Raw genomic sequence first — 144,179 nt, 5'->3', positions numbered from 1 at the left:
CTGTGAGCTCTTTATGACTGCTCTGTATAAAATTGACTTTTATGACAGTGATTCTTCTTCTAGAGCTTTGCAGCACTCTAAAAGGCACCGAAATTGAGGATGACAACAAAATTGTGCCTCTCCGAGAACAGGCAGCACTTTGAGAGTGACAGCCTCAAAGCCAGCCCACTTTGGGAAAGGAATCCGAGTCACGCAGGCGGGTATTGGGCAGGAGACTCTCTTTTCATGGACACAAAGGAGGACATGCTAGCATGAAATCCACTTTGAGCGCTTCTCACTCCACAGAGCTGCGTCTAGGGACTGCTTTGGCCTGACCACCATGAGGAGCTGCATTTTGATGTCCAAAATGTCAGAAAATATCTTTTTTCCACCATTCACAGGATTTTTGTGCTCTATCAAAGTCACCTTAAGAAGCTAGTTTAAGAACTCGATTCTTGCTATCAGTAAAGTTAGAGTTTCCAAAAGGCTGCAAAGATTATAGTATACTGGCAGCTTTATTGTTAATCTGTAAGTCCCTTGAGATTTGTGCATCCTTAGTCAGGTATGAAAAGCAACTTTGTCCTACAAATTCACACTTTATATAATACTACCAAATGTTTAGCTGATAATCAGAAAAATAACTGGCAAAACATTAAGTGCAACATTTCATATGCACTTTACTGATCTAACAGCAACTCAGGATGTATCAAGAACTCTGCTCAATTTATTAGCAGCTGAGCAACCTACAAACTAATCTAAACATACAGGGTTATTCACCCATTATGTCAAGATAATTTTTTAGTCTCTTAAAAACAACTTGATTAGACAGAAGACAAAGGAGAGGTTTACAACCATTTTATAACAGGAACTAGTAAGGTAGTATGAACTCTTAAATTAAACCTGGATTTAGTCAAAGGCATTCTGTGAAATCCTAAAATATGAAAATATGGTGGATATTAGATATTATAGGGGCTGTCGTGGCAACAAAACTATGAGGAGAAAAAAAGGCTTTATCTGGTGTCCTTGTTCCTGCATATACCTGCAGGGACTGGGCGGGGGGGGGGGGGGGGGGGGACAAACAAAAAACCCCCAACTCTTCTTCTGATGACTCATGAAAAGCCATAGATCTCAAAAGCTCTAGAAACCTCCAGTCTCACCTTGCTGCATACTAGGCATATATTTCAGATTCAAATGTAACTTACAGCAGTAAGCAGCATCATAACCTGACCTCTAATACTGAGATACAGTTAGACAGTAGAGTTCCTGTCCTGCATGACTCATATGCTATAACCAAATATATTGTCTTATAAAAGAGGCATCAAGGACACTTATAAGAATGCTAGAAAAAAGCAGAACCACCACTGATAACTAATATATAGTAAAATCCCTATACATTTGATTCAACCACTATTTATAATAAGAACTGAACTAAAGACGGTAATAGTTACAGTAGATGAAGCATGGGCATTTCAAGCATGGTGGCATTGCATGATGTTATTCTCAACTTTTGGGGGGTTTTATTTTCTAAAAAAGCTGCTACTCTGATGCATCTATGTACTGTACTGGAAAAATCAGTAAGATGAATGGCTCTAAATTTAGGATGCAGGACACTGCAGTTGTGATAACATTTCGGAAGAGGAAGGCATGGTAGATACATGACATATTTAGATAAGAGAAGGCAACTATTTTTAGTCAAAACGAAGCTCACTCTTGGCTACTTTAGCAAGTGCACTAATTTGACTAATCACTTCAGAGACACTTTCTTCCAGCTCTGATTCTCACCTATGAGATACTGCATACTGTGACCACTTCTCCTCATTTGTTTTCTGAAAATTGACAGATAAAACAGGAGAACAGTAATCCTAAACGTGGCACATATCATTTGCGATACCCGTTCCTAAGCATCCACTACTAGATATTTGGAGATAGGCCAATGGCCTGTCTAGTCCACTATTCTCTGACATAGTACAGCTGGTCTCTCCCATAATTTTCTTTTCTCTCACCTAACTGATTTTGTTGGTCTCCTCCAAATGGATCAAATTATCTGCTGATGTATTTCTAAGTTCAGCACTTTATTGTACCAAGAGATAATGCAGTCTACTGTCTGTCTTCCACTTATTTCAAACTGAAAATGTCGCTCCCTGACTGCATCATTCTCCATCTTTTTTTTCTAGCAACTTCTCCCTATTTATTTCTTTCCCTCCTTAAACACATCCTGTCTTCAAGTAATCCTTCCTGCTTTCTTAGGCCTTATCCCTTCCTCTTTTGGATCTCATTTTAACACATACTTGCCTTGTCATTTTTAGATAGGACGTTTTCTTTCATACGGACACAGATCGCTGACAGCTCCAACTGAATGCAAAGCAAAGTGGCAATTTTAAAATCAGACTCCATGCTTTCAACTCAGGAACTACCAGACAAATGTTTTAGAAAAATTTGCATCAAGTTTTGTTGGCAAAAACAGATTTTCATGCATTTCAGGGAAAGCAAGTCATTTTGATCAAGACCTGAATGTAGTCATTTTTTGTGAAACTGAGACAGATTTTCATTAGTAAACTGCTTCCAAATTAATATTCATTATGTCCCAACAAGTCCAAGCTTCTTCCAAATAAAAATCTCACCTAATTTTTTTCTGAGGTGGAAAAACACTCTGAAAATAGAGTGTTTGGCAGTAATATGTTCAAGTAATGCCGTAGCTCTGGTCCCCAGCCAGGAAATAGTAAGCAGCAATGAGACTATTGGCACAGTTCTAGTTGTTTAGTATATTTGGGCATCTGCAGCGGAGCACTAGCTTTGAGTTTCTTCAACAGCATGCATGTTCAGCAGATTAAGTTATGTTTAAAAATAAAGCAAACTCTGGGTGCTAATGAGCCAGATTTAGCATACATATTCAGACAGATCTCCCACACTTATCCAAGATGTTCTCTCGAGTGAGAATTTTCTGCGGCTTCACAGAGCATCGACGCAGCTCTGGAAGAGTTCAGAACCACCTCATCTTCCAGCGCCATCGAGGGAAGTTGTGTTTCCTGCAAATTTCAGGGACCGGCTATACCATACACAAATATACACATATAACCAAATATCTCAGGTATACCAGTGCAACAGCGCAGTCTTCAGTGGACTTACACCAGTGAATATGGGAACAAACATGTCTGGGTTATCAGCACCATGTGATAAAGTTTTCATATAAATTCCTTGAAATCCCACAACAAAATAGATTCCACTGCCATTTCAATTACAACTCTAAGAAACTTAAAACTCAGTCCCTGAAATTAAGCACCATTTGTTATTTTTATCCCTTAATTCTGCAGAGCTCCCAGAAGATTTTTTGTACTGTGTTTGAATTTTTCTTGCAACAATTCAGTGTACGCTCTGCTGGAAGAACAAAGCTACCAGAGGCACGCTCTCTCCCATCTTATTACACCAACACTGCTCTCTTGTGGCAGACACTTAAAGTGAAATACTGATCTGTGCTCTACATACCATAACAACTGAGCTATAATACAATCCAGTTGGCAAACGGTATACAGAATAGCAAATTGCCAATAAAAATGGTTGCTCAAATTTTTGACATAAATAAAGGAGACGAAAAGCAATGACAGATGATTAGATTTTGCCTTCTCAGATGTAGAATATTCAGCTGTTCTTCCTCACCCCTATATCAATGCCAAGATTTGGTGCAAAAAGCAATGCTATTACAAATCACTTTTCCAACCTGTTTTGCAGATATGCATTTATCAGACCAAAGCTAAAAGTCATTCTGGGCGTTTTCAGACACTGAAGAAATTCAAATCTTGCTCCTCAAAATGAAAGACAGTTGTTTTTATCTTTTAATCCTCACTGCCAACTGATCATTTGAATTCACACTCTGTAAACCAGCTACTTCCTTATTTTTCTCCTAAAAATCAGTGTGAATGTCCCTCCCTGCCCCCATTATGATTCATATCAGCAAGTTAACAAAGATAATTAAGTAAACAGCTTCAAGCATTAACTTTCTTGAAGTGTGACAACAAGAACACACACTTAAGCAAGAGGACTCTGCAGCCTAGTGACTGGAAAGTTCATGAGAACTTTCAAACTGGGAGAGAAGCTCCCAGTTTGCAGTTCATAGTTAGATACCTACAGTACCTCATTCTCCCATTTCTATTAATCACAGAATCGCTGAGGTTGGAAGGGACCTCTGGAGATCATCTAGTCCAACCCCCCTGCTCAAGCAGGGTCACCTAGAGCACATTGCACAGGATTGCATCCAGGCGCGTTTTGAATATCTCCAGAGAAGGAGACTCCACCACCTCTCTGGGCAACCTGTGCCAGTGCTCTGTCATCCTCACAGTGAAAAAGTATCTCCTCATGTTCAGATGGAAGCGTCTGTGTTTCAGTTTGTGCCCGTTGCCTCGCGTCCTGTCGCTCGGCACCACTGAAAAGAGTCTGGTCCCATCCTCTTGACACCCTCCCTTCAGATACTTGTACACGTTGATAAGATCTCCTCTCAGCCTTCTCTTCTCCAGGCTAAACAGGCCCAGCTCTCTCAGTCTTTCCTCATAAGAGAGATGCTCCAGTCCCCTCATCATCTTTGTAGCCCTTCGCTGGACTTGCTCCAGTAGTGCCACATCCCTCTTGTACTGGGGAGCCCAGAACTGGACGCAGTACTCCAGATGTGGCCTCACCAGGGCTGAGGAGAGGGGGAGGATCACCTCCCTCGACCTGCTGGCAACACTCTTCCTGATGCACCCCAGGATACCATTGGCCTTCTTGGCCACAAGGGCACACTGCTGCCTCATGCTTAACTTGGTGTCCACCAGCACTCCCAGGTCCTTCTCCGCAGAGCTGCTTTCCAGCAGGTCAACCCCCAACCTGTACTGGTGCATGGGGTTATTCCTCCCCAGGTGCAGGACCCTGCACTTGCCTTTGTTGAACTTCAGGAGGTTCCTCTCTGCCCACCTCTCCAGCCTGTCCAGGTCTCTCTGAATGGCAGCACAGCCCTCTGGCGTATCAGCCACTCCTCCCAGTTTTGTATCATCAGCAAACTTGCTGAGGGAGCACTCTGTGCCTTCATCCAGGTCATTGATGAAGAAGTTGAACAAGACTGGACCCAGTACTGACCCCTGGGGGACACCGCTAGCTACAGGCCTCCAACTAGACTCTGTGCCACTGATCACAACCCTCTGAGCTCGGCCATTCAGCCAGGTCTCAATCCACCTCACTGTCCACACATCTAACCCACACTTCCTGAGCTTCCCTATGAGGATGTTATGGGGAACAGTGTCGAAAGCCTTGCTGAAGTCTAGGTAGACAACATCCACTGCTCTCCCCTCATCTACCCAGCCAGTCATTCCATCACAGAAGGCTATCAGATTGGTTAGGCATGATTTCCCCTTGGTGAAGCCATGCTGACTACTCCTGATCACCTTCTTTTCCTCCACATGCTTGGAGATGGCCTCCAGGATGAGCTGCTCCATCACCTTTCCAGGGATGCAGGTGAGGCTGACTGGCCTGTAGTTCCCTGGGTCCTCCTTCTTGCCCTTTTTGAAGACTGGGGTGACATTGGCTTTCTTCCAGTCCTCAGGCACCTCTCCTGTTCTCCATGACCTTTCAAAGAGGATGGAGAGTGGCTTAGCAATGACATCCGCCAGCTCCCTCAGCACTCGTGGGTGCATCCCATCAGGGCCCATGGATTTGTGGGTGTCAAGTTTGCTTAAATGATCTCTAACCCACTCCTTCTCCACCAAGGGAAAGTCTTCCTCTCTCCAGACTTTCTCTCTTGCCTCCAGGATCTGGGGTTCCTGAGGGCTGGCCTGGGCAGTAAAGACTGAAGCAAAGAAGGCATTCAGTAACTCTGCCTTCTCTGCATCCTTCGTCACCAGGGCACCCACCCCATTCAGCAAAGGGCCCACATTTTCCCTAGTCTGCCTCTTGCTACTGATGTCTTTGAAGAAGCCCTTCTTGCTCTCCTTGACATCTCTCGCCAGATTTAATTCCAAATGGGTCTTAGCCTTCCTCGTCGCATCCCTGCATACTCTCACAACGTTCCTATATTCCTCCCAAGTGGCCTGTCCCCCTTTCCACTTTCTGTATACTTCCTTCTTCTGGTTGAGTTTTGCCAGGAGCTCCTTGCTCATCCATGCAGGTCTCCTGCCTCCTTTGCTTGACTTCCTACTCATAGGGATGCACCGCTCTTGAGCCTGGAGGAAGTGATGTTTGAATATTAACCAGCTCTCTTGAACGCCCCTTCCTTCTAGGGCCCTAACCCATGGGATTCCTCCAAGTAGGTCCCTGAAGAGGCCAAAGTTTGCTCTCCTCAAATCCAGGGTTGCGATCCTACTTGGTGCCCTGCTGCCTCCTCGCAGGATACTGAACTCCACGAAATTTTTATCTTCATGGGCTCTGAAAATGCCTCTGATGCCCTGCTTACCGTTTCCTATAAAAACGGCTGAAGAAACTCTTCTCTGGATCAGCATGAATGTTAAAAAGGCCGAGCTAAATAGTGTTGTTTTATTTCATCTTGGTAGGGAAAGAATAAATGCAATTGCGTAGCAGGCATAATATCCATCAAAAGAGCAAATATTGCTTGAACAGACATGCACAAGCATAAAGTCTGACACTCAAATTCATACAGATGCAATCACAAGACATTCATTTAAAGCAAATCTACAGTGTCTGTGATACTTTGCCAGAGCAGACACGTGGCATAAAAATAAATCAATACATAATGGTCACATTGAAATCAGTGGAGCCAGGCCAACCTACAACAGGAAATAAAGGGATCTAAACATATGTACTCATAATTGTGTTTTAGGGGATAAAATTGAACACATTCATTTACTGATCAGAATGAAGTAGGTATGATCACATCACACGCGCCCTGGTGCAGAGTGCTGATAGTCCGAATTCCCAGCTGCGGAGAGGGAGCACGGAGCTCATATGGTGTTGTCCAGCAACTGAACACCCTGCAGACTAATGAGGGGCACAGTTCACTTAAGTCACAACATGAACTCAAGTCGCAGACATACGGACTGCTCTTCTCATTTTCATGCATTTTACAATTACACCCTACCACAGAAAGGATTTGCATATATTGCACCGAGCAGTTTCCCCAGGAACAGTCCCTGGGAACCAAACCTTGCTGTCATGACCTCTCCAAAAAAGCTGAGTGCACAGGACAGAAATGTCAACGCTTGCCTATCCTTCCTGTAACTTCTGCTCTTAATATGGAAGAACACTGCACTTACAACACCCCCCCGACAAGGTCAAGAAATGAATCTAAAACACCCAATTGCCGACAGCTCTCACAGGGGACCCAAGAGCTGCGGCACCCGCTGGTCAAATGCGCCCTGTCCACCTGCCGAAGGAGAGACCAGCAGCACTTTGGCTGTTCTGAAACCCCAGGGTGGTGACCCAGAGGCAAAGGACGATGCCCCTCACAGACCTCCCTGCCCTGTTCAAGCGCACACAGCTTATTTAACTCACAGCATAAAGAAGCACATCCTTCGAAAAGGGTCCCAGGCTGAGAATCATTCTGCTTTGCCAGTGACAGCCTGCCACATGACAGAGCACAGGCATCCAATATTTCAGTCAATTGTCATATTTTGATTGCATCTGTCACACATTGGTAGATCTTTAGGTTGAGAGATATGAAGACCTATTAGATTTCTTTTCTTACAGCTTCATACTGTATGCCTCTACAGGAATGAACTTGTCAACTCAAATGCAAAATGAATGAATGGCTTTTAATCACTTTGATAATGTTAACGTTATTGCTTTGACAGGAGAGCAGCAGATACACTTTGCTGATTCAGCCACTTGTATAACAATCTAATGGGCTTTTCTGAATGATGCCATGCTCTAAAAATATACACTGGACTAATAAATGAGCCTCTGCTATACTGAAAAACAGGCTCATTAAGACAGTTCCTCTGAAAAGTGGCATTTTTATGACAAGATACTGAAGCATTTAATTATCTAGTATCCTGACAGAGATGAAAGAAATTAATTAAAAGAAAAAAAATGTGCAGCAATGTAACAAATCTTGAGGTAAGAAGAGACGTCTCACACAGATGCCAAGTCAGTAGCATAAAGGGGAATTTGAGAATTGCAAGGCTGTCTCCCCAAAGGAGAGGTCTGTTGATGGGCTACAGATTGCTCCCCATTTATACAGAACAGAAGGCCAGTTCCTGAGAGGAGGCTTGTCATTACAGAGCAATTAATTTTCCCTGTTGTAGTCTGTGTCAGGGGAAGTTCAGCTGCTGTTAAAGGACAGCCAAGTCAGAGGTTTGAGAGGGCAGAGCAGTCCGTCAGTGATATCTGAGGTAAAGGACCTGTTCCCACTGCAGTGTTAGCTCAGATTTTCCACCCTTAAGCTCATTCCCTTCTCTTCCAGCCAGTGTGTGAGGAGAGCCAGAAACCATGCCCAGGCTGCACCACGCAGCAGCGTGGCTGGCGCGGAGGTTTGCATCGGCAGCAGTGCACACCATTGTGCTAGGATGCTGCTCCACTTGCTTCTGGAGCGCAACCCTGCAGCCAGCTGCGTCAGCCTAACCCAGCTGACAACACTGTAATGTAAATGCAGACAGCGTCCAGAATAACTCACTGCTGCTGCTGGCCCTGCCACCAAACACGGAAATGTAACCTCATGCAATCCCTGCCCCTTTTTGGCCGCTTGTTCTTACCTTTGCTCCACTGACATAGCTGTTTGTGTAGCTACGTGGTAAACCAGACCAGAGAGAACTGGCTAAAAAAAAAAAAAAAAAAAGCGCCAACCAAATAAATCTCAGAAATGTTTTACAGTTTTTTTTTCTTCCTCAACTGTATCGGTTCTTGCTCCAGTTTACCACCCTGCTGCACCAGTAACCCTGCTGACACTATAGAAAAGGCAACAGGTGGGTAGGAGCAAGGGCCTGAGGTGCAGACTGCTAAATCCTGCTTAAGCAGCACTTATCAAATAGGAAATCCCCAGCCTGTGTCCTCACTGCAGCCCCAAGCAAGCCTCAAGGCATATTTCCTTACCAAGGGCTAGCACTTAATCAGGCTAAAGACTTTTGCATGTGAATGCAGGCTACATTAGAGGCAGGGCTTTGAGCTGAACTTCAAAGCGCTGCAGCAGGGAAGACAGGCCCAGAGGATCATCAGTAGAGCAGGTAAGAGTTTTTCTGGTGAAAAATTGCTTCACTGGATGGACAGTTCACCAGCCATCGAGTACAGTGTGATTTGGATCTTGCCTTTGTAGCAAGTTTCAGCTTTAGAGGAGCTGTGGGCAGTGGCCCATGTGCCATACATGGCTTGCTCCAGCCCACAGCCGGCTTCTAGCAGCCCCTTATTTCACAGACATACGTGGGTCACGTAGCAGGGAGAAGAGTCTCTCCCAAAACAGAGAGCACCCTTGGCTGCTTGGACAGCCCATTCCAGTTTGTTTAAAGACTAAAAAGGTTTGATTTTTTTTCCTAACCCTTTTTCTTTTGTCATTTCACTGTCTGATTGCTGCTCGGAGTCAGCAGTGGAAGCCTATCTTTGAAGCACAGTGACAAATTGTGACAGTTTCAATGGTAGGACTGTCACAGTTAGTAGTCCGCTGACAGAAACAGAACAGCACACATCTTCCACAGTTATAGGTCACTAAAGAAAGCAGCATAGCATCCATTACTCTTTGCATTTACTTCTATCTGTGTGCATGGAAACTGGAAAATTTTTTTTTCATTGTTGGCATAAAAGCACGGCCACGCATACCCAGTTGTTTCAAGTTTTTGGAGAATTCTCATCATTTTAAATGACATTGTCCCCCCCAAACATGCCAACAGCTGAACACCCCTCTACTGGCTCTAAACAAAAGCAGAATCCAAACCAGAGCATTAGAGAGCATTTGCAGGTGTTAGTATCCCCAGGAAACGCGTGGGGTAACAGGATTCTGCAAGCATTTTAACCAAGGGCATACCTCTGCTCCCTGCCAGATGTACCTGATCTGCACTCCCTGCTTCTGAGGCTTCATCTCACCCACAAAAAAAACTTAAAAACAGCAAATGAGGCATGGGGTATGCGTCTGTGACCGACACACTCTGGGGAGACGCAGGAAGAACGTGTAATTGGCTGAAGGAATACACTGGCTAGAAAGATCGCGAAGCAACGAAGTAGATGGTCCCCGTAGTGCTTCCTTGCCTGCGATTGTCATTGCAAAACAGGCGTGAGAACGTCCCTGCTCTCTTTCATCCTGCTGTCAGTGGAGCGAAATAACCCTGCATCTGCTGCGCATTACCGCCTGCATGGGAAAGGTGACCCTTCTCAGCAGGGGAGGAACTGCAGCAGCTCCCTCTTTGTGAGGGCTGCTGTTTCACTAGCACAGTCAACACCTCTATCCAAGATGTACAACTTTTTTATTACTCCATTTAACACAAAGAAACTGTGTTTAAACAATATATAGTGACAAGCACTAATACTTTGAAGAAATGTATTCAACTACAAAAGCTCAGCACGTCTCTTTCCTCCTTCATAGAAGATAGGAGAAGGACTGAAAACAGCTGAGTGGACATAAAGAGCTCACAAATGCCTTATTAATAAGCGTGTTGGACCTAATGATCTGTGAAAGTGAAATGAGATTATTTGAATTATCTCATTAAACAAGAATAATAGCAATAGTTACCAGACAGTAATGAGGAGTGGGCCAATCCAAGGACAAACTAAATAATAGGAGCCAAAAGGCTCTTAACCAATATTCTACATTTTCGTGCCTGTACCTCTACATCCAGAATTTAAGAAGAAACCAAGAAGTGTGGGTGACAAAACAGCCTCATTTCAACAAAGGCACGCCAGTATGTTCTGAGAGCAGAAGTTAAGCCACTAGCTACTCACACCCATAGGGACCTCCCAGGTGCTCATTCAGCCCCCAAACTGGACAATGATTATGTGGAGGCTATTTTGGCAGAGCTGACCTTAAGGAAACAAAGAAACACCTCATCAAAATGTAAAACTGTTTTCAAAGGCTCAACACTAAACTACCAGCTCAATGCTGAACCACGAGGCAGAACCGAACGAGCAGCTAAGCCCAGGCTTTTGTTTTAACCGCTGGCCATCACAATCTCCCAACAAAGTTTCCTTTAAGAGCGAAGGTAAGTCCTGCACTGGTTCAATGCATAATTCAAGATGCACCACAAAAACTTTATCTTTTAGGCTGTATTTACGTATGAGTATCCAGAAGCTCTGGCATCTCACATGTGGCTCAGGCCAAAGAACGGACCCTTCTGCAGCTCCCAAGGAGGGACGGTATACGAGGGATTAAACACAACGATTTGGTCTGAGCAGTAGTTAAGAGGCCCCTGTACCGAAGCCCAAGGTAATTACTGCCACGCAAAAGCTACTGCTCCCATTGCCTTCTCCGATTACTCCTTACTTACCAGAAAAAAGGCAATATAACATACAGTGCAATAGTAAAAGGCTTTTCCAGGGGGTTGGATAAATTAATCTAAAAAGTTAAGACAAACTGCTCAAAGGCCTAGCACTTGACACACAGCGCTGTCCTCTCTCAGGTTCCCTGAGGCAGCGTGATCTAGCTGCACTTAATGCTCCGGAGTTATTGAGGCCACACCACAGCCTGACAACAGACCATGGATTGTATTTAGCAAGGGAAGTTAAACTTAAAGCATCTGCCTTATTGGTCAGGACACAAAGTGTCTTCTTCATCTCCCTTTCAAGGCTTCTCTTACACATACTGAATTATTAACATCATCCCCCCCTCAGAAAGAGGGAACCGAAGAAAGCTGCTTCCAAGAGAGATGTCTTTATCGCTAGACAGTTATTTTATTAAGAGCAGAAACTGCAGCTTTAACACACTCATAATTCTCCACAGAGCACAGTGCAGTTTGGGTCTTGCCTTTGCAGTTTGAGCTTTAAAAGAATTATGGTTCTTAAAAGTTCATTTTAAAGACGACCAAAGTTTGGTATACTTTTGAAAGACAAAAAATGTGAAAGGAAAAAAATAAAAGCAAAACCAGTGTCTGCTCAATTACCCCACAGGGTGAAGAATACAGAGCTACCTCTAACACAAGAAAAGCTCAGGGTAACTCGGGAACGAGGGAGGAAGCATTTGAACAGTCAAACACAGGGGAAAATACCACTCTACTGAGAAATCCCAGGGGCACTCTGGGACCCACCTGAGTGCAACTATGGCATTGCTAGATATAAAACTAATTGTCCTAATTCCCTAGTTTTCTGGGGCTCCTTGCCCCCCCCCCCCCCCCCCACAAAGCTGCTCAGCGTGGCCTGTGTGGCCACACACAGCCCGCTAGGGCAAAGCCTGCAGCCCACAACTCATTTCTGGTGGCTTTATTCCCTTTTTGTCACAGACACGTGGGGCGCAAAGCAGGGAGGAGAAGAGTCTCCCAGAAGAGACACTGGTGGTAGTGGCCTCCTGCTACTGAGGCCAGAAGAACTCATCACAAACAGACTTTCCCAGATCTGCTGGGCTCACCATGCCAGCTGAACACGGACCGAGGGCCCGCTGGTGTGTCAAGCCTCCCCCAGCACGGAGAGCGCTACGTGGCCCGTGCACCCGCTCACTTCTGTGCTGCCTCGAGCCAGCTGCCAGGTGAGGCTCCGCTCTACAGCTGGCATGACTGAAAAGAGCATTGAACATGCAGCTGTTCCTGAAACGGCTCCTCCTCTGCCGTCCACTCCTGCCTCTTTCCTTGTGTCAGCTCTAGTGCCTGAAGAGTGAGTTGCTTCACAAGACTCATCCAGCAGAAAACCCCTGCTGCGACCAGACCAGCCTGAGATCCATCCTCCAGCCCAGCATTGGGTTCAATGCATCAGAAGATGTGGGAGGGAGCAAGGCGTGCAACTACAGGCCGGATTGCACTTCCAACAGCAGCAGGCTAAAACATGAACTTAGCTCTAATAGTAAACTGCATCCTACACAGCTAATAAGAAGTTTGTATCTTACGTGCAGAGTGACAGGGAAATGAGAGAGTCGGGGGGAACAGGATCAGTTCACTGAAAAGAGCCTTGCAGGCTGTTGGGCAGGAACATATCCAAAGTGCACAGATACGGAGCCATTTTTCTTCACATGATCATCTTCACCTCTAGATCGAGATGAGTTAAAGCTCACATCAACATAGGTGATGTATTTGGCTCTTCTTAGGCCATGAATTGGGGAAGCCACCCATCATCAAGAGCCAGCCCGGCAGCAGATAGGGAGGCAGCCCATTCCCATATCTGGAAAACTGAGGCAAATGCCCTAGGTTTTAAAACCCTTTCCCCCTTTCTCCCCCTCAAAGGAAGGTGCCTGCAATTTAATACAGGCAGTGATGGACATTGTGTGCTTGAATCTAACTAGCCCGAGTAACCACAGCTGTAACAACGAAGCAAGGCAGGCTGCGCCCCCTGGCAGCACCCCAGGGCCTCATCAGTGCTTCCTAACAGAGCTAGAGCAGAGCCAAAAGCACACACGTCCGCACCTCAGTCACGCCTTCACTTGCAGGGTGCTCATGCTCCACCTGGGGATGCTGAAGCATCTGGTGCTTGCATCTGCTCTGTACTCTGGTGCTAACGGGACTCGCTTTCGGTCACTGCTAATAACTTGTCCTCTCAAATGTTTAAGGATCAGAAGTCAGGATGCAAGGAGAAAGGCTAATTACTCAGATTATTCTAATAAAGGCTCTGCATTTTAAGACTGGCTGGCACACATGCAACACTGGTCTGGTATCTTTAGCTAAGCCTTAGGTTCATCACCCTAAATGACTTTTCACTTTACCAACTCCTTCCCCAAAGAGTAAAGGACAGACAAAACACTCCAGTTTAACATGATTGGTGACCATGTAGTACACGCGAATGAAAAAAAAAATCAATATGAGTCTATAGGTAACAAGATAGGAATAACAGAGACAACTTAAAACTAAGCAGATGCATAATTGCTTTGTTGAATTGCAGCCACAGTGAAACAACCTGAAAACCTCAAAATAGAAGAGTTAGGTATATATACAAGGTGTTATTCAACTAGTTTTTAATTTCAAGGTACTTTAACACCACACATCTATTGCATCTAGGACACCTTCACTCAGTTTTTTCATAATGAAGACCAAACAACACAAACACTAAAGGTACCATGTGCTCTTTCAGAGAAAAAGTACTCTCGACCCAAACTGCAGGCTACAGAAACAGTGCTAAACTGCTGTATGCCATGGGATTATCTATCGTTGTGATGAACTGAAATCAAAGCCTCTGTTCTGTTAACTATAGCTATCATCGATATCCACAGTATGACGTTTCTGATTACAGCTGCTTTCAGACAAGCTTTTCAATTTTGTTGAGAAAAACCTAATTGCTGTTTAAAACCAAACACTGCAGCAGGACGATTGGTTTTCTTAAATAACAATCTCATTAAAGTGCTCAGGTGGCCTACTAGTTTGGTCAGATCAAAGGAAGGTTGGCAGGAATCCTTTTCTGAAATAGGATCTCTTACTAGACCAATTTGTGATCCTCAGAGTTTTATTCCACAGCTGCAGAAGGTACTGGCGCTTACTAAGAGGGGAAGGCATAAATCGAACATTTCCAGAGACCACTGCAACAAGTGTAGGCTCTGCCTACGATTTGAGAGGGACCCTGTGTCTTCAGCAGCTAAACTGGGGTAGGGGGGGTTACTGTGCAGTATTTTACCACTGAACCTATAAGTCAAGAGGTTTCAAAAGTCGCAAGTGACAGTGTCTCAGCTGCACAGTGTGGCCAAACACCTAACTTTTCCTGCTTTAAGTATCCTCCTTCGCTACACCCAAAGTTGCCATATGCAGAAGGACAAGACAATAGGAGACCACACCAGGACCTCTTCTGAGCTGGCCGAAGCATGGAGCTACAGGTCCCACAGGAGATCAGTCATGTAGACAAAGCTCCGAGCCAAAATTTGGCTCCACTTCCCAGGTGCACTGTCAAGATAGGAAGCCAGGCTGGGCTCCCTCTGGGCAGGAAGATTTGAGGAATTGCTCCCTCCGCTTTCAGCCTTGCACTTACGCCAGTGGAAAAAAGGGGAATTGATAACTGGCCACTTTTGTCCGCTGTGAGAGTCGCACTGTGGTACCCTGTGTGAGAAGTAAGTGCCATGGTTTGGCCCCCGAAATGCCTCTGCAGACCGTCTCACGCTCAGCTGTACACCTCTCTCTACATATGCCATTTGCACATGAACATCCATTTTTGTTGAAAATGTAAATGTATTACAGTATGAACTCACAGGTAGGACAGGCGCTGGGATTCAGGACATCTGAGGTTCGTTCCTAGCTCTCCTACTGCCCTGTTGGGTAGCCTCTAGCAAGCTGCATCAGCGCTTTGTGCCTCTGGTTCCCTGTAAAGGGTGAGGGATAGTGGTACTATAGTCCCATACAAAGCATTTTGATTTATGCATCAAAAGTACTACGTAAGAGATAGCTTATCAATGAAATGTTTTGTAGAGGGAAGCAGTAAGTGTCACCTATTACGACACAAACAGCAATGAAGTACAACTCTCCCCTGAGTCTCTAAATGTGAAAGGATTCCTTTCCTTTAACACAGACATTATCTGGAGTACTCACATACCCTCCCAACATACCCTTCCACCTTCTCAAAAGCAGCTAGAAAAAGGCTATAATCATATAGAAGAGGAAAAAAAAGGGGGGGGGCAGAGGGAGAAATAGAAACGGCAACATCAAAGCTGTAACATTCACATTTGGTGAATTCCAAAAAACCAAACACTTTCTCCAGCAACTGCCTACTGGTGGTCATTACATACAACACTGCCACACTCACAAATGTAATAGCAGCACTGGGAATTTGGGACCCCTGAAACACTGAAAATGCCTTTCTGTACATAACAGGATTGTTACGGGGGGCTTAACTGTTACTCTTACAGGTTTCTGAAACCCTTCCTTAATTGGTGCTACAGAAATATTATTTTTAGATATTACTCTTGTAATGCTTTCTGGATACAGTGCAATCGAATGGCAAAACACTCAGGAGAAAGAACCTAGATCCAGTTCTACTGCTGGAGAAAGTTATCAGGAATCACTCCAATGAAGGAGAGATCGTTAGCACTAATTTGAGATGTAAAGGGAACGCCCAGCACAGACACCAGGTATTATTATATGAGCAACTTCTGGAAAGTTATCACTCTACAGTCCTAGTTTTGCCAAGGCTATTTTGTCAGAGCTGAGCAAGATGGGATGAACTTTATTTTAATGAAAAGATGCCGCAGTTTTTCATTGTTTACAGAAAAAAGGGAGGAAGGAGCAACTTCTTTTACAGCCTGAATTTCACTCCAGTTTTGGATGTGCCCCATTGTCCACTAATGTATAAGAGAGATACCTTTTCCATCCCCTTTCCTCAAAATCCCAAACGCTTTCCCCACCAGAACTGATCCTATGAGATCTGGATCCTTCCCAAAGTTCACTTAACCTGAACAAACTTTAATGGCTCTCACTGGTTATTTCACCCAGTCAGTCAACAGCTTCTTCAGTTCAAAACCCCAGTCACCCTCTTCCCACTCCAGCATAATATAGGGATAAGGATCTATGGAAATTATTCATCTGCATCATAAAGAACTTGAAGGAGCTGCAAGAGAGATTGATCCTTGACAGCTGCACTAAACTTGAAAGCCGCTTCCTGGCTCTGAAGAAGTTCTGACCTGAAAAGGGGTCTTGAGCGAGCAGCCACAAAGGGAATAAAATATTAGCCTGTAAAACCAGCACTCACTAGAAAACTCAGCTGATCTTTTAATGCAGGTACACCTCCTGCCTCAGGCACAGCCAATGTAATTATTTGCCACACAGTATTTCAAGCTCACAGGTTAATGTAACAGGCTGTACGTACTTCACTTCCTTTCATCCCAAGCACTGAGCAACCCCCCAGGAATTAACTCACGGTATTTTTACTCTGGCTACCAAGTCCTGACGGACTATGTTGCCATTTATTGTCATACCCAAAACATATTGCAATGCCATTAACTTTTTACAGTGATGAAACTCCAGCTACTAAATCTGTGTTGCTTAACGTCTTTAATAAATCCTGCTGGTGGAAGGAAAGAACTTGCACTAGTCAGCAACACTGTTCAATACAAGGGTTATAGATTTCTAACCAGAAGGCAAACATGTCTAGAAATTCTTGGGAAGCAAGAAAAGGACATTCACAGACAACCCATTCGTGCAGTGAACACTGTTGAACCATTTCCTGTTGCCAAGGCATGTGCTGGCTGAGGGAGGTTGCCAAGGCAAGACAACGTATTGTCATGCAAATGATGGCGAGTTACTGAAGGGACTTCCCAGCAGCAGAGCACATTTTTTCCTCTAGCTTGATTCCAGCATTGAAAAGGAAACAAAACAGCTGCATGAACACGAAGCAGCATCAGCCTAAACCAGAAACACCATCTATCCCAGAGCTGAGGGGTTACCAAACCTGCCCTTGGTGAATTCAGTAGGTTCTACTCTTCTTTAAGCAGGAACAGGGACAGAAATAGGCCCGTGAGTATTGAGAAACACGTGCAGTGCTTTTTAACTATGTTTCCCCCCCCCCCCACGAGCTGTGACACTGAAAACGGGGGGGGGACACAACCTGCAGTCTGAAAGTGCTAACGGTGCTAACGGTAGAAGGAGCAAAATGCAAACCTTTTGCTGGGGATGAGGAGATTAAGAGCTTTGGTGGCAAGTTCTCAGATTTGCAGATGGGACCTCTCTATCTAGTCACGAAAAATTATATCAATTCCTTCCACCCTTCCCTCAGAAAAATCAGAATTATGCTTCATTCACATTTTGCTATTTGGCATTAACTCACATGCAATGATTGAGTTGAAAACTGCAGAAAGCTTACTGGCAGAAACTACAACTGCAAACACATTTTAGAAGCTCTATTTTCCAGAAAAAGCAGAGGAGCATACCTTGGCAGCTGTACATTTATAAATCCCATGAAGTTTTTGTCTTTTGTGATTGTTGTTGCTATGGCTTGGCTCCTCCCCTTTCACGTACAGAAGTTTAACATTTCCAGTGGCAGTAATCAAGTAACAGCAGAATAATTGGTGTTTAAGTTTCCTTACCTGAAATTAATTACTAGAAGAAAAGTTACCTATATTTCATAGAAGTAAGTAGAACTGTTGATCAGAAAAATTCATAAGGGTTAGAAATGGCTTATTTGCCTCCACAAGGGAGCCAGTTACATATCACAAAATCCTTCAGGATGAACAGATATCTAGCACTCAAGGCATCCTCCAGATATGACTGTATCAAAGTTTTCCCTTCAGTCCCTGTGAGGGTTAATCTTTCCTCATCTTTAACAGCTACCTCTCAATCTCTCTCCTAAAAACTAAGGTAGGAATCACGTGTGGGATCATCAGCTATTGATGTAACCAAAGGAATAAAGACTCCCTTTCACAGACTTGCCATTCCTGGATGAACTACAGAAGTAAGGAGGTGAAGAGAACAAGAAGTTGCATTCACACATTTGGATGCTGCTCTAGCTGATATCCACTGACTCAAATCAGGGTAAGCTACACTCATGTCACCTAAGGGGACAGAAGAAAACTGGCTTGACTGGTTAGCAAAAGGGGAAAATTTCCTCAACAGGAAATTGGACACACAGCCAGGTGCGTCAGGGGAGAGCGCAGAAACTTGGAACAAGAGGAAGAAAGGTGTAGGCAGAAGCCAAAGAAAGAGGGAAGAGTTTCATGTTCCCAAGACAAAACCTGGAGTAGAAGGGACTGGAAACTTGGGTGGAAAAACCAACCTATATCCTGAAGAATGTCCTTGTCCCACCACTGTACTGTGTTCAGTGGGGAACTTGATGCTTCAGACTTGATGGAAAATGATTCCCTTTGTATCATGACCCTCAGCAGCAACTCTGGAAGGGTTCCCCTAGTTATTAGCGTGGCACTAACACTGCAGCAAACAGCAGCTGACCCTGGTGAGGGGGACCCTGCGAGAGGGCAGAGTGCCTCAGCAGCCAACCCACAACGACAGCTCGCTGTCAGCCCACATGAAAATACCCTCTGCCCCCACACCCCACAGCCCCGGGAGAGCTGCGGAGCTGGCAAGGGTTCAGCTATACTGGGAGGCTTTTGTGAACCAACCTCACCATGCAAAAAAGCCTGGTGCAGAGCAGAAAAGCACAGCATGGCTGCAGGGCTGCCAAGGGGGGCCCCGCGCACGACAGCTTGCCGTGGAGGTGGGGGCCCTGTGGCTGCACCTCGCTGTGGAAAGAAGGGGCAGGCCCCACTGCGCAAGGGGGGCCAAGAGGGATGGTAGAGGAGGCGGCTGTGTGCCAAGGTCCACGAAAGGAGACTGCTCCTTTCTGACACGTGCCCTGGCAGGACACAGGAAAGTGCCTACACTGAAATGGTGTGGGGGGGAAATCATTTAGACTTGTACCCACCAGAAGAGGGGCAAATACTGCAGGAAGAAAAGACCACCACTGGAAATTTGGAAAAGGCTGCAGGGAATGAGATAGAAACAGGAAGGTAGGCCTGTGAAGACAAAGCCAAGGCAAAGGAAACTAAGAGACTTTGCAACTAGTGAAAGCAAGAGAGGAGCAGGACCCAAAGCCCACGGGACATCCCAGGCCGCTGGGGAGAGCGAGACCAAGGTGGTGCCTGGGTCTAACCATGGGGCAGGGAGAGTTTATGCTGGCTCATATGAGGAATTCAGTTCTGGGAACTCTTTGCAGATCTGGACTTACTCTAGACTTATTGCATCTCTCCAGCCAAGAGAAGTTATAGTGCCCTTACCCAGAAGGGCAGAAAAGGCTCAGCTAACTCTCTCAAGCAGCCACAACTGGCATCAGACCTGGGCAGTTGGATCGCAAGGCTGAGCTGCCTGGGGGAGAGGTACCAACAGGCCCCCAGCAGTCCCGGTGAGCGGCTGCATGGTAGGAGACTCTCTGAAGGATTTTGACACTCACCCAGGTGCATAGCCCCAGTGGGTAAACTTACCTGATGTTTGCACAGGAGCCGCTAAGGCAGCTTCCCTCTGGTCCCACACTCCTCCCTTCAAACACACACTGTAAGACCACGTCCTCCAAATTTACTGCACGGGACCATGCTTTGCAGGGGTCCACTCTGCAAGGAGGATATACCCCTTGCCAGCACCTTGACTTCCCTGTTCCCACAGGGCTGCAAGCTGCCCTCGGTGGCATGCCTGCTGCTGAGCAAAGCACCAGCCTGCTTAGCCCCCAGCCAGGGGCAAACGAGTCAGACTGGTGCTGTATCTCCTTTGGCTAATCAAAGGGGTAAGGGAATAAAAATCTCAAATGAAGTGGACAGCTTATTTAAAAGCTAGCCTGTATTAATGAGGGGCAGTACTGAAATCTTTAGCAATATAAATACTAGAAATGTGCGTAATGCATTACAATCACGATACCATTACAGGTCTTTGACAAGAGACTGCTGATTTCCAGAGGCAGTAAACGGGGTATGCACCTCTCTCCCTTTCTCTGTCCTCAGGAGTACCTTCACCATCTGATCCAATCTTACTGCAGGTCAAGGAACCACCCCTGGATAATGTCATATCCCTGACAAAGTACAGCATAGGACAATATTTATACAGTACTCCCCCTCTCCTCCATTCCTGTGAGATACAGACCCTATCACTGTAACACCCCCCCCCCCCCCTTCTGGCAAGGGCAGCAACTTTCAGCACCACTGGATAGGCAAGATGACGTGAGCATGGTGCAGCCTGCTTTCAGCCCTTCTAACAAGCTAATGTGACACCAGTGCTGGAAGACACAGGGCAGAATGGGCTGAGAGTGAACCACCCCACCAGCACAAAAAACAGGAATTGCAGAAGCTTCAATAGCTTTGTGACTAAAAACATTGTCTCAACTGGTACCACATATATTTAAAATTGTAGTACTACTGTATCATCTGTTCAGCAGCTCAGCCCATCAGCTTTGACACCTGATCTCTAGGTGGCGCTATTTGCAATCGAGAACAACTTTTTTAAACTCCAATGTTTCAAAGTGCCATCTGCTGGCACTTTATTTAGATAGAGCTATTTCTCTTCAGAGCAAAAAGTAGTGCAAGCATCCACACTTTTCAGCTGGTAATACCTCCAAACCCAGTACTTCATGGCAACTTTTCTGTTAATATGATGAAGTAGTTTTCTGCATCTATGTCCCAAAACACTTCATTAATAGATCACTGCAAGTGTGTGGCAGGTAAAAACCAGGAGCACTGAAGCAAAATCACTGGCAAGGACTCTTAAGAAAAGCTATGACTGCATTAAAAGGATCTGGCAATTGTTTCTGTGAAACTTGTATAAAGCTGCTTACGTTCAAGCTCTGCAAGAACTACCCTTCTGCTATCTTCAGGTAGAAGAGGCGTTTTAAGGATTGCCAGCTCTGAAGATCCTCCTCTGTCTCAAGTTTCTAAAACGATACTGAAGCAAAAATTCACATTTCTAAAAACATGACAAGGAAGTCTGTGAACTTATCTGAGCTCAGTTTTGAGCTACCAGCATCATAAACTCTGGAGGTTGTTATTAATAAACTGCAAGAAAAAGCTTAACCCATTTTGCCATGCCAGCTGCAAATGCAGAGGCAAATCCCTTTTTCAACCCATAACCTTCCACAGTTACTTCTGAAAAGACAAAAATGACAGCAAATGTTTTAACAGTGTATAGACGCCAGTAATTACTTTTAAGATGGACCCAGACAGCAGAACTTTAGAAATTTAATTTGAGCTCAGTGCTTTTCTTTTAAAACAGTCTTCATCACAAATTCTATATTTGCTTCATGATCAGGGCAGAAGAATCCTGTTTTTCTGAAAATTAAATCTGGAAGTTACCAGTTTCTGCTGGTTAGAACCTAATGAGGTGCTACTATACTTCACAAAAATGTTAGGTCTAATTTAAATTTACTTACATGCTTTTTAATTTGGCAAAATTTAAGTAGCACACTAAGTAAAGATTGAGGTGCAATAGTCACAGCAGCTCCGTAAGACCTTCTTCATCTGCAATACGCTCCTAAAAAAGGCAAAAGGTGTCAGCCCATTTGCTACATTTCTTCAGCACGAAGATGTGCTGCTATGAAGTCACTACTGTTCAGAACCTGGAGGTACATCATCAGTACTTGTGACTGTACAACAGCCGGTATCCTTTAGCAAAACTACCTCAGTAAAGACACAGCACCTGAAAATAGCTACACTGTTGTATTTACCCAAATTTCAAAGTTCATCCTTAAGACCACTTAAAAATTACACCAGCAATTACTAATACCATCCTATTATGAGAAGGGCTACTAAGGAGGAAAGCAACAGGAGCCCAAGGCCTGGAAAGTTGCCAAGCATTCCCAAAAGGAAGTTCCTTTGAATAGCTGGAACTTAAGAAACGGTAGAAAAAATTATTGCCCAGCCATCCACTGAGCAAGGAGTCCTGATATGATCTGTGGAGCACCAAAGCAGCATAAACACACACCTTGAGGCATGTAGGCTGTTAGAACTGGCTGAGGTCTGCTTAAACTTTTTGGACCTGTTCTGTAAGAACAGCAGATCCACACTACCTGCAACAATTCCACCTACCTTTCCAATTTTGTTTCCCTTTTTCCTCTCCTCTGGCATAATCCTTTGTCCTCCACATTTTCTAAGTTTTCAGCCCTTCCTCCTGTCACTACCATCTTCCCTAGTTCTTTCTGCAGGACACACACAGGGAATGGCCCCATATTACTAAAATATATTTGCTGTGGATGATTAAGTCACTTTTCTTTCTTGAGGCTATCACATCAAAAATCCAGTTTCAGCACACAGACAAACAGTACAGTTGGCCTAGAGTAGTAGGAACAACCACTACCATGATTTGCTACTGAAGGACAGCAATACAGAACAACACTTCATCTCCAGTCCAAGCACTGCCTATCTACATGCAGCTTCCTGAAACTGGCAAGTATTATGCACCAACCATTTAGAGACAACAAAAGCTTAGTTAACGTAAATTTATTCTTTCAGTAAGTCATAGTCAGCTCTTATGCGACCAGGGCAGAAGCTGTTGATGATTCACTAGAAAAAGAGAGAGAGAAAGAGAGGGAGAGAGAGAGAGAGAAAAAATATTAGTTACAGAGGCAGTTTTTCAAACTAGCTGTCACCAAAAATATTGTTTCAGTTCAAAGCTTTAACTACTAATCCTGAGCTTAATCATGACCTGTTTAAAATTTTGTGTGGGACAAAGGAAAGTCACCCTTCCTTTTAAAATACAAGAATGGCATAATTAGGATAACAGAACAAAACAGCATTTTCAAAAATCTGGTTAGTGGCACTTAAGTCTTTTCAGACTAAGAGAAGTTCACTCAGACATCTAAGAGAATTCTCTAATGTTGGCTAAATTTGCCTAGACTTAATTTTTCCCTCAGCTATTGAATCAGCTTTCAATAGATCTTTAAAGCAATATGAAATATAAAGGTACCTGAATGAGACCAGAGACTTCAGTTTGCATTGTTATAAAAATTATCTAAGTGTATAGTTACTTCACCTGGTGAGACAGTATTTTCTAAGTATTGTGACAGTCATTTTAGTCAGCTGTAATTTCTGTGAATGTATCAGTTACTATCTACAAAAGTATCGATTCTTTACTGTCTGCTTTACCTATATGCCTCATCATAACACGTTCTTGACCCTCTAGATAACAACCCCAGCATATCACTTACTAGACCTTTATGAAAGCAATGAAATGGAAGAAAAGACTTACTACTTCCAGTTGGGTGGAAGTACTCTCTTAGTTTTGTAGTAGCGAGCCAACCTATGAATTCTGCTTTCAATCAGAATCAGGCGGAACTTGGCATCTTTATCCTTTAAAAGAAAGTTACATCACAATCAAGCACTACTTTGAGTTCTAGATGATCTACAATTCAGATGAGCTTTGGTAAAGTCTGATATCCACAGCTAGTGCTACAAACTCCATGTTCCCTTTGCCAAAGTCTGATGAGTTTGGTAAATCCAGAATAAAACTAGAAATATGTGGTTTAAGCAGCGTTTTTAAGACGGAGAATTACAAAGTCAGTTCTCCCTTTCCAAAAAGTTCCTCCAAGCCCTAATTTTACTCAAATGTGGCCATTAACAGGACCTGCACTAAGAGTCTTGGCTTTGTTAACAGAGTGGCTCATCACTTTTCTCTTGCCTCTTTTCCCAGCTACAAAACAGAAAAATACCTGATTTCTCTATAAAACTGAGTTCTTTAATTAAAAAGTACCCACAAAACCCTAGACAGCATTAAAGATTAGAAAGTATTTAAATTGAATGATATCAAAATAGGACAGATACAGCCGGGGGGGCTTTCTCCTCATGTGCACACATTATTAGGAATAGCTGCATAAAGTTTATTTTAAAAATTGGATCCAACAAAAGTTAAAGAAACTATTGTATTATGTGAGAAAGTGAAAGTTTCTAGTTAAATTAGCACTCACCTTTCTGTTTCTCTCAAGATGCTTGCGAACAGCAACAGCTTTCTTGATCAAGTGATAAAGATCTTCTGGAAGGTCTGGGGCCAGTCCCTTCGATTTAAGGATTCTCAAAATTTTGTTGCCAGTAACAAAGCGAACCTGGGCAACACCATGGGAATCCCTCAGGATCACACCTGAAACAAACATTTACAACTCACACTGGGAAAAAAAAAATCCCCCACAAACAACTCCTATCTCTTATTGTTGTAAAGTTTCATAAGATAGCCAAGAAAAGTTTTCTCTAAATATTGGTTAAACCTTTCACTTCACTACAGAGCATTTAACAGACAACTGACTCATCCATCACGTTCAGGCAAGTAACATAGTAAGAACTAAAATATCAGTCAGTAGGACTTATTAAAATTAGGTATTGGGAGAAAAAAGATTTTATACACTACCTAAGATTTAAATTTTTGTCAGACACAGCTTGTGTTTGCTCCATTAGAATGTTTTACTAGGGAACTCTTTAGTTACAGTTTACAGCAAAAATCAAACTAGAAAAGAATGTTTTCAAATGCAACACTACAGGTCACTCTTAAAGCACCTAAAATAAAGAATTTACTCAACCATATAGACCACTAATATTCTCAGAACAACTATGCAAGGAAAAGAAAATTCTTTCATGCAATACATAACTACACCACAGAACTCGCTACCACATAAAGCACACACACATACTTAAGTGGAACTTTAAAGGGGTCCAAGCCACTGAGAACTAATTCATTAGGTAGCTGTACAGTAAGCTCCTAAACCTAGGGTAGCTGATATTTGAGAAGTTTTTCCTCTGAGAAACAGGGCAAAATAAACTTCCCCATAATACCTATTAGTGGCCATTCTTAAGGACGGGTTATAAGATTAAACAGATGCTTCATGCTTTCTGCTTGAAAAGAACAACTTAATTAGAAGAACAGGGGACCAGAGTTTCTTAAAAGAGAATGGTACAATAATTTCCAGCATCTTTATCAACTACAGATCTTGCAAGAATGGGAACTGCTACATTGCCAGAGGTATCCACACAGTGAATAAATATGTACAATCACAAAACGAGTATTTCCTTCACATGTTGTTTTACACAGTTTGAGGGAACAGTTGACATATTATAGTCAGGAAAAAGTATTTTGCCTCCCTTTGGGAGTTATTCAGAAACCTTACCAATTTGTGAGGGAGTCAGGCCTTTTTTAGCCAGCTTGTAGATCTGTTCCTTTACATCATCAGAAGTAAGCTTCAGCCACTAAAGAAAAAAAACGAACAAACTGATAAACATTGTTTAATACAGAAGCACAGGCTGGCTATATGAAAACCTTTTATAAGTGCTGGAAGTAGATGCTTTATAATGCTTGAGAGAACAATCTAGAACTTCTAATGATATTTTTGAGTTGAGAAACTTTCTTGGATAGTATGAATCCATAGTGCTAGTTAAACATGGGGTAGGGTGGGGGTGTGGGGGGTGTGCATGGAAGAAAGTCCCTGCTTAAAACACCAAATATAGCCTCCAACTAGGTGCTTTGTTTTATCCTTAGCTGATGATCTAAAAATAAGACAAAGGGATCTCTACTCAGGTAGACCTATGCCTTTTCTGTTACTCCTATGTTAAATTGTGCTGACAGAGACATTGCTTCCACGATTATTAAGAGAAAGACAGCACCAACAAGCTAGAAAATCCACAGCTATCAATAAGCTAGAAAAGCTTCTTAAATTGCTTTGGAACTAGAAAAATAAAAGTGAAGATGTATTTAAAAGTACTCTGTAAACTACATCTCAAAACAGAACACAAATAAAACCAAGCAGATAACAGGGTTTTTCAAAAAAGCAGAATCATTTGAGCATCCTAATCTGTATTAAATATTTTAGCCACTGATAGCACTTGAAGGTAGCTTCATATTATTTTACTTTTGGTTATGTCTATGTAGATTAATTTCATGTTTCTGTTTAACTATTTTTCAGTGTGTTTCTCCATGCATACCATAAACTGACCTTTCTGCCCACAGACAGATTCTCCAAGAAACAGTCTTGCAAAGCAAGCTAAATTAAGGTGCTACTGGTTCAGCCAATAGATAGGCCCCTTAAGTGAAATTAATTTGCCCCCTGAAAAGTACACACTGAAATTACTAAAGTTAGGGCTCTGACTAGCAAATACTGTTACAGACACAGCTAAGAAAACTGTGGGTCTATTCCACAAAGACAAACCAAACTCAAATGTGAAGGTGACAACTTAATCTCTAAAAATCATCAATACACAATAATTTAAATCATGTTCTCCAAAAATAGGATGCACAAAGAGAAAAACAGACTTTTCCCCCCAATGAGTCAGCCAGCCAGCAAATAATACTTGCTTTTCCAGTATCTTAAAATCCATAAGGTTAAGCAACATTTAGTAACTGCTGTTACCACTCTGTATTTCAGAATAATGTCACAGCTGTTCTCTTCGTATTGCTTTCTCTTCACGGGCACTGCCAGGCTGCGCCCGGAGAACCGGAGTTCGCTGAGAGCCCTACTACAGCCACCCGGGGCCGCCAAGCGCGCCGGGGGCAGCCACTTACCGTAGGCACGCTGCGTCGGTAGGGCAAGGCTGACTGGGACAAGCCCTTTCTGCGAAGAAAAAAGAGAGAACGACAGGCTGAGAGGAGCCGGGCGAGGCCGCCCGCTACGCACGGGTCCTGAGGGGCCGCGTCCAGGCCTCCTGACGCCCGGCAAACGGCGACCCGGCCCGACGCCCTCGCCTCAGCACCGCGCCTGCTCCCCACCCCCGCGCGGCGGCCCCAGCAGCCCCCAGGGCCGCTCACCGCCCGCCCGCGGCGCCCCCAAGCGCCCGCCCCAGCCCCGCGGCGGCACTCACCCGGGTGCGTGCATGCGGCCCATGATGGCGGCGGCAAAGAGGGAGAGCTCGGCGAGGCAACACCCTCCTTGCTCCCGCTTCCGCCGGAAAGGGCGCCGCTGCGCCCAGCCCCGCCTCGCGCCCCCGCGCCGGCCAATCAGAAGCGCCGCCCTGCCCCAGCTCCGCCCGGCATGCACCGCGCGGCCGCCCGCCGCGGGGAGGGAAGAGAGGGGGCGCGCGTGCGCGGCCGTTGGCGCCGCCGGGCCGCTGAGGGGGGCGCGCGTGCGCGGCCGTTGGCGCCGCCGGGCCGCTGAGGGGGGAAACAGCAGCGGGCCCCTGGGAAGTGAAGAACAACACGCTTTCATTTTTTAATGGCAGAATAGTGTTTAATGTACTTACAGGACAGTTACGGAGTCACATTTACAGTACAGGGGCCTTATTGTACATCTTTATTAACTAGTCATTTAATTAAAATATTTGGTTCTTACAGATATATAGACAAAGGGAGGCAAACAAGTTGCTCTCAGTGAACCTATAGCACTACCTAGTCACAGTGTCCGAGTAAAGAGCACAAGGAGGGCCTAGGGAACGCTGCTTGTGTAACACACGCATTGTGCAAATACCAGGAAAGTCCCAGTGGAAAATTGACCATACTGGAGTCCTAGAAAGAGCAGTCCCTTAAGGCAAGTACTGAGATTTCTACGCAACCTTCTTTTTTTTAAAAATAGAGCAAAGAACTTTTTATCAGAGATCACACATGCTTCCAGATACAGGTACCTGTAGCTCATAAAAAGGCAGTAATAAAAATTTCAGTGCAAAGGTCTAGGTTAGGTTTAATAAAGAAAACGAGTAAGTCTTAGAGCAAGCAGTTACTCTCAAATATCAAAACAAAGGCTGGAGAGACAAGTGTATTTCTGGCTGCGGGTCACATGTTGCATATATATATATTTTTTTAAGTAAACAAGATATAAAAAGCTGTTAAACTACATTTTCAAACAAATTAGTGTACCGGCAACTTCCATCCCAGCTTAGTATCTTCCTTTTGCCCCCCCCCCTTTTTTTTTGTATGTAATACATTAAAAGGTTATTGGAACACAATCAGTTTTTTTCTTAATTGATTGAAAACAGTGCAAAGAGGTGCAAGCTTGGTGCTGTTCCTCTACTTCTGAGGAGGGGCCAAGGCCAGATCCCATATGCAAAATAAAAATCGTGATCACAAAAAGCTTTAGCCAGTGAATATTTTGCAAAAGGAAGAGAAAGGCACAAAATGAGTTAAGAAGATTGTTAAATCAGAAGTCAGGACAAGTGCTAACAATAATACAGTACTATACATTTTCTTACCAGAGTCCAGACAACTGTTAAAACTGAAAATCATTTTTTAAAATGATTTTAGTTTTTTTATTTGTATTTTGTGCTGTAAGACACTGTGCTTTAATAGCAAACTGCAAAAAGGCAGTACATATTGCTTTAATTTTATTTCACAATGGAACGTTTCACAAAAACAGTAGTCTACTTTCCTGTGTTTAAGTAACTTGCGATTCTGATGATGGAATGGAGTAAATCTCAAAAGCATCAAGTGAGCAGGAAATATATCTAGTTAGTCATATAGTATATTATTTACATGCTATATACTAAATGAAAAATATGCAGAAGATAGTTCATAGAACTGGGATTCTGGATTTTATTAGTGCCCATTAGTAGCAACCCAGTTTCTAACATTCGAGATATTCTTAGCTTTTTAATCATACCTTACCCAAGAAATTGGACTGTGAATATTTTAGGCACCAAGAGATTCAAGTCTACTTCTGTCTTCTGTATTGAAGGGACACTGGTCAGTAGCAGGGGAAGGAAATCAGATTATGAAAAAGCTTTTTAGTGTTGGGCAAGAAGACTTGCCTGTACTGTATCAGTGTTCATCATTCCATATTTTAAATTTCATTCCAGTGATAGTGCTGATAGTCTGTCACCCTTTCTCAAAACATGTTTCAGATCTAGCACTAAACAAAAATGTGCAATTTAACTCTAGCTTTGTCTAGACAGAATATGCCCATATTAAAAACTGAGTAAGCTGAACAACAAGGCTATCCTTGTAGTGCAGAAAAACACCCACTTAAGTAACCAGTGGTATTAATGGGAGGGAGTAGTTAACATTTATATTCCATTGTCAGAATTTATTTCAAATTTAAGGCTGCTTGAGAGAGAAACTGTTACTGTGAACTGTAGAAAAACAAGTGACCAAGTTCCTCTCCCAAAGCACTGTTAATGCAACTCATGCCTGACCTGCAGTTTATTCAGTAGTTGCGCTTTTTTTTTTTTTTTTTAAACTGGAAGCCATCATTGACCTGGAGGGTGCACATAAATAATTTAGGTGCGATACAACTTTGGATTTTGCGTTTGAATCTGTTCCACATTTACTCACTGCAGTATTTAAGTTCTAAAAATTTAAAAACATGGTTTCAAAACATCGGAAAGCAGCACACATTCAGCCAGTCTTCGTTCACTTTTGCAGATCATGGGTAGAAGATAGGGCAGAAGGAATTCACATAAGTTTCACTAGTTATGAAGATCAGTTTAAGTGATGTTATTTGGAAATAACACATTTCTCTGGAAAAGACTTCCGGTAGGACCTGCAAGTTATTGAATGTGAGAACACTTCCCCTTTTTAAGGAGCTGAAAGAGTTAACATACATATTTAAATACTAGAAATGAGGTACAAGAGAAGCATCTGAGTTATAAGGCACCATTATTTACAACTTCCATTATTGGCACTCACTCCAATAACTTTTAGAGAAGCATGAATCTGGGATCAAATGCAATGCCAAGGAATTTTTCCAGCCCTTCAACCTTCATTTCTACAGGTGTGAAACCACCAATATTTTACCTATTGCTGCTTCTGTGATGCCTAGTTAATAGTGGGAATGTAATCCTGAAAAATACACATTTTCTTTGATATTCTCCATCATCATGCCATGGATGACATAATACAGGGAGCAGAAAAATTATAAACCAAAAATCCACTACATCCACAGGCCTAAGTTCATGATGAAGCTGTGGTGGTTTAACCAACCAGCATGGTCAGACTGTTAATTTGACTCTTTCATGGATGGTTTAAAAACCCTTCCTTTACCCGCAACTATTAAGAAACATTTACATTAATGCTTTGATAACATTGCATAAGCATAAACCAGAAATGGTTTTCTAGAAATCCTCCAAATTAGGCTACATGAAGGTTGGTCCAACATATCTGTTGAAATGCAGTCTCTCTTATTTTAAGATGTACAAGTTATTTTCAAGTAAGATGATGCACAAAGCACTGGTGAATACAATTGGTCTGTTCTTACTCAGGTGTAGAAATTAGTTCACAGATAGGGTACAGCAGTTAGTTGATACCAATTAACAGTCTCTTTGCTTAAGTTGAAGTCCTTTAGTGAGAGTGTAATTCCACCCAAGAAAAAGTTCTCGCGTAATGATTCTGCACTGAGCACACTTAACTGAAGTTCTCTCTGTTTCAGTGTCTCCATGCTGTATCCACTGTACACAAGCTAGAAAGTAAAAAGTTAAGATTTTTTGGTTATCCAAGTGAAGTTGCACAGATTGCCCTTTTTCTGACTGCCTAGCCACTGACAAATTTAAGCATTGCTTATCAACTGCATGTTATGCCCATCCAGTAAGTCTGCTTTTCAGAGGCTGGGCTGAAGCACGTGCTTATTTGATTTGGTGCTCTGAATGCTAAACTGTTTAAAAGGGACAGAATTTTTAGTTGGGAAGTACTGTTTACATGACAGGACTTTTGAATTTATTCTTCTCCCCATTAATTCAGAGCAACTGGGAATATAGAGTTATCCACACTGGCCAAGTTATGAATGGAGGGGAAGGGGGGGAACTGGGGAGGGAAAAAAATAAAAAGAAATCACTTTTAAGATTCCTCTCCTTCTCCCCATCACTCCTCTTAAAGAGAGTCTGAGATATTTCTGCTTACTTGCTTCCTTACAGTAAGATTACATAATCAGATTATTTATTTTTAAATAACAGAGCCTAAAGTTTGTGAAACAAGTATATTTTCTCTTCATATACATTTAAAGATTTTTTTAGACAAATTTTTATTATGTTTTAGAATACAAGATTATATCAGACCATAGGGAGTTGTTACATATTAAATTTTAACTTGCCATTTCATTGAAAGTTGGATTTCTTGTCTTTCGGGAGATTTTGGTTTTGCGTTTAGATGTTTTATGTGTATCTGGAAGTAAGTATGTTTTTACATAGGGATTTGGATCAGCACCATCTTCTGTAACCTACAATGAAAAAACAAGACAAATTAGAAAACTAATTAGTGCACATCCATTTGAAGATCCTTTTTCAAATTCTTAGTTATTACCACAAAGCTAACCAAAATCAGCAGTTGATTAAATTAGCAGTTGGAAAAATTAAATTTGGAGGAAGACAGATGTTTCCATCATTACTGCATCAATCTAAGTAAAGGTCACTCAAAACAGAAGAGTTTTTGGCACCGAGCTCAGTACCTCAACTCACCAGATCTTTGATATGCATCACCATGATAAATAGAGTGCTATTTCTATATGATATGGATAGCTTCACTTCTCCTCCCACTTTGCCCGAGGTAGGGCTTGATGGACTTGTATCTGGAAAAAGAACAACAACAACAAAAAAAACCCACAAATGCACCATTATTTCCCCACAATATTTGTATTCTACAAGTTTTCCTCAGTACTACATTGACTAATTGCATGGGGGGTGGGGGGGAAGGCAAGGCTTAGGTCCAATTCATTTGTTCCTGATTTTATTTATTTTTATTTTTTTCAAATTCACCCTCCCCAAGATGGCAAGGTTTCAGAAAAATTTTTGCATTCGAAGAACCAACTTGGAGGTTTAGAGTAAAAGCCTTAATAATTTTTCAAGTTATAAGGAAACCTAAGTGATCTCAAATAGAGTCCTAGAGGGAAGGGGCAGGGGGGTCCAAAAAAGCTGGTTGATTTTCCAGGGTCACCTCCTCCAAGCTCAAGAACAGTCCATCCCGTTGATTAGAAAGTCAAGCAGAGGTGGCAGGAGACCTGCATGAATGAACAAGGAGCTCCTGGCAAAACTCAAATATAAAAAGGAAGTACACAGAAGATGGAAGCAGTGACAGGTAACATGGGAGGAATATAGGGACTCTATCCAAGCATGCAGGGATGGGCCTAGGAAGGCCAAAACCCATCTGAAGTTCAATCTGGCAAGGGACATCAAGGACAACAAGAAGGGCTAAGGACAACAGTAGCAAAGGGAAGACTAGGAGAAATGCAGGCCCGCTGCTGAAGTGGGCAGGGGCCCTGGTGACACAGGACACAGAAAAGGCTAAGGTCCTGAATGCCTCCTTTGACTCAGTCTTTACCAGTAAGACCAGCTCTCAGGATCCCAGGCCCCAGAGACCTGGGGGAGGTCTGGAGAAAGGAAAATCCTCCCTTGGTGGAAGAGGATCAGGTTAGGGAATACTTAAGGAAACCAGACGTACACAAGTCCACAGGCCCTGATGGGATGCACTCACAAGTGCTGAGGGAGCGGGCCAATGTCTCTGCTAGGCCACTCTCAATCATCTTTGAAAGGTCATGGAGATCAGGAGAGGTGCCTGAGGACCGGAAGAAAAGCAATGTCACTCCAGTCTTCAAAAAGGAGGACCTAGGGAACTACAGGCCAGTCAGCCTCAGCTCAATCCCTGGAAAGGTGATGGAGCAGCTCATCCTGAACACCATTTCCAGGCACATGAAGGACTAGAAGGTGATCAGGAGTAGTCAGCATGGATTCAAAGGGGAAATCATGCTTAACCAACCTGAAACCCTTCCAGGACAGAACGGCTGGCTGGGTAGAGGAGGGGAGAGCAGTGGGTGTTGTCTCACTTGACTTCAAGGCTTTCGACACTGTTCCCCATAACATCCTCATAGGCAAGCTGAGGAGGTACGGGCCAGATGAACCAACAGTGAGGTGGATTGAGAACTGGCTGAATGGCAGAGCTCAGAGAGTTGTGCTCAGTGGCACAAAGTCTAGTTGGAGGCCAGTAACTAGCTGTGTCCCCCAGGGGTCAGTACTGGGTCCAGTCTTGTTCAACTTCTTCATTAATGACCTGGATGATGGGACAGAGTGCTCCCTCAGCAAGTTTGCTGATGATACAAAACTGGGAGGAGTGGCTGATACGCCAGAGGGCTGTGCTGCCATTCAGAGAGACCTGGACAGGCTGGAGAGGTGGGCAGAGAGGAACCTCCTGAAGTTCAACAAAGGCAAGTGCAGGGTCCTGCACCTGGGGAGGAATAACCCCATGCACCAGTACAGGTTGGGGGTTGACCTGCTGAAAAGCAGCTCTGCGGAGAAGGACCTGGGAGTGCTGGTGGACACCAAGTTAAGCATGAGGCAGCAATGTGCCCTTGTGGCCAAGAAGGCCAATGGTATCCTGGGGTGCATGAGGAAGAGTGTTGCCAGCAGGTCAAGGGAGGTGATTGTCCCCCTCTACTCAGCCCTGGTGAGGCCGCATCTGAGTACTGTGTCCAGTTCTGGGCTCCCCAATACAGGAGAGACATGGAGCTACTGGAGCGAGTCCAGCGAAGGGCTGCTAAGATGATGAAGGGACTGGAGCATCTCTCATGTGAGCAAAGGCTGAGAGAGCTGGGCCCGTTCAGCCTGGAGAAGAGAAGAGTGAGGGGGGGATCTTATCAATGTGCATAAGTATCTGAAGGGAGGGTGTAGAGGGGATGGGGCCAGACTGTTTTCAGTGGTGCCCAGCAACCGGATGAGAGGCAACGGGCACAAACTGCAACACAGGAAGCTCCGTCTGCATCTAAAGGAAAAGCTTTTACTGTGAGGGTGACAGAGCACTGGAACAGGTTGCTCAGAGAGGTTGTGGAGTCTCCATCCTTGGAGATATTCAAAAGCCATTTGGACGTGGTCCTGAGCAGCCTGCTCTAGGTGATGCTGCTTGAGCAGGGGGTTTGGACTAGGTGATCTCCAGAGGTCCTTTCCAACCTCAATTGTTTTGTGGTATTATTGCAATTTTATGTTTTTATCTCCTTGAAGCTGTATGCAGACAGATATTTAGGGGAAAAAATACAGGTGCAAGTTTTCAGTGAGGAAAAGCTAGAGTTAATTAAGAGATTTTTTTTTAAATCACATTGCAAAGGTGTTATACTACAGTCATCCAGTTTATAGACATCACCCCCAAAAAGTTACTTACCTGTAGGTCTGGCTATTCCATCTATTCCTTCCACTTTGTCATCACGAAGTAAAGGATGGAAAAAAGTATAAACAAGATCACACTAAATTTGGAAGAAAGGTTACATGTTAGTTTGAGTGTTAACAAGCACTAAAATTTGAAAGCTTTCATTGGATTTGCTTATTTAAACTCACTTCTGTCACCTCTGAAGTACTGTTCATCAGACTCTGTATATAGCTGTTGAGCTCCACTTTTCTTTTAGCTGCTACATCTTTTATATGGGTTCTTCCCAGAACCATCTTATTAGGAAAGCTACAAGGAAAGAACAAGATGTACTTTTCAGTTAACTTCTCTGAAGTAAGTATATTTAGATTTCACCACAATTTCTATCTAGAAATGCTGACATCCATTTCTGTTGTCAATCACAAGTGGAACCACAGCACACTAACATGCAATGCCATTACAGAAAAGTGAGAAAACATTTATAGATAGTTGTTGTAAATGATACCACACTCTAAAGACACTGAGTTGCTCCTCTGGTGCTTCTCCTTAAAACAATGCACTTTTCCCCTTTCATATCTTAATTGCTAACTTTCAGGAGTAGTCTGGCCTTCAGCAGTTTTGCCTCCTCCTTATTTCACACAGTTTCTTCTTCCACCCAGCTGGGGTTACTTTTGCTGCTTTTATTGAAATATTTATTACTGAGTTAGGAACATACCCTGGTAGTTTCCAGAGAGGAAAGAGAATACCAAGTTTGTTGTGGAGCTCCTGGAACTCATCAAATGTCCGGAAGACAAATGTTGGTTCAACTTGTCCTTCTCTCAGAACTCTCACTACATAGACCTGTCAAAAACACAGAAAAGATACTAGTAGTAGCAATATTATAGGAACTGACTTGATTCAAATTTTTCTTAACAGTTAGTTCTTTCTACTACTGCGATCCTTCTCTTGCATATGTTTCCCAGTAACAATATTTGCATTTTATAGTAAAATCACAAACAACCCTACTGTGGTACAAAGTAACATAAATGGTCTTCCTATACTGTAGATTCACATCTGGCAACAGGATAAAGTTAGTTAAGGCTAAGCTGTCAGTATTCTCCCTTTGAAGCTTGAGTAGAGGTTCATACTTTATATCAGGTGTACAATATTTTAATACACCAGTGCAGAATGACATCTAGACCTACATCTGTGTGGCTAGAACTCCCATGAAATTTTTCGGGTCCAGACTGCAGGGTAAACTAATGCCCAATTTTCTCAGTCTAATTCTCTCAAGATTCTAAAGGATTCCACTTTTAAAGCAATAATTTGGTGGGCAGACGCTATACAAAAATTAATTTGACAAAAGACTGGGAATACACTGGTCATCCACATTACTATGAAAGGGAAAACAAAATTTTCTGTGCATTCTCTCAACTATGTTCAGCGGACTCATATGGGTAGATGAGTTAAATGTGTATTTACAAAAAAGTGTGCAACTAGGAAGAGGCTTAAGACCTAGACAGCAGGTTACATCATCTTATAGAATCCTGAAAGATAAAAGCCAGCTTTGACTTAGACCAGGAACGGTCAAGTACACTTGCAGTACAGTGCCAGAATCAAAGAAAAAGCTTTGTACTTGATCATTCTTGAGCTTCATTCTACCTTACCTAGCTGACGTCTGTTAGATTTAAGTCATTCACAGCAAATGCAACTTGGAAAGAGATGTACGTTATCAGAAGTCAATACATCTCACTTAATCTGAGGAAATCGTAACTTGAGCTGACTATTCTAGGCCAGCAAACAGCAATAGAGAAATGAAAACAATCTGGAAGTCAGATAATTTCATATCTGCATAGGCATAAGAATTTCAGTACAAGTCTTCAAGTACAACCCAGGCCTATCAAAATCCTGCCAGGAGAGTCTAATGTTTGCTGCCTCTAGCAAGACTGACTGGGAGAGTAGGTGCATTAATACAGGAAAAGATGCTTCTACCCAAGAGGATCAAATACAACCTTTAATGAAAGGTCCTAAGAAAGAAAGTGTTTGATTTATGACTCCATTCAGAAAGGAGCCATCACAAAGAAGAATGCTACGTCAAACATGACTCAAATCTGAATTTTTTTTAAATCTTCTCAGCCAATACTACTTGCACACTTTCTGCTTCCTTCTAGATCCTTTTCGAGAAGTGTCTTCATTTTGAAGAATATTCTTGGATGCTGAATGTATCAATCTGTACTCTAGTGCTCTGTTCTTCTTCAGGAAGGAAGCAAGCAGGTCCATTCCCAGTAAGATCTTGGTTTAGATTATGGTGTCTTGTTTTTAGTTTCAAGTCATCCACAGTGGGACTCAGCTTTGGGTATCAACACTGGTGTGGGTGTCTAGGCTACCATTACAGTCAATACAGTCAATGGACTCTAGAAAACTCTTCAGCTCATCCTAAAGCTGACATAACTGCTTAATATCTATGGCTGTATTTATTAAATCTCTGACAATAAAGGGGACCTAGATGCCTCCCTCACAGGTACCTAACTTAAGGTTAAGCAAAGCGAGTCCTAGCCCTGGACTAATCCTCTGTGACTAGGTACTGAACTCATGGTAAGGAGAATGTGTCTTCTTGGAAGAAAATGCACAGTATTTTTGCTGAATGGAAACAGATACCACATACTTACATAATGTTTATCTGGATTATACCTCTTCTGATAGGTAAACACAGATACTTGTTTGATTCGTCCATCTTGTTTGAGAGAGTATGTTTTAGCAGAAAATGAGAGGATGGGTTCATCATTAGAAGGCAGACCTGAGAAACGCAGCTGAGCCAAGTTGTGAATGAAGAAATTAAACTTTGTGGCAACACTTCCCAGACTGGATTCGATCAACCTGCAAAAGGAAAAATAATTTCAAGTACTAGAGCACATGTCAGAACACGTAACTATTCTGTCAGTGAATCAGGTTTTTAGGTCTTCAAGAAAAATAAAAAAAACAAGTCCTTAGTGATGGAGAAACATTGACTATTTAACTAAAATTGATCAATGGGCTATATAAGTAGTATCATACCAGCATTTAATAGGAGATTCAGCACCCAAATTTTGGAATGAGTTTTTGTCTAAGTGAAAGCTTTCCAAAGTTAGCAAAAAAGCCTATGGATACTCGTGCAGTTTCCCCCACATATTTAACAGAAGTACAGTAACTCATTTTGTAACATATAGCAATAACCCAGTTAGACTATATACATACACCCATTTGCTGTATTTGATTGTCTCCCCTTCCCTTCCAATGTGCAAACTGCAGCACGCAAAAACTCTTGAAAGAGAAAACTTTTTTACACTGCATGCATTACAAAGATCCCATCATACAGGTTGCTATTAAGCCATTTAAGATGTATTCAAAATGCAAGTCTCAAGCAGCAGAACAGAATCATCTACTTTCAGTATTTCAAACAATTTTTCACATGAGATTGCTCTTACAGGCAGCTAAGTATTTTAGCATAAACATTAATCTTATTTGAAATTGATTTACTTAGTTCACTGTATAATCATAAAATATTAATCAGTTGTCCAATGTAACTATTCAACCTCTACAGACATGTTTGTGAGCATCCCTAGTATATTTATCACAGCAAAGAACTCCCATTAAAGGATGATGCAGTTGGATATTTTAGTACTCTTTCACTTATCTAGTACCTCGTAAAGAAAATTGTAGCTTCTGCATCTGTTGTTTGGGGTTGGAGAGCATCCTGGACATACTTCAAGTCCTGAACTCCACTTAGTTCTGGTAACCCTGAAGAAAGCATCTATAGGAAATAGAAATAACAACTTTAATGTTACCGGTATCATTTTACTTGGAAATAATTAAAACCCTTAGGCCTCAAATTGATTTGAGCCTTGACTAAATTGCTAAACACTAACAGTGATAGCCAACAATTACAATCAGTAGTTACTACCACCACCATTTCTGCAGAGTTAGTTAAAAGTAGTTAACAAAAAGGCTTTGCAGTATAAGTTGTGCTATTGTCTTAGTTATCTCTCCGGTAACAACTAAGTAGTAGCTAGAATTTTTAAGATCCAAATACAACTTTCTTCAAAAGTTCATTTAATATTTCTGGCTTTTAACAGCATGCATTAAAAGCCTCTGCAGCATAAAAAGCATACACCTTAATTCAAGTTTATATCACAGATCTATCAAGTTTCAACTGAATTTAATATAATGATTACCAGTGAAAGCAGGTTAAGGAAGAGGTTTGCATGTTTTCTTATTAAGTTGTAAGCTTGACAACAGAGATCCACAAACAACTGAAAGCGAATCGTGGGTTTTTCACCACCATTAATGACATAAGCCATATCTGACGTTAGCACAAAAGGAGCCCGATCCCTGTTTGAAAATGCAGAATTTGTATGTTAATGATATTGTCTATCCACTTCCTGTCATTCACCCCAGTGTCCCCCTGCCATGCTATCAAATAATCCATTAATGGCATTTTACTTCTGGGGGTTGGATTCAGCTGCTTTTACATTTTTTAGGCTGGATTCAGCTGCTTAGTGCTACCCCAGATTCCCTAAAGTACCCAAAACATTCGCATGATACTGGACCTACAGGAGATCTCCTAGAGCAACACTTGGAGGCCAAGTTAGCCTCGAATGCCTTAAATGATACTATACATCTATGTTTAGGTAAATAAATTCCATCCCTCACCTCCAAAAGCCACAGCACACAAACAAATGTAATGAATGTACCAAATATACATATACTTACAACAAACGTAATGAGTACCTGGCTAAAATGCAATTTCTCTATCTTGGATATAGATCATCTTCCCCTACTCAGAGGGGGAAGAAATACAAACTGGCTGCTTACTCATTTCTATAATGCTGCCATCCACTATTGTTTTATGAGCCAATTTCCATTTATTTATAAAGCATGCAAATGACAATTTCTGGCATTCAATTTCTCATTCATTGATAGAGTTTACATAACCAGCATGCAATGCATAATTGCATGAACATAACTAAAACAGAGAAGTTACACTACAATTTTAACCAATAACCCTGGATAAGTATGACCAAGTTCTGAGTTAGCAGCAAGGCAAAAAAAGCCACACACCTACGCACAGACACTTGTCCTGTACCAAAATACTTGGATTTCATAACTATTGAAAGAAAAATCAGAGCTTGTTTAGCCCTGAAAGTGAAGGAATGCTTTTCTTTCCAAAGAAAAGCACAAATATGCATGCAGTTTAGAAGCATCCCAGTTAAGTAATGTTCAGGTAATCAAATACCTAAGTTTATTTGAAACCTATACTGATGTACTAAAAACAGTTCCAGCGTTAAGAACATGGAAACAGAAAGATGCAACTGCCAGATTTCACCACCACAAAGAGCTAGAGCCTTTTCAAAAATAATTCTACACAGGTAAAGTTGTAATGGATTCAGGAAACCAGATGGTTAAATTGAGAAATACTGGCTTCACACCAAGAACACCACTTAATAGGAATTTAAATGTTAATGATTATTAAGAAAAATAGACTTGAAATCTCTACATTACTTAACTACAGAAAATACCTTTTAAAGCTACCAAACATTTGTGCATGACCCAAAAATTTTCCAAAGTCAATGTGAAACATATGCCCTGTGTTTCGAAGCATTATATTATCATTGTGACGGTCACAAATTCCCAGTACATAGGTAGCTACACAGCATCCTGCACAAGAGTAAATGAAGTTTTCTGAAGCCTGGGAGGGAAAAGAAAGAAAGAAAAAAAAGGGTGAATTGAGACTATATTTCACAGGAAAACACTCATGCATTCATAGTTCAATCCTGATAAGGGTACAACTCAAGCTAGACAAGATAGCTCCTAAAAATTGCCTTTTTCCAGATGACGTTCTTTGAATAGCCTGCTTTGCAAAACTTTGCTTTTCTTTTAAAGGTGAAAGAGAAAATAGGAGATGAAGACAAATCATAAAAGACAGAGAGAAGAAATAAGCAAGCAGAGAAAAGGCTACAGGACATTTATTTCCCAGAGTGTTGTATCCAGAAGAAAATGTTTTACTTCTAGCATTGGGTGTACTGGCATGAAAGGGGACCATTGCTCCTAAACCACAAACAAGAGCAAAAGCCATTCCTCCCTGTGTTAAATTCAAAGTAAGTTTTCTATATCCAATAAAAACTCCAGAAATTAATCTTGAGAATTCATCTAACAGACTACTTTGCAGTTGTACAAAGAATTTTCATTTACTCTTTCTGAAGTGTCGGAAGACAAAATTAAGTTTCCTAAAGATTTATGAAGAACTGGAGCAAGAATTGCATTCTTTCATAAAATGATATTTATCCCTTTTAAGGGCTCTTCAACAAGAACAACATTGAAAAAAGTTACCTTTTCATATTCCTCCTCTGTAGGATTATACTTTCGCAACCATTCTGCCAGAGGTTTGTCTTTAAAAGAACCTGTCACTCCATATTCTACTTGAATTTTCCTAAGTGTATCTGAAGCAGGAACAAGCTCCACCATGCCTTTATGAAAAATATAAAGTGTATTTACCATCCCTTTCAGTTCAAATGTTAATTTACACTGTATTTTCACTATATGATTAAAATTCTCTTGACAATAATATATCTTCTAACTTAAAACTGACTTCTTTCAAAACCCAGGTAGCTGTAAAAATAGTTCTATTAGTTTACTAAGCATTTCAGACCATCTTACAAAGCAGGACATGAAACACATAATAGAACCAAATTAAGCTTACTTTACTGCAATCAGTCGCAGTTGCTAGAATGCATATATAAAATCATACTTTGACTCAAAGCATTACATAAATGCTTTGGGTATAATTAATAGCTATAAAATATTCTGATACCAATATTCCTCATGCATGAACACTAAGTAATCTAGTAGCTTTAACTGCTGTAAAGTAAAAGGGATCAGATTGTTGCGCTAGAAACAAGGCAGAGTGGGCTTCTCATGTAGCATCATGCGGGAGAGGCCTACTAAAAATATTTGTATAGTTTAATCAAAAAAGGAAATACTTTGATTAACATAATTTTACTTCCATCTTGTAAGAGTTACTACAGGCAAATCCGTAATAAACTTTTTCTGTTTTTCTCTTTAATCCTTCAAGTATTTTAGGAATACTTGCAGCAGCAGCAAAGTAACATGCTACGTAATCAAATCACAGTTCAAAGTAGGAAGAAATGCCATTCATTCCTCTAAAAAAGCAAAAGTTTTACATAAATTGACTCTTTTCTGTTAATTTTGCCAACTTAAATATGTGAAAAAGTTGGAAGCTTAAGGTTTTCATCGTGCTGTTCTGGGGTCTGTCCAAAGAAATATTGATGTTTTTGTATACCCTTTAATATATTTCATAAGAAAGTTCTCAAATCATTTAAGACACAAAATAGTTGCGTTTATGTAAAATGACTTCTGTTCTTAGTAGTATTGAGGATTTTAAGCTGATATTTACATCATCTCAATTCCACTTTAATTTCTGTATCTTGTGTTTCCTATCGGCTAACTCTAGACAATTAGCAACAGCTAGCAAATAGCATGTTCAAGGTGAGGTGTGGAATTTGCACTTAATTCAGACCCTAATGTTCTCTGACTTAAAGTTTCAACCCCCCAAAACTGCCTCATATTCCCAAGGAACTTTTTGCAGCAATAATTTCTATCTTTAACATTTTTTGTTCTTTTTGCATGTTTCAGCAAATGAATATTTCTTCGACTCAACTGTAGCAGATTCAAAGTACTTTAAAATTTCAGTTTTGACTTGAATACTTTCAGAAATTTATTTGTCATGAAAGAATCAGGATTGCTATGGCACAATTATTTTCTTGTGTTGCAATAAGGGCACTAGGAGGGAAACCTGGCTTTTATCATTACATTGACTCTTGCGCCACTGTTCTTTGACAGCAGACACTGTAAGAATTTCAGAATTCAAGTGCAGAAATACATTTAAATGCAACTCAGTTCTAAGGAAATTGAGGATAATTCAATTTTGCTATACTCTTGAGAAGCAAAATTCCTTGCATGCAAGATCTTTGGCCTTCCATTGTTTCCTGGACCTGCCTCTAAGCAGAAGTCAGCAAGGTTTTACTATGAAGAGTGACAAGATGCAAAGAAATTGAGATGAGGAGCACCAAAGATAATAGGTAGCATCTGGTTTTGCACCTCTATCTTTTCCAGTTGAGAGACACTTGAAGATAACCATCCGTAGATCCAGCCCCTCCTGCAGCCAGATCTTATCCATAATCTTAATCATTTGTAAAGCCAGCATATCTTGTCGCAGATCTTCTCCAACCTTAAATGAAAAAAGAAAGAAGTTAGAGATCTAATATGCTTTCAACAAAACTAAAGTTGGCAGACTTTAATTGCTTTGCACTTCTAGTAAGGGTTATATTATACTACTTATTTCCTCATAGCTACGCACCTAAAGGAGTAAGTGATAGGCTGCAATTAAGGTTTCACATGCAGCATACCTATTTTTCAGATGTTACAATATGTTCAGGCATCGGTTAACTTCTGAAATTTTACTGTTTAAAGGAATCTTAAGAAAACATAATGCCCCCTCCTTTTTTTTGTTTTTGTTTTGTGTTGTGTTTTTAATTCTTATGCCTTCACTCTGAGAAGCGGTAAAAGAATGGCTATTCGAGGGGAAACTCTACTTGTCCTTAAGAGAGACTACTAATTCCTAGTACTAGCAGTTTTCCTATACAACTTTGAGAAGGTCACATAGACAGTTAAGACAGATGTATATATCATCTGGAAAAATACATACTTTCCTGCCTAATAACAAAGCCATAAGGGTACATTCAAGATTCCAAAATTTTTGTTTACATGGTGCCAAGTCAGTGCTAAAGTGAAAGTTGGTCTTTCTCTTGGTCTGCGTTGAAGTTAAGTACTATTTCATTCATCATTCAACAGTTTTTCTCCAATACACACGAAAAGCCTACCTTAAACATCACATTAATTTCTTCTCCCAGAGGGTCTGCATTTATCAGTGCAACTTTCAGTGGTACTGCATTGGAGCTGAAGAAGGAACATGCCTAAAAGTAGATTTAATGTTAATTCTAAAAGAAAGGGGGGGGAAAGGGGGGGGGAAAGGGGGGGGGAAAGGGGGGGGGAAAGGGGGGGGGGAGAGGGGGGGGAGAGGGGGGGGAGAGGGGGGGGAGAGGGGGGGGGAGAGGGGGGGGAGAGGGGGGGGAGAGGGGGGGGAGAGGGGGGGGAGAGGGGGGGGAGAGGGGGGGGAGAGGGGGGGGAGAGGGGGGGGAGAGGGGGGGGAGAGGGGGGGGAGAGGGGGGGGAGAGGGGGGGGGAGAGGGGGGGGAGAGGGGGGGGAGAGGGGGGGGGAGAGGGGGGGGAGAGGGGGGGGAGAGGGGGGGAGAGGGGGGGAGAGGGGGGGAGAGGGGGGGGAGAGGGGGGGGAGAGGGGGGGGAGAGGGGGGGGAGAGGGGGGGGAGAGGGGGGGGAGAGGGGGGGGAAAGGGGGGGGAAAGGGGGGGGAAAGGGGGGGGAAGGGGGGGGGAAAGGGGGGGGGAAAGGGGGGGGGAAAGGGGGGGGGAAAGGGGGGGGGAAAGGGGGGGGGAAAGGGGGGGGGAAAGGGGGGGGAAAGGGGGGGGAAAGGGGGGGGAAAGGGGGGGGAAAGGGGGGGGAAAGGGGGGGGAAAGGGGGGGGAAAGGGGGGGGAAAGGGGGGGGAAAGGGGGGGGAAAGGGGGGGGAAAGGGGGGGGAAAGGGGGGGGAAAGGGGGGGGAAAGGGGGGGGAAAGGGGGGGGAAGAAAAAAGAAAACACCAATTCCCAATAGCACATAAGGCAAGACAATCACAGTGTGCATATTCAGGCTTCTTAATCTTGTGATTGTGGTGAACACATGCTTTGAATAAGAGCCCTTTGGCTGATAATCATTTAATTCTTGTACAGAAGACAGTACTGCAACATGGTGATATTTTATATATTTTTGAAGTAAAGCATGAATAAAACAGGGATAAATCATTTATCAGCAACTTTTTAAAAACTGAAAGAGACTTTGGAAAAAATGAAGGTTTGCACCTTTCACAGTATTTTCTCATTTATCTGCTTTCAAGTATGCACACATGATTTAATAGTTATGGTAGAGAAAGAAAGCAATCACATCCCTAGATAGGACTAAATCCAGTGTTCAAAGAGTTTTAAGTTCTTAATACCATCATGCATGATTATGAAGCCTGTGGATGAGCAAGTATTGTCGAACCTTGCAGAGTCATGGATAGAAGGATTTACCTACTTCTCCTACATTATCACCTGCTGGACCTCTGTAACAAAATAAAGCTATTGGCTGCCTCCCTTGATTTCGTGCATCTCTTGGACACGACCAGTAACAGGTAGCTTCATTGATTTCACAATATTTACTCATTATTTGAAAGTTACAGCCTTGTTCACTTTTCTCTTTTGATTACTATTGCAGTCAGACTTCTTTTCTTCCATGTGCTTTGAATATTTCTCTACTTTACTATAACCAGGACTACTGCTTTCAAAGGAGACAGGATTTGAAGAAATATCAACTTTCCACAGACTTGTCTTAAACAAGTACTTTCACTGGTTGCACATGAGTATTGTATAAATTGTCTTTTCTCCGCTAATTTTACTGCCTCATTCAACCAGTATTTTTAATTCAAACCTTCCTCAATTAGTGCAAACAGTTTTCAAGCACCTCCACTGATTTTTCCAGACTGCAAAAGCTTTGCCTATGTGTAATTTTTACAAAAAAGATTCTTAAACTCTGGACATGCCATACCTTAATATTTAGCTCTTTTGCCACAAGGCTAGGATTGAGAGGCAAACGGCATTTGTTTTTCAAGAAAAAGGACTGTACACATTCCATACCATTTTGCAAGACAGCCTGCAGACAAAAAAAAAAATTTTTTTAAAGAAAAAACACCACTGATATTTTCCTAACTGGACTATCTATAGAAAACTTTTGGACAAAGTTATCCTGCAGCATAGCAAAACCGATATCTAACTCCTCCTCAATGCCAAAGGAATGCCAAAAAGATTTATAACTGCTGTCTTAGCTATCCAAAACACATAAACCTAGGAATACAGCACTAATGTCACACAAGTCATTTCTTTTTTTTTTTTTTTTGGACTGACCCAAATGATACCATCCAACTCTACTGAATTGTAAGCTGTTACCAACATGTAAATAGATATCTGTTCTTTTGTACAATGGAATTGATCTTCAGCATCAAGTTTAAATCTGATTCTAGCTTATTGTGCAGCCAAAGAAACCATCCTTCCTTCTTACCCCTCCTATCCTCTCACACAATTTTCTGCCTCAGAGGACAACAAATCAGACAAAAAAAATTGACTTTAAATCATCAACTTGTTAAAAATACACATTAACAGTTTCACAGATTTTCATACATATTTTATATAACATTCTATTGAACTTATACTAAAGATTTGATGTATTGGATTGCTTTGGGGGTATACGTGGCCTAATCTTCCTAAAGAATATTAAAAATTTAATATACACACCTGTCTAGCAGATCCACTTGTTTGCTTTACTTTTTCTGCTACCATTCCAAAAAGCTGTACCAGTCTGGTTTGCTTCTCCAGCTCTTCCCTCAAGCCTTTTCCACAGACTGAAAGAAAGGCTCCAAGAATTTGCTCATACCTCACACCAAACTTTGCATCGTGTAGTGTATCCTTAAGAAGCCTGAAATAAAGGATTTAGGTTACTTTTTCCCTAAATAAAAAATTGTAAACAAGGCAATAAGATTAAAATATTTTAAATAACCATTACTACATACATTTGAAGTTACTGATTTTCAGGATGTAAAATGCAAGTTTTTGCTGTGTAAAGGCACTGTCTGCTTCTTCATGAAAAACAGCATTTATATTTTGTTTACTATCAATTTTATGCAACATTCATTGTTATAAACTATGACATTAAGATAGAATATTTATTCTGGAAATGTTAATCCTATAGTAAATAAGTTAAAGGAATAACAGAACAGAGAACATCCTACCAATATAGGTAGTGGGCTATTCGAATGCTTCCCAAAGCCCGAGCCAAAATGAATCTGACAAGAGCACTGTCCAGGTAGGTTTCATACTTCAATGCCTAAATGCAAAGAAAATGTAATCAATTCAGTTCTAGACAAAGACTAAGATTTTTGACTAGTACACTGACAGAAGCATCACAAACGCAGGACGGAAACTGACTGCTTTACTTAAATTTTTTTCCCATACCTAAGTTAAGATTATTAAGGACATAGAAGTGCCATTACATTTCTGTTATCTATAATCGGTAATTCCTTTGTTTTTTCAGGAGCAAAAAATTGAAGTTTTAGTGTAAGCAGGAAGTCTTACTTGCACAAATTGAGGCAGGAAGTCTGTTAATTCATCATCACTTAATGCCTCTATCCAATTCACAGCTGTCGTTCGCACTTCCTGATCAGCAAACCTAGAAAGTCACCACAAATCCACACTAAGTTTATGTTGTCTGGACAGTACTTTCATATTTTCTCTCTCTCCTTCCCCCCCCCCCTTTTTTTTTTTTTTTTTTTTTTTAAAGTCAGCTAAGATCACAAAAGAACCAATATAAAATCTGTAACAGTTCAAGAAAGGACCTAAAAATGTTAGGCCCTTCAGAGACATTACCTAACAGGCAAACACACATGTGCATGTTTAGGACAAGCATACTACTCTCACAAGACTTCAGTCTTGACATCCTTACTATATAACTTATTCTCCTGTTATATGTTAGAATTCAGAATTTCAACCTCAGATACTATTGTTACTCTTTCACTACATAGCTTATCTGAATAAAGTTAGTATGCCTCCTTTGAACATTGCTATCCACGCAATCATCCTCTAAACAAAAATCATTTAATGTGTAAGACATGTGCAGAACTTATCTACTTTGTTTTTCTTACTTTGAATCAAGTAGTTCCAGTGCAGCTAAGGGTGATAAAGGAGACCACTGCTGAAGTAACGAATATATTTCAGGAAGACTTGCCCAGTCCCAATGAGGGGCACTAGCCAATAGTTTTGGTAGGCTACTAGTATGACTATGACAATAATGTCTCTTCTCCCACAAAAATTCTTTATCTTCTTTTGATAGCCTGCAGACAAAAGCATTTTGGTTTACAAAGCAAGTTACAGAGCATCACCTGAAAAACCCCAAAACTACTGGTCACTGCATATACATACAAATAATTTCATGCACAAGTAAAATGAAACTTAAAACTGCTATTTCCTCCATAAAAGAATAGAACTTGGACAAAACACAAAGTTCTACAGAAACAGTTGTTCAAAGTTACACTAAAACCTATTCCTGTCCTTCCCACATTATAACCTGAAATAAACCAAAATGTTAATGTTAGTTTGATGAAGATGACTGGTAAAGCCTGCCCAAAATGCTTTTGTGGCATATGAATGGCCACTGTTGAAACTACCACTGCTGCCAGTATTTGAAGGAAAGCTAGGCAGGAATAGGCAAATATAACAAGAGGCTAAAGGGGTAGCAATCTTGTAACTGGAGAATACTATGATACAGACCATGGAAAGCACAAGTGAACTTGTTAAGACAGCACCATTATTTTACAGGTTGTATTCAGTCTTTTGCTTACATCTCCACAGAACTTCAAATATACTAAAAGTGTATTACAGAAGTAGTTTAAGAATAGATGAGCACTCCATACCCTATCCACAAATCACCACATACAAAGAGACTGTAGTTACAAAGAGATTAACGTACCCAATGGTGTTATCTTTGGAGAGAATGGTAAGGAGACGTTCCCTCAATGTTTTTTCCAACGTTTCTATGGAATGACACACGGTAGTCTTTGCACATTGAGGAATTTGATATACAATATCAAAAGCAAGAGATGGAAAGTCAACCTGGAGAGAGGAGGGGGGGAGAGAAAAAAAAAAAAAGGAAAAAAAAAAGATTGAGAAGACAACTAAGTTTCTAAAAGCAGTGCAAAAAGCTCCCCCTTCCAGCAAGCTCAAATATTTAGGCACCTGCACTCTTTAGTTCTGTATGTGTAACAGTTTCCAAATACTGGTTTCTCAAATTTTTTTCTGGTTTCAGTTCTTCTATATAACTATGGTCCTTGACTGTAGGACAACTGTGTTGTTGCACAGTACAGTAGTTGCGCAGTTCAGTAGTTGTTCTTTAGAAGAAAGAAGGCCTAGAGCTGAGACTAATCACAAAGCTGTTAAAAAGCACCAGTGGTTTCAATCCAACCACTAGTCTGACCACATGTTGGGACTGCTAAACCATGTTAAACAAGGTGCCTTCTCTCTCAGAAGAGAAATCTGGACTTTTAAGTTTAGAATGAGAGGCACTTACGTTCTATAAAGAAACTGGAATTGCTATGTGGGTCCAGAGAGCACCCTGCTCAGCACACGTTTCTATAGACTGCTTTTTAAAGATGTTCTCTATCAGTTCTGATAGCACATATTACCAAAGTACCTCCAGCTTCTCTGACTCCGTGAGAATGATTCAGCATCTGACTTCTGTGCATTTACAGCAGTTTTCCATTCTTTGCCCTTAATGCTTAGTGGTCACTACTCTATACTGGCTTTCAAATATGACTTAATATTTATACTCTCCCTAAAAATAATAATTGATTTATTATCACTCATGCAAGAATTAATGACTCACAATATTCAAACAAAATGCAGTCAAGTCAAAATAACAAAGTCAAAGCATATATAACCTGCAATACTATTCTTTCCATATTTCCTCTCTTACTGGCCATCCCTGATGCATGACTGGGATGCGATGAGGTCCAGAGTTGCAAGAGCTTTGTTCCACAAGTTAAGAATCTAAAGAGAGAGAAAGCAGGTATGTATTAGTGCCACAATCTGTTTACTTCAACATAATAGTTATCAAAATACTATCTAAAGACGACCAATGGTCACTACAAAGAAATAATTAACCATAGTAATATAGTAATTAAGCAGGGTATAGCACAATAATCTGAATGGAGTATCAGTGTTTCTACTGCCCAGGTGAAAATTATGCATATGACAGATGCTCTCACTAAAATAATACTGGATGTGTTCACTTCCTTAACTCTTAAGGCATATTTTAAACTTTGATATTCAGAAAAGAACATAGGAAATGCATCATTCATTGGCCAATACAGTTCCAAGTTTAAAAAGGGGTATTATGATCATCAAGCATCAAATCAGTTTCTTTCCTTTGATTCTCTTCCACATTTTGAAATCCTTTAAAATGTGTGAACCCTACATGCAACTTTTAAGCCAAAAAGGCAGAAGAAAAAGTTCAATGCAGAAACAGCTGACCCAGCTAAATGAAGTGCTCCCTAATTCTTACAGAGGGGAAAAAAGAACACTTTTGCCTCTGAGGAATAAAACAGGACACATGCAGCTCCTTACCCTCCCAGAAAAAAAGGCCTAGGCATAAGCATATATTATAGACATAACTATTTGCCTAGGCTTTCCATATTCCTAGATTCTGCAACTCCAAAAATCAAATGACACTAATATTCGCCAGTTTATTCCCAATATTAACAGTTTCCAATCATAACAAGGCATAACTGAGAATACTTTATAAATCATACAAATTGCTGTACTCACAAAGTGTGCAAGGCTCACCACAGACATATCTGCCCCCTCTCCCCCCTCAAAAAAACAAACAAACCAAAAAATCAAAATACAGTCTCGAAAGACAGCTTGAAGGTCAAATCTTTACTGTGTTTTGAGAGATGGCTCAGGCTTTGTATGTGTAATTAATAAACCAATAAAGATTACTAAGTCATGCCACTGAAGCACCACTGAAAAGTTTGTTCTTTTTAATAATTCTCCAGTTTAAGGTACTTGTCACAGCCTTCTGTCACATCAACAAGAGCAGCTATTTTAAGTCCCCTCCCACCCCCAAACACATTTCATCAGAAGGGCTTCCAGTTTGGCTTTAGATTCTTCCAAAGCACAGAGTGACCTTTTAATCTTCCAACGTTTTAGTTAGCTACAATCTTTAGTTCCTGCTGGCTATTTGCAAGAGCAATGGAATATTTGCCTAGTATCTTTAATTACCTGGATTTAATTGATGGAGACAGCAGGTAAATTAAATACCAGCATCTCTACAGCTGCCATATACAAGTCATTCAGCAAATTCTGGCCCAACACATTCTATTGTAGTGCTGCACACCAACAGAAAACATAATTTTCTCTCCATACTTCTAACTGCTATGAGAATGTTGTATGACAAAGACATACAGAACAAAATTTGGAATTCAAATCAAAATAAAAACTATTTTTAATCGCATACTATGAAATGTAATATGTAGATAGAGGACTGAAAGAAAAGTCGTTTACGAAAAAAGGTATCTTTGATTTTCAATCAGCAGAGACCTAAAGCAGCTGCAAGCCACTATAACACTTCTTTGCAATGCAGGAAAGCCTGTACTGCTAAGCACCCCCAAGTTGTTGCAATTGTTACCATACAAAAGGGGAAACTGGATCAGCCCTTGCAGTTTTGGTTAGAGATGTGGTCTGGTGCAGATCATTCAAGTGCAAAGCTGTTTGAGTATGTCAAATAGGTGCTACCAGACACACTTAAAGTGAACAGATCTCTATTACTTGTATTTGAAACTTTAGAAGAGCTGAACGGGTCCCTGTGGCCCAGGGGAGTCAATTTCCAATTACTCCTGGTAAACTAAAGACAAGTCTTCAGAACAAACCATCAAGGCAGTAGGAATGGAAATCAGATAATGACAAGACTTTCTGCTATTCTGATAGGGAATTGCTATTGAGGGACTCACCAGAAACATGGTTAACAATTTAAATCAAATAGGCATTAACAGACAAGGGATCTAGGCAAGCTACATGTTTCAGTTCACAGATTTGCACCATACACTGTAGCCTTAAGATATTTCAGTCAAGGGACTGGGAAGATACATTAACACATCACATTAAATATGCTAAGAATTAGTTCCTGGTAAGTTTAAATGCAGCTATAATGAGAAGAAGTTATGGTGGGTATGCATTTTACAATAACTTGCAGGGATCAGTTTGCAGGTCTATGCTATTTAATATCTTCACCAATAACTTCAGGAAACAGATCGTGTGAGTGGTAAACAAGGCTAAACACTGGATGGCTTCACAATTTGGACACAAGCAAAAAATCTCAGTCAAACAGAGCCATATCTAGAATCAAACGATGCAAACCACATGAAACCAACATAAACAATACTAAGAAGTAACTCTCCAGGAAAGCCTAGGGGCCTTGGTCAGCAATAAGACAACATATGTTCCCAGTAAGACCTCAGAGTCAGAGGGGCATATAATTAGGATATCTCAAGCATAAATACAGAAGCTATTTAATCTGCATTGGTGTGATCATTTCTGCAATATCACGCCCAATTCTGGTGTCCATGGCTCAAGCATATTGGTTAAAGTTTTACAGAATAGCTACAAGAACAACTAGCATTCTGGAATACTAATGAAAGAAGGTGGCAATTTGAACAAATCCAGGAACATTTAACTGAAGAGCATTAACTATAGTAGGCTTTTCATTCTCATAATGAAAAGGTAAAACAGGATCCAACAGCTGTACTTGAAGGAAGACCATTTCAAACTAGAAATAAGTTACAAATTTAATACAGTAGTTAACTATCTCCCACCCATCCCTTTTCTTAGAAATCCAGATCCAGAATATCCTGTGATCTCTGTTACTCAAAAACAGCTTGATAACAGGAATGGTTCATTTTGCCTATCTATGAAACTACACACCTATTTTTAAATTTATGTATATTTTAAAACAGTCTTTTGATTCTCTTGCTAGTTTGTTGCCACATTACTATCAGATTGAAGAATTTTTAAAAGGATTAAAGAAAATAGATATATCTAAGAGTCAAGATACAGTTAATCAAACTTAAATCTCCAGCTTGACTCCTACACACGTCCACCTACAAAAACATGCTGCAGCAAACATTTACCAAAAAGGACAAAGATGCTGTAAAGAATAATAGTGCTTAGAGATACCATAGACCTTTAAAGCCTTTATTTGTAAAAATATAAGCTGTCATTGTATTCACCTCCACAAACAGAACTGGGCTAAGATAAAAGCTATTTTTCCTCCTACATATTAATATAGTTTTGAGGCAAAAGTGCATCTTTCCCAGTGACACATGGAAACATAGTATATTATTTACTGGTTGTCAGTACTTGTTCTGCTTTGTATTGCACTAGATACTATTCCTGATAAATTAATGGATTGCTGCAAGTATTTTATTTTGCAGGTTGCATTCTCTGTCACCATGGCTCATGAATCTGCTGAGAGCTAGCAGTTTACAATTCATCTGCTAAAACATACATGAATACTGAACTGTCCCTAGGCAATATAATGTACTTTCAGATATTAGTACTCATGAAATGCCACCTACCAACAACATACTCCGTCAATGTAGAACAGAGACTATCAATTCAGTAGACAGCAACACTAGCAGATACTTAACTGCATATGACTTGCTGGGCAACAGATCTTTACCTGAATGCTAGTGGATTCCTCAAAAAACAACTTGCGTTGTGCCTGCATACTCAACTGCTGTATTCCTACAAGCTGTGGGTGCTAACATGATCTCTTCTGGCCCACAATACTACGACAATTTCCCACAAACAAGCAGCTGTCATCCAATCATCCAACTCCTCATCTTTCAGATTTAAAGTCAGCAGATCAGTTTTTCAGACAGTTAGATGGAAACACTACAATTTAGAACTGTTTCGTATCCAATTTAATTGAAGGTGTGTTCTCCATAACCATATCGTTTAAGAGGCTTATCTTTGTCATGCCCTATTACATTCAGTGGCAGAGAAACAGTTTCTATAGTTATGGGTGTGGAGTAAGCCTTATACAGTGAATCACCATAACCTTAGCCATATTTTGGATACCTACCGTCTAAAATCAAAAAGAGGTAGAGAAACCTGACCCAAAATTTCTGGGCCCTTTCTCTGTTTGTTTGAGTCAGGAGAACTTCCACTACTTTGATTTAGGATTCCAAACAACGTCAAACATAAGACTGATTCCAATGGCAGCTGTGAAATCTGGATGGGGAAAATTATTCTATAAAATAAAAGCATTAAAATAAGTCAGCCATGCTAGTAATTGTTATTACTCTAAGTTACAGGCTCATCATTCATATAGTCTGTTGATGACTTTTCTTTTCAAAAAGTAAATCAACAATGAAGGACAAAGTTTAGTTTTCATGCAATTATATTTCAGTTCACTATCTCCCACCACCAGTTCATAAAAACTGCTCAATTACAGTTTTGCATTGTAGTTAGATTTGGAACAGCCCTTTTTAATAGGCAAAGAATATTTGTCTATTAAATCACATTCCTTACAAGGAGCTGGAGTGTCCAGCATAACCAGTCTTCCCACTCTACCCACTACCAGGACTCTCAATTCCATGTTAGCTGCCTCCTCATCTTTCAGATTTAAAGTCAGCTGACAATCGATTCCCATCGAAATAAAACAATCTCTTAAGAACTACTGAAAGCCAAATTCCTAAAATGGCACAAAAACAGTACCCATAAAGAAAGCAGCTAAGGAGTATAAACCTCACTGAACAATTCCAGCTCAGTTGGTTTGCACTGTTCGTTTTTATTGGTTAGCATCAAAGTGTTCTCTGCATTTGGCTTTTTCTATAATGACAGTTTTACATACCAAAATATCATTCTAAAAGCTATCACAAGCATATTACTAAGCCAGTTACCAGCTATATTAAATAGCTTATAAGCAGTCTGACCCATCTCTTACTGTGATACACTATCAGTTGCAAGCAGGAGAACAGACAATCCCTTGTATATTTAGAAAAAAAGGCAGAGCATTCTCTGGAGACAGGTAGTCTAGAACCTAAAAGTTTTATTCCTGCTCTGAAACAGTTTCATTATTGTAGAATTTTAGGGTATTCTTCAGGGTCCATCTCTGACCTTTAAAAATGGGTAGGAAGAGATATATGGGACAATGTAGAGCTGATCTGACACTCCAGTTACGACAGGCTGCATAACAACTATTAAGTGGAAAAAGAGTAAGTTGTGCATAGATAATGGAAAATATTTCCCTCCCTCTCAGATAACACCCACAGTCTTCCTTTTTGTATTTCTTTGCGTGCCCTTCCTTCTTTCTTTCTACCCTCTTCCCCCTCCCCCATAAAGAGAAATTGAAGCTGTTTAGCAGCTCAAACCAGACAGACATTCTCATATGCCATAAGAAAGATCCTCTAAGCACTTAAGCATCTACTCTTTAGAGAAATAATCCTAAATCAGATTTTTAGATGCAGATATATACAGAGTTGTTACAACATATTCTGGAACAGAAAAAACTATTCAGCATTAATTTCTGTAGAAGTCAGCTGCGTTACCTCCCTGTCTAGATATTTTGAGTCCCGTTTAAAAGCAGCTTTATTCATCCTTCTTTAAGGATGCCAAGCTGTATTCAGCAGGTAGCTAGGTAAGTGCTATATATGAAAATATTTTAGTGAGTTTTATCATGAAGTCACTTACAGCTCATCCCATTTAATCAGGTAGAAGAAGCTCTTGTATGTGCCAACCTTCTTGGACTGAACAGGTTTAAACAGATCTCTTCCATTATGGGTCAAAGAACAAATCAAGTAGTATTTTTCATAACTGGACAAGGAAAAGAAAGTAGAGTAAACAAAAAATAAATCTAGAAAAGGGTGAAATTTTACAACTGATAAATTACTCACTTTGATACCCAGGCAGGGAATATTCCATGTGCAGCAAATACTGTGAACTGGAGATGTTCTGTTGCAGTCCATGCTTCCTTGGTGCCCCTATCTTTTGGAGAAATTACTGCAGAACTGCTGCTGCATGAATTCACGTGTAGTCGTAGAAGGTCCTCAACTGCTCTTGTTAACTGGTCTATGCTCACTTTCAAAGGGTTTTCAGGCTGCAGTGAGCCTAGATTATAACATATCTTTAATACACATCTTTCTAAAACAGCCATCTGAAAACAATTATTAAATAAGACTGAAGAACTTACCAGATGAGCTCTTGCTACTGTCCTCACCGCATTTTAAGGATACCTAGACAATAAGTTAGAACAAGTTTCAGAATCAAGAAATCCCTATTCAGCCTCCATTGTTCTTAACAAGTATCTGGTACAGATAAACTAAGAAATATCTGAATTAGGTCCACATTGGGCTCTTTTTCACTCTCAGTTCCTTAAGAGTTAACTGACAGCATCTCAACTTCCCTACTGTGTAGCAAATATTCCCCAAGTTCAAAGGTTCATGCTTTGTCAAGTCACAACTGTTTTCATATATTTTAGAAACTGTTAAAAGACATAGTACACTGGAATATTGTTCATGGATACTAACTTATCTGAGTAGAGACACAACTCAGGCAGGGCTGTTAGGGATGAAAGCCCAGATCATCAGCTTCAATTACACAGCAAGCCAAGTCTGAAAAGCTGTTCTGCTTATGGCATTTGTTAATGCATCTTTTGTAGGAAGGGTTATTATAAGTTTCCTGAATAAAAGGGTTAGTGGTTAAACAACTAAAGAAGCTGTCTTTTAGCACTATCTGCTGTGTTCACTTTTTACACAAAAACAGCTAAAATCAGAGTCAAAACATGATACAGTATTACAGCAATGTCTCGTCTCAACAAGGACATTGCTGTAGCCTAAAGACAAACTAGTCATGGGAATTTACTCCCTTCTAATAAGGAAGGGTTTCGTGCCAAATTCTAATTCTGATAAAACAAACTTTAAATCAGAATTAAGTTGGTGATTTAAAAACAAGCGCCAAAAATTTCTTAAGACTTCAAAAAATGGCTAAGTTAGCCATTACTGCTTCAGAAGAATGGGAGGTCTCCTTACACTTTTAGTGCACCTTGTCAACAGTAAGTTTTAACCGCAAATAAACTTCAAAAAAAAATTTTTTTTCAATCAAAAACACACAAAAACTTGGGAGAAATAATTTTCAGAGGAGTTAATCATGTCTTTCTCTCAGGTAACATTGGCCTGTGTCTCCACATTAACTATGAAGTACTGCAAGTACTCTGGATGACAGATTGACAAACACTGCAACAGAGCAATACGTGTTATTTTCTACTCAACTGTCTACTGTTTTCTTTAAATTTTTGGCTATTTCTTCCAACCACAAATCAACAATAAAAAAAACAAAAAAACCCAGACAATATCAGAGTAAGGCTTAGATGAAACCTGCTCTGAGGTTAACAGCAGTTTGGTTTCTGAAAAGCAAGATATCACATATGCCTACATATATATTACCATTTAGGCAAATTTTCATCACAAAAAAATTTAATTTTTTACTAATAAAGATTACTTTTTCCAATTTCTATTGGGATAACTTTTTTTGGAAGTCATTTTTACACTGTAATCCAATTATTTCTATACCTTTCTCATACCAAAAAACAAACTTTGGAGAATTATTTCATATGCTGAATTTCACCAAGCTTCAATACATATTTTCTGTATTGTCCTGCAAGAATTTTATTTGACCTGTGTATCCTGCACGACTTCAACTGAGTATGACAAACATATCACTAAACTGATGAACCTGAGAAAAACGGAAAAATGGCACATGAATTTCCATATTACTATGACTGCAGGACAACAGAAACAGCATTACAAAGCTATTTAATTTTTGTATTTGCACTTTTTCCTCTAATTACAGTGTTTTTGATAAAGTGACTTGAGACCAATTCTGCTCAAGTGAACTGTTCATTGTAAGGCAGTTCAGTCAAAATCTGCACTATGAGATCATTTTTTGTCCATGTGCTCAGGAATCCAGCAACAAAACTGTTAAGAGTTTTAAGACACTACTAGTGTAAGTAAATACTGCATAGAAAATACATGATGTGAATTCCTATTCTGTGAGCCTAGCTGCACTGATTTTACAGGGCATGAGCTGCCCATCAGTTTCCCTTGCTCAGATTTAACACCATCTGCTGTTACACAGATCTGTACACAGAACCAGAAGACAGTATTTTGACAATAGCTTTAAAAAGTGGCTATTTGGAACAGAAAACGGTTTCAAGAGCAAGTGATAAATGCATTAACAGCAAAAGATGTTAGAAGCAGTTCTCACGTAAAATAAATAAAAAGAAATCCAACCATGACTGAACTGTTGCAGATACCTGAAACTACCAAAGATTCTGAAATAGTATTTATCAGCACAAGGGAAAAAAGAAAAAAAAAACCCACACAAAACAACCACCACTGGAATGCAATTTAGAGTGTGAAAGTTTACCTCAGTGTTTTTAGTCCTTGGAAGATTAACAACCCTCCTTAGCTTCTTTACAGATTCTGTTATTGCAGGAGTCTCTACACCATCCAATGTAAAACAGATTTTTCTGACAGTCTTTATTACATGTTCTACTGCTTTATGTTGGTTCTAATAAGAAAAGTGTGAAAGAACACATGAACCTGATCACAACTGTAAAACTCAGGACTGCTTTAAACATTTTTTAGAAGGAATTACCGAGAAAATTTTATTATGAGATTTATATCTCAAATACATCTAACTGTAGTATAACAATTTGATTAAATAAAAACCTCAGTCTCGAAAACTTCCTTATAGCTCAGTTATCAATGTAGGAAACTGAAGTAGTATGGATTCTAGAATGGTGTCCCAAAAACAACATTGGGAGGCTTCCAACTTTTCTTCATCTATACCACCTAGCTCTAGGCAAATATGTGCAGTCTATTGAGATATGAAGTCTGAATTCCCAACTAATATAAACAACTGTAGTTCAGAAAAAAATACTCATTTAGTGTGACGAAGGAAGCATGCTGAAGAGGCAACTTTTCAATTTCAGCCCTCTTGAAAACAAACGTGAAGGTTCAAACCATACGTAGACTAGAATATAGCTTCAGTAATGTAGCTTTATCACTGACTTCACTTTAACTAACATTTGAAGGTCTGTTGCAACTTTTGCCTTGCATACCATTCAATATAATTTAAACGGTTCTCACAGAAGAAGCAGCTGCAAACTGCCATCTTAGGGAAAGAAAAGACAGGGAATTGCACACTTCACAAGAACGTCTTTTGAAAAAAAGAGACCAACTTTTTAATCAGAGAATGAAAACGCTCTTACACTGCTTAAGACAAAGTCAAGATTCTCCTAACACTCCCTTCTTGCTTCTCTTCAAAATGAATTTAAGTTTTAAGTGTTTCTTCTAAGAATCCTTTTTTTTTTTAAACATAAGCAAAGTCTTCATTCATCCAATTTTAAAGAATGCATGTAGAAAATGAAAGTATTTACTTTAAAGTATTTGTTTACTTATTACAGTTTTAAGGTATAGGTTTCTTTCACAATCACTTACAACTAAATAAGAGGAGTTAGTGTAATATGCTGTTAGTAAGATGTGAACTGATTTTTTTTTTTCCCCCTCTTGCATATTCTCATGACTTTGCTGCAAAGGGACAGCAAAAAAGCAGTTTGAATTTAAAGTTAATTGTATTGGGAACTACCTCGCAACAATTAACTTTGTCCTGGTAAAAAAATAACCATATAAGTTGGAAGACTACATTGTAAATATTTAAGTCCTAAGTTAAAAGCTAACACTTCCAAGATAACTGAACATACCAACCAAGTAGCAAAACTACCACTGTTGTTTTGATAAAACTTACAGGCACTCAAGACTATCTCAATAAAAAGACAATAGCTACATTTTGAAATGGCCATAAATGTGAAATCAAAGGCTATGAATAACATCTCTGCAGATGATTTTAAAGCTGTTTCACTTCCATTAGCAATCTTCAGCCACTGAATTTGGAAAGGAATTCACTTTAGGGAGTAAAAAATTTTAAGTGGGACAACTGTTGATATTTGAATCTAATCATCATCTAAAAGATACACCTCCCATCTTTAAAAAGACTGTGCAAAGATTAGAACATAACTCTGAATTGAGATATTCTGCATTCCTCAGCTCAGCCTGTGAAATCTCATTAAACCAGCAAGCTGAAGCAGCTGTTAAGAGCAAGGCAACAAATACACCACCATACCAGGAAGCAGTAACATCTCACTCTTCTACAATAAGATCATGTTCAAAAACGATCCTTGAGAACATTATGAATCACCATCAAGGGAGTTACATGATCTTTACAATGGTATTAAAGGAATACGTAAACAGTGGACACCAGCTTGTTCAGACCCACATTCCCAGAGAGGCAATAAAACAGACTTAATCACAATATTTTAAATTTCCATTAAGTCATCTATTTCAAGACTGTTTCTTATAGAAAGTTCCTTAAAAAAATACTGCTTTTTAAAGAAGCTATCTAAGGTTTAATAATTTAAGTTGCCAAGTTAAGTCACTATCAGGAGTTAACCTACTTTACTAATTTCTAAAAAGATTAGCTTAATTTATCTTCAGCTAGCTTTTGCATTTGGAAAATTACTCCAAATTAATCTTCACATGCAAGCTTTTTTAGGTTACCTGTGATCCACTGAAATAGACACTGTTTTTGATAACATTTATGTTCAATTAATCTAACTGTGCAGAATAAGATATTATACTTGTGTAAAACTTAAATGTTCAGACATGCTTCAGTTATAATTCCCATTGCACATAACTACTGTTGCTAGCTTCTGTATAGATTGTGATCTGTGTTATCAATATATCATCACAGCTAACATGACTGAGACAAAGCCAAGATTTGGACCTTTTCTCTATTTCTCTGAATTAAACTTTTCTAGCATTTTTGAAGAAAAGGTTATTTGGCATCCCTGGACTTGGAAGGTACACCATTTCTATTACAGTTATGACAATAAGATTATTATTAGTTTGCTAGAAAAGCTAAAAGAAAAAAAGGGAAAGAAATCTGAAAATCCATGGTTCCAGATCTGCTTTCGACAGTTTGTTCAGATCTTAATTTTCCAAGAGCTTCAGCTGGTCTTTGTTTACTAACAAGATAGTTGGAAATTCTCATGCTACTTTTGGTTCAGCAATAGCTCACTAAGCTTACCTCATTTTTAAGCGCTATGCCAATTTGTTTATGATATGCATCAAGAAGCTCTTCAATAGAAGACCTGCAACAAGTAATAATTATTGAACAGAAATACAAGAGTATAACATCACCATACTCAGAAATTCAATAGTGGGCTTGATCATGAAAATAACCACATAACTTTACCTTATAATAACATCTCTGACAGGCTTTTCTACTTTGTAGAGGTGTTTGGTTAGATGTATGGGTGTTCTATCATCTTCTTCCTATAATAAAATACTAGATATTGAGTCTCATTCTCACCTTTCTATAATTTCTAATATTGTTTTAGAATTTTGTGGAGTAGAAGGGGAAGGATATAACACGATCTCTTCAAGGGGGGGGGGGGGGAAGAAATAGGTAGTTAATAGCTTATGAAACATGTACATGTTGGGGCAGGGGGAAGAAGAGAGAAGGGACTGAGCACCTAACTCCACAGGCACCAAATACTCCTCCCTCCCTCTTTGATAGTCTGATAGATATCTAATTAAACTCCAAAACTGTTCTCAACTTGTACTTAATTCTGAAATTTGCTGCTTCTCCTTCAGGCCTCAAGTTTTGTCCAAAAGCTTGCATACTTTTTCCAGCTTTACTAGTTGGTCCAATAAGAGACAGTATCCACATTTATAAAATCTTCCTTGCCAAAGTTCGCTATGTATTTTATTTCCTCTTAGTAGGGTAGAATACAATTCACATCACTAAGCAGACTTACTAATTTTTAATCACACAAGATTACAACTCAGATCAAATTCTCCCAACTTCTTGAAGCTGGTCAAAGAAAACAGATTTCCTCAAATATTCTCCCAAAGCCAAAAATTCAGATGTTGACAGAAGTCCATGTATTTCCCTGCAGGAATTATTACCTAATTCTATAATCTATCTATCTACACCACTCTAACCAATGCACCTAACCTCATATGAGTTAGTTTCAGAATAACAAAATCAGATTTACTGCAGTTTAGGAGGTACTTACTGTTCGTGCCAGATCTCTGCACACTACACTATGGGTCAAGAGCTGCAGTTTAATTTCTGTATCCCATTTCCGGCAGTTCTGAATATATTCATGGCTTCCTACACAGTGCTTACTGTTAAACAAATGAAAACTATTGTTACTTGCATAAAAAAAGCAGTGTTTTCAAAACAAAAGCACCCCCCAAAACAGATGAAATTTTAAGGCAGCCTGTTGGGCTCAAAATAAGGAAGTGGTTAAAAAAAAAAAAATCCACATGGTATTTCTTGATCTGTTTTTTACTTCTGCAGAAGTCCCAATATACTATTACAGATACCTGTATTTTTGCTGAAGCTCTTAACTATTATGGCTAATATGGAAACCAAATATTATTACCCTGCAAAACACTGAGGATTTGCAAGCCATTAGTTCTGAAAAATCCAGGTTAATTCAGATTATTAGAAACTGCATCAGCAGATTTATCTGGTTGCTGGGATTTGAAGAACAGCTGTAAACTATACCATCCTCTCCATCTACAGAAAGACTATGGAAATCTGCATTTGGAAAACTGTTTGTGTTCACCATACAACAAAATGGAGATTACAAGAGATTTCTAGGAAGCTGTTGACCTACTTTGCTGTACCCCAGAGCAATTTTAAAGAGATCTAATCACTGTGCGAAAATGCCTCTTGTATATTTTGAAGATATATTTCTGCTTTAACACATTTAATCATTAAAGATATACTTTCCAGTAACTGTGCCATGAAAAAGTATGACGTTAAACATTAATGAGAAAGAGTTTGCTTACTTCTGTAAAACTTCTTCTTGGCCACAGACCTTCAGGATATAGCTGCCAATGTCCACTTCATTCAAGTCATCATGCACCCAGCAAAGTGCCTGCATTATTATAAGCTCAACAGGGGAACTCACTGTTTAAAGAAATTACGTTTAGAAGTTAAACATCAGTGTATAGCAATTGATATTAACTGTTTTTCACTCACAAATTGTAACTGTTCTTTAATGAGATTTATCTTTATACTCTTAGAGAAGGCTCTTATGCTTCTATAATTTCCTAGGTTTCATCATTTGAAAACTTCACTTTTTGCAGCAAAGAAAGGTATCTTACAAACCTGTCTGTAGTTTCAGAAATCACTAAATCCTCTTTAAATTAGGATGCATTATAGCCACTCAACCAAAAGTTCAAAAAAGCTGTTAATTTGCAATTTGTTTTCACTTTTTTTTTTTTTTACACTAGGATAGCATCTTTTTATAGCATTAAGTCTTATTCAGCAAGGAATTCAAACAGTTAAGTGAGCCTGGAGCTGTCTTCAGTTTAAAAATTGTATCTGAAAAGTTGAAGATGGAACTTTCTTACTTATTCTGGTTTTGAGCAGATGAATTTTTCAACTGTAACAAAGGCAAAACCTACAGAAAAAGTTTGGGTTTTTTTTTTCCTCCTAGTTATGTCTAGGGCAGTTTCTACATTGTACAGATCAGATCTTAGTAATCATCAACATGCACTTTCAAAAGGCAGCTCATAACTACCAATACTTTCATATGAGGTTCCAAACACTTTTTTGGAAGTCTTCTCTCCCTTCCATCCAGCAACCACAAAGCAAAAGAAATAATCCCAGTCAAACCAAAAAAAAACATTCTCCCATGGCACCAGCTGACACTGAGGAAGAATGCCCAGATATGCTTTTATACATGCACAAAACTTTAAGTAGACAGTACTTCACCCCTTTCTCTGCTCCTCCTTATCTAGTTCCTGATCTTCTGTCTTAAACAGTTTGCCGACAATGTCACTAAAAGCCCAATAATTCTATAAGAACACTACATAAAAGCATTTTATTTTTTCAGCAGTACCTTCCGAAGTTTTTATTCCCCCCCTCATTGACCTTCCTAATTTTCATGAAGCTTCTTTTTCTTTAAAAAAATGTTACCACTGTAGTGGATACACAGCGGAAAGACAACACACTCAACAAGACAATGTAAGTGCTTCATCTCCAACGGATGACTAATCATTACAAGCACAGAGGTATTTGATAGCATATGAAAAATGAGTATGAAGGAATTCAAGAACAATGAAAGATAAGAAACATGAATCCAGGACTGTTTAATACATTAAGCTGAACGACAAGCAGTTTTCAGAAAACAAGCCAAGTAGAGTGCTTTTGAAAAAGTCTATACAAACCATTAAAATATCCAGCAACAAAACCCCCCTCTGTAACCCTACATCCCCAGGGAAAAAAAGTTCATACAAAACAGGCTACAGCTTAAAATAATAATTTGCAGAAAAAAAAAATACAGTTGAAACCAACAAAAAACTACAAAAGTTTAGAGCTGTATCAATTCTACTCACTGCTGTGAATAGAACATAAACATTAAAAAAAAAATCTAAAAGTGGAACTTCTGAACTGTAGTACTACCTTCAGAATAGAATATGTTGGTCGAGAGGAAAAAAGATGCAGTAACAGTTTGTGTGTGCTATAGTCATAGGCTACATTGGCTAAGGCCAGCCAGTCCTGCAACACCTAGTGGGAGGATGCAAAGATTAATTTTTTTTTTCTCCTCTCATTAAGAGGCATTAATTTCTTGCCAACACATGAGAACAGCTCTGACTGATTTATTAGATTTTGCATGGAAGTACAAGTCTATGAAAAACTAATAGATATACCCAAATAAGCTCTAAAGCTAGTCTGTTTCCCTCCTGGGTCTTTTCTACATAGCAATTAGCACTGAAGAGCTGTAGTTCCCTCTAAGTAGAAATATAAGCCATGTTAAAGTAGTTCTAGCGTTAGGAGGCCAAACTATGTAACACAATTGGACCAAGAACAGAAGGAATTAGAAGAGAGAGGTACTTTGAATCCACCTACTGCTAGTATGAGCTAAAGATCCCTATCTTTCACTAGCTACAGAACAGTAGTAGTTTAACTGTAACTGCTTTCCGCACCAGGAAAGGAAGTGAGCAGAAGGCACAAAAAAGAAGATTTGCAGGACAAGAATGCATAACACATTCCAAGGCTACTTGGAATTCACAGAACTTCTAAAAATAGAGGGTTGAAGCTATCAAATTTCAGTTACACTATTAAAACCTTTTGTAGGGAAGGATTAAGCCTGTAATTTTAGGAAAAGTCTAATCTTAAGGATAAGCAGCAGAAAACCTCCTTAGACTACAATAAAGAACCATCTCATTTCTTAACAGAAGAGCATTAGTCACAGCAGAATAACTATACGGTCTGGCAAACTAAGAGAACGAAGACCTCTATGCATTAAGAACTTGTTTTCTGATACAGCAGCTAGTTTAAGCCGATAACAAAGCAGCTTCACATCTTTGGAGAACATTCAATTCTAAAAGGTCTACATTGTTAGAGATAGAGAACCAGACAGTAAGAAACACTTTAGCAAGGATACACTACTAGGGTGACATGGTCTGGAAAAGGGAACCAGCTCCAAAGTATTAACAGATTATAGCAGGGTAAAGGCTAAGGAGTAAGGCGGTTTTGAGGTACTTTACTACCATAGCAGTTATTTCATCACAAAGAACTGCCGAAAGCTAACAGCATCCGGAGCTACAGGCTGTGCAATCTTGACTGCTGAGAGAATACGAATTTGTGTACAAGAACACTGCAAACTAATACTCATGCTTACCCATAAACTGACCCGCTTATTTGTGGCATGGTGAGCCAATATTATTTTAGCGTTTGTGTTCACAAGCACATATTCAAGTGATGTTATAGCTAAAATAGCTTCAATTTTTATTCTCACTTCCTGACAGCTATTTGTCTGAATATTCCGACAGCCTGAAACAGCTTTATTTCAACACTCAGACAGGTGTTTGATAAATAAATAACAGTTAAGAATCCTAAAGGAAAAAAATTACCCTAAAACGGGACTAAGTCTTGAAAAGTGCTTTAACATTCCAAACTGTGGTTAGAACAGTGTTTCTGGTGTGCTTGGTTTCTCTTTTTAAACCTGTTTTACTTTACTTTTACAACCTCTAAACATTTCCTCATGGAGGCACTGACCCAGAATAAGGTTCTTCAGTTACGTTTTTCAGGTTCCTTGCAAGCAGCCCACACACCCATGACCCAGGGGTTAAAAAAACTGAAAGCCATTGGTCTAGACTGAGTATACAGTCTCAGCTCACCATTTTGCTAAATCTTAAAAGCAAGCTCCAACTTAAAAAGTAGAAACATACCATCACATGTAAAAGTTACTGGCTGCTGGAATCCTTTGATTTCTATAGAAACCTTGATACTGGCACTCTCTCCACTTATATTTCTTTGCAGCATGATTGGACTCAACACAAAACCTGGATTTGTTTGTTGATCACCATAAGGAAACTTGGTCCTCAATCTGTAAGTAAAAAAAGTTTATGAAATATTGCAATGGATAAAGGTATGATTAAAGGAAAAGAACATGGTAATAACCACAAGTCAGAACAGTAGAGAATGCCTTTTGCTCTTTGCCTAAACTGTATGCACAACATTTAATTTTTCTACTCTCAACAGAACATTGACAACAATAATTATATGAATAGCTGTTAGAGGGGAAAAAAGCTACCTTATAATTAAGCAGAAAACCATAGGATTTTCATATAGGTTAAAATATTCAATAGGCCAAAGCTTACAGGACATACTCGGCTTCTACAGGAGCTAAGCTCTAAAGCAGTTTCTAAAAAAAAGCCATTCCAGGGCATCTGCCTAAAACTGAGTTAAAACAAATGTGTTATTTATTTCATGTATAAAAGACCACAGAACTCTTTATATGTTTGAACTTTTGGAAGTCCAATCTGAACTTGAAACAACTAACTTCTGAATAGTACCATAAATTGTGAAAGTTAAGAAAGAAGGATAAATTAAGGGGAAGGCTTTTCCTCAGGACACAAGCATCAAAGCACATTCACCTACTAATGAATAGACAATACTTTTTGATAGCTGCTTTTTACATACTGCTGTTTAACATAGATAAAATAATTCTAAATTTCTGTCAACATTAGAGCAATATCATAGGAGATTAAGAACAGAACTCATCTATAATGATCGATCATTTATTTCCATTATCTTGATTCCTGACCATAGCAGGAATAAAAAAAAGTAATAAAGAGACTCTCTCTAGCACCTGAAAATATGAAAGGATCAAAAGAATGAAGAGGAGGCACAGTCATACAAAGAACTTACTACTGAATACCTTAACAATTTTGTTTTATTCTTGGAAAACAAGACAAGAACAGGAAAAACTGGGATAAGCTGTGGCAAAGGGAAAAGGATACATACTGAAGCCTGCCTATTCAGGCAAAAAAGCTTAGGACAGGCCCTGTCACCTTACTGAACACTTCTTATCGAATTTACTCTTCCCAACACAGGAACAACAAGTTATTTAGACATTTCATTACTTCTGAAAGCTCATTTGCATTCAGTAATTTCTTACTTCAGAATCGCTTGAGAAAAAGCTGACAGTTCTTGATTCTGCCCTTCAATTTCTTGGAGAAGCGTGTTTTCTGTCAGCAGGCCAGTGGTCCCATTGTCTTTCTGCAACTCAAAGATAAAACAGTATTTGAATAGTTACAAACATACTTCTAGAACCTGTGAAACCATGAGTAGTAGAGAGACTTTCAGAAGCCTGATGTTTATCATTAAAGTATTACTTTTATAAACGACGTATGTATCATTGCCAACTTGAAAAGGAAAGAATCACTGAAGCGAAGACTGCTTTCTAGAAGGCGATTAAGTTGCAAGCATAACAGTTTCAACTCTCAGAGCGCTATTACATTGGGCATTTGACTAGATTTTACTGAATGGAGGAAGACAACAGACAAGTGTTTTTTTCCTCAACTTCTGCCAAGAAAACTTCAATATGGAGTCACAGAGAGAACTACTACACATCAGTTCGGCCTATGACTACCTTTTGCTACAAAGCAGGGAAAGAAATTGTACACTGGAAGGAAGCAGCATTTAGAACATTAAGCTCAGAATTAGTCCTGTAGTATCAAATCTGTGCTATTTTAATCCCTTAAGCCACACACACTCCTCCCCAACTACTCCCCCAAATGTACGCTGCACTCTTCAGTGTATCCAATCTAACAACAGATACTGAAAGAGAATTACAGTTTAAAACAACAAAACCCATAACAAACAGGTTAAAAAAAGGGGGGGGGGGGAGAAAACCCACAAACAACAAAGCAGTAACAGTTTTCACCCCAGATCAGCTTCTGATCCAATTCACAATACAGCCATACAAATGCTAGTGTAAGCAAAAAGCAGAGAGCAGCTGGCACAACCAGCTGCATTGAGGTAGAACTAAACCTTCAGGAGCTCAACAGCCACAAGCAGCCTGAAGCACTCATGAAACTACAGCCAAATACTCTCTGGAATAAGTTGATCTTGAAGGGTCTGGTCATATCCAGCTTGGGGTCATTTTGCATTTAGACGATCAAGCCTTCAATGCACTAGTGTGGTAAGCTTCTGATCAGCTACATTTTACATCCACAGCTTTTACAAGGGTCACAGAAACCTTTAGCCCACCCAGAAGTCTAGAAGAGAGCAGACTGAACTATAGTTTTTCTGAAAATCATTGCAATTATTTATTCATCGTAAAAGTAGTGAATAATTACTTAACTAGTATACAGGTTATTTATTATTAGCTGACTAAATGAGCTGAGCATCTCATTTCATTAGAGCATATCAGAGAAGATGGTCAAATTAGACAATGGCACAGAAAAGAGGTCAAATCTGGAATACATGCAAAGCTAAGAACTGTCATGCCTTTTTTCTGTTAATACATTTTTTCACCTTAAATTAACATGTTTCAGCAGTATAGCATGAACTTGGAAGGAATCATATACCCAACCCATTTTTGTCATCTGAATTGCTTTAAACCTAGTTATTTCAGCCAAGCTGTTAGTTTTATGAACACTGATCCGTTCAAAAGGATAAATTCCATATAACTGGGGATTAGCTATACACCAGGAAGCAATGAGTGAAAGAAGCTGTAAAGCCAAAAAACCTGGAAGGAGATTCAGGAGTAGGTCCAGTACCCTAAGTTTAAAGGGTTCCTTCCATTCTGACATATCAGACAAGTTGTTTCGCATAAAAATACTTCTGGCCAAGTGTGAGAGGCCTGCTGACATGCCTGGGCTATTATTTCTAGTACACTCATTCCTTAAGCAAGTACACAAACCAAAGAACAATCACATACAAGGAAACAGGAAGTTAGCTTAACTCACCAAGTGAAAGGCAACCCCCCTCGATAAAGACTCAGCTGAGCGCATGGCAGCGCTCAACACAGAAAACAGACTAACTCCAAATCAAGAAGCTAGCTACCCAAGTGTTAAGTTTTCTCTGTTAAGAGTAAGAACTCTTCTGTAAGAAGCTAAGCAATACTACAAATAACTACCAAAGCACTTTACAGCTCTAACCACAGAACAGGAAAGCTACACAACGGGATTGCTTAAAGCAAAGTCGCACGGACGATGCAACGCTGCCACTTCTGTGCCACAATGTGACATTGTCAAATTATTTACGACAAAAGTTATGTGTTAGCCTGCTGACATTTCAGAAAAGTTTAAGGAAATAAAAGGCAGTTGTCCACAGGGAAGTTTAGCCAGGGCCAACAATCAGTTCTACTGTAATGAGTAAGAAGTTCTTTTGGTAGGATTAAAAAACAAAACAAAAAAGCTTATCTGGCTACCTGCATTTGACCTCAGGATCACATTTGGATAAGGAGAGAAATTAATGCTATTACAGATATGTATTGCTGGAAATTATGTCCTAATGGGAAATTAAGGACATTTCATATCTACTTGCTTATTTAGTTGAATTTGAACACTCCTGTTTGATCACTTTTTGGAAGATAACTTCAGGAAGACAAGCTTTGATAAACTAAGAAAACTAAAGTCACTGGACTGAGATGGTTACAGTCTTGAGCAACAAGTAGGATTTGAATTTCTTTAACTTCCAGATGGGCAAATCTAAGAGGTGCAAAAGCTATCAGTCAAACAGGAATAACTTGTAAGGCAGGACTTAAACTTCAGGCCAAACTAGATAAAGAGCTGTCTGAGAAAAAGGCCTTATATCGGCAGATCCTGCAAAAATAGAAGTGAAAAAAAAAGAAGTCTAGTTAAATTAGATCCCACGAGTATATAAAGCCAAAAGACTCTTCAGCTCTGTGAAGAGAAAAGGGAGAGAAAACAGCATCTAAAATAGGACAAAAATTATCATTTTGCCTCTGCTTTCAGAAAGGAACAATAAACACAAAAGTAGTTTAAAGGGAATAATGAATACATATATCCCTCATCAAATATAAGGCAAAACTCACAGCCTTCTATTGATTCAAGGGATTAAATATTGTATGACAGAATCAAAATATATGACTGGAAATTTGTAAGTGTAGTTCTTGGTTTATAAAGAGGCAGGGAGATAACGAGGTGACTCAGGGGAAAAAGCAATCCAGGCTAGTTAGGACAGACTACTTCAGAATACATCTTGTGGGACATACATACCTGGAGATAAATGGGGTAAAATACGAAAGAATTGCCAAAGGTAGAAGGTAAATAACACCTTTGTAAATACGTGATGGAAAACTACTTAAACTAGAAAACAAAGTAGTAGCACAGGATGGGCAATAGATAAAGCAAAAGCAACAGGTCGTGTTGAAAGGGCATACTGATCTGAAAGACTCTAGATCAATGTACGCGTTCTTTAATGACTCAGCACACGAAGCAGAAACAACTTGAAGACACTTTGCAATTTTATATCATCATCCAACTTATGACTCCAGTTTTAGTCTGTATGATTAAGCAGAAGCTAGTTAGCTACAGACTAGAGGAACACAGGTTGAAAGAAAGTCTAGGGCATGCAATCAAGGATCCACTGAAAGAATCTTTGCTATAAACTAAGAGCTTGTTTGAAACAATTGGTGGCTGAAAAAGATCCAATTAAATCAACTGACTACAGGATCAATACATGCTAACGTGATGCCAACATGAATAAAATAATTGCAATAGAAACGTATCAAGCAGAATGTTCCTACCATATGAGGGTTTATTATTGCCACTGCATAAAGCACATGGTACACTGCTCTCAATACAGATCTAAAATTCTCGTAAGTCACCTTCAAAAAGCATTCTACATGCAGAGAGTGTCTACTGAGGTGACAGCAAAGAGGAGCTCTCATAAGAGGAGACAGAGCTTGCAAAAAAAGGCTGACAAAGTCAGCATCTCTCCAGTGCGAACAGCAGGATGGAACAGCAGGTATTTAAGATAAAGTACCATTCCGGCAAGAAGAACATTTGCTAAGAACTGGTTATGAATATATTGCTGCTGAAAATCAGATGACTAATTCTGAAGACAGTCAGAGTCTGGAACTGGACAAGAAAAAGCCTGGTCTCTGGAACAGGAGAAAAAACTGTTAAGGCAGAGCTTGAGTATTTTATGAACTGGACAACGTGTGATCTACAAATAGCATGGGATTGGACCTAATGAACAGGAAGGACCCTTCCAAATACTGGATTCTTGAAAGAACCCTGGAATTCATAAGCGAACACATTTCATTCAGCAACAATCAGTCAAGCGTTACTTTCTGTGGACAACATCCCAGAAGCGTAATCTAGCTATTCCAGCTGATGGTTACCTTACAATAAACCAAACAACAGAGGAAGGCCAACATAATCATCACTGGCTAAATGACAAAGTGAAGCAGCAAACTGCCAAAGACCCCAAGTTTACCTGCATCTCTAACAAAAACAGGAGATAACTGAGCTTACATATCTTAGCTAACTGTGAGAAGAAAAACAAACAAAAAAACCCACCACACCCTTGAAGGTATACACAAGACTTTCATCACGTAGGTTTAAAAATTGGATCCCTTAAAAATAGAGGTAAAGGTTTACAGTTTTAGGGTTTTTTTGTCCTCCTTCTCCACTAGCCTTCTACTAGACTTCTGCCAGAATACTGACAACTAGCCCAGAACAACGGGAAATACTCCAAATTAACAGCCAGAAATTTCACCTCAATGGAAATTTAAACAGCCTGTTAAACTAAAGCCTAGTAAATATTCCTTTTTCCAGAAAAAAACTGGCCCCGGGGTGAGGCAAAGGATTAAGGAGCAATTTGGAAAACATCCTTGACTGTTAATAGTTGCTTTTTTAGCTTGTACCCAACCTGTTAAAAACACCTAGCAAAACAATACATAAGAACATTCAAAACTGCTGCAATCCCAAGTCTCTAAGGCAAATAAATCTTTCACTCTCTTCCCCCCACCATGGCTACAGCTTCTGCAAATGTGATTTTTCCCGCCGTGACTTCTCCTTCAGTCTGTATAGTCTCTCTACATAAAAACACACACAATCCAAAAGCATTCATTCACTTTCTAGTGAAGTGGCAAACTTAAATTTTAGAAAGTTACTTCTTGTTTTGTGATAGATTTATCACAAAAAGATTACTTTTTAAAAAAAAATAGGAAAAATTTAAGAATTTACAATCATTTACTGGACTCTTACTGGAAAAGCGTGTCATAAAAATTTTGAGACAAAAACGCCAAAAGAACCTTTAGTTATGAAAGTGATCCTGATCTCAGAGCAGAGACCACCCTTTTGCCCTTTCCCCTGCCTGAGGCAGGTAACGGCCATACAAAGATGATGGTCTTCCCTCTTCCAGGACAGAAGCACAGGGTTTCTGAACCAATAGCATCCATTAATACCACCTTCTGGGACAGTATACTCAAAAGTTTCAGTTACAACCTCTCCAGCATTTGCACAGAAGGAAAGATTTATACCTACACAAAGTACAGTGGTCCTGTGAAAGTCTGCAAGTGATAGCAGGAGAGAAGATGACAGTCTTGTCTATACTTTTTTAATTCTGCCTTTTTTTTTTTTTAAGCAGACAAGTTCAAATATGTTGTGAAAAACTCACTTTCCAAAATCTGAGGTAAAGGCTGCTTCAGATGTAACTCTTCTTCGATGTCTATCTCACCATCTTTTTATTTGGTAGCATCAAAAGACTTGCTCATGAATTTAAATATTTATCTATGTGATTTAAATACTTCCTTGCCCTAAAGACTTCTTTCCATTTCTTTTTTGTAGGGTGTTGAATAACAGCAATTTCCTCTATAAATTTAGAAAGATTACATAGGCACATTGTGTTCTTTGGTATTTACTTCAGCAGTAGTGTTCAGTTTTCTGAATATCATTAAAACTGCCATATTATCTGGATACTGCCCAAGCCAAGTAATATTCAGCAAACAAATCCAGATCTTAAATGGTTTTTAAATACTGTGACTAATCTTTACTGTCATACTGTTATTTAAAACACTGATTTACATACCTCTGTTGTTTGGCCCTGTAACTTTGCAAGCTGAGTTGTTCGAATGTTCAAGGACTGGCTCCTTGTAACTGTTGCTCCAGAAGATTTCCCATTAACTTTTCTTTCCAGATGACAAGTTACTAACAACTTTTCTTCTAACAGCACAGCGTCCCATGGATCTTCTGCAGTCATGCTAGAAGTCATCTCACCATCATCCTCTGCCTTATACAAAGTCTCCACACTATCCATTTTTGGTTTACTTAGGGGATCCAAATCCAGCCAGTCAAATTTACTAATGTCTCTGCAGCTTTCTGAGGCTGGTAGATTAGAAACTGCAGACTTAATAGCGGTCATCTCTAAGTCAGTGCTTGACTTCCCATTTTTCAGAAATTCTGAGGTGCTTGCAATTTTGTCGAATACTTTTGCCATTTCTGGTGTAATTACTGGAGGATATATGGGTAGGCTTCCTTGTGGATGGAAAGGTGTAGTAGCTGCCAATGGATATGAAATGAATTGCGACTGTCTCGGAAGACCAAGATAAATAGGTTCTCTAGAGTGATAGGAGGACATACTTGGATGGAATCCATTCTGAAATACACTAGTCTGTTTTGTATAAGAAGCTGAGGGATAAATAGGAGGTAAAGTGCAAGTCATAGGTGCTGGTATCCCAGGTGTCCACTGTCCTCTCCGACCAGTAGGCCCAAGATAAAATTGTGAAGAAACAGATGGGCTCAAAATGGGAGTTACTGGTAATGTAGGTACTCTACTAGATTCAAAACTATCATCCAGCAGCAGTTTCTCTAGTTCAGCATGAGTAAGTTTCTCTATGTCAATGGTACTTAGTTTATCTTCCATTCTCTTGGCATCAGACTCTGGAAACACCATGAGATCATGGTCCTGTTTGTTATGAGCCTGCGCTTTTTTTCTGGTGCTGTTTAAAGAATGAAGAGTTTGTTTATTACCAGCTACACCTCTTTCTTTCTGCATTTTAGCTAACGCCTCGGCTTCCATCTGCAATGCCTCCTCTTTGTCCACATCTTTTGACCTCGCAGTTGCCAAAGTAGGGGATGAACGCTGTTTAAATTCATTGCTACTGGATATCTGGGCCATACCGCAAGAGCAGCTGTCCATTTAAAGAACCGACACTTCCGTTGTACTGGTTGTCCACCCTTGCCTTCGTAATAGATTCAGCAGGTCTGAAAAGGAAACGAAGCATTAGAAACTTATAAAAAGACAAATCATATAAAGTGAACTACTAAGCCATACACCAACAAGTGACAGGGTTGCACATATGTCCTTCACAAACCTGGGACAGAAAACTTTAAAGAGACTGATTTTTTGACCAAACTTAAGAGAAACCTCACAATTAAATTAAACAGAACTTCTGCATTCTGCAAGACCCATTTATTTTTCTTACCAGTATTTATCAGTTAAGTAAAGTAAATACTTAGAGTTTAGTTTCCCTTTGCACAACTAAAGCTAAGATCTGGAAAAGCTGCATTCAGGTACCTAATTCATTTCATATTTGACTGATTCTGCACACTTATCCAGTTTTACTCCTTTAATCCTAGTCCTGAAGACTATACAAATACCTAGCATTGATAAAGCGTGCGATCTAGAAGACTTCCGATTTACTTCAATACATCACAAACTAAAAAACAAACATGTTTTTTGGAAAAAAAAAAAAGATCATTGTACTTTTGCCACTTTAACTACAGAAATAACATTTATAAAATGCTATTTCTTGTACATGCAAAATACATAAATAATTTAAGTAGAGCTGCTGATAAAGGAATTCCTTTAACAGAACCTTAAAGTAAGCGTCATTCACTATTATATAAGGGAAGAAACTTTGGAAGGTCACTTTTGGTTAAGGTCACCATAAATGAAATGACATCTTACATTTCTCCAATTCCAATCTCGTGCTCAGTATTATTAGACAACTTCCTTCATTCATCATAATACCTATATCTCTTTATTAAAATAGTCTTACAACAGATTATCACGAGCACTTCTGGGCTGTATGTTATTTTTCAACACTATTTCTACTTTATTCTACAGCTGTTAAACACAGCCAGGTTAGAGTTGATTCTGGGAGATAAAGAGTTTTCCAGCAACAGCTACTACACGTATCAAATAGCAAGATAAAATTCATGAATAATGAGTTTGTGCTAGGAGGGTTAGATAAACAGCAATCCTCACTAATACACAGTTTCACTGAACAGGACTTGCTCTTAGGTGTAAATCATCAGGGGTTTAAGTCACAAAACAATTTGCAATTGAAAAAGTTCTTTGAAGCAAACAATTTAGATGACTTAGATATTAGTCCTTCTATTCATACCCATTATAAGTTACTTTTGTAAAATCATACCGGAGCTGTACTTTAAATAAACTCATTGTACTTCTGTGGACTGGCCCCATAAACAGTAAGAGTCTTTACTCAGTGGTTCATATTGTGAGCGAAAGACATCTTTGTAAGAGAGGCTCTACATACTTTAACTAAGTCTGAAAACATAAATCCAACTCAAACCCTTTTGTAAAGCAAGATTAAACCAGCACTGATGTTTCAGGCACCATGACAAGACTAAAAGGATGAGGGTTGGGGTTTTCCTTTTTTGTTTGTTTCCTTTCTGCCAGAGATCTTCCTCCCTCTTTCTCATTTTAAATGAGACCTTCATTCCTTATTAATGAAAGGGGTAAAGTCAGACAATTTTTATAACATTATTTCTTACTATGTTTTAGAGATAACCTGTAGCAAGAGCAGAACAAAAGACATTTGTATTCGCAATGCCTACAAGATGGTTGTAGGCCAAGCAGAACAGTGCTCTCGCTGCAGAAATGAGGAATGTTTTGGTGCTAAACAGTGAAAGGAATACCTCAGACAGAACAAATGCCACAAGCAGCTCAAGAATACAATGCTTTCCTAACCTTATTTAGGCTAAGTCCCATAAAACAATCATCCAATTCAGCTGGATATCATTTCTTTTATTAAGAGATACTTGTAAGCCTTTCACATCAACTCCTTCTACAGACAGGTGCAAGTTAGGAAAAGTTCATTGTAGCTTAAAAAGAAACCCCTTGTATTTTACAAGAGAGAATTCCTAAACTCAGTGCTATGATCCAGTTCAAAAATTGCAAAAGTTATCAAAAGAATTAAATTTTGCTTAGGTGATGAATGCAGAAAGAAGTAATTTTTCTACAAAAACCTGAAACTTTAAATTTTAAATAGATTTAGAAATGTTAAGGACAATATACACAAGACATCACAAAACAACACAATGCTGAGGAAATATTTAATGTTTATGAAGCTTCTGCTTTCTTTTCTCTCTATCAGCTAGTTGCTGGTTAACAAAGACTGAAACCAGAAGTTAAAAAACCTCAAAAGCACACAACTAAATAGCCTTGGAGAACAAAATTTTAAGGAGGAGCTTTGGTGGTTATTAGAATTTATCCATCCCACCAGATAATGATTTTCAACACAGATGAAGTCTATCCTTTCCTTGCACTATATTAAGCTGCAGAGTTTGGCATTCATTAAAGCCACCACTATTGCCATTACAAAGAAGTCCTGTCCTATCCACTACCTGTTTGCACAAGTAGAGTGTTGAAATGGATCAGAACGACTTTTTTGCTGGGTTACTTTGTAAGACAGGTCAGCCCCCGGATTTGTTTTACAGTAAAGCTGCACAGACACCTGAGCCAGCCCAAGAAGTCTGCAACACTGGTGGGGAGAGATGGCGTGGCATTTGTTGTTGGTGGCACCACTGTCTAAAAACATGCCAGACTACAGCCTTCACCATGTATCCTTTGCACAGTGAGCACAAACTGTGGTCTGTAACAGGAGCGATACGTATGGAGCAGAGATACTTGCCTCACGTATCTTGACATGAACTCCAACATAAGGAGAGCCCAGCCATTAAATCCTGATAGTCACAAACTGGTCTGTGCTCTAGAGTTCTCTCAGTTTCAAGCCCTGACCACCAAACTGAACACGACTGGTAGATTTGAGAAATTAAAGCAATCAGAAACAATTTTTATATTTTCATAACTTGTCTGCATAAGCACATATATATTCTTTTATTTAGTTTTGTACCAGACAAGCTTACTCTAAAGTTAAAAAAAAAAAAAAAAAAAAAAAAAAAAACAAAGCAAGCAAGCATGTTTCCCATCTCACAGAGCTTAAATAAGAGCCAACTGTTACATCCAGACAGGGACTTGGTGAAATAGGTACAGGCTAATGGGTGAAAAACAGGAGTTAAAAGTATATTGTTATCAAGGCATGCAGAAATGCGTATGCTAACTTACAGGCTTTTATATTCCCCACTTTATTTTAGAAGACCAAAATAAAATAGTATCTTTAACCTACATATTTTTCTGTCATAAGTAAGATTTACTTCAAAGTGAATCTCCATTGCAAAACACAGTTCCTATACTCTGCTGATGGCAGGAGCAAAGGGCCAGCCTTCAGTTGCACATCAGCGACACACGATTACTTAATATTCACCTGTTAACAGAACAGTCACTCTAAATCTTCTCTTAAAGGTGTACTGAATATTTCGCAGCCAGTCTAAGCCTACTAGCCACCCATGATGTCCTAATGAGAAGCCTAATGTACTTTACACTAACTGCTCAGACTGCCTAAATATCTAAGTAGGCTTTAATCTCATTAACTGATGTCTGGTCAAAAATTGTTATGTCAAATTTTTAGATGCAAAAACACGCTATTCTTACCAATTCCTACTTGGCTTTTCTACAAAGTAGTAGCATGAAATAAGTGTAATTTTCACAGTTTTGCTGTTGCCTAAGGATTCTGAAGAGCAGTACAAATTTTTTTCTGAATTTTGTTCAGAAAAACAAAACTAGGTTTATACTTGCTGAGACTATTCTGAACTATCCGGGCAACAGCTTTGAAGAAGAATATCAAGTGCATTATGGTGCTGCTTGATAATTACAGCAGCAAGAGCAAGTGATTTCTCGGGTCGGGGGGAATCAAAGTTACATCGTCTTCAAAGTAACTATAATAGGAACCAAACTATAATGAGTTTGGCACCATGAAAAGTAGGAAAGCTTATTTTTCTGCCAAAATCAACAGCTTTGATCTTCATATTTGCCAAGCAATTTCCTACTCACAACAAGCTACTGTTTCACCAATTCATGACTTGAGATAAACATACATTTTTTTAGCACTTGGAAACATGGTGCACTGCTAGACACCTGCTGCAGTACATCCACTTGTAATGCCTAGAGGATCCCAGTCTCTCAATAATTGCTTATTTATTTTAGTTTTCCCCTGACAGTGCTGCATTTTTTTTCCAAAGCTCTGATTGCAAACTTGTAATGATATAAATCCAGTGACTTCTAAGAGCCGAAGTTGAAAGATATTATTATTAGTAGTAGTAATCTGAAAAGTTGAACTTGATTTTTATTTTTGCAAGGCAGGCACTCTGTCATCAAACACATATGCAGTTTGATCGCCGTATATAAGTTCTTTCCTCAGAGAGGACAGTTATAAAGCCAAATCAGCCTACAAATTTCTGTCAAATTCTATAATCAGGCTGCAGATTTCAAACAGTTTAAAAGCATCTGATAAAATTGCAAGTTTTAGCAAGACTTTATCCTGCATGCCAGTTTTTAAACAGTGAATTTATACGATATAACCGTCGGAAGAAATGCTTCCTAGATATGTCTTTCAAAAGTTAACTATACTGCATCAGTCAACACGCTCACATACAGAGTTTGGCTTCATTTTGAACTTTTAAATTTGTAGCCACCTAAATTCAAAGGCAGACAGCAGAATTTAAACTTTTGCAACATTTACAAAGAGAAGGGCACACTCCATTTGCAAGAACAGCATGGAACTCCTATCAAACACTCAGAACAATGTTTCAATTCAAATCCCAGAAACGGGCAAAAAACAGATATGTGGACCACTGCTGATCATACAGCAGGAATTCATGAGATGTTTGCAACAACTGGAAGTCATCAGAATTGTAGTCCTAAAAGTAATCCTGAAAGAATTGAGATAGTTCTCATCTCAGCTACTGCGCACACCACTGTGAGCAACAGTAAAATTACTTTTTCAGCTGTCAATCCCTCTACCCTCAAAAGCACAATCTCTCCAAATACTTAAAGAACTTGTCACTTGTCAAATGCTTCTTCCCTCTCCCCCTGCTTTTTTAAAGGCATAGAAACAACTGAAGGGATTATAACAGAAATTTGAAAGTGATAAAACATCTCCAAATCACTTACTTTCCCTAAATTTAAAATAAAACAGGCATTCATACTTTCTATAATGTCTATTATGTTTATGCTGTTCTGGCAGTAATTTGCTGATATTACCTTCTTCAAGATTTCTATAAAAGCAGGTCTAAAAAACTCAACCACCTGATTTAGCTACAGTCTTGACTAAACGTCCCTTGCAATGAAATCTAGTAACTTTAGACAATATTTTCTGTATGTATTCAGTTAGATGTAATAAGGCACAAATCTGCATACCTCTTTCCCTGGCTCCAATCTAGCAGAATCTTCCTAAACATGTCTTCAGTAGCAATTTTGAATACATATATCTATAGCATCTAAAATTAATTTACTCAGTTATGTACCTGTGTATTGCTTTGTAATTTTTTTGAGTAATGCTCATTACTCCTTATTTTAAAGGTGTAAAATGCTGTTGTTTGCTTTTTTTTTTCTTTTAAATAAGTAGCAACAGCAAAACTTTGTTAACATCAAGAACCAAGAAACAGCAAGATGTCTGTCAATCTCCTTCAGATCAAAGCCACTAAGTGGGGATGGAAATTCATTCCAAAGGAGAGTTTAGGTTACAGAGGCTTACATAAAAGCAGAAAGTATTTACACAGGTACTCCTCTAGCAAATATATAAAATCTAACCATGAAGCAATTTTTACTCAGGAGGAATTTATAGATTTTTGGTAAGAAACATCAGAAAAATCAATACAGAATATTACACGTCTACCAGGACAAAGGCTCCCAAAAATCTAAATTAGTTTCCTATCTTAACGAACAAGGGATGTCTTTATTAGTGATAAATCCTGCTACCTCAAACAGAGATAATCTCATCACCTGCTCATGTACATGTTAAAATTCTTCTCTACTTAAACAGAGCTGAAAAAAAATTTTCTTTTCAAAAAAAAAAAGTTTTTAATTTAAAATTCTATTTATAATCTGTTCTAGTGCTAAACAAGCACAGAGTTCATATTATTTGGTAATTCATTCTCAAGAAATACTTTATGGCTATCACAAATCAGTGCACATCAACTCCCTAGAACTCCCATACGAAATACAGAAGCAATGATAATATGTCAGACCATTTCCTGCATTCCTTGTAAAGTAATGCCTTGACATAGAGTAGCTAGAATTTCCTCAAAACAAATGTAATTTTTCAAAATAACTCCCTATGGCTATTTTACCATTAATTAAAAACAAATTCAAAGCATTTGCCTAACATCAAATGATAACTAAGGAACTAACAAATCTTGCCCACATACCAGAGATAGTAGCAGTTTTATGGGATGACAGGGAAAAACTCAGTGAAATAAGACAGCAGTAGCATACTATGGAAAGTACTAATCATCTAGAAAGGAATTCACAGTAAGATATTTGACACACACAAGGAAAACTCCTTAGGAAGAAATAAAAAACTTCGATGCTCAAAAGCTTCCTCTGCCAGATGGATTCACAGATTGCTACAAATTGAGAAACACCTAAATAGATACTTCAACAAGTCAAGTCATGAGTAAGTCAGATGAGAGTCACTTACAGACCTACCAAAATAGTATAGGCATTTCAGAAAAACAAAACAAAACAGAGAAGCAAGTATGAGAACACAGTGACTGACAAGAGATTCTGCAGGTGTAATCACTATGGGTGAAGTGGTTGAAAACAAGAAGATCAAGAAAAAAAAGCAGAGGAAATCATCCCAGTAATGCTTTGAAAGAACAAAGGGCTTTTTAAGATCACACACACACACTGTAACTAATGTACTAGACATTTTATTTCTTGAAAAAGTGCCAAGTCAGTTTACATAGGTTCACCCCTCCTATACAACTAGTAAAATAATTATTTCCAGGTACCTTAAAACACATTAGGAAAAAAAAAAACACCAACAGATTCTTCAGTTGTGTAACAGCTTGTACATCAGTCATGACTGGTATTACATGGTTTATTGCTTTTCCCAACAGCTTGATTTTTTTTTCGCTTTTAGATTTTTAATCTCCACACAGTGCATGAACTGTTTGTTAGAGAGGCTTTGAAAGCCAGATAAACCATCTAAACAATAATCATATAATCAGATTGATCTTTTTTAAAAAGACTGTATATGTTAATAGCAACTGATTTTAAAGTAAAAAAAATCCTTTAAAAAAAATCAATATTTTCTCATTTATCATTTCTATTTCAAACTGGAAGAACTCCTTTTAAGTGCTGCAGATGCATCTGTTGAGAAATGTAAATAAAAATGGTTGTTCTTAACCTTATTTACAGACACTTGAGCTTTATAAGTCCTTGAATATAAACCTGAGTGTTTCAGTCCTTCATAAGACTAAAAGCTCTTTTTTTTTTAAATACTGTTAGGCTTAAATTGAAAGCTTTCCAATAATACATACACAAATAGTCCTGGAAGGTTAGTGTTTTAGCTATAGTTCTATTTTATTATCTTTCCACTAAAACTTAGTAGCTTCTTTAATCCAGTCATCTTAGCAAAATTAGAAAATGCCTTCTTAAAGAAGAGATTAAAATAACTAACTGAAAAACTGAATCCCCTTCAGCTCATTTCTAAACAATCTTCCAAAACACAAAACAAAAAAAACCATTTATCTAAAGATACGATTTTTAATTGAGCGTGAACTCTCAATCAGCACTCCTTTTTGTTTCATTCAAGTCAGCCAGGCTAGCTTCTAAATAATACCCAGGCCGCTGTACCTAGACCAGTAACTGCATCTCTTAACTTTGATTATAAAGATCCATTTACATCCAAAAATTAGTTTCACCACATAAAGCCTCTGATTTTGAGATAGGTAAGAACAGGGTGTTTCCAGTACTAGAACAGGAAGTCTCCAGGAATGCTTTAAGATCTTTCAATATTGGCAACAATTCCATTGAAAATCTCATCTTAGCAGTTTCCATGCTTATAGAAATGCTTACAACCCCTCCATTTACATCAATTTTCATCCAAAATACTATACAGAAGACTTACTACATGTCATGCTTTGTAACTGTAGAATCTTGATTTTGGATCAATGTTCCAAGAAGGACAAAGGACGGAAGCATTAGTCACGGTGTTCCAGGCAGATTTTAACCCAGGCAGCTATATTTACATGCACATCATCTGTTTCCCACAGCCACAAAGTACTCTTCCCCTTCTTGAACCAGTGGTCCGCACCATTAGCCATTGCAAACTAATCCACCAGCAGACGTGGATACACATGGATTTTGTGCAATATGCTTGCAAGCTTCTTCAGCATATTTGTGCTGCTATAGCCCATCCTTCCCCTCAACTTTTGAGCCCAATCACCATTTCAACCAAGTCTGCTAAAGGGACAGAAGTCTTAAAGATAATTAAATTCCATTAAGTTTCATTAAAAACAAGCAACCCAAGACAGCCAAGAAATTGTGTCACAGCTGAAGAAAACAGTGGCATAAGCTCATATTATTGCACACTACAAATTTATTGCATAAATAATCTTTATAAATGCTTGAATCACAGCAAAAATTCTTTAAATCCTATCAGCTGAAGACAAATCCACAGGAAACTTGACATCAGTTTCATCACATATAGAAGTTGGTGAGTAGTTCTACACCTCAGCATCTTTCCCCTATTTTGTTCCCAGCGCCCTGACAGCATACCTGCAAGTTCTGCTCCTGCACAGTATTTTCTAGATGTGGGTACCAGAAAAAGCAATAATGAAACTGATGGCATCTCAGGCTGCTTCACTCCGATGCACTTGGCCAGGATTCTTTCCATTCCCTACAGCCCCAAACCTATTAGCAGCATTGTTTGACAAAGGCGAAGAATTTGGGTTCTGCTGCAATGTTTCTCCTTGCAGAACAATGCTTTCATACCTCCTCCTTCTGTTTATTTCAGAAGTTCACTTTTGAGAACTTTTTACTGGTTCTTTTGCTTTTCAACCACCTCTGAAGTTGTGCTTTTCTCCATGTCACCCCTATGTTTTTCATGCTTTCCATCAATGTGCCCTTGTGGCCAAGAAGGCCAATGGTATGCTGGGGTGCATCAGGAAGAGTGTTGCCAGCAGGTCGAGGGAGGTGATCCTCCCCCTCTCCTCAGCCCTGGTGAGGCCACATCTGGAGTACTGCGTCCAGTTCTGGGCTCCCCAGTACAAGAGGGATGTGGCACTACTGGAGCAAGTGCAGCGAAGGGCTACAAAGATGATGAGGGGACTGGAGCATCTCTCTTATGAGGAAAGACTGAGAGAGCTGGGCCTGTTTAGCCTGGAGAAGAGAAGGCTGAGAGGAGATCTTATCAACGTGTACAAGTATCTGAAGGGAGGGTGTCGAGAGGATGGGACCAGACTCTTTTCAGTGGTGCCGAGCGACAGGACGCGAGGCAACGGGCACAAACTGAAACACAGACGCTTCCACGTGAACATGAGGAGATACTTTTTCACTGTGAGGGTGACAGAGCACTGGCACAGGTTGCCCAGAGAGGTGGTGGAGTCTCCTTCTCTGGAGATATTCAAAACGCGCCTGGATGCAATCCTGTGCAACATGCTCTAGGTGACCCTGCTTGAGCAGGGGGGCTGGACGAGACGATCTCCAGAGGTCCCTTCCAACCTCAACCATTCTGTGATTCTGTGATCAACTTCTCTTTCCAAAGGGCACTTGAAAATCCACATGCAATGCAAAATATTCCACACAAAATCAAAATTAGCCATGCTACTGTTCTAGGCCTTAAAAAAAAAAAAAAAAAAAAAAAAAAAAAAAAAAAAAAGCCAGTGCCCCAAATATTTTGTTTCCCCAGCTGAATAATTTGCTTATTAGTCCATCATTTGCAAAAAAAAAAAAAAAAATTGTTCTAAAATACCACTTCATAGAATAATTAAGGCTGGAAGGGACCTCAGGAGGGTCTGTAGTCCAACCTCCTGCTCAAAGTAAGGTCAATTATGAGAATAGATGAGGTGAGGGTGCTCAGGGCTTTACGCATGCAGATCTTGACAGACCCGTGAGGACAGAGACTGCACAACAGCTGTCTACCAAGACCCCCAGGGTCTCTTCAGCAGAGCTCCTCCTTTAAAAAGGCTGCTTCACTTTTACTAACCTTTATCTCATGCTTGCCATTGCAGCAGCCAAACTCCTAGCTAGCTCCGTGGTTGCAGAGATCCTTAAGGGATAATGTTTGCTCCTGGTCTATAACTAGAGCATCTTTGCTAACATTTCCTACCAGTGACAGCACTATTACAGACAAAATCCTGGTTGTTCATGCAGTACTGGCCTGCTCACAATAGTGACAACCTATAGCCTCCATCTGTACTAGCATTTCCATTAGTTCCAATACTAGTGATACTGATCTGAAGGTACAGACAAGATTTTAACAAATTAAATATCTGATTCAATCAAAAATATAACAAGTATTTATAAGAAGGAGAGTATAGAGAAAAAAAGAGGGAAGAAACATTTGTACTATCTACTTTGACTACCTGAATGGAGATGCCCAGCACCTTTGATATAGTCATTTAACACTCTACACTGTATAAAGATGACCATGATTAAGTACCTAAGTTTTCTTAAGTTATATGCCCTGCAAATATCCAGTATACACTTTCAACATAATATATCAAAAACATTAGTAGCATAGGGAGAGAAAACCATGTCAACACAGCTCTGTCGCAGATTTAACTCTGTGCACTGTACCGGTTAGATCTACCAGTCTAATCAAACACAATTCTGCTGTAGTAGTCAAATTATTTCTACCACTTGCTTCAACAGACAGGTTTCCCCTCAGGCACGAAACCTACACAGTTTCATTTAGAATCAGCAGATGCTTCTCAGTCACAAAACTAGCATTTAGGAAAGCAAGAATTGTTGATTATTAACTGACAGAGGAAGTGCACTCTTTACACATACCTTTTAGCTTTACACATTAGAAAATATTAAATACTTATTTAATGTGCAGAATCAGATAGATAGATATGTTTTTAACCACTGGTGGAAAACTGAACATGATGGCTGTAGTGAGTCACACCAAAGGTTCATCCAGCCCTTATCCTTTCCCTAAGGGTGGCTTCAGAAATGCTTAGGAAAAAAGCTAAACCATGGCAAGCATATAATGATACTTCCCCACAATACCCTCTCAGTCTCCACTAATCTGCAGCTCAAGGCCTTTCCAAATTGCATGGTAACTTCTGTAATATTTTAACACCCCCAATGGATTTTTCCTCCAGGAATTTGTCCAGTTGCATACTGAATTCATGTAAACTTTTAGCATCTACCTTGTAACGTCACCTCAGCACTGTCACCACCCTGTGCTTTTTTGCAGTGACTACAACCTAAGGATAAGAGCATATCAGTTACTGATTATCTGTTTTCAGTGCCTCTGCTACAACTACTAACAAAAATGCCAACTGCAACACTGAAACCTATAAGTTACAAACTCGATATGGACCATATTACTTCTAGGTCATACGCAATAACTGACCTCTGGATACGAACTAGTGACGCAAACTTAACACAAATACCATGAAGCCCTCAAATGTTGCATATTGCAAGTTTCCTATTTTTTGTTAGTGGATCCGTGTAAGGCATTTTATGTCTATAACTTTAATGCCAAATGCCTGAAAATTGTAAATTGCATGAAATACGCAAATATGCCTTCTCTCGCTACTTATAAAAACACTCTCAAGCGACAACTATTTGGAACAAACTAGAGTAAGTGATTTCAAACTGCATTCCTTCTAAAAAAAGTATAGATCAAAGTAGTATTTCTCATATTTTTTATGCAAGCTTTGAGGAAAAAAATTTATGCCGAAACATTGACAGAGTAAGTGAGGTTTATCATTACTGGTATGCTTAGAAAACATTTCCTCCTTCACTTACTTGCCCTGCCCAGAATCAACTTCTGCAGTCTTCTGCAAAAACTGACATCACAGCAACCTTTCTATGTATAAAGGGATTCAGTGAGTACTCTGTTAGATGACTGATGTTACTCACAGTTGCTGATAAAAATTGAACTCTAGTTCTGGTAAGTAATTATACATCATATCCTCTACTTAAAATAGAAAAATGTATTTACAGTTACACTTCCATGAAGCAAACAATTTACATTTGTACTACATTCTCATTCTTAAGTTTGCTGTACTATTCTTACCAAAAATGGAAAAAAAAAAATCCCACTAACCATGGACACCAAAGGCAATCATTCTAAAATAAAAGCAGTAAATTTTTATTTAAATGTTAAGGCTGATCTTAAACCTCATTATATCTTATGGATTCTAGTCATGCTAATGTTATGCTTATAGCATTCCACTCATCAATGCTATTTTACTGTGATTTTTAAAGCTAACATAAATATCAAGATTGCTCAAGATTTTAAAGATATACAATAAGGAGCCCTGCTCTGAACTAATTCATTTTTCTAGATAGACCAATACTGGTCTGAGATACCAAAACCTGACACAACAAAAAACCCCAAACATCACCTCAGCATCTTTTTTTTTCTAAGCTAATTTCTCCTTTTCTAATTCACATTTCTCCTGCTAGACAGCAGAAACGAAGTTATAATAGCAATACAGGATAAGGAATACTGGCAGTTTGAAGTTTGGGTTTAAGAAGTGTTTCAGAAGTTTAGGAAGTGTACTGAGTTTAAGAAGAACACAGATTCAGATACGATTTTTTTAACTTAAGATTTGAAAGACACCATTTTCCATTTAAGGCACTCTGTTTTCTTAGTAGTTACGGAAAAAGCCAATCCAAAAGACAAAAGTAACTAAATCACCAATTTACATTTATGTACCCCGATCATCTGTACAGGCAAACCTTTACATTTGAGTTTTAATGACAACAAAATAGCCTGAAAGGAAGTGATGAGGAACCTCATCAAATTTCAGAATCAGGATTACTATTACACTGTAATTAAGTATCACAAGTTTATTTATTACATCAATTGGGAGAAAAGAGTTGTTTTTTAACCTGTCTTGAGACCTCCTATCTATTCTTATACAGAAGCATCTCTGTGTAAAAAAAAGTTTCAAATACAATGCATTTAAGAGGATGGGATTCTAAATACTTCTTATTAATTTATTCAACTAAAGGCTACCTAATCTCAAAGTATTTGTTTCTTTACTTCTCCCTGTGCTGACTTTCTCCCACTGTCTTTATCTTCTGTGCAGCTTCCTTTCATTGTCCATTTATTCTTGTTAGCTTTGCTTCAATTTAATTTTCCCCCTCCCCCTGAATTTGGTGGCTACTGTAGTCCCTTTTTCCTGCAAATGAAATATATTAAATCCATTTAACCAGCTTCTCTTCTTCCCAGACCAATAAAGAAACTTCTTTCCAGGGCCATTCTAGGCACTGAAGTGTTAGAGGAATGAAGGACACCGCTGCATTCACCACTGCATTCCAAGCTAACAAAAACAACTACCAGAATACTTTTGTTAGTCTGTTATTTTGTTTCTCCCCCTCCCCACAGCTGCTCCGTCTCTTTTGGATTCTTCATGCAATGTCCATCAGTATGATGCTCTTGAACACAGTTTATATTCTAAATACAATACCTTTTACAAATATCACAGGATGCTTCTTGAATCTTCAGTTCTATTCAGAACGAGATTTACATTAAACAAGCTAGGCTGTTATTTAAAACCTTCTCTGCATGTCTTCCCTCCCCCCAAATCAGCTTAATTTCACTACGTTCTGGGACAACATTTGCAATAAAGAATACAATGACTAGGAAAAATATCAGAATCTCTCTTTTTTTCGAAGTTCTCTCTTTTTCAGTGCCTCTTCTTCCTACTTTATTCTTTTCTCTTTCCCAACAACAGCACAGCTGTTTGTGGGAAGTCACTTATTCTAACAAAGATGCAGGTATACCTGCTCTTTTCATGGCATTGGTGGTGAATAACAAACTGGATGAAAGTGCGAACAGTAAGCCGGTTGCACGTTTCCATATATTACAACTAACATCTAAAAAGGTCTTAGAGAAAACAGCAGAGTGGGTTAAGCATCAAGTTTGACAACACCCAACTTCTCTGGACCCGCGATATTGCACACCAGCAGCAGGTTAGTCAGCCCACTCCGAACGCCAACGAGAAACTAAGTACAGGGAAAACTCGGCAGTCTCGGCGGGGACCCACAAGACCCCCTACGTAGAGCGAGCACTCGGCATCGCCCGCGCGCGAAAAAGCTTCCGACTCCTCCAGCCGAGCCTTGCCTTCACACGGGTCTCACGCTGTACGCGCGCTGGCAGCTACCCACCTCCCCAGGCTTCACTCTTCGCTGTAAAAAGCGTCTTCGAAAGGGGCCGTGCTAAAAAACACGAGTTGCTACTCGGGAGACCTCGCAGCTACCGAGTCGGGTCAGGAGCAGCGCTGCCCCAGCGCTTTCCGTACCGCACTTCGCCGAGGCAGTTGATCCGCCGCCGCCTGCAGGCTCGCCGGAGCCGCACGAACCGGGCAGCGAAGAGGCGAGGGCGCCTCGGACGGGCCCCACGGTGGCCCCGGCCCCGCCGCTCGCAGGTGCCGCCCGGGCAGCGCGGCTCTGCGGCCGTTCCCAGGCCCGGCGCCGAGCCCAGGCCCCGCCGCCCGGGGGGAGCCCGCCGAGGCCGAGGGTCCCGCCGCCGCCGCGGCCCCTGAGGGGAGGCGCTGGGAGGGGGGGAGGAAGGGATGGGAGCGAGGGGACCGAGCAGAGATCCAGCCCGCCCCCTACCCGCCGATCTCAGCGCGGGGGCCCCGGCGCCTACCTTGCAACGCCGCCGCCGCCCCGCGGCAACGGCCATTCCGCTCCCCTGCTGCCGCCGCCGCCGCCGCCACCGCGCGCGCCGGGCTCCGCGCAGCCCCCTCCCGTCGCTCAACCGCTGCTCAACCGCCGCCGCCGCCGTGCGCTCACTTCCGGCCGCGACCCGCCGCGCTCGCGCGGGGGGAAGGGGGCGGGGTCCTCGAGGGGGCGGGGCGGGGCGCGGGCTGGCGGCGGCCGTGTGGGCGGGCGGCAGCGCCCGCATCACTTGAACCCTGCCCGGGGCGGCCACGCCGGCGGCGCCGCCTCCCCGGGGCGACGGCCGCGCCCCTCGCTCCACTGCGGGGCCGGCGGCGGGGCCGGGCCGGGCGCTATGGGCCCGGTGGCGGGGAGATGGCCGCTGCGGCGCTGCGCCAGCAGCGCGACCGTTAACGGCCGCCCGTACCCGTCGCTGGGAGAGTCGCGGGGCGCTCCCAGGGCGGGGGCGGCCATCGGAGGGAGCGGGCGCCTCGCCGTCATTTGCTGCCCTTCTCGCAGGAGGAATGCTCCGGCTCCTGGAAGCGTGCACAGCGGCGAGAAGCGCCCTTCGCGGGGGCTGCGCCCCAGCGGGCCCCCCGGGGGCTGCCTGCCGCGCGCTGCCCCCGCCCGCGGGGAGGAGCGCAGCCAGCGGAGGGAGAGGGCTGGGCTGGCCTGACGTCTGCGAGACGGGGCCGGGCAGCGCGCGGGCCGCAGTTGTAGAAAGAAGGAGGTTCGTCCTGTGCCGGTTGACGACTCCAGTGGTTAGGAACATCGTGTTCTGTGAAACAGAATTCTGCTGAATATAACTTCGGAAGCGACTTCGCCATCCCCCGCAGACCGGTATTTGCAACTCCAAACCTCCTGAAACTATCAACACGTTTCAAAAAGACAGGATTTTGGTTTGACCTTCACAATAGCTTCAAAAGAAGACGAGGCTTTGAATATATTCAGAAGTATTACATGTGGGATTTTATGCAAAGCTTAGACAATGAGCCTTTCATAAGATCAAATTAAAAGCTCTAATAGGCATTTAAAAGTACCTACGATTTTTAATCTAGAAGCAAAAGAATTCCAGAGAGAATAACCTTATATTCCTTCCACTTCAGAGAGTGCTACTTACAATAACTGAATGATTCAGTTTATGACTATGGGTATTTTATTCAGTCATTTTAATACACTGAAGATCTGAAAAATATAAAATACACAAAAAACACATGAAAGTGTCAGTTTGGACACTACAATATGAATAGTTTAATAAGTTATAAATATTGCTGTCAGTGGCATTTTCTATGCGATTCCTTATATAAACACCCACCATTTTAGCATCTAACCATTTTCTATAGGATAAATCCTGATCTAGCATTATTAAGGTCAATGACAGCCTTGCAGGTGACTTCAATAAGTGCAATCAGGGCTCAGAGGGCTGATACAAAATGCATTCCTGTAGAAGGATCATAGGCATGATTCTTCAACTACACAGACAAAAAGCACTACCAAAGCTCTTACTAACTTACTGATCTAAGCTGTTAAGACATTTTCAGGTTGCCAGTTTTTAAGAGAAGGAATTAATGCTTGCTAATGCCATTCCATTATTTACAATCAATAAGCATAAAATTCTGATTCTTGAACACAGAATGGAGTATCAATAGAGAACAGCCCCTTTGCCAGCAAGGTCTAGGTTTCTTCCTAGAAAGCAGCCTGTTGCGCTCTGTGCTGCTTTTCCTCTCACACCAGGGTCATATTAAATTGCTCTGGATTACATTTCCTCGTCACTGACCACAGGGTTTAGCCCTTGGACAGCCTTTTTTCTTGGTTTCATACATCACTAAACAAAGGAGCATTAATCTGCTCCGCCTAAATAAAAGTCTGCTACCCCATCCAACAATTTCAACAAGATGCATGACCATTTGATTGACTAACATTCCTCATAATAATATTAGCTAATATATGACAGTCTATGACTGGGTCAAATGTGAATCATAAAAGTTGACATAAGATCATTTGATTCATTCTACTTTGCACAGAACTATTTTCATTAGACTATTATCAAGTCTGTCTACCAGTCTTATGATAAGTCTTACTGTAAGAAGCTTCCGTGACTTTCCTTCAAAATTATTTCCTTATGGCCAGGTAATTTTCCTGATATTAAGCATATATTTTAATAATTTCAGCCCATCATTTTTACTGATGTATTACCAATTCTAATTTTTGCTACATATTTTTAAGGTGCTTCATGTTACATAGGTACTGATTTCCTTATATCACACTAAATACAAAATGAATGTTATTTCTTCCTTTGCTTTCACCCCTTACTCTGAGGAATGACTCTAAAACCAGTATTTTTGCCTCTGCTTTCATAGCTTCTCAGCTATATTCACATTAAAAGTATACCAGTTTTTGTGCACTCTCTAGAAGCAGTGCCATCCAGCTTTTAGAACAAGCATTTGTGTATCAGACTCCAAGTAGCATTCTCCATAGCCTGGATTTTACTGATGGGTAACCAAAATAGTTCTGCTTCTGGAGAGAGAGCTACTTGGCATTAGAAGCCCAACTTGCCAGTAAAAATGGTACTATCCCATAGTTAGCTGAGCTGATGAAGGGAACAATGACATAGCCTGCAGACTTGCTTATGAATGGATAATTACAAGTTACACATTCCCACATGAAAACATGATGTCAGTTTTAAAGTATTTTGTATACAGGAAGTAATATGCCCATGTAAATACAATACACAACTTGTGTGTCTCAGCAGTCTCACTACCTTGTTACTATGTATGCTATCTGTGATACATTGACCAAATATAGTTGCTCTGAGAGTTTTCCAGTTTTTGGTAAAGATATATTTTGTAAGAACAATGTGTAGCATCTGTTGCACATAAGCAAGCAGGAAAAAAATCCATATAATTGTATTAAGTGACATTTTTATTAAAATTTAAATTGTATATTACAGATAAGAGAGAATTTTTCTTATATTTGGTAAAGCAAGTGCTGTGCTTACTATCCCTGATACTCAGAGCAGATTTCACAAAAGAATTCCAAAATAACATATGCAAAAGTCAAATAAACTTGTGTAACTAACTATACAAATACTGGTATTAACTGTAAGTCTGATGCATCTGCCAGCTGACAGATGCCTTTTAGAACAACACTTAGGATACAAAGCTTGATGTATACCAAGCTAAAAAACACAGCTATATGTAACAGAATATAACAAATGTGTTTTGGCGGCTGTAACACAAGGAAAGTAAAAATCATTAATTTTCTTCTCAACCTAAGATACATTTATGTAAGCCTTCCAATTTAACAGATCAATGCCTTAATTGTACTATTGGAATTGCTACTTGCCTTTAATTAATTGGAAGGAATAAACTCAATGTCTATTGTTAAAGGGTACTTTTCGTGAATGAGAAATTGTTAGCAGAGCACATGGATTAATAAAGGACAAATGTGTTTCCTCTGAAACTAGGAGGACAGAGCATATTGTACCAAGGACAAAAACCTCACTACAGATACCAGTACGCATACACAGTACAGAAACAAGTAGTGGTCAGATCCTTGACATTCTGCTGACTTGCTTAGAGCTGGCTAGACCAGGGAAGTGAAGATTCAAAACAATGTTGGTTTACTAAACTTGGTTTAGTAAAACTCCAAAATAAATAAATAAATCTCTGTTGCAGTTTGGTTCCTACTTTGTGCAGTGCATACATCTTAAAAAAAGAAATTCCCAAATGTTTGTTCTTCAGGGTGGGGACCGTAAAACAAAATTCACCCCCATCCTGCAGATACACTCTCCTTGGCACGGAAGGACTTCTTGCTGCCTTGCGGAGCGGTCGGGGGGAGAGCTGGGATCTCACAGCAGGGGCCGGGGGCACTGCAGGGGCGCACAGCTCGGTGGGGCAGGCAGCTCTGGGATCTGACTGGGTGACAGCATTGACCCCCAACCAGCCAGCCTCAACATCACAGCCCCAGTGCAATTCAAGGAAACCCTCTGCAGTTACCATGATCTTGTATGTATGGCCTTCAAAAGCCTTATAGGCTATAAATAAGTACAGACCAGTTTAGTTTGCTTGAAGCAGCTTAATATGAAATAAAATATACTACTTTAACTCAGCTTACTCATGAAAGAAAATTATTCACATACACTTAAGATCCCAGTATTAGGCTGCCCTTCAGAAAAACTAGAAGATTCATTTATGTTTGAACTAATAGTTCTAATGTAGTTCTGACGTTCTCAAAGTGACTATGAATGTAAAGTGAACAAGTTTTAAGCCTTAATTCTGGAACATTTGATAATTTATATCAATATTTTAGCTAGGATTTTTTAGTCTCTATAAACTTTTTTTTCCCCCTAAAACCAGCAGAGGGAGACAGGTTCTTTTTTTACTCCTAAAGAAAGCAAAAGAGGGGATTACTTCCTCAAAAATACACCTTCTGGACATTCATTATAATTTCCTACATCAATCTCATTGAATGCTTCTTCTTGGTAATTTTGGACTTGAGTATTAATACTCACTTTGCTTGCTCTGAGTGTTTGCTTAGGCTTAAGTAGCTACTGTTTACATCTACAAGTGTCTATTCAACAGTATGTTGCTATTAATATTTCATTGTGGATTTCTATCAGGGAGAATGGGGATATCAGTGTAAGTATTAATCTCTGCCTGAATGAAGGAGGAAAATAGGCCATGATTGTTTTTATTGTTTCTTTGCTATGCAATAGCTTGTGTTTTCACTATGTATAAAGTCTATAAGCAGCTCTCAAAATCTATACAATAAGGTTAATTTCAGCTGACTATATACACACACACATATAAGAAATACACATTTAAGGCTCAAACAAAGGAAGAAAGCCCTGCCCTACAATCAAAAGGGACTGCCAAGAGTTTCAAGTGCAACTAGAATATTCAGCTTAGGTTAATTTCTTAGGACCCAGGGTCCTGCTTCAGTAAATGAGAAATTAGGCATTTATTAGAAGCTACAATACTTTTACAGATCCGGGAACAGATAGTTAGATGCGTCCCCCACAAAATTTAGGCAACATTCTCTTAAAAAAAAGTGTGAGAGGATATACATTGGAAATTCAAAATGATCCTTCATATTTACCCCAAATTTTTTCAAATAAGTCATGTCCAGAACAGCTATTACACCAGGGAACTGAAGATTCAAAACAATGTAACAGATTTTACTACTTGTTTTACTGTAAATATTTTGTGGTAATTTTATCTGGACATAACATTTTTCATTTTGTCTAGCTTTTTCATATAACTTCTTTTTATAGTTTATATAAACAGAGAAGTTATATGAAAGTTTCTCTGGATAGCAATGAAAGTGTTCCACTATACAGATGCAAAGTTTCTACCATTTGAAGGTTTTAATTAAAAATGAAGCTTCTGAATATTCCTAAAATGGAGTAAAAGTGGAAGAGTTAGAAAATGCATGTAGAAACTTTGTCAGTGCTACAATATACTAAGGAGGTACCACGGGATAGTTGGTAGTCTATAGTATGCCTTGGTTAGGACTATTAATGTAAGAATGATGCCAGAAAAACCTGAGGAACTGTGGACAACAGGATGCACACCTGGAAATAGTAATCATTCCTTGGGTAAAGGTAATTGAGATAATTGGGAAAGCTTCTGGCAAGTTAGGTATTTAAAATCCCAATCACAGAGACTCATACTTAATCAGGCACACAAAGATGGAGGATGATAAAACTTCACAGTTACTAGAGCACTTGCCTGGATTATCCTGTTTTGAAGAATAAACAAAAATAATTAAAAATAAAAAACAGCAGCAGCAGAAGGAGCAAGAGACTTCCACAGTGATCTCCTTGCAGAACATCCATACCATTCCACTGAGGCAGGCTGCTGAGAAAAAGAATATAGGGCCTTCTACCAGCTGCCCAAATTCCTGCAGCACCATGCAAGAGTTGAGTTCTCACCAGCAAAATCTGGCATTTCCATTCTGGTATGAGCTAATCACATAATGTTTCTTGTAGTAAAACTATGTTAACTGCTAACACAATTTCCTTTCAGAGTTCTTCTTTAAGCATTGCAAGTCACAGAAAATATTCTGCCACAGGAAAAAAAAAAAATCAACATTGTGTCAAACATTTGTTTGTAATTGCATGCAATAATTTCTTCTCAGCAATATACACTACGATTTCACTGTGGTACTTTTCATGTCCCAGTCCAACTCTGATGCTGTCCTGGGTTTGGCCCTCAACCCTTGTATTTTAGTACACAATTTTTGTAGTCTTCACAGGATAAGTTAAGTGCACAATATGCTTACTGGAGGACATTTGTAAAACTGTTTTTCAGGTTAGGGGGCCAATGATTCAAACTCAACGGATTTTATCTAATGGATGTTCCAGAAATAGCAGAATTAATTTAAAATACCTGAAATCCTTGCCAAGATGCTTTATTTGGCTTAAAAAAAAAAAAAAAAAAGCATCTTATACTTAATGCCAGTTATATAAGACTAGAATACTGACACGTTATTCAGAAGCATTTATAGCTTGTCTTTGCTGTTTACCTTCATAAGCAGAAACACGGCCATGCGTTTGAGGGACAAAACTGAGTATTGTTGTAATCAAAACGACCTCTGTTCAGTGGAGAACTTTCCTGCACTTGACTGCAGTAGTCAGCCCACAGCAGAAAGCAGCAAACAGTATTACTACATGTTGCAGCTCACCTAACAACTTGGGATAGAGCTTGTGCATGCGTGGGAGGAAATAAGTAATGTGTGCTCGTGTATGCACCTGCACACTGAGAAGCTTCAAGAAGTAGGTCTGCTAATCTGCATACCGCACAGTTCGGGTCTTGTCATGAGCGCTGTCTTCATGGATACGCCTTATCCATCAGAATAATCCTGCTGAATACAACAGGAATTCTGTGTCAGGACCAGAACTATGCGCCCAAGTACAGGCTTGCAGAATGCATTGGGAACATTGCTTCTCATCTTCCAAAGGTGTCGGAGAAATCTCCTACCTGTCAGCAAAGGTTCTCAGGACCCACAGTCAGTCATTCTTCTACAGTGAAGCAGTGACACATCAGGACATGGAGAAATATAGCACTTACCCTAATTATGGGCAGCACCTGGGCAGTATTAAAGCATTTGCAAACCCAGTAAGAGTATTAAGAAAAATGACTTATGACTTATTTCCTAAATATAAATGTAATAATAAGTTTTAAATGGTAGTAGGCATTTGCTTGAGAAATACACTCAAGAGAATAGCTGAAGGATATGGAAAATATGGATACAGGAATAGCACTTCAACAGTGTCACAGGCTAATTCCACCTGTATTCCAATACCTAATTTTTCATAGTTAAGTGCTGAATTTTGCAGTGCAGCAAGTGTTTAAGTTTACACTCCTGTGTGGTGAAAGTGTAGACTGGTGACTCTTCAAAACATTTTAACAGAAAAATCTTTAGCTATCTCATTTTAACTAAATCCCAAATCTTCCAGGAAAAAAAATGATTACATTACATATATGTCACCCACAAATATAACTTTCCTTACAGTACTGCATAGCCCTTTGGAAGGGCAGAAATTTCTCACCCAAGTCAGGAATCACACCACAGTTCTTCACACAGCATTAAGCATGATCTTGATGTTCCGTTTAAATCAGCAGACGTTTTGCTCTGGCTTCATTGAAAACATAACCTGAAAAGAACAAAATCATCTTGGCTTTATTGCATTAAAATCAATGGATGAATCCAACTGCAACATTTTAGCAGCCCCCTCCGCATCCCCAAAGGTACCCAGCTGAATCCTTGACCTGTAAAAGACTATGTGTCAAAATACCAAACTAATGTAAAGCTAGGTCATCCAGCTGTTTGTTCATATTCTATTAGTGAGCTCGTTTTCTTCTTCCTGGTATCACGTTATTGAAAACAAATCCAACTGTAGCCTGGTCATCAGGTTGTATAGTAAAATGCCTATCTCCTATAGGACACTAAAAACCTTGAAAAAGTCATAAGGTTTAAGCCAGAAAAAACAGTAAGTCACAATTTTTCTTTGAAGAAAAAAATAAAAGCCTTTATGAGATTTAAAATCAAGTAAAAATTAGTATGCTAGTCTTATAAAATGGCTCTACCATTCATTGAAGTACTATAAATTTAGTTCCTGCCTACTCCCCCAAAGCAGCAGAGAGTATCTAATACTGATCATCACCGATCTATGTCTTTGGTCAAGAGAGACTACAATTGATTGTTTTAAAAACAGACAGAAGTAGACCTTTTTCAACCCTGAAAATACAAGAAACATCAGCTGTCAGCTTCCCAGGCTTTTTAGAGAATTCCCCAGATGTCTTTGAGTATGTATACAGTGAATTCTTACAGCTTTCATTAAGGGACGAAGATATAGATTTGAAACAGAATTCCCCCACACACACCCCTTTTTCCTGAAACTTGCTAGCACAAATCCTTCAGTTTGGAATAGTCAGGCTAAAATCCTATTCTCAATTATACCACTTCTAAGTGCTTATCTTCTCTCGTATCACAATTTCACCACACGTTTTTCTAAGGAAAAAGACAGATAGCCTAACAAATGTAAAGCGCTTACACTGAAAACATTAAAAAAAAAAAAAACCTTCTTTATTTGATTTGAGTGGAAATTAAGCTTTACTCATTTCCTATTTGCACCAAAATTAACAGGGTTGATCTCACTGATATTTAAAACATTCCCTGGAAGTTTGGAATTGGTTAGATGCAGTCTCAGAAGTTACTGTGTTGCATTCAGACAAAGAGATGAGGGTACACAGAACAAAAAGCTGAAACTATCTGTTTCTGTGACAGTATGCATCATAACTTAATCTGATAAGGCTCCCTGTGACCTCTCACTGCAGGGGATTTGCAGCAAACTCTAGAATATATTCAGTCTCTGAAAAATCAGGCCACAAGGCCTTGTTTCCAAATACAGAGACTCCCTTTTAACCCTAAATTTGACTCAGGAAATCCTCTTAGTTTTTGAATTTCCTTTCAAAAAAAAAAAAAAAAAAGAACACTTCTGAAAATTCAATAAGCCTCTGGAGCATAACCACCAATATTAGCATTGTTTCACTGCTTATTTCCTTTCCTTTTTCCCTTTCTCTATGGGGCACACAGCTATTTCACCACCTCGCATTGTGGGGACCTAGCCCACCTCATTTTCTAGGGTCAACACAGGCTTCTCTAACACTAAAGACTGACTCATTAGAAACCATTAATTTAGCAACAAAGAACAAATGCTGTATTATGCTCCAAACTAAGTGTACATAGAATGGATGGCAATACATGCAGACTAGAGAGTACTAACGGAGAATGACTAACACTTTTGCAAACAAAAGGACTTGAAAGACAAACATGCTGCTAGCCTAATGGCAAGAGGCAGACAGATGTGCCAACAGAGGTAGAGCTTTTATTGAAAGCATTTTTAAAGCCCATGCTTAAAACGTACGTCCCTCTGTGATCATTAAGTACCGGGGATGAATGCTTTGGACTGTTGCTGCAAATGAGGATTTGCAGAAACATGATACTGGTATCTTTAATGGCTTCGCAAGCCCTCAAACGATTATATTACATAATTGCAGTCTACACTAAGCCATAATGTTACAAAAGTCAGAATATTTTGATGCATGGAACACATCAATTCTTACCTAAAACTTGAGTCCAGTGAGGGACCCTATGTCTGCAGTCATTCATCTAAAGGGAGTTTTGCCTCAGGACCAGATGATACAGCCTCATGGCTGCATTCAAGGATCAAATTTGTTTCCATCCCTGCAGGTCTAGTGATTCTACCCAACAGGGAGCCTGCGCAGTTTGGGTGGGCTGGGGAAGGATGTCACTTAGGAAGGGCTGGCAGGGGCTCCAGAGGTTCACACACAGTTTTGGGGAGAGGCTCACATGTTAAATGAATAAAAAGCATTTGTTGATAGGTTGTCCTTCTAGTCCTCTGGTAATGAAGCAGCCAAACCTACTCCATTTCTGAAATTAAGTTAGAGATTACAGCCTGAGGCTTGCATTTCTGCGAGTTTGATAACAGTTATAATGGGTGCAGTTTATTTGGGCAAACTGGTTTATCTTGGCTTCAGCTTACGAGCCTGCAAAATGGACGTTACATAACTGTGAGTTTTGCAAAACACAGAGCAACTGCAAAGGCTTTCAGATATACTGATGAAAGTTTTTACGCTGTACGTAACAGCTTGGTGGGGGAGAGGGGAGAAGGCATAGACTGTGGCAGAGCAGCGTTGTGGGAGTCAGGCCAGAAGAAATGATAATACAAATAAAGGAGATAAGGTCCAAAAGACGACTTGTTGCTGTCCTGATCCATTTTAAAGGTCATTCTGCCTCACTGCTATTTTCATCTCCACTGTCTTTCATAACTATTAACACTTCCACCAATTGCAACAAATCCCATAAAGAAAGAAAGGCAGTATGAGCCATCTTCAATCTAAAGCCAGCACTAGAAATGTGGACAGCATGTAGGTAACCAATTCTAGGAAGCTCTTATGTATTGGTTCACAGTGCTGTTTTTCCACTTCTAAGTTGTATCAACAAATTTGGAATCACAGCTTCTGAGTTTTATTCATAGGGTGGAACTTGCTCCACAACATCGAATAACTTTTGTTTCACAGTCCGTGAAACTCTTGATTTAACATGTACCTATTTCACAGAATTAGTGTGAAGCCTAAGTACTGTAAAACATTTCATGTTAAAATCCCTATAAGCAGAAATAGCACCTGAGTAATTATAGTGTGATGGACATTTACATGCACATTAGATTCAATGTTGGTCTTTAAAGTTTACAGTTACAGTTACTTTATTTTCACATCACTATTTAATTCCTGCTTCTGCAAAAATATTCTTAAAAAATGAGTGTCAGCTGCATGAGTACATAGCAATCTTAATTTTCTTTCTGTACAAGGTTCTTTGTACCCTTTGTTTTCAACTTCACCACCCCATGCCTGCCTGCCCCTCCACTCTCCCGGAGACATGGACCATTCAGGTCAACCCCCTAATTCTAGCAAATACATCTGATTTGGACAGAAAGTTATCAGTTAGATATTAAAACAAGTGTTTATATAGATTTTCTGTCTTTTGAAATAAAGCTCAAGACATTGAAAAAAAATGTTGTATTGGTCTGTCAGTTTTCCAACTCCAGGATATACAAAAGAAATTGTATGATCTTGCATTATGATTTATTTCCATTCTTTTGCAGTAGGTAGAAGTCTGCATTTCCATTTTCTAGCCACACAGCTTGGCACTAGCAAGCCAAGTACAGACAACACTCTTTCAGATTTATTCTCCCCCACTCTGATTTTTATGAATACTTTTGGAAGGGAGAAAAATATTTGCAATGCAATATTAGACATGTATGAATTGACAGAAGAATAAAGATTAATGGTTGATAAAGCACAAAGGGTGACATAAGCAGAGTGAAACAATTTGTGTTATTTCTATACTTAGCTAGGGTTTATGTAGGTCAATACAAAACATGCAAATTCCCTCTGGCACATCTTTTGCTGAAGTCTCTCTTTAAAATGCCATCAAAGGAAGGAAAAGTTGGGATGATTTCCCTTTCTGTGATAGTCACCCCTTGCCACAGATCATTACACCTCCGGCTCACAATATTACTACTGAAGAGAACGTGTTTCATCTCTGAAGCAGACAAAATGTTTCCCGATGGTTAGAGTTCAATACAATGCTGGATGGAGCACAACTTACAGCCATCTCCTCCCATTCTTGTAACATTCAAATTTCCTCACAAATTTTTCAGGAACAAAGCAATATCGGGGTCCAACAAGGACACCAATACCACTTTTTGCTAAATACTGTTCCTTCTTTCATTGTGAGGAAACACATACCCCTCCAGTCTGTAACTCACTGTTCTCACAAGCACACAAACACACAGTAAGCCTGATTTTCTGTTTTCAGCTTTCAAAACTAAGTATTGTCAATGTCCACAAGTGTGGATACTTCATTTCATCATAACTACTAGACAAAAGAAGGGAGCTTTGCACTGTGGTATGTCTAGAAAAATTGTGGGAATGGCTTCCAGACTGGAAATGCTCTTGTTATGGTTTCACTTGATTATTTGGTCTTCAGCACAATCCCTTTGGAACAGCAGCAGGGAAAAATTAATAGAATCAGGACATGCAGAAGACTGGGGAGCAGGAGCCACTTCTCCACAATCATGTCTGCAGGGCACAAAGAAAAGCCATAAATTACAGTTCAAAACCTCAGCTTTCTTACTTCCTGAAAAGCACCCTCACACATGCATCCACTTGCATGCTTGCTCACACCTGTGCACACCCAACAGCATTACAATTGCACTGATGCCTCTGCACACTCTCATGCATTCTCACTCACACACTCACTTGGTCACACAGTTGCATCCACTTGCACTCACTTGTGCTTCCCCTCTCCTTTGGGATTTTCTTATTAGCAACTGGTAATTTTTCAGCTATGTGCTTTGTATTTTCAGCTCCAACCTTACACTCTGCTGATGGCCTTCATTATTATTTTGCCTGCAGTTGAAAATAGATTCTCACCAGAAACCAAGCACTGTTATTTAAAAACCTAAGAAGAAAGGAAGGTCTTCTTAGGTTTCTACAGTTCATGACAAAGACAAGGTAATAGCACTTTTCACCCACAGTGCCCAAAGACCAGAACTATACTTTGCACAACACAGTGTAAAGCATGCTCTGAACTTTAGTCTCTTGGAGATCTGTCAGAATCCCACCACATCTTTCTCCACAAAGCAGTTAGAAAGTTTACACTTTAACTGTGATTTGCAATCCAGCCTGTAAGGTAGAATTGCTTCACAGAGCAAAAAGACAGAGTTAAGAAGCTGCAACATGCAACATCAACAAAACACAGGTGGCAGCGTTCAGCACATTCCTCATCCTTTTATCTTATTTTTCCTCTTCTCATCTCAGCTCACACTTTGCCTTCTGCTCTACCACTGCTGCACTAAACTGCTATGCTTTCCCCACACCACATATTTGAAAAACATTAGATGAAAACATGAAAAAAAAACAGCAAATAACAAATCCTATAATATAATAGCATAGCACACAGCGGTCATACTGGTTCAGGCAAAAGTTCTATTCAGCCCAGCATCCCGTCTCCCACAGTGACCAACAGAGAATTGCAAGTATGTAAAAGCTATCCCAGCCTCTAGTGATCTGTAGTTCAGGGACGTCCTGGGACAGAAGTTATAATTTTACAGTTTTGTCCTAAATGAATTTTTCCATGAAGGTATTTAGATAACTTTTGAATCCACTTAAGCTTCAAAGGTCTGTTTAACTGTGCGCTAAACGGGAGAAAGAAACACAGATTTGTTTTGAATCTGCCAACTGATCATCTCATTTGATGCTTTTTTCTTGTATGAAAAGAAATAGCAAGTATTTCTTTACTATATACCTTCAGCACACCACTCTCTTTTACAAGTCTCTGCCATCTCTGTCCCAGCGGCATCTCTCCTGCAGACTGAGAAGTCTGTTTATTTGTTTCCAGTGCAGAAGCCATTCCATACTTGTGCTCATCCTTGTTGCCTTCTTCTATAGCTTTCTAGTCCTAGTGTACTTTATCTGAGACAGAGACACAGAACAGAACTGCATGCTATATTTAAGATACAGGTATACCGTGGATTTATGCAGCAACAACCCTTTGCATTTGTTCTCTCATTTTCCTAGCAATTTCATTATTCCTACTACTTGCCATTTTGGCCATAGCTGAGCATTGAGTTGATGGCTTCACGGAACTTTCTAATTACACATCCAGTCTGAGCAGTAACAGGAGTAGTCCAGAGCCTGTCATGTTGGATGTAAAATTAAGACTGCTCTTCCTCAAGGTAAATCACTTTATATTATTAGCATATCATTTGCTACTTTATCACCAGCTGCTGAGTATTATGAGACCCTCTTGCAGCTCTAAAATTGAAGGTCAGATTTCAGTTTTAATACTCTAAATAATCCACTGTTAACTGCAAACTTTCTCACATCACCTTCTACCCCTCTGGGGGATAATTTATGGTAACATCAAGTGACAGCCTGGAAAAAGTACTTGTGAAACACCACTGCTGACTTCCCTCCATCAGTCAAAGATTTGCGCCAAAAAAACAAAACAAAACCACACACACCACAAACACACCAATGGTCCAAATGTTCCTGTTTCCAGATAAAGTTATTTGGCTCATAAATTCAGAAACTCTTGAAGAGAAACTAAAAAGCTGGAACTGACTGAGCAAGTTTATCTTTATAAAACAAGTCCAATTGAAACAGCACCTTCTTTGATCAGATTCAGATTTATTGTTTTTGTTCTAGGGGAGATACCATATTAAAATTTGGTAAATAAAATCATATATTATGAGAACATTTATTTATCCCTCCTCATCATTTCCAACCTAACACTACATTTTGTTTTTCCTTTCACTTACACAGAAAGAGACTTTTTTTCTTTTTTTTTTTTTAATTTATAATTTTGAAGTTATAAATGGTCAGTTTGAAAATGAATACATCACTCAATCTGCAGCAGAACACCAACCAGGTATGTGCCGAGGAAAAGAGAGGCAGAGGATGAAAGCTAATTTAGGATAGCTTTAGATGTACAAATATTCATGGGCAAGGTTCTCTCTCATTCTGTGTCTATGCTGCTCAGCACCTAACAGAAAGGCGTCCTGCAGTTCCTACTACTGCAGTATAAATAATTGCAGTAATAAGTACAAGTATGTTCTTTATTCTAGCCATAGTTTTTTGGGTCAGCATTAGAAGAAGGTGGAGTAGATCTCTACCTCCCCAAATTAACTAGTGTGATGGAATTCTTCACGAGATGCAATAAATAGATTCTAGTTATATGTCATTTAGTAGATAACTAACACCAAAACAGGACTAAGAAACCTCTAATTGCTCACCAGAACAATCCACCTCATGTTTAGTGCCACTTACTCATGTGACCAGAAGTGGCTCCACCAAGGGACCCAACCACACGTGCTCTAATTTACAAGAGAGGCACACATCCAACCCCATGGCTGTGGTTATGCCGCCCAAAGTGCCTCTGATCCCAGGAGGGGACATAGGTGTAGCCCCAGAAAGCTGGGAACCACCCGGCCAGACATGCTGCATCCTTCACCTAAAGCAGGTTCCAGCCTGAAATGAAGTAGCCACATAACATTTGGAGAGAGAAAAAGCATAATTAACTACAGTTCTTACCAGCTTGTGACTGATAGAGGGTGAAAACAATCTTGAAGAGCCAAATCAATGATGATTATTACCCCTCCAAGCAGCAGGCCTCAGAACAGCATGGGAGCTGTGAGAAGAAACAAGACCATCATCTTTTAGCTGTTGATTGTTTTTTTCTAAAACTAGCGCCCCCCCCCCCCCCCGAGGTGAGGTACCTCTTACAGTAGAGTAGCTGACACATCATAAGGGCATGCCATGGTTAATTCACCGTAACAGGTTCACGGATTCATACCGTCGTTTTACAAGGCAACAGGTTAGGGATATTCCCTCCCAGTCTGGAAGCGGTTCTTAAAAAACTGCAGTTTTCAGCTCTGAATTTCAACTTTTGGATTAGTTCTATCTGATGTGTTTTGTTCTGAATTTCATTTCCCAGAAAGGCTTGTACTAACTGAAAGTAACATACGATGCTGCTGCAACTCTACACCAGAAAGAGGTATTTTGCATCAGGAAAATTCTTCTCAGCTGTGTAAGGAACAATAAATCAGACCCATGCCTCAGTTACCAGAGTAAGACAATCTGCTTATCAGTAAACAACAAAAGATATGGCAGACTTAGAGACAAGTATTCTTCTCTGCATAAAAGACAAACTAAGCAATAACAATAATTAAAAAATAATTTAATAGGATCCTTTTAGATATCTGAAGCACTGGACACCACCTGAAGCTTACTGGATTTTTAACTAGGAGCACTGCTAAAACAGAGTACAATTCCTCTACTCCCTTATCAGTCAGGATATTAATACCAAGGCTTAAGTGCAAGGAAGTTATTCTGCTGAGAGAAAAACCTAGCCTTGTTAGAACAAGAGACTACACCCGCAGGACATAACTCAGGTGAAGAACAGTCTCTTGAAAGCCAAGAGGGGGCCATAACTGATAAACTAGTAAAGCCAATGGCTATGTTTGGATAAAGAATTTCTGACTGCTCACATATGTAAAAAACCCTTTCTAATATTAATCAGGGAGGACATGATCTGGACTTGTTAAATTGGGAAAGATTCCAGGTAAAGTCTTGAAGAAGAAAATACATGGGCCATACACAAAGCTAGCAGAAACACACAACTCCTCTGAACCCACTGCCTCCTCAAGGATATGCCAGCCACAAAGAGCCTCAACAACAAGTTAACTGCATTCTTGATACCTCACCACTTTCATATGAAGTCAGACTTTCTGCACTGGATAAATTAGGCACTTAACAAGGACACTCTTAACTTTACTATCACTATTTCATTTCCATTTCCAGTCTGTGGTAACTTGTAGCTATTGGGAAACATATAGAAAATTACCTTAGCAACTTCAGTTCAGTGGATAGCAAGTAGCTAGATACATCATAGGAAACCACATACTGTACTAGTTAAGCATGACTTTTTCCAGTAACAGCATAGTCAGGATCACAGAGGGACAGAGAATAAGCTGCTTTCTCATTTCTAGGTGTCTTTCCTAACCAAAATGAAACAAGTTAAATAGGTTAATATGGCTTCTGTTGCTACTAGTCTTCCGGTGGACAAAACTGTGCAGAAAAAGTTACTTTAGCACCAACAGTTATTTGGACAGCCTTGAAGTTATTGGCTTATTCTGTGGTTAAAACAGAAGCTGATGCTAATGAGTTAGCTGTTCTCCCCAGTCTTACTCTGAGGAAATGACACTTGCTGCCCATGGTAAAAGTAGCATTTGTCACTGCATTTCCCAGAGCAGAGCTAGAAAGCAGCATAGGAGCCAGAATCTAGGACTACCACTTCAGAGACATTCGATTACCTAATTCTCTAACTCTGATGATGAGAGCTCCAGTGTCAATAACCTTCCAAGAAATAAAAAACAACAACAAAAAAATATTAAAGACACTCTGATATGTACAAGCTCTCTTGAAATTTTCCCATCATGCTAACAGAGTGGAACAATATAAAAAAACCTGTCAAAGATAATCCTTTCTTCTGCTCTGCCATGCTATGTCCAGCATTAAGAACATTGTTTCTTAAGTTCAGATTAAGGTAACTGCTTCCGTTGCAATACTGAAACCCTCAACAGTTTTCAAACCTTGCAACTTCCTGCATGTTGAAACCTACATCACGATACTTAGGATTCCAAAAAGCCTTTCCTAAGCCATCTAAAACAGAAATCAAACAGCTTTAGAAATTCTCTGGCCAACACCAGTGAGGGTCTGAGCAAAAAAGACCCCCAAAACCCGTAAACAAACCCAAAGGAATTAAGTGGAAAGAAAAAGAATAGCAAGAGCCAAAAAGACAACAGTCTTAATAAGCTAAGACCATCTTGTAACAAGCAACAGGAGAGGAAAAAAATACAAATAAAACCGGAAGTCATAACAAAACAACCCCAGATATTGCATTAAAGTGAATGTATTTTAATCTCACTTTATAAACCAAAATGAATTTTCCTGCATTCAGACACACTACAACATCTCAGATGTTGATCACAGTCACAAAATCTCGGACTACAGTCCCAGCACCCTGTTAGTTTACAGACTGTTTATGTAAATCAGTAATGGACATTTTTAGTATCATATATTCTAGACCAACCCCTGAAGATCTTGGCATTGTGCTTGACAGAGGAAAAGAACATCAGGTGTCCCATATTACCATTGCATCAAGGGCACAGTTCTTTTTTCCCCCCTTGCTGCCAATACTGGTTTAAGGAATTTCCATCTGTCCTCCATGCTCCCCTACCTCACTCTCCTGCAGCAGAGGCAGCAAAAATACACCTATTTTAAATAATCAGCAGCTAACTGATCTACCTTGCAGCCATTGAATAGAAAAAATGAAGTATTATGGCAGAGCAGCATGAGACATGCAGCATGAACTCTTTAAGCTGGCACAGCTGCTGAGAAAGAGGTGCACAGACCACCCTCTCCCTTTGCCTCCCAAATGCCTCAGTCTTCCCCTTTGCCACAATTACAGTGTACAGCAAACATAAGGACAACCTGTGTCCATGTAACCATGCTAGAAAAACCCAGCTGTGCTATAACATTAAACTGAGCTGCAAAAGGTGAGGAGGGCCATGTTTGCAGCACCCTGGCTGAGGTCACTTCTGGCTAAACTTCAACCAGAAACCATTAGAGATTTTCTTTTCTGCCTTAACACATAGCATATGAATCGTCCCGACAACATGCAGGTGACAACGCTGGGCCAGTGCCATGCAGTCAGAGCATGACCCTGCTGCCTGCAACTAGTTACACTTGTGGGTCCTGTGACAAGTCAAAAGGTCCCATCCCAACCGGCTTTCCTTATGCAAAACTGTGGTTTACCCAGATAAAACGCAAAGCCACAAAAGCACAGGTTCTTCTTGTGCCTATTTCTAGCACGTTTTAAACTGAACTTTAAGTATCATAGGTTCTTTTCAACTGTTCATATGAGAATAGCTATTTAGATTTTTGAAATAGGTTGTTTGTGATTACTGAAATGTAAATTAGAATTCACATTTAATTCCTGTGTTCCCAGGCCCCAATAAGAATTACAGTCTACAAACCAGTAAAGAATGCCAACTGACAATGTAACTGAATTTCTAAAGTGAAAAGCACTAAAGAAAAGACGATTTTGTAGTATTGAAAGTACTTCCTTGAGAGCTACGTAGAGCTAAGTAGTTAGCTCTATTATTTTAATAGCCTTCTATTACCACAGATGCCATTATAGAGAGTTTACATCCCCATTTTTGTTTCACACGCGTAACACTGAAGTTACGACTTCCAAAACCACTTTTGACGCCAATTCTCATTATAGTTAAGTATTCAGAATCCCATACCAAGCATCTTGCCTAGGTTGCATAAATGCCTCAATAACTTATTTTTTCCTCTTATTTGTATAAATGATTACAATTTTACAACAGCTCCTTAAAAAACAATTAGCTTGTATATTTAACTATCTTATAAAACAGAATAACAGAAGTGATAAAGTTTTCCAAGAATTTGTGCCTGTTGATACCTCTTTGTTTAAAAATGAGTAGAGGCTCATAGTAGTGAAACATTTGAAACAGGTTACAACTAGAACCTATGCTTATTCCAGAAAGTTATTTTCATAGAAATTATAGAGTACTTGCTTTTACACCTATCCTATATGCTTTCATACATGCCAAATATAACCTTCCTGTATAACATATGAGCACATTTATTCTTGAATACATGCCCACAGAAGGTATCAGTGCAAAAGCAGGTGCCACATTTCAAAACAGGACCAGATGGAAATCCACAAATCAAATGCCAAACTTACATGAAGTATAAACAAAAGTGCAGGTTGAAAACATTCTCCCTACTTGTATAACCTGCATGAAGGTCAAGATTTTCTCCCCCTTTTTGGTCCCCTATTTCTAAGAGGAAGGAAAAAACTAAAGGCCTTAAGTCATCAAGACTCAAATGTGTGAAAAAGTTAACAAAAAAAGAAGAACCAGGCAGGGAAGAGGACACCTGAAGAGATATGGGTTCAGTCTCATAGATTAGGCATACAATACTAAACATTTACTGTAATTAAGAAACAGGAGGCATGCATGAAACACCATTTGGTCTAATCAGTAAATTCATACACTGAGTATCGACGGAAGTGAAAGTGTCTCCCCGAGAGCATATTAAAAAAAAAAAAAAAAGAAAAGAAAAAGCTTCTGTGATTTGGGGCACCAGAAACTTTCGTTTTTGAAAATCTTACGTGCTTTCACACAGCAAACGCGCTCCAGCTGCGGCCCGAACTGACACAAGAAACGTTGCTTTTGCAGCGCAGCGAGGAAAAGCTGAAACGCGCCTGGAAACCACTGAACCCTACCGGCAAGGGGGGGGGCAAACTGCCTCCCCCGCGCCCCAACGGCCCCTCGGGGAAGGCAGTGGGGGGGGAACCGAAACTGCCCCCTAACGGCCCAACGGCCCGGGGGGGGGGGCGCCCCACAGCTCGAGCCAGGCCCTCAGCGAACCCCTCCCCTCCCCGCCCAGGTGCGCGCGCTCCCCCTCTCCCGTGACGCCAGAGGAGCGCTGGCCCCGCCCACCGCGGCGAGCGCCACGTACCTTCTCGGCGCAAGTGACGGCGGTAGCAGTGGCCCGACCTCCCGCGCAATCTAGCCTGGATTTTCTCGCGCTGCGCCAATCAGAGCCATCCGCGAAGCCCAGTCGGGGGTCAGGCCTGACCAATCCCCGCGCGCCGAGGGGCGGGACCGGTCCCTATGGCAACGGGAGCCGGGGCCGCCGGAGCACTGCTGTGCCGTGCCGCCGTGCCGTGCCGTGCTGTCGAGCCGATCGGGGCCGATCGGAGCCGAGCCTCGTAGAGGCGCGGGAGGACGTCCGGGGGCTGCGCCCCTCTCCAGCCCCACGCCCAGGAGACGTCGCGCCCCTGGGAAGCAGCGGCTCCTCTCCCGCCGCCTCGGGACCAAAGCGAGGGAAAGGTAGCATCGCCCGCCCTGCGCTTGAGGCGAGGGGCGGTGCGCGGGCCGGCTCGGCCAGGGCCCTTCGCCTTCCCTCCCGGCCGGGGCGGCAGTGGCGGGGCCGAGGGTGGCGGAGAGCCCATGTGCCCTGATGCTGGCTGCGTGCGGGGCGGCAGTGCCCCCCGGCCGGCCCCGCTTTGTCCGGGTCAGCCCGTGGGAGGCGCCCCGCGGGCGCGGAACGGGGCGGAAGCCTCGCCATGGGGGGGGGCTCCTGTCAGGGGGAGCTACTGGCCGCGGGGGGGAGGGGAGGGGCTCCTGTCAGGGAGAGCCGTTGGCCGCGCCGGGGGGGGGAGGGGCTCCTGTCAGGGAGAGCCGTTGGCCGCGCGGGGGGGGGGAGGGGCTCCTGTCAGGGAGAGCCGTTGGCCGCCCGGGGGGGCTCCTGTCAGGGAGAACCGTTGGCCGCGCGGGGGAGGGTGTGGGGGGGCTCCTGTCAGGGAGAGCCGTTGGCCGCGCGGGGGGGCTGAGGCGGCCTCTCGCCCTGCAGGGCCAGGGGACTCCGGGCGCTCTCCCCCCTGGGGATTTAAACTCTCTCCCTTCTGTCAGATAAATAATAATAATAAAAAAGACAGTAATAACAGTAATAGGGGGAGAAGATGCGGCCCGAGTTTGCCGCAAAGCGTCCTGGGCTAAAGTACAGGTGCGCACGCTGCTCGCCACGGCCGGGCCCGCCCGCACAGCCCGTGGCAGGCAGATTGAGAAGAGCCCGGCAGCCCGCGCCGCGAGCTGTGTCGGGGGCTGGGAGGTACCAGGGGGTCTGTGAATAGCTGTGCTCTGCTGTACACTAGGAGAATCCTCAGGTTTCATTTCCTCGGGCCTTTATGCTGAAGTGCAGTCCTCTAGAGTTAATGGTTCTTCGAGAAGTAACGCTTTAGCAGCCCACTGAGTTATGCATAAGTGGTTAGTTTTAAAGTACCAGGAGAAATTAATGCTTAGCTTGCAGTGGCAAAATCTTGATTGGCTGGTAATCGCACAACCACAGTAAAAACTTACACTGCTTTGTCCAGGAGACTACATTTTCCCCTGTCCCTGCCAAGGCTGGTTTTACTAAAAAGAATATAGCATCGTGCTTACTATAGTACCACTGGAGGAACTAGGTAAAATATTGTAGTGTCAGGCTAGCCACCGTGCTCACAAAATATTGTAAAAGAGGAAAGGCTGAATTCATGACTGTAGAGAACTTTTTTCTTTCCTTTCTTTTCTGAAAAGAACATGGCTATGGCTTTCAAAAGAGTTCAGGTTTGGTAACATGGCTGGGTCAGCTTGTAGGAGGAATTGGCTACAGCCTCTTATATTTGAGTTGTAAGTGCTTGTTGTGGAAATGTAATGTTGAGCATTTTCAAAATTAGACTATAATAGTAACAAAAAATGAAGCACCGTGGTTTTTGAGTTCAAGATGGAAGTTGGTTTAGGTTTTGTTTGTTACCTTCTTTTCTCCCATTCTCAAGAAAAGCCCTTTATTGACTCAACATTGCAGCAATTCTACCCCAAATTTTGAAATGACTATCCCTCTCAACTAAAAAGGTGAGCATGGAGAAAATTCCTACTTGAAAGACTGGATAGGAATTGAAGAGCCACTTGAAATTTGCTCAGAACCAGTTTTTGGAGTAACTTTTATTAATCATCACTTAGACTCCTCAAAAGGATTTGAGAGAAAATCCACATTTCTGTGAGCACTTAAGATCCACTTTTATCTTCTTCTATCAGTTGTTACATGGTGATCTTGTAAGAGTCACAGTGCAAGATCCTCCATGGGCAGCAAACTGTTAATCTGATTACATACAGTAACTTCTAACTGTGATTATGTATTTTCCTTTTACACAGTACTGTAATCTTTTGGAGAGTGGCAGTATTTTATTTTAGAATAGAAAAGATAAATATATATACAAATCATCACATAAGTCTGTCTTTAAACAAATTGTATTGTAGCAGAACAATGTGAATCTCATTCATTTCTAACAAAGATAATTAAAATAAACCAAAACCCACAAAATTTTATACTAAAATTCCCCATTGGTCCGCCTAAAACCTCCATTAACTTTTGGAAGCAAAGACATTTAATATAGGCCTCTGATGTAAATTTGCTTGTGGCTTGATGCTAGAATAAAGTTTGGCAGCTTGCTATTTTGGCATGTGAAATTATATTCAGAAAAATCCACTAATCAAATAAAAACTAAGCCATGAAAAAATGGATTATTTCAGAATAAGACTGCTTTAAGGAGAAGTTTCCTTAACTTGGCCATGTAATAATCATAGTATAGCTGAACATTTACTATTGGTGCATATAAGCCAGGTCAAAAGCTGCCCCCAAGTGACATGTATATAACTTCAACTGTAATCATGAAATGGGAGGGGGGTTGCTCTTTGAGATAATGAAAATGTAAAATATTATATTGAATCAAATGTCAGAGGTGTGAAAATATTGACCCATACTTCTGGTGATATTCTGACTAAACAAATGTGTATTTTACAAAAGAAAGATAACATGCTTTACTATTAACTTTAAAGGCCATATCAGTGTTGCCTTTATTTGAACTCCTGTACAACAAAGGTGTTTATTTAGTCTTATTATGTACTCCTGTCTACTTGTTTGCTCTGTAAGCAAAAGAAATCTCTTTGAAGCTCCTGTGAGATACATACTAGACACAAGCCTTCTGGACAGGCACTTAAGCCAAATCATGCTCTTACTGAAATCAGAGGCAAAATTCATGTTAATTTCAACAGGAACAGTATTTGTTCATATGTACTATACATGATTTGACAGTTGGAATATTGAGAGAAATTACATTCTGTTAGAATCATATTCAATTGTAAATATTTTTCCTCCTCATAGGTAATTCAGGAAATATTTAGGCCCTTTTTATGGTCATGTTTCTCATGCCTTGTTATCTCTATAAACCAAAAGCAGGACACTTACAGGTATTCAGATTCCTAAACATGTAGAAATTGGGGAATTAGCAACTTATGGAAATAAATGTCATTAGGCAGCTATTATTAAGTGCCTAAATATTTTTAAATCTGGCTCCATATAATTCTACACTGATTCCAGTTAGCTATATTCTATATTCTTACCAAGTGGAGAAAAAAAGTACCACTGGAAGTCTTGGTGAACTCCCAGTTTACTTTAGCATAATTTTTTGTGATCATCTAGAGCAAAATATGTATTAGTGGGTGATGATGTAGTAATTGAAATAATTTTTAATTTGAGGTTAGGGTTTAGGCAATATTTTGGTCGCAAGTAGTAGCATATTTAAAATCTGGTTGTTTTTTACACCAGTGTTGGAGGAATTGCTGTTTGTATTTTTATGAAGTGTATTTGTGAGATTCCAGGTGTGTCATTGTGTTTTGTTTTATATGTGAACATATGATACAGGAAGCTGTATTTGTAGTGATATCAGTATAAAACTCTATTGACTTTCCAGTAAAATAAAAAAAAATGCTTTTGAAGTTGATAAGAATTCTGTCCAAGTACGCATTAATTCAGTACAAGTTTTTGCTTGTGTATTGGCCTCATAAATCATTTTTAGGAGCTAGCTTTACAGAAAAGAATTGAAAAAATTGTGCAAATTTTTTTTTTCAACAGCACTAGTATTTTTCAATTGGTAAAATAGCTTTGCAGGCACTGGTATTTATTTTTCTGAAATTATAATGATAGAGAAGTTTCTTGGAGGCAGGTAGTGTATAAATATATGTTTATGTATTTGTGTGTGCACACAGGTGTTTAAATAATGAACTATTAACACTGAAAGCATTGAAACCAGAAAAAATAACAGTTGTCTTTTAAAACTACTTATGACATAAGTAAGCAAGTGTAGGAGCAGGCCATATAAATTATTTGATTTGATGCCATATTACTTCTGGACATAAAGTTCCTTGGTAAATAATACTCACTTCTTTTACATTTGAACGTTCATATTTTGTGCTACTATACAGTATTTCCCGGCATTTGAGTGACTCATTTAATAAAACAGCTGAAGTGTTTAAAAAAAAAAAAAGGTTCTGTCAGCAAATGCTGTACTGCATACAGTTGAGGCATGCTCTGTTTGCTGAGGAGGTGAAAAAATTAATTAATTAATTAATTAATTGGACTAGATGATCTCCAGAGGTCCCTTCCAACCTCAGCGATTCTGTGATTCTGTGAAAAAGAAGCTGTTGTATGAACCAACTTTTAACTGTAATCATGGGAACAAAGCAGATAAAGTGCAGTGGGAAAAATGTACGAGAACAGAAATACAAGAATCAAAAGAAAAGAATTTAAACAGGGTGAGAAGAAATGATTCTACTACCTTTAGGTAGTTAAACAGTACTCTTTTATATAAACTCATATGTACATGCAGTCTTAAAGAGCTGCTTGAAAGGCAGTAAGGGGTGTCTCCTGATGCTGAGAAGTTAGAATGTAAGTGGTATATACTCTAACAAAAGATTAGGACAACATGTCCAGGTTGAAACCTGTTGGATATTGCTAATGATGGATAGAAACAAGGAGGAACATCTGAATCATGGGGATTAATGAACAACTTTGACAGAAGAGAAGAAATGCTCAAAGAATAATGAAAGGAATACTGTTACTGCCTTGTGTGAATGAGACATTTACTGAAAGATGAGGGAGGGGAAAATATGCTATGGATATGTATACACACACACGCATATATGTATATATGCTATGTATATACATATATACACACTGTATATATGTGTGTGTATTTTAAAGGATAAAAACTCAAATTTGGAAAGAGAAGGGTGCAGGTGTTTCTATAATTTGAAAGATGACATGTTAAGGGAAAACTATTGCAGACTCTAGCCCTTTTCATTTGGTTTTCTGCTCACGTTTTCAATGAGAAATGTAGATCTAGAGAATTGGTGACTTAATGAAAGGACATTGTCACCACAGCCAGAGTTATAGTTAAGCTTCATGAGCTGAAAGGGTTTTTTGCGCTTGCTTCTCAACTTCTGCCATTTTTTAGGTGTCCTAATACCAGTTTAGCTCACAGGACTGACATTCTGATGGAGATGTGTTAAATGTAGATTAATTGACTTTGATCCTTGGTTAAGGCATCGTATGTTACAGTATCCATGCAGCAGATCTTCCCCAAAAAAACAGGGAGGAGCTAACTTTGATATTTCTGGTGTTTCCAAACAGAAAATACAGCAGAAGAATAGTCTCTGTTTCTGCCTATTTCGAACATTATAACATCTCAGAAAAGACTTATTACAATTAATAAACATCTGTGTAAATCGTTTTTAAGGAAATAGAAAAAATACCTGGAATTAAACGTTCTGTATTTAAACTGCCTTATAAAATGGACAAATATGATTGTTACTGTTTGAGAGAAGTGAAATCACACTGAAAGACGCTAGATGGCTAGCTCAAACTGCTGAAGGAGCACTTTGCATAGTTTAGATCTAATATTTGTAATATTCTCCTTCCAGTCCTAAGTTTAGAATATTCTTAGAAAGATGAAGATCAGTAGATCTATTGTATCTCTTTCCTATTTTTCTAATTGCAGCACCTTGTATGAAGATTGTGCACATCTCCAAAGCACAGAATTAAAATAGGAAGTCATAGTATAGTCGTGATTATAGAGAATATTGCTTTCATCCTACATGTCTGAGCTGTATCTCACACAGAATTAATTACTTCCATATCAGATACAGCAGGTGTGGGTCAAATTTTATGAATAGGTAGGCTTATTTGCATATTCTATAAGTTTGGAATTATGATTATATTTCCCTTGATAGTACACACGGGTTTGGCAAGTGTAAATGTGCAACATGAGATTTACAGTGTTATACTGTCTTGCTTCAGATAATCTGCTGGGTTTATGTATGTGCAGACACTATATACCATTATATGAGTTTGCGTATCTCAGTCTTTGAAAATTTGTCATTGGGTTCTACTGCTCTAAAAAATATTTGTTTCTTTGATAGAAGGTGGTAGAGTCATCACTACCTGAGCTATGCTGTTTTCTGGGCAATAGTAGTTAGGTGCATGATAAGGAAATTTTCATATTTATATTAAAAACGTGATATAAAATAGGTGTGCTAATGCTGTGTTTAATGTTGCTAAAACAAGCCTTTAGCTGCATTTTGTAGTCATCTTTCAAAGCCCGTAGCTCAATACAATTCAAATGTCCAGCCCTGTTCCACTGAAGTCGATAGGAATTTGTGATTAATTTCAGTGGGATCAAGATCAAGGTTGCTGGCAGACAGCCTGCTTCTTTTCTGTTTCAATTGTATTTTTCTGTTCATGCAAGTACATTGGTGGCTCTCTTTTCTGCTGAGTATTTCATTCTTCTAGCTCTTACTCTGGGCTTTTTTTTTTTCTTTAATTCTTACTACCCAGAGCAGTTTTATTTTTTCATTTTCCCTGAAAGCTTAGGATATTGGCTTTCTTTATCGACTGCAGTATCTGTTCAGTTGTATAGCACTATTTTTATGATTAGTTCTGCATATATATGTTACAAACAATTATTTGTTTATCCCTCTAGCACTGTGGTGCTTAGCTAATTTGGAAAAACGAGTCTGTTTGATTTCTGACATCGGTAGAGTCTTTCTGCCTTTTCATCTAGGTGTGCTACATGGCCTTTTCTGGAATCACCTTATTTTCAGCTCTGTCCATCTATCCATAAGAAAGCAACCAGGGAATTATTAATTCCAGCTAGGCAGAATCATAACACATAATTTATATTTCTATGAAATTGCATAGCTTTAGGAGAAATAATAATAGGGAAGAGCAAGGCTCCCATGGCAGTGCACAAGGATGTATGCTGTGCATTACGTACCACTATGACAATGACCAAATTGACATGGGTCCTCCTCTTAAAATGCAAATATTGCTTCTCTTCTGCAACACTGTGATCATGTGTTGACTTGACAGCGCCTAGTCCTTGTAGAAGAAACCATATCCCTGATTCAGATTTGTAGATTCCCCCCAAATGCCTGTGAAGGGATGGGCATCTAGGAATGGATTTCAAAAAAAGTGGGGAGCTGCTGAAGGTAGCTGATAAAAGGCTGAGAGTGGGCTGAATTCTTAATAGTAAAATATTCAGTGGAGCAAAACCTGAAACCCCAGTTTTCCTCTCATCCACCCTCTTGTCACTCTTCCCTCCAGTTGCTGCATTTGAGAATCACTCTGAGTTTTCTCTTGCAGCTGACTTAATGTCAGATTTTGCAGTGGGCCTGGTTCATCTCCTCTAATACATGTCAGAATAGAATGTGTTCAGTGACTCACAGTTTTGACTGTCACACTCTAAAGGCTGACACGTCTTAGCTGCTTTTATAGAGGTAGTCTTGATGATATAGTCTTGGACTATAGTATGTCTAAATCCAGTAACTTTGTCTTCACTAGGTTATTATTTGCTATTCTAATAGACGTATTTCCAACTTACTCATTATAGGAGAGATTGTGTAAACAGTTGGGTTCCTCAAAATACTACTGGAAATCCCATGTTTGCAAAATTAGCTGCAAGGATTGTGATTTTTTTTGTTTGTTTACCCATTTTGGTCTTCTCTGATTTTTAGTTCTTCCTGGTACTTACTTTTTTTGTTCGTTTTTCTTATTTTGTCAGATGGATACAATGAAGATAACCTATGCACAGTCTGAAATAAAACTGCCTGATGGGCAGTAGATAACCTTCCTTACTGGGCAGTATGTGACACTAGATAGATGTGAAGAACATAGTGTGATATAATCCAATCTTTCCTATTTTATGTGACTGTGTAATTACAGAGGTTGGTATTTCTGAGGGAACTGAAATCGCCTACGAGAACAAATCCCACTGAAAGTCAACAAATCCAGTGGCACTTAGTATGATTAGGGCTTTTGACAGATAAGCTCTGCTGCCTGTTGCAGAGAGAGTTTCAGATGTTACAGCTCCAGTTGCCTATCCCAAACCTCTGCTAGAGATTACTGCTCCCTCACATGAGGTTTGGTAGATGACATGTTTACTTACGCCTCAGTTGATTCAGTTCAGCTTGGGCATTTTATGTAACATTTTCCTGAGTAGCAAGGGAAAAAGTCTTAAAGATTTAACAATGTATTGCACCTGGGGCCTAAACTGACAATCACCATCTCCACCATTTTTCGTGTCACTAGAAGTCATAGGTAAGCAACTTTAGAAAGATTATTTATATAGTCTACAAAATGGATTAAAAAACAGATGTCAGTGTTGAAAGTGTGGGCTTCAGTACTTGCTGTAGGCAAAAACTGAGTCAGTGCCATAACTATGGCTAGCAGTTGAGTTCCTGGCTTCTCTGCCCTGGTTCAGCCCACTGGATGGCCTGTTGGTTTTACATGAAATTAGCACGTTAAATAGTGGTTGTGATACGATTTTCAAAAAATAGTGTTTACATAAGTAGAGTGGCTTATTATAGCATTAAGTTACTTTTATTACTATCAGTTTTGCATATATGAAAATACTTTAGAGTTGGGAAGATATTTATCCATATTATCAGAAGTTACAGGTTCTTTAAATGAAGACTTACATAACTCTTAAATTTTTAGCATTATCAGAAGCTACAGTTTCATTAAATGAAGATTTAAAAACATGCATAATGTTTTTTTAGAAAGAACATGTCTAAAGATACTGAGATTATAGTTATTAAACTCATGTACTTTGTAAGTCTTGTTTTGGTTCATAGCCATTGCCTGGATTTGCTGCTCATTTATTTATTTATTTATTTATTACTTATTTATTTACTTTGTTGTGTTTTACTTACCAGTTTACTAGGCTGCTCAGTTCATACCTAGGAAGAATTTTCAGCAAGGTTGATTTTTGTTTTACCTGTACATTTTTTCTGACTGTGAGTCTGGGCAATGACTCCTCTAAACACAGAGCATATTTGTCTGGTCTTGCAAATATTATCAGGCCTACATATAGAATTCATAAGCTTTTCCTGTTAAGAAACATTGCTCCAATAAAATCTGTAGCATAACGAAAGGATGGTTCACACAACGTGTGTTATCTGTGGAGCTATTTGCCATTGGCTATTGTAGATGTTACAAACTTACTATGCTTCAAAAAATCAATTGAATAAATTATTGAGAGAAAAATCCACTGAGGTTTGTTAAAAGGTACAATCTGAAGCTAAGAAAGGCCCCAAGTCACAGGTTAAGGGAGTCTGGAAGTGACAGGAAGTATCACTCTTTTCTCATGTCCATCCCTAAGCACCTGTCTCTGCAGGCAGGATCGAGGGCTAGAAGGTTCTTTTCTCTTATGCAGTAACAGTGTTGGTATGTTCTTGCGGAAGCTTGGATTATAAATATGAGGGCTGGTCGTGTTATAGGCAGTCTGGTTACAGAAACACTATTTTACATATTTATTCAACCTGCTGCATGGGTTAAGCTATTTCTGCTTTCCATTTGTTGCATTCAAGCTTATGATAGGATCCAGCTGTGCTTATATGTTAGCAGATGTATTGCAGTGCCTCAGTAAAAATAAAATAACAGGCTAGTGTTCAAAGAGTGGCTCTAACACCAGGCATGGCAATCTACTTTTGGAGAGAGAAGGATAAGATTATGTGATTTTGTCCATGCAAAACAGAAGAAATTCTGAGGTGACTGTAGAATGATGGTTGTCTGCCAGCTAAAGGAACTGCTGGCCCACATAGCATATAGTAGCTTATGCCACCGTCAGCTGCACTGTATGGTAGTAAGCTGTGCCACTAACAGATACAAACTCAACTGATAGCTCTGGTACAGTTCATGACTTCCTGGCAGCTTTGTTGATCTACCCTAGTAGTCTAGCCTGGCTTGAAGATCCAGTATATGTGCGGATAGGAAGGGAAACTTCTGGACAAGTCCATTATCTCAGAAATTCTGTTTATAGAACTTACCCAGTTAGTACTCAGGCTTGACATCTACACCAAGTCCAGAATGCTTGGAAACCTACTATTTGTTAGTTATTATCATATCCTATGATTAAATCTTACATTCTCTTGTTAAAATTACAAATCTAGGCACAGCATTTATAAAAAGTGTTCTGTAATTAAAAAGACCAGATGTTTCTTATTGAAACTTGGGCATTTTTAAAAACAATTGTGAATAGCCAACTCCTTCATGCATCAGCTCTATAAAGTCAGTGCAAGCCAACAGCTTGTATAGAAATTAACTTACTGGTTCCAGCAAATCAATCCAGATTTTTGTTTTGTTTTTATTTTAAAAGAATGACCAAGACAAACCTATTCTGACTTGCTGTCATAGATCTGACAGTGCTGCTGACATTGAATCTAATAAGCTCAATAGGGCAGCAACAATAGATCCTGCCATTTGCTAATGAGCAGATGCTGGCCATTTTCTAAATGAAAGTAACAGGTATTTGCTGTAACTGAGCAGAATGCATCTAGGCTCCTTTTGCTGAGTATTTGAACTAAGAAGAAAATAGTTTCAGAGAATCCTTGTCATTCTCAAGCCTTTGACATATAAAGCAAAAGCTGGATAAGTGGTATTTTAATCTCCACCTATTCCATACTCTTCACCAAAAGAGATAATAATGTCTGTGCACATCTTGTATGTAAGCCCCAATCTCTTTCTGGTAAGAGTGCTTTCTTTCAAGTATTATTTGTGTGGATAAAGGGTATCAACAGTGGTAAAATATTGTGTATATTTATTGCCTCAGTAAAGAGGCAACTTAATCCAAGAGAAAGTAATGCTTCACTGTTGAGCACCATAGGATATAGCCAGAAAAACTGGCACTGGCACTGTAATTACCATTTGTCTCAAAAATGATTTGCTGCCAGTGGATCTAAGTACTTGCTGATAGAATTATTTACATGGCTCATTAAAACACTTGTACAGAAGATTTCTTTGTAGCAAGAGTACTTTTGATTTGTCTGAGTGCACATTTATTGAATATTATGTCTTTGACATATCTAAGCTAATTATAGACAGCATTCAGATGACAACTTTTACTTTCCAAGAGGTGATTTATATTGCTAACTTAACAATGGAATTTGCTGAAACTTTTTATAGAATATCCAAAGACTGGGCACTGTCACAGTAAACACCAAATTGTAATAAGAGCCTGTCTTCACTCTCAGATACTGGATTACCATCATTAATTTTTTTAGCTGGATTCCCCGTAATGACAAGTTATTCGTACTCATGCTGTTTATGTATTCACTCCTAACAATTTCTGAATGAATTGGGCTGTTTTCAACCAAATTTGACGGAGAGGGAAAAGTGTCAAAACAAAATTCCTTTGAATTTTGAGCAAATAGGCCACTAGATGTAGGGCAGGAACTCTCAAAGTGTTTGGTGCTCATCAAACTATGTGCGAGTTTGCCCTGTATCAGACACCAAAAAAAGTCTGGGGGAGACTGACATAATGGAAGCCTCAGCAACAGTTTGAGGCAGTGTGAACCCCTTTTCTGGAAGTCCCAATCAACTTGAAACACAGATATAACATGGATTGTAAAATACTTTTCCTGGAGATAAAAGTTGGAGAGGATCTTGACTCCAAATTTGGTAAATACTTCATTACTGAAACATAAAACTACTGGCGTTACTACACAAAGGTCTGATTCAGCTTCCACTGTTATCATTAGGAATTTGCCAATAACTTCAGCAAAGATAGGCTCAAAATAGAAACATCAATATTAATTATGCAAGACTTGACAATTCTAAACAAGTGTATGAATGTTAGGTGTTCTGACCTGTTTCACAGAGCCATTGACAACATATTAAAAACCTTTCCCTATTTAGAATACAACTTAGTTTTGCTACACAACTGCCAGATTACCTACAACTTTGGTAGTCTGGGCAGATCTAATTGTGAAATAAAGACCTTAAAAATTAACATTTGTATTTAATTCTTTTGAGTTCTAGTGTTCCCTGAGAGCAATAGAATGTGTGAGAAGTAGGTTATTACCAGTGTCTATGTAGAAATATCAACGAATTCTAATCAATACAGTACAATATCATCATTTATGTTAATTTTTGTGAATTGTTCTTATTTCAGATGAAGTGGCAATCAGTCCTGCCACAACAGTGTATTTTGCTGATGACATGTCTCCTAATGGCTTTGGAAGCTGTACCTATAGACATAGATAAGACAAAAGTTAAAGGAGAAGCCCATGCAGAAGGAGAAAAAATAGAAAATCCAGTAAGTAAAATGAAATTAATCTAATTGAATATTTTGTACTAATTGTCAGTAATCTGGCTATATCAAACTCCCATCCTGAAATTTAAATGTACTGGAGTTATGTGCAGAAAGGAAACTAATATTTGCCAATATTGTCACATGGTCTACCATCTACTATGGTGGGGTATTTCAATTCTTAGTTTCTTTTCCCTGAGCTGCTAAAGGTGAGGTGGCAAATGGAATGAATCCCCCCAGCTTACAATGGGAAGAACTGCTTATTGCTCAACAGAGATTTTCTTCAAGTGACTGAGTGATGGCCTGGGAAATTCCATTCAGTGATTTTGATGATAAGAATACCAATTCCAGCTGGGTGCTTCAAAGAGAACAGGAAAATGTTTGGTCAGGGAAATACAGTTAACTTTTACTGGCATGAAGTCTTCTCAGCTGCAAACTGTATTTGTGAATACTATAAGTGTGTTAAGTAAAGACATTTGAGATCTTGTATTTGCTGAAGTGCAGATTGTTTTTGTCAAGAAACAGAACTCCAATATCAGCTTTTAAATTGATGAACAATAATGTTTGAAAGCCAAATAAACTCTGCAGTTGAAGCGCAATTTTTTTTCGAAATGGGTTATTGAGTCCTAGCACAATCCCTGTTTCAATGGAGTGGCCTTCTGGAGAGTGTTTTATTTGCCACAAACCCTCATGGGAAAAAAAGAGTATAACCTATGTCATAGGAACATTAATTCATCTAGTGTAAAATCTACCTATTAGGCTGAACCCTTGGTGGACCTCTGGTTTGTCTGCCCTCAGCAATGCAGTTTCAGTGATTCCATATTTACATTAAACATTTCCCAAATATATTACCTGTATATTTATTGGAAGACATGCAGATTAGTGCCAAGTCAAACCTCTGGTGGTTGCTTTTGGCAGATTGGGGACAGCTGCCTTTATGAAAGGTTTTCTGGGAAATGCATTAAATAGCCTCAAAGTTTTTTCTGCTTTTGGGGGAAATGGAGAATGGGCAATATTCTGAACTGCTATTGATTTATGTAGCAAATGAATTACACAGTTAAAAAAAAAAAACCCTATGTTAACATGACAGACACCTGCTTATCATGTGCATTCTTAAACACCCTTTTCCTCTTCCTTTTCAGTTACTGAAATAAATGAATCATAACAATATAACTTGTTATAGGGCAATGGTGCAGACCAGAAAAACTGAAGATACATGAAAAGAGCATTACGATTGTGTTGCTGAGATTCTAGTTTCAGTTTAATTCAATTTAATCATTGGACTTATATGAAACAAAATGTGTGGTATTATATTCTTTTCTAAATTTAACATTCTTTTTTGAAGGATACGGGGCTCTATTATGATGAATATCTCAGGCAAGTAATAGATGTCTTGGAAACAGATAAGCATTTCAGGGAGAAACTCCAGACTGCTGATATAGAAGAAATAAAGGTAGGTACAAAAAGTTAAATTAAGAATAATTGAATCCATAATCATGTAAGATTTATGCTGTATTCTTTCTTCCCTTTTTTTCTTCATGCTCCTCTCAATTTTTGTGGGCTTAAATTTCTTCTTTCATTTTTCATTTACTTAGGTATTGAACTCTTACTAGATCTTTGTCTTTAGTCAGAGGAGAATAGATCTGCTGTTCCTTTGAATAAAGAAAATCTATATTTTAATGCACAGTTTCTACCTTCTACCTAGCTACCAAAAAAACAGTTTATTTCAGATTTCTTGTTGAGGTAAAGAGCTGTTAAGCAAAATGGAAATTGAAGTCTTAAATACGCTTTTACATTCTAAATGAACAGGTAAATATTCTGTGACCGTTGTCAAGTATTAAACTTTTGTTGTCAGAGGCAAGAACTGGGGATTTGTCAGTAACATAAGGCCAGTTTCAGACTCTGTACAGGCTGGTGTACCTTCATTGACATCGAAACTGCTGCTAGCTTAGCTCCCACTTGCTCTTGCCTGCTGGGTGATTTAGATCACTGTTAAAGCACCACCAAAAGACTTCTCCCCTCTGAGCTGAGGATACTATGTCGTAAATGAATATGATGACACAGAAGAGAATTACAAGAAAGACAGATTTTGAAGCCAGGGGAAACTGAGGACTTGTGCTAGAGATAATGTCAGTGTGGGTAGGAATAAGACTGAACTGTGGCTGCCTCCTCTGCTCTCCTTTCTCTGGTGCCATCCGTATAGTACTCCCTCCAGTCCCTCACCACAGCCTTGTCTTTTCTGCTTCACTGCCTGGCTCTTGGTGGTTGTTCTACATTCCCTTTCACAAACTACAGATTCAGCAAGGGGCAGGTAGGAAACATGGTCTAAGATGATAGACTAAAGAGAAGATCCTGCCTTTTGCATTTCCTTTCACAAAGATTACTGATGTTGCCTTTGGCATCTTTTGGCTCCTCTCTCGGCTGTGCTACATGCAGTGCAACCCTTGAAGGTTACTATCTGTTTCCAGAGCCCGATAGAATATTCTTGTAGCGCTCCTTGTGGCTGTCACAGTGCTTGCATCTCCTGTTAAGTCTTATGGCTGTCCTCAAGAGGGTGAAAAACATAGCACTGTGTGTGTTGGTCTTGCAGCTCTTCTGAACTAATTTGAGAACAGCTGGCCAAGAAATTTGTCACTTCTGAAATGTCATTAGGTGATTTTTGCTTCAAGGTCTTACTTACGCTCTTTGGAGCATTAAGATTTTTAGAAATTCTCTTTTCAGAAAGCTTTTAGGACTCCCCTCTTTCTATAACCATAGGCTTAAAAAGATGTGAATAGTCTTTTTGAACAGTCTTTGAGATTCTTGCAGTGTGGGCTACAGAATTGTCAAAAATTGCCATCAATCTGCTATCTTGCAGCTCATGTCTAGTGGGAATCCTAAAGACTACTTTCTTTTTGTTTCTATAGATAACTTTTTTTTTTTTTTTGACAGAGTGGAAAACTGAGCAGAGAGCTTGATTTAGTAAGCCACCATGTAAGAACACGACTGGATGAACTAAAAAGACAAGAGGTGGCAAGATTAAGAATGTTAATTAAAGCTAAAATGGATTCTGTTCAAGGTAAGAATACAGACTAGGAAACTAGGAAAATTAACAGATGGGTTTGTGTTGGACAGGTGCCCAAAATCCATCAATTATGCTTTGTTGTCAACAATAACAACTGAAGTAAGCTGAAAGTAAGTGTGTCCTGCTTTCTAAGCTGGCTTAGCACCAGTAATGGCCCATCTTTTTAGTAAAACTGGGAGAGGAGAGAAGCCATCTATATTTTATAAATAACAAAACCTGATTATGACAAGTTTGCAATTTTCTCATTCCTCATGGAGAACTAGCAACATGGTAGGACCAGGTTTAAGAACAGAACGTGACACAGCTTTTTTTTTTTTTTACAGAGTAGAAAACCAATTTTTTTTTAAAGTCAGTTAAAGAATACTAAGTTTTTCTTTTCTTTTTAAGCCTCATTTCCACCAATAAAAGTTAATTTACAGATTTATAACAAACATTAAACATTTTAGTTCAAAGGATTATTTTTGTTATTTTTTGTAGCAATTTTAAGGTCCAAGAAAAAGAAAAACATTTGGAATGGAAAAGCTTCTTCATAGCATTTTTTTAATTGGTAATGCAATGGTACAAACTCAGGCCATTTCTTTATATGAACAAAGTATACAGGTTTCTTAGGATTCTGATTATTCTGTGGGGAATGGGGGAAATGGTGCTATTCTTTTTTCTTCTTAGTATTGGGGGGTTTTTAATTCCAGATTGCAAAGTTTCCAGTTAGAACTAATTCAGTAAATTTCTTATTAGCTGTTTCTTTTTTAAAAGAATTGGTTGCTCGACAAAGTTCCTAAAGAAAAATTGCATGGTCCTGTTTCCAAAAAACCTGTCTTTTTAACAAAGAAACTCTTAAAAAAAGTGCTTAACTTGCCTATGCAGATTATTTTCTTGCACATTAAAAGCCTTCTGCAAGTTAGGGGTGGGATCCGACTGAACTGAATTGGTAACGGATCAATTTTAGAATATTCCAATAAGGTTCTGCTACTGCTAATACTATTAAGCTTAACTTACAGGCAACAAGTAGGCTGGAGAAAAGTATGTGTGTGCAAATACGGGTGTGTGGGGGTGTTACTAGTGTCAGGAAAAGATCAAAATCATTTGGGAAAGAAGGTATTTTTAGTATAGTACTTTTCTAGTGAAGTCTTTAGGTGCTACCATAGTATAATTAATGAACAGTTATACAAAATTAGCTTGAGGGCATTAGATCACTTTTCTGTCCTTTGTGCTTTCTTTTAATGAAAGTTCTAGTGCAGAAAGTGCAGTCCAGCGGTAGCCAGAGAGTACAGTCCAGCAGTAGCCCCTCCAGAGGAGTCAGTGCGTTGCTTCACACACATGCCACCGTGTTCATCTTCCTCAGGCTGCTGTTAAGCTACCGAGAGCCTGGTCCCATGCTCCTAGTGCAGGCAAGCGTTCCAGGACGTCATGGTGACGCTCGCAGTGAGCTAGCTGGCAGCAGCTAATGATACTTAGTTGTGTGAATAGTAATTTTGCGTAGCAGAATGTCTGTTTACAATCCTCCTTAAACCTTTGCTGCCCCAAAAGGTCAATATTACTATGTCCTTAGCTCATACCCAAACTGAGTCATTTTATGTGGATGTATGTATGCTGCGTGTGTTAATGACAGAAAACACTGTAGATACCTAGTGGCAGCTAAGAGCCTCAGAAGCTAGGCTGTATAGAAAACCATTCATTAAGTATATACTTAACAAAATATCCTCATTTCTTTGCAGCATACAGTTTTAGAAGACTTCTTGATTGTTTGCAAAAAAACCCCAATGATACTGGTTTATCAGAACTGTTTCCTAACTTCTAGTAGAGAACTGCAACAAATTTGGCTTTTCTGTGTGTACATGTATTTGAATTAAAAAAACCCAACAAAACAGTTTAATGTACTGATTACTTGAAGCCCTCTCTGCTTCCATAAATCAGGGATAACTAACAGAGCATGCTTTAGAAAAGTAATTTTTTTTTTCTTCCACAACAGATCGGGCATATACATAGATTCCATTACTGTATAAATGTGAGATGCTATGTATGTGAGACAACAGGAATAGATGATTCCAGTTTAAAATGTTCAGATGACTACTAATGTGTGAAAACAGCAAGAGTGTAAAAATACTTTGTAAAGTTTGTAGTTTGTAAAGTAACGGGCCCTGCCAGGGAATACTTCACACCATGTACACCATGTATAGCCAAATTATCTATAAAATACAACTGCATCTATATACCTGTGCAATATCTTGAAACATGTACAAAAGTGCATTCTATAGTTGTGAAATGTAGAGCCGTTGGATTTCCTTTTATTTGTTCTGTTAATCTTTCCCACGCAGCACCAGTTTTCTATCTTGCTTTTAACAGTATACTGTTTATATATATTAAAAAAAAAAAAAAAAACAAACTTACACTTCCCTCTCAGATAGGTTTAAAAAAAACAAAAGGAAGATTATATTTTCCATATATTCAGTCCTAGTGCATCATGTTTTTTAGAATTTGAACTGAGATCCTGCTAGACTGATCATTACAGGACATAAGAATATCAGGGATTGGGGGATTTTTTCTCCCCCCTCCATGTCAAGTCTTAGATAAGGCAGTAATGTGGCAAGTAAATGCCATCAAATAGAATTAGTCTTTTCACTATAAAGATAAGGAGTGGAGGAAAACCGTTTTTTAAGCCTATTACTACACTTTAAAAGATGTTTTAAAAACAGATTAAGGAGAGTATTTATTTCAACAGAAATTATGATCTCACTAGGGAGGAATGATGGTTGAAATATGCCCCAGCCAGCATTTGCTGGCTTGTGATAATACCAAACACAGTATAGAGTGGAAGACAAATAATTTACCAAAGGGTGACAAGTTTAAAATGATGTTTTCCAAACTTTTTTTCCCCACAAATCAAGTTGTCTTTCCTAAGCCATCTAGTAAAAGTTTGTCAAAATGGTTACACATAATATATCGAAATATATGCTGCTTAAGAGAGTATTGTTAACTAGCATTAACTATCAGAAACCACAGTAACATCTAGAAAAGTCTTGTAGAAATGAAATTTGTTTTTATGGTGCATTGTTTATTTATATTGTTGGTATAGTCCATCTCATACAGAAAAAAGAAATATTTACAGCTTTTAGACGCAGGAACTGACTCCCCACTGTCTTGCATTTTTAATTTTGGACAAATGGACTTTGAATCTCTGTACATCTGTTCTGATACAATTTTATACCATATTTTACTTGCATCTTTGGCCAGATATGTCATTTGCAAAACATAGAGGGCAGTAGAGAGCCAGACTTCTAGTTCAGGAGAAAGCTGCAGGTTGTTAGGTCTGATACTACAGATAACTCCACCAGAAGCATAGTCAGGTGCATTATTATATCTCATGTATAAAAAAAAGAAGTAGAACAAAATGTCTGTCTTGGTATGTGAAGCTTGGTTTGCTTGTAAATTTGCTGGCCAAACCACAAGCTTTAATTTCTGCATGTTAAACTGTGGTGTACAGTGCAATGCTGACATGTCAAAAGGAAGACAGTACAAATTGCTGTCAGATTTGTTGATCTCCCTCAGGTAAAGCTACTTTAGAAATGTTGCTATAATTTCCTCTGACAGTGAAAAATTATCCAGTCCTCAGGGAGCCTCAAGTACTTACAAGGCACAAGCTCCTGTATGAAAGTTTAACTTCTTGATCTCTCTTGCTTTCAAACTTGTTTTAACATGTTTTACATTTGTTCCTTGTTCTTTCAGACACTGGCTTAGACCATCAGGCTCTCCTTAAACAGTTTGAGCACCTGAACCATCAAAATCCTGACACGTTTGAACCTAAAGACTTGGATATGTTGATCAAAGCAGTGAGTGCTAGATATAAACTACTATAAATTTTTTTTTTTTTTGCTATTATTATGCTTTTTTCCTGTGGTGAAAGCAAATCCTTTTATGTATACCACTTTTTATAAATGACACGCAGCTCTTAATTTCAGAAAAAAATCAATTGTCTCCATTTCATGTTTGAAAACTTTGTCGTCAGCATGCATTATTTGAAAGGGCCCTTAAATTTTGAGAGTGGCGTCTTAACAGGATTTGCATGCATTGCAAACAACTTGGGAATTACATACAGCTTTCTTGAAAGCATTTAAATTAAATACAGTTTTGATAGGGGCACATTTTGCCCAAGTGTATTTTCTGATTTCTGAAGTCTGATTTCTGTTTCTAAATGATTTTAGATGTCTCACAGAATGACATAAATAGTCATCCCTAAATAGGCATTTGAATTTTGGGATCTATTGTGTATATGTCAAGCTGCAAAACCACAGCATGGTAGAATTTCAGATATGAATATTGGAAGTTGCATGTGTTGGGCATGGCATTCAATGTACATTAGGTTTAGCAGATTCAGTATCTAATTACAGGCATTTTTTTTTTCCAGTCCATATTTATTAGGGAGATGCAATTAAGTTAAGCGTGGCCTGGCTTTTTTTCAGCTGCTAGAATAAATGCACTTCCCAAGGGGGAAAAAGACTTTAATGTCAGATACGCTTTAGAGAGCACTGCAAGTCTGAGATGAGAATTTGACAATGTTTTCACAGTAAACGGGAAGAAATTTTTTTCTTAACTAAGGAATATTTTAAACTTGCCACAGTACTACAGTCTTTTCCCCTTGGAAAATTTTCTCCCAATTTGCTGTAAAACATATATGTTTTATAAAGTGTCTTGCCATTTCTAAGCATTACTCATGGAAAAACTCTGGCTAGGAGAGGCGTATCCTCTGCTGGGCAGTTTTCTCTTATTATAGAATTTTTCTTCTTACCTTCTCATCTCTCAGCTGAGATATTGACAGACTGTAATGGGTATTTTAGGGGCTTTTTTTTTAAGAATTGTTTTCAAAAAGTATGGTGACTTTGAAAACTAAAATGTAAATAATGGAGAGACTATCGGGTATGTTAAACTGTAGGATAAGCTACAAATGTTCTTATTCTGAAATAAACAAGGAGTCAATAATACCATTCAAAGTTGTTCTTAGTAATTAGTACGGGACATACTGAACCTGAGTTAATTGATTATTAACTGAGGAGAAGGGGTGCCTTGTTGCCTCCTTACAGTACTGTATAGTTTCTGAAGGTGCCTAGCAGCTGAACCCTTGCATATTGAATTCTGTGAAGGTGACAGAGGAAGTGAGGAAGAAGTTTCTACATCACTGTCAAGTGAGAGGGGACCCCCAACTAGTCTTCATGTTTAACAGGAGAATGGCAATACAGCTGTTTTTGTCCACAGATGGGTGATTTGTCCACAGAACTGAACAATACTTTTAACATAATCATGTGTGTGTGTATATCTATTTTTAGGCTACAAGTGACTTGGAAAACTATGATAAGACACGCCATGAAGAATTTAAGAAATATGAGATGATGAAAGAACATGAGAGGAGAGAGTATTTAAAAACACTCGATGAAGAAAAGAGACATCGAGAGGAATCCAAATTTGAAGAGATGAAGAAAAAGCATGGAGATCACCCTAAAGTTCACCATCCTGTAAGGCCACAGTCTGTTCTTATACAGTTCAGAAGGAACTTTGCTTACCAGAGAGAAAAAGCTAATAAAGAGAAGGGTGTATCATGTTTATTCTCAGCATTTGCCTATTTCTCCTCTCATTGACATCACTGGGAGCAGAGAGCGGGAACAATGCTGAGTGCATTACAAAACCTGCTGTACACCCCTTTTTCCTGTGCAGGTATGCTATATGCTGGCAAAACAGCATAAGCTAAAACTCATAAGGGGGAAGCCAGCAGGGTATTCAAAACTGCAAGGATGCCTTCATGGTATGCCTAACCTGGAAGGAACTGCATCGCAGCACCATTTGCTCTTGAAAAAGCAAACTGATTGAACTCCTTTCAGCTGTTACTTTTAGATGAGTCTGTCCAGCCATGCTGCATTACTACAGATGGTCCTTTCCACTGAGTATGTGTTTCCTTGATGCTCCCTCTTCCATGGGCCTTTCTATTTAGTGCAAGTATTAGACATGAGTAAGAGGGGGTTAAAGAAAATTCCATTGAATCTAGTTGGAACAAAACAAAAAAAGCCTTTTTGAGAAACTGTAATGCAAAGGTAATGCAGTAAAATTACACTGAATCATCTTTTGAATAGTTTTTCTTTGTAATCAATCTATAGGGAAGCAAAGATCAACTGAAAGAGGTGTGGGAAGAAGCAGATGGACTAGATCCTAATGAATTTGACCCCAAAACATTTTTCAAATTACATGGTAAGAGGCTTAGTTTAATTTAACAAACAAATCAAGGGGCTGTCTGTTATCTTCTGCTAAGAGTGTTTGTTCAGCATGTTTGTTTTATGCCAGGAGGAAATCCTGTAACTCAAGCAATTTCAATAAATCCAGAGAGTGTAGAAGAGAAAACAAATTGTATTGTTTGTAAATTTACTGTACCAGTAAGATGTCAAATGGCATTTAAAAGTTGTAGATGTTAGAATTTTGTTTAAATACTCACAAAATCATGTAGCTCTGACCTGTAATCAATAGTGGTTCTTCAGGGAAGAGTGAATACTTATAGGGCTGTCTATAATTATAACTTTGCTTACACACCATGTGCTGGTAATAAGTTCTCAGAAATGTGTGCGAGAAAAGTCATTTTCAACTTCTCTGTGGTTAAGCGCCAGTCTCTCCTTATCTTTCAAAAAGTCATGGAAGTACTAAGCCCCATCAGACGCTGCAGGAGTCCCTAAAAACAAACAAACAAAGCCAAAATGCTCCCAAAATTGCTTCTACATTTGAGTAGTCTGCAACTAAAAATGATGAAATAGTACCAGAGACAAGGACTTTGTCTGTTCATCTCAATGGGCATTTTGCTTTAAATGTAATTAGATAAATGTGTAACCTTATATCCTGACATTGCTAGATGCTGCATAATAAAATACCGTTAAGCAGGGCATGCCTAACACTAGGTTGTGAAGGGTTGAACAGTGCGTGGAATTTGACTAAAACCACAGAAGATGCTTTAACTGAAGAAAAGTGCTCTAACTTGAGTCTGATCTTTTGTTTCTGTTTAGAATATATTAAATGTACTGTGAATTTTAGGTACTTGACATAGAAAGTAATTATTAGACCATATTTCTTCTCTCTTTCTAGAGATCTTGAAAGAAAAATTTCTGAAATTTTTTTCAGTAGCTTTTTCATGCAAGTCTTACTGAAACAGAAATGGCCAAAATAACCTTTTGCCTTAGAGATTAGTATATCAAAATTTCTGAAGCAGTTAACCAAAACTATTGCATAATAACAGTCATTCAAAGTAGACATCCTCTTTCAACTTCAGAGGTACTATAACAACATTGACTAGAATATAGCATAAAAGATGGATTATTACTTATCAAGTATTCTCTCCTTTGCATTCATTGTCAAAAGTCATTCTACAATGATCTCTGGAAGCATTGCATATTTGTATAGATTTTGGCAGAATTCTGTTGTCTATTTGAAGGGTCATACTGCTGGATAGTAAAGTTTTTTACAGATTTTTGTTGATCCTGTTGCAAATGTAGCTGTTAAATTGAGAAAATTTGTTTATTTTCAGAAGTATTTTTTGGCAATTGCACTGTATACAATCCTATTGTGACCTATTTCAGTTTGCTAATCTAAGAACTACAGAGATTGCTCCAGATTTACCCAACCAGCAGTTAAGAGCCAGGCAGCCAAACACAGCGATACAGTTCAGCCAATGCCTGTTTAAGTAGCAAAACTGACCTGTGTAACCAGCATCTCATTAAATAAGGCATTTAATCCATGCCAGACTGTATGCTGACATTTACTTACTTAACTCATGGAGAACTATTACATATATTGCTTTCTGTATTTATTCGGTTTGTATTTTCAATGATTTTTTTTGTAGATGTGAATAATGATGGCTTCCTGGATGAGCAAGAATTAGAAGCCCTATTTACTAAAGAGGTAAAAAAAATTAGAAACCTCAGCTCTTCCAATAAATGGTTATATGGATGTCTGCAGTCTTTCCAAGTGCGTCTGGGGGCTTTGGACTACAAGTGAGAATACTCATGTCAAGTTTTATGCATCTTTAACACTTCTATAAAAATATAAAATCACATCAGCAGGAAAAAGAAAGTAGTTGAAGCTCTCAGACACCAGAGACCTAGTGCTCAAGTATTCCTCTGCCACAGGCTGTTGATTGAGATTTTATAAGTAATCTGCAGAATATCTGTACCTGTATAGTTTGCAGTGTAGAGAGCTGCACACCTGCTCTGGCTCTGTTTAGCCAGGTAGAGGTTCTGAAGCTGGGTAGCTGTGCTTGTTCAGTGCTAGCCTAGGGTAATAAGCCTAGCTGAGAGAAGAAGGGTCACGGTCATGCTTACTGGCTCAGGGACAGTACATCGTGGAAATGGCTACAGAGATAACAGATCTCTTGTGTCCACCTAGCTTGGTGCACGTGTGCATCAAGTAGGCAAGCCTGTAGTTTCTTTAAGCCTTAGTTCCTTATCTGTGAAAATGCAAATGTGTAGGAGGAAAAAAACCCTAAATTTCCCATTCAAAGATCCGCTATTATGCCTGCCACCATCTAGTCTTAAAATTTTCCTAGACTTTATGAATCAGAGAGAAAATATGCTATACAGTGTTCATGCAAGCTTGATAAATTCAGATTATGATAAATTTTATAAGAAATGAAATTTGCAGATAAAGATTTCTAACAGTACTTTGAGCTAATTCCCTCTTCATATGATATATGATTCTTATATATCCCCTAAGATATATGACAGTCATCTAGACAGTATATCCCAGTATTTTACAATTTTATAATTTAGAAACAAATAATTAGTCTAGGGCCTTAAAATTACTTATGACTGAGAAAGCTAGGGGTCAGTCTAGAAGCAAATAAACATGAACTCACCAAAAAGACACTCTGCAAGAAGAGAAGTGGACCATTAAGTTCAGCATTCAGTTTGTCTCGCGATATTGTGACTGCTTAAAGGGTCAGCTTTGTGCTCCAGTAAGAGTTCCCCTCCCCTGTTCCAGATACCATGTGGAAACTCTTTCTGCTTTGAGTCAAATGTAGGCTCAGACTGCATGTCAAGGTGAATTTTATTGTAATGTCCACAGCTTCGAATTACGACAGTCCACATGAACTGACTGAAAACTTCATCCTTAGCAGTGAAAGGATCAATTCTTTCTTAAATTCAATGCTAAAAAATATTATATATGAATATATAGAATATATATTCATATATATATATATATATGAATAAAAGAGGAAGAATGGTCAACTTCTTTAGTAATATCTCACATTACTATTCCAAATATGCTCTGTCATTTGAATGAGCAGCCCTTTTTTCAGACTAACATCTGTTAATTTTCAATTTCAGCTGGAAAAAGTCTATGACCCCAAAAATGAAGAGGATGACATGGTTGAAATGGAAGAGGAAAGGCTGAGAATGAGAGAGCATGTAATGAATGAGGTATGGAGTAACATTTAATGCAGCTGCCCTTTTCCTACTCTGTTAAACAAATATAGTCCTCCTGATGTGAAGGGTTGTTCAGGTACAGCAGAAGGGATTGAATCATCATACTGAACGTTGCTTGTGCTGGGATTCACATAAAGTTACAGTCCTTGAGTCCTATCCCTATACTCTAACAGAAATGCCTACTGACTAGATTTTATTTATAAATTTCCAGAGGAGGAATTGTGCTGTAGCCTCCCTTTTTGGATACTCTCATATTTAATAGAAATTCCCTGTGAATTCTGTGTAAAACAGGGAAAACCCTAAATGTGCTGTTTTGTCCTGGCAAAATGGATAAGATCAGGTGTAGGAAGAGAGAGCAGAGCAATGCCTTCTTTCATGTAACTAGCTTTTGCCCCTTCAGAAAAGGGTCTGAGAGCTCAAGGCATTACCTGTGACAGTGAATACCTTTATTAGTTTCCATAGATTTGCAGCTTAGAGACAGAGGAAAAGAAAGATGATGTTTTGAACCACTGTTTCTCACTTGCGCCTCTTCTATATTTAGCTATGTTCCCTAAGTTTGAGGAATGCAGCAAGCCTGGACTCCTATTAGTCATAAAGGGAAGCATTTCCTCCCTTCCATGTAAAGGGTTCTGACACAATTTGTTTTTTTTTTGTTTGTTTTTTGCTGTTTTAAATCCTCCCTATGCAACAGTGGAACTTATTGTCATTCACAGTTACAAAATTGTTACCAGAAAATTACAAAACATTTTTCTTAAAAAAAAAAAAAAAAAGCTTCCATTAGTGTTGGGGCTGTAACCACACATAATACTTCCATTGAAGCAATCAGTTTTGAAGTAAAATATGAGGATTCAATTTATATTTCCATTTTTGTTAAACGATATGAACTTCTGAGAAAAAAAATTCTTTTTTAAAAAGATGTTGCAGGCATCCTTTTGAAAATTGGATTGTTTAAAAATGAAATGGTTAAATTTGAAGATATTTGCATAATGAAATTAAATATTATCTCCACCAAAAAAATAACCTTTCAGTTGAGTTTAATTTTTTACTTCAAATAGGTGGACATCAACAAGGACCGGCTAGTAACTTTGGAAGAGTTTCTGAGAGCTACAGAGAAAAAAGAATTTTTGGAACCAGATAGCTGGGAGGTAAGGAGAATGTGTTCCAAGTGCAACATCCTATACAATTTCCGTCACTCTAAAACCAGGAAACCAAATTGCATGTCTCTGACCTTTGGTTTTTGGGGTTTTTTTAAATCTGTTTTGGTATGTGTGTGAGTAAATCAGATGTAATCTTTGTGGTCCACATGCAAATAGAAAACGTGTTGCGCCACTGTGTGGATTCTAGAAGAGCTTGTTTGCACATGCTTTTCAAACACAAAATGGACATTTTGGTTATGAATCGCTTTAAATGGAAGAAAACAGCTTATTTGGAAACAAGAGGAATCTTTTTCCCTAGCTCCAAATCTGTAGTAGGATTTAGCCATTTCCTTGTTACTCAGAATGAGGTGCACTAACCCTTTACAGTGTCATGTCTGAGTAATTTGATCAAAATTGGGGGTCATTTGATCAAAATTTTGAGGGTCTGAAGGAGTGTAGAATCCAGCTAATTGTAGTTCCAGTGCAAATATAATCAAAATAGATGTGCAATCTTGTGTAAGTATTCATGTTTGTATATATTTTCTTGCAGACACTGGATCAACAGCAGCTCTTCACTGAGGAGGAGCTAAAGGAATTTGAAAGTCATATTTCTCAGCAGGAAGATGAACTTAGAAAGAAGGCAGAAGATCTTCAGAAACAGAAGGAAGAGCTACAGAGGCAGCATGACCAGCTTCAGGCTCAGAAGCAAGAGCTTCAGCAGGTACACGCATGAGAATAGAAGGATTCACTCCTTTTCTATAGCCTTATAACTGTAAGGGATCACAACAGTCCCTAACTCACCATTGTTTTTCCCATGTGAGCATCGGCTGGATTCTAAACTAATTTTACTGCAGCAGAACATAATCTGTTTCTTCAGATCATAACAAGCAATGCAAGCATCTCAAGTCAGTAGTTTCCCCACTAACAAAGACTTCACATAATGACTGCATGTATTTCTTTTAAGTGTAATCAGTTACATCAGAAGTTGATATACTTAAGTTTTTCAAGTGTGGTCTTTTATTTCTCACCAGGTTGTAAAACAGATGGAACAAAAGAAGCTGCAGCAAGGAAATCCTCCTGCAGGACCAGCTGGAGAACTGAAATTCCAACCCCGTATGTAATTTTCTGTGTAGATACACAAACTTTAAAATAAGTTCTCCAATGTAAAAGTCCTGAAGAATATATCTGAGAGGCTCACTAAGCTGCCTTTAAGAGGGAAGTATGGAATTTTTCTAGAGGATTTCTGAAATCTCAGTAGTTTGGAGTCCATAGGAAAAAAAAAAAATCACTCTTGCATAACTTGAGGCATCAGATGGGTAGAGAAGAAAGACTGCAGTTTATTGGAGCAAGTGGTATGCCGGTCAATCTAAACATACTGAAATCTAGGATATCTAGGATTTCTGAGGATCCAGGGAAGAATTGGGACATAAAAGTGACCAGGCCCGTCTGATGTTCTGTGGCTACGTTACCAACACATATCCAGGTGGATTAAAGGTAGTTTGCCGTGTGTACACATGCTATAATATACCTGATTTGAGTACCAAGAATGTGAAGTCAGTAATGTATCCTTCCCTTCTTGTTGAGCAGCCTTGCTCTCGATCCTGGATATTTACACAAAAGCTGAGGTTGATGCCACTATCACTTCATGGCTATCAGCAGTTAGGCTGTTTGTTATGTCTTCATTAGCTTATTCTCATGTCGCAGATTGTAATCCCAAATTGTGGTCCCAGTCTCAGACTGCAGAACAAATGTACACATTTAAATGCTTTCAACAGGTCTATCCTCCATGGCCAACTTGTCAGCAACTGGGCACAACATATCACAAGTTAGCTTTAGACAGTGGGAAAGACCAATTACTTCAACTCCCTCAGAAGAAGATAAGGATAGACATAATAAATCATTGCATTTACTCTTTGAGGTCAAAAAAGAAAAAAAAAGAAAAGGACAGGTAGCCAGCATGTTTTTATCCTTAATGCATTGTCCATATTTCCTGTGTGCCTTAAAAGGGCTTTGCTCTTCCCATACCTCTTAACTTAGCTTTTTTTCTCCTCTAGAAAGGTTGAAACTAATATGACTTTTTTGGCTTCCATGTTTGTGTGCTAAGATCATCAGTGCTACAGCACAAGAAGTTTTAGACATTCATCTCAAACATAATGCCTTGGGCTGTATCCTGACAACTTTTTGAATACTGATGTTGTTAACTGCTGCTGCAGGGCCAACAGAGGGAGTTCAAACTTAACTGCTAGAGTCAGTGATTACAGCTCACTTTGAATACCCTGAAATTCCATCTGTAAGCCACTCAGTTTTGTGAACAGCACAGAAAAATAATGAAATTTGAGCAATGATTTCATTTTTTCTTTCATTTCCTTCAAAACTGCCTGTGGCTAATCTCATTTTATGATACTTAGTTCTGAGAGCCTCACATACAGAACTTCAGTGAAAATACCATGTGGAACAGCAGATGCCCTGGGACTTGGACTAATGATACATCATCTGATACCAGCAATATTGTTACAAATACTGTTCTTAACAAATGTGTATTGATTTTATACAAAAAACTTTCCTTTCTGCAAAGTCATTTAATTAGGTATTGCACATGTTAATTATATTAGCCACAAATGGCCACTACTCATTTACTGAGTTAATGAGACCCAAATAGCCAACATGTCTAAGCTCTAGGCTACTAGAGAGCTATACTAAGGATGATTTAAAACAAAAAAACAAAACACAGAAACATGGTTGCAAGTCATGGAATCTTAAGCAATCTATAAAAACTAGCATTACTCTAAGGTAGGCAAGGCGAAAACATTAAAAGTATGGTTGACACAGTGAGGAATAAAATACAGGAGCAAGTTGTTATTTCTTCAGAGTTCCCTCATTTGGATTAAAGGTTTCGCAAGTAAGTAATATGCTTTAGAAAGAACAAATTGATCTCCAGAGAGCCAATGTGTTATGTCAGTAACAGGGAGAACAGAACATTTCACAGAGAAGAGAAACAATTAGCGATCCAAGAGGAAATTCTGCATATTAAAATAATGCAGTGTTTAGGGCAGTCTTGTTCTGATTTTGTTGCAAGCCACATATACAAATTTTGATTCCACTTACAAACCACCAATAGAAGTTCTTGTGTGACTGTCCCTACACTAGAAACTTTCCTTTAGAGACTTTTAACATTTGGGGTTAATTTAATAAAGAAGTTGCAGAGGTTTTATTCTTGTTTTACAGCTGGGGAACACAAAGTTGGAGATACACCAAACCATCCTGCAGGAGGTGATCAGCCTTTACCACCAGGACATGTTCAAGAACCAGCTGCTAGAACTGATCAAGTTCACCGTTAACCACTTGTGCCTCAACTTTATACTGTCATTATTTTGGGGGGAGGTAAAGGGGGGGAGGGGGAAAATCAGAGTGAAACCATGAACTCTTTGCTTTCTTCCCCAGATTGTAAATTCTTTAGTAATGTTATAGATTAAATATTGATCAGACTTGAATCACTAATTTAAATTATTTTTCTCTTAAATGCATCGTTGAGAAAGGCAACAAGGGGATCATTTAGAGGCTATACTGGAGGAGGAGATGAAAGAAGTTACCAATACTAAGGGTTTTTATGGCCAAGGGACTGAGCTGTTGGACTCTACAAAAAGCTGGCTGAGCTGCCATTTGGTAGTTAGCCATGAATCAAAATTTTCTCAAAGCAGCAGCAGGGACCTGGCCTGAATACCAAATTAGGCCTTAATTTATGTAGAAACTCTTTCCAGAAATGCTGAGCAGCAAAATGTGGGGAACTAAAGATCACAGATAAAGAAAGGTCTACCATTTCCAGCACTACCATCCCCTTTCTTCTCTGAGGCCAAAAAAAAAACAAAACAAAACAAACTTTGCATGCTTAATCACAGAAAAATTGCACTTTCTAAAATCTAACCACCACAATTATGTGGAACAGTGAATATTTTTCATGTTTACAGAAGCCTAAGAATTTCACTGTAAGCCTTCAATAGGAATACTGTACTTCTGGTGTATTGATCTGAACCATCTTCCTTGTTAAGATTAATTCTGTGTGGCAGTTGAATACTCAACTGGCTCTTGGGACAGTACTTTTATCCCTGTTTCTTTCATCAGGTGCCAGCTGATCTCAAAATTTTGCATGTTAAGTAAGATTTTTATGTTGATGATGGAAATATTGTGCAAAACAGAACAGGACTCTGTCTTTTTCTGTACAGATTATCCTACCTCCTGTCATAATACCTGATTTTTTCAAAATGCACCATGTGCTTCAAAAAGCTCTTTTCAGATATGATTCTTTGACTGTTAAGAGTCTCGCTGTTAATAGTTATTAGTCTTTCAGCAGTTGATATAGTGTTATGACATGTCCTATAACAGGGGTGCTACTTGATTGTATTATTTTGGTATTGAACCAGAATAGCTCCCTAATACTGTAAACCAAGATTTTACAAAAAAACACAACAGTTGATTTTTCCTGTGGGTTTTACTATAATGTAGAAAACCTGTGTGATTGTCCTTGCTTGTCATCTATTTCAGACTGAAAGTATCCTAAAGCCCAAACCCTGTCTGGGTCTTTTTTGTTTGTTTTTAAACATGGATTGGTCTGATTGTGTAATGCTGGCTTTGAACTGATACACACACACCTTGGCAAGTATCCTTTGCATTTCCTTACTATTCTGTGGCTAACTGCTGATGGTGTCATGAAAGGAGATCATTTGGGTTTTGAGCAAAGAAATGGAGGCAAGCCTCTGTTACGGAAAGATATTCCTTTCAGAATAAGGCTTGAGTATGTTAGGCAAACTGAAGAAAGGTAGGAGGCAATTGCTAACGTTTTGTATTGACGTTGGAGAAGCTTCTCAACTCTGAAGAGTTTTGATTGATAGCAGCTAGGCATCTTCCTTCTGTGTGTAATGCTTCTTTCATCAGGACTGAGCATATTCTTGTTCTCCACACAGCATAATAGAATTCACTGCCAGAATAGATTCTCTTTCCTTATCTTGTTAATTGTCATGCCCCATTTCCTTTTTGGCAGTATTCATACTGCTCAAGCCACAATTAGACTTTTCTACCATTGTTTTTCCTTTGTTCTTAACCCAGTGGTTAACACTTTGATTTGGTTTCTCAAACTATTATATCCACCATTCATCATTTCTTGCTATTCTAACATCAGTTTGAGTATATCTTTGTCTGGAAGCTGAATTAGCTTTCTGCAATTTTATCTGTTTGCTAAGAGGCCCAGACATAGTTACAGCTACATCCAGTGGACTTACATTAGCAAGGGATATTATTCTCACTTGTAACAGAGTTTCTCAGTGCATTGCCCTGGCAGTGGGGTTATAGGCTGATAATTAAGAACACAGTGAGGAGGGAAGCAGAGGGGGAGTTACTCAAACATCACAGAAAAATTAAGGGGAAGTTTTCCAGTCTCCCCTCTCCCCCATGAGGGTTTACACAGGAAGAATGATACAGATGTTTGTACAGAATGAAGGACTGAAACCTTTGGTCTGAAGGCATTTCTACAATACAACTAAATTTTTTCATATTACATCTGTTTTGTAACAAATATTGTATGTAATGCAGTATCTGCTCTCAAGTGCTTGCCCAGCTCAAGTTTTCAGTGCAACATCTGTTATATTTTGATTGTAAGAACCTTCTCTCTCCCTGCTGTACAAGATAGGCATTATATCCTTTTTAAACCCATTTACCTGTAGCCCAACCCCTGAAAACATCCAGAGTTTTCTAAAGAGCTGTTTTGTCTTAGGTGCTGAACTCAGCTTCTTCTCGGCATGGTGTAGTGAGCATCAGAGGTGAGCCTGTGGCAGCTGCTTGGGAGAAGCCAGGAATTTCACTTGTCATTTCATCGTGAGTTAGTACTAGCAAAAGTTATTAGTTTTACATGTCAGTAGTCACTAAGGGGCGTTTAGCATAAAACAGCACTCACCTTTCCTTCAACTATCTGAAATCTAAATGTTGTTCTTGTCAGTGTTAATTTAATTAGTAAGCTTGTACTTTACATACTACAGGTTTTCTGATCATTTTGTAGAAGTAGAAAAAGGCGGTCTTTTAACCTCTAAATTGTGTCATCAGATCTATAACAATAATCAAACGTTCAGTCAAATTGGCAGCCGTTTGCCCTAAATTATGTGGAAATCACCAAAGCTTCAGTCAATGACAGTTAACTCCTACTGAATAGATCTTAAGAGTTTGTTGCCTAAGCGTTTTTGAGATGCGATCCCCAATTCCAAAGTTTCATATGAATAGTTCCCTGCTTTACATGCCTGCATAGATAGCAAGGGCTGAGTGATGTACTCTCAAAAGAGAGATTCTACAAGTCTCACCTGTGTAACATCAAGCTTGACCTGATACTGTCCATCTCATTCTCCTCTATGGCAAAAGAGCACCATTTTTCAGGCCCATGCAAACAGAGGTCTCTGTCCAAGTATAGTAAAGACAAAGTATTTTTGTGAATTGTTTGAAGTGTGATTTAACTAAGAGTTCTGTCGCTGTCAGGAACACCTGCCTTAGCAGTTACACAATGTGCTAAAAGTCATGCTTATACATGAAATGTTTAGCTGACTTGTTGCTTGTTAATGTATTTGTTGTTTCCAATGATGATGTTTTCTTTTAATTGGGTACTCTCTTCCATAAAAGAGACTGAAAAGTATTATTCACCTAAAGCATGTTTCTACCATGGTACTGACTTCTCAGGAGCTTTTTAAAGTTTTAAAAATCATTAAACTACACTTATAGCCAAATGAGGAAGTAGAAAGCTATTACCTCTTCCACTTTCAAAGATAAGTAAGGGACTGAAATGTCACTCCTGCTTTTGGATTTACTCTGCTTTTCATTTATAAGGCCATTGCAAGAAAACTGAATGTAACTTTGTACAGACATCAGTCCCAAGACTAGAAGTAGTAGACATTTAGTTTTGGGGATTTCGACAGGAGGATGAGGGGGTAAGATTTGGTCAATGCTGTACAAATTCATATCCTCCAGTGCAATATTTGTAGAAAAAAATGCCCTGCTCATATTTGTATAGACTAATTTTTAACTGGATTAAATTGAAACTCGGTGCAGTGGTGGACGTCTGGCGTGGTGTTTTGCGTGGGCGGGGAAGAGGCAAGCGCAGGAGGAGGAGGGCACGCTCCCACCGCCACCCCCGGGCCAAGCGGAAGCAGCAGCAGCGTTGGGCCATGGGGCACCCCGTCCTCTGGCTGCTGCTGTGGGTCTGCGGCAGGTTCCTGCTGGCTGGTAAGGGATCCCGGGCTGGGCTGGGCCAATCCACCTCCCCCCCCCCCAGGACTGCTCCCAGCAGGGCCTCTGGGATGGGAAATCCTTTCCTGGCACTGCACTTGTTTTCTCTTTTATGCTGCAGGGTTTGTATGAAAAGTGAGCAGACACAGTCAGAGAGCTAAGGCTGTGCAGACTTTGGACTGTGCAGGGGAGTGGGAAGGCTTTCCGGGTTTAGATCTTGTCCATAAGCAAAACTGTTTCTGCTTAGAGTCCATTCCTCTTACCCTCTACTCTTTGCTTTCTGAAAAGAGGTGAAAAAAGAGTTTATAAAAACATTTAAGTATCTGTTGTTCTTTCTGGAGCCAGCTGCCTCACTGCAATTGTTATTTGTAAATGTGTAAGTGTTCTTTAAAAATATATATATCGAGAGAGGGCATTTAGGTATCATATATATATATATATACACACACACACACACACACCCCTAAGTGCTCAATTTTCTAAATTCATTCAAAATAGAAAACCAACTAATGAAACTACTACTGCAGCATTACAAACCCTTGACAATAACACCACGTAAATCTCTTATTTGTTCAAACTCAAAACAGAAATTCCAGAGAAGGTGAAGGAGAGAAAGGTGAAGCACCCACAAATTTAGTAACAGATTTTGCTACAGGTTACTCTGTATTTGCCTACAGATTTTGCTTTTGAAGCCAAAAGGTAGGTGACAGCTATTTCAGGGTACCAGAATGGCTGTGACGATGTCTGTCTTGAGATCCTTGGGATATGATGCTACATCCAGCCACATTAAACTTCTGTATTTTGCAAATGCATCTTGAATAAGACAGACGTGATGTATGGTGGTGACATTTTGTAAAGAAACGAAGCTCTGGGCTATACAGTATCCTTTTGTGGTTTATGGAAAAATAGATGGTAAATGCCAGGACCTATCATTTAGGTTGGCCCGAAAAGTACTTTCTGATTATACATCTTCAAATATCTATCAGTTATTGAAATTAAGAGGTAGTTAGACATGATTCACATCTGAAAACCCAATAAAACTTACTAACTTATTTTGATTGCATTTCTAAAAGTGTAAGCATTTTTATTTCGTTTGTAATAGGAAATACAGAACTGGCTTAAGTCCTATTATTTAGGCATCGAGATAGCAAATGCCAAAACTGTTTACAAACAGTTACACTAAAGTTTTTTAATGCCTTAAAAGCATTGCCAGAATTAATGCCAAAACTTGCCAGAATTGCTGTGGGTCCAAGACTAACACTTTTTATAATGATACTATCCAATATTGTGCTGAACAGCAGCCTGGATACCCCTTTATATAATAAAATACAACAACAGTGAGGGCAGATCATTTTTTCCAGAGATACCCAAATTGCTAAACCTGGCATATTCTTGAGTGACAAATGCAGGGGTAGAGCAGCACTACAGAACTGAGCTCTCCACTCATTGTACCTTTTCCATCGATTCAAGAGATTGTCAGCCTGAGCGACCGCATGGTGACTGACATTTGGTCTCTGCTCTAAACAATTTGTGTTTTCCCAAATGTGCATTTTATTAACACAATTTCTCACAGGTATCTTCCAGGAGACTGCTCATAGAGTCATGATTTCCTTGTTCTAGCAGATGGTGTGGGTGTACACCCACAGTTTCCCCTCTAGTATCCCATTTCATATCCCCCACTGGCTTTTTATTGCTGTCAGTACTGCATTAGGGGAGCACAAAAGTTAAAGTCCTCTTATTACTAGCTCTGACACTAGAAAGTAGGATGCAGGAGCAAGCCAGCCCTCTGCCACATGCATCATCTAACACTACCACACTGCAAGAATTCAGAGCCTGGCTAGGAGGTAAGGATGAATTATTCAGCCATGAAAGAAGAGTCCCATGCAATGTTGTATGTATATAAACCTCCACAGTTGCAAAAAGACACTAGCTATTTCTGCAACTATGAGTTATGTACCTGAGCCCACATCTATACTACAAGCTGTGCAGATCTTGCCAATACATTTAGTACCATGAAGAAG

At 39.4% G+C, this 144,179-nt stretch overlaps 3 protein-coding genes across 10 annotated transcripts; 1 reads left to right on the top strand and 2 right to left on the bottom strand.

The window, feature by feature from the left end:
- Nucleotides 1–22,870: 22,870 nt before the first annotated feature.
- On the bottom strand, nucleotides 22,871–27,317 carry RPS13 (ribosomal protein S13). Its single transcript, XM_067296064.1, has 6 exons — nucleotides 27,221–27,317; nucleotides 26,925–26,973; nucleotides 25,537–25,615; nucleotides 24,349–24,518; nucleotides 23,634–23,734; nucleotides 22,871–22,948 (listed from the first exon to the last, which is right to left on the bottom strand). The coding sequence occupies exons 1-6, from the start codon at nucleotides 27,241–27,243 to the stop codon at nucleotides 22,915–22,917; spliced, it is 456 nt and encodes a 151-aa protein (XP_067152165.1). The 5' UTR covers nucleotides 27,244–27,317; the 3' UTR covers nucleotides 22,871–22,914.
- A 698-nt stretch (nucleotides 27,318–28,015) lies between these two features.
- PIK3C2A (phosphatidylinositol-4-phosphate 3-kinase catalytic subunit type 2 alpha) lies at nucleotides 28,016–108,835 on the bottom strand. Of its 8 annotated transcripts, XM_067296058.1 has the most exons (36): nucleotides 108,401–108,660; nucleotides 103,729–103,825; nucleotides 101,942–102,108; nucleotides 96,096–96,200; nucleotides 72,629–73,803; nucleotides 66,738–66,844; nucleotides 65,506–65,663; nucleotides 62,113–62,233; nucleotides 61,329–61,440; nucleotides 60,503–60,582; nucleotides 60,335–60,398; nucleotides 57,614–57,757; nucleotides 55,380–55,422; nucleotides 55,084–55,297; nucleotides 54,881–55,003; nucleotides 53,271–53,438; nucleotides 49,069–49,177; nucleotides 48,102–48,244; nucleotides 47,278–47,466; nucleotides 46,712–46,805; nucleotides 46,369–46,463; nucleotides 45,875–46,055; nucleotides 45,132–45,236; nucleotides 43,316–43,408; nucleotides 42,534–42,663; nucleotides 40,746–40,882; nucleotides 39,935–40,104; nucleotides 38,591–38,747; nucleotides 38,060–38,169; nucleotides 37,049–37,256; nucleotides 35,116–35,240; nucleotides 34,592–34,709; nucleotides 34,419–34,500; nucleotides 31,733–31,842; nucleotides 31,369–31,494; nucleotides 28,016–30,741 (listed from the first exon to the last, which is right to left on the bottom strand). In XM_067296058.1, exons 5-36 carry the CDS (start codon nucleotides 73,736–73,738, stop codon nucleotides 30,559–30,561), a joined length of 5,109 nt encoding a protein of 1,702 aa, XP_067152159.1. In that variant the 5' UTR covers nucleotides 73,739–73,803; nucleotides 96,096–96,200; nucleotides 101,942–102,108; nucleotides 103,729–103,825; nucleotides 108,401–108,660; the 3' UTR covers nucleotides 28,016–30,558. The 8 variants fall into 8 exon arrangements, with proteins under 8 accessions (XP_067152159.1, XP_067152158.1, XP_067152156.1 ...); XM_067296057.1 differs by lacking the exons at nucleotides 101,942–102,108; nucleotides 108,401–108,660 and adding an exon at nucleotides 108,751–108,835; XM_067296055.1 differs by lacking the exon at nucleotides 101,942–102,108.
- Nucleotides 108,836–108,892: 57 nt separating this feature from the next.
- NUCB2 (nucleobindin 2) lies at nucleotides 108,893–141,983 on the top strand. Its single transcript, XM_067296063.1, has 13 exons — nucleotides 108,893–109,124; nucleotides 121,118–121,261; nucleotides 122,601–122,708; nucleotides 124,187–124,313; nucleotides 128,043–128,146; nucleotides 129,638–129,823; nucleotides 130,460–130,550; nucleotides 132,184–132,242; nucleotides 133,667–133,759; nucleotides 134,821–134,910; nucleotides 135,452–135,622; nucleotides 135,933–136,014; nucleotides 138,127–141,983. Exons 2-13 carry the CDS (start codon nucleotides 121,118–121,120, stop codon nucleotides 138,237–138,239), a joined length of 1,368 nt encoding a protein of 455 aa, XP_067152164.1. The 5' UTR covers nucleotides 108,893–109,124; the 3' UTR covers nucleotides 138,240–141,983.
- Nucleotides 141,984–144,179: the final 2,196 nt, after the last annotated feature.

This window comes from Apteryx mantelli, chromosome 4 (genome assembly GCF_036417845.1).
Source record: "Apteryx mantelli isolate bAptMan1 chromosome 4, bAptMan1.hap1, whole genome shotgun sequence".
Lineage (NCBI taxonomy): Eukaryota > Metazoa > Chordata > Aves > Apterygiformes > Apterygidae > Apteryx > Apteryx mantelli.
The sequence above is the reverse complement of the archived record's forward strand: the minus strand, read 5'-3'. Positions and strand labels throughout refer to the sequence as shown.

Excerpts from the sequence above, each read along its gene's own strand:
- NUCB2 (XM_067296063.1), top strand. The coding sequence starts at position 121,118 with ATGAAGTGGCAATCAGTCCTGCCACAACAGTGTATTTTGCTGATGACA. Across the intron at positions 124,314-128,042 it reads TAAAATGGATTCTGTTCAAG|ACACTGGCTTAGACCATCAG; the intron begins GTAAGAATACAG and ends TTGTTCTTTCAG. Across the intron at positions 130,551-132,183 it reads AACATTTTTCAAATTACATG|ATGTGAATAATGATGGCTTC; the intron begins GTAAGAGGCTTA and ends TTTTTTTTGTAG.
- RPS13 (XM_067296064.1), bottom strand. The coding sequence starts at position 27,243 with ATGGGCCGCATGCACGCACCCGG. Across the intron at positions 26,974-27,220 it reads GGCCGCATGCACGCACCCGG|AAAGGGCTTGTCCCAGTCAG; the intron begins GTGAGTGCCGCC and ends TTTTCTTCGCAG. Across the intron at positions 25,616-26,924 it reads ACCGACGCAGCGTGCCTACG|TGGCTGAAGCTTACTTCTGA; the intron begins GTAAGTGGCTGC and ends TTTTTTCTTTAG.
- PIK3C2A (XM_067296057.1), bottom strand. The coding sequence starts at position 73,738 with ATGGACAGCTGCTCTTGCGGTATGGCCCAGATATCCAGTAGCAATGAA. Across the intron at positions 53,439-54,880 it reads CTGATTAAATGGGATGAGCT|AATAATTTTCCCCATCCAGA; the intron begins GTAAGTGACTTC and ends TTTATTTTATAG. Across the intron at positions 49,178-53,270 it reads CCTCTTTTTGATTTTAGACG|ATTCTTAACTTGTGGAACAA; the intron begins GTAGGTATCCAA and ends CTCTCTCTTTAG.